The sequence below is a fragment of the Muscardinus avellanarius genome (assembly GCF_963383645.1).
Source record: "Muscardinus avellanarius genome assembly, chromosome: 1".
In the NCBI taxonomy this organism is placed as follows: domain Eukaryota; kingdom Metazoa; phylum Chordata; class Mammalia; order Rodentia; family Gliridae; genus Muscardinus; species Muscardinus avellanarius.
Window position 1 is genome coordinate 85,878,326 of NC_137786.1, and position 129,755 is coordinate 86,008,080.

At 35.1% G+C, this 129,755-nt stretch overlaps 1 pseudogene across 1 annotated transcript; it reads left to right on the plus strand.

Annotated features, from left to right (window-relative positions):
• The first annotated feature begins 8,070 nt into the window (after positions 1–8,070).
• On the plus strand, positions 8,071–120,888 carry LOC308271602 (glomulin-like; annotated as a pseudogene). Its single transcript has 5 exons — positions 8,071–8,232; positions 27,459–29,014; positions 96,858–96,999; positions 98,673–98,795; positions 120,766–120,888. The product of its transcript is annotated as a glomulin-like (transcript).
• Positions 120,889–129,755: the final 8,867 nt, after the last annotated feature.

Consider the following 129,755-nt stretch of genomic DNA (forward strand, 5'->3'; position numbering starts at 1 on the left):
CACGACACCCGGCTGTACTTTATTTGGAAATAGGGTCTCACTAAGTTGTTGAGAGCCTCACTAAGTAGCTGAGGTTGGCTTCGAACCTGCATGATTCTCCTGTCTCAGCCTCCCAACCGCTGGGATTACAAGCATGCACTACCACACCCAGCTAAATTTCAAAGGGTCTCACTAAATTGCTGAGGCTGGCCTTAAATTTGTTATTCTACAAATAAACTAATACAGGTGAGACATAAAATTAGTTAATATAGTTGAACAAAACCAGACAAATCTGTCATACAATCATTTGTACTTTGTGAAATATATATGCTTCTAAGAAAGATTTATTTAGTCAAACACATCTAGAAAATACTGAATATTCTATCTTCCTTTTGGAGACTTTTTTTATTTTTTATTTTTTATTGGTGCACTGTATTCATACATCATAGTAGGATACATACTTTTGTAGACATACTTGCACATTTTTCCCAGTCAGCCCCCACCCAATCCCCACCCCATTCTCTCCCTATCCCTCCCTCCCATGCTTGGCTTAGTAGTTGACATCTAGTATTATAGCAATTTATCTAAAATTAAAAATGGTAATCTCACATAAGAGTTTCATTTGTCTGATACCAAGCTTTTGATGACTTAAAGATAACATTTCAATATTTTTTTTTTGCTTTCTTTCTTACCAGAGAATATTTTTTTCTATTTTTTAGGTGAAACTATCATATATTTATATATTTATTTTTCAGAAAAAAATCTATCCTAATATGGAATATGGACTCTAGGTACCCAAAACGATCTTGAAAAAGAACAAAGCTAGAAGATATATATTTTCTGATTTCAAACCATATAAAGCTACAATAATTGAAACAGTGTAGTACTATTCTAAAGGCAGATATATAAACCATTGGAGTTAAATAAAAGCCTAGAGCTAAATTCTTCCCTATTTTGTCAAGTTATTTTTGACAAGGTTTCCATGAACATTTGGTGGTGGAAATATTAATCTTTTAACTAAATATTGTTAAAAAATAATAATTACATGGAAAAGAATAAAATTGGACCCTTACCTAATCCCATATACAAATATTAACTCAAAATAGATAAAAGACCTAAATATAAATCTTAAGACTATAAACTTTTAGGAGACAATCTGGGTCATTAAACCTCACAACATTGAAATTGGCAGTGATTTCTTGGTTGTGATTTCAATGGCAAAGGCAACAGAAGGGTAAACAAACTCCCTAAAAAATAAAAAAAAAAATTGTATATCCAAAGACAATGTAAACAGAGTTAACAGTTACTAATAGAATGGGATAAAATATTTCCAAATGCTATATCTGAAGGTATATTAATATTCCAACTAGAAATCCTAAAAATTAAAACAATAAAGGCAAACAATACCATTTAGAGGTAGGTAAGAGACTAACATAAATAATGAATCTCCACAGATAACCAATCTTAGTTGTCTGTTGTATGGAAAATCTTGTTTCTCTAGTTCTGGTGTGTGTTACCTATTTCTTCTTTGTAGTTAATCTCTTTGAGTATTTTCTCTAGCACTGGTTTTGAAGACATAAATTCCTTCAGTTTCTGTTTGTCATGGAAGCTTCTTATTTCTCCATCTAATTTGATAGAAAGTTTTGCTGGGTAGGAAATTTTTGGCTGGAAGTTGTTTTCTTTCAGAGTTGGGAATATGTTACTCCAAGCCCTTCTGGCTCTCATAACTTGGTTTGGGAAGTCTGGAGTGATTCTAATTGGTTTGCCTCTGAATGTCACTTGGCCCTTTGTTTTGTTGCCTTTAAGATTCTCTGCTTGGCTTCCACATTGGTCATTTTGACAATTATGTGGTGTGGGGATCCTCTTCTCCGATCCTGTCTAAAGGGAGTTCTATAAGTTTCCTGGACCTGTGTATCGACCTCTTGCTCTATGTCTGGAAAATTTTCTGCTATTACTTCCTTGAAGAGATTGTTGATCCCTTTGGTTTCACTTTCTTTTCCCTCCTCTATTCCAATTATTCTTAGGTTAGCTCTCTTAAAATGGGCCCATATTTCTTCAATATCAGATTCCTGCTGTCGGATATTTTTTCCTAGATTAGAAACTATGCGTTCATTTTTGGAATGATCATCTAAGAGTGAGATTCTGTTCTCCATGTGGTCTAATTGGTTGTTTGTGCTTTGAATTGAGGCCTTTACTTCATTAATTGCATCCTTTATCTCTTTTTGGCTCTCTCTGAGTTCTTTTCGAAGCACCTCTATTATTTCTACAGTTATTTTCCTGATTTGATCTTCTAGAAATCTCTGATTTTCAGTTTTATCGGGTTCTGATGTTGTGGGGTTGTGTGCATTCATTGCTCCGGTATTATTCCTCTTTCCCATGATTTTGGATGTTTGTGCCTTCTCTGGGTTCTTCCCTTGGGTCACTATGACTTCACTTAAGGTGTTCTGGATTTCGAGTCAGTAGTATCTCAGACCCCACTACTCCTTTACTGGGTTTTATCACAGAGTCTCCGACCCAGAGAGTCGATAGAGGCTGCTTTAGACTGTGGGGGGTGCCAGGTTGCACGTTCTCCTATGGTGTGATATCACTGCCACCGCCCCTCTACCACTGGGTCAAGTCCCAGGGAGTACAGTACTGGGATTTCTCCTCTGTGGCCCGCAATTTGACTCACTGTTCTTGAGTGCGCAGATGTAGCTGTACTGGCCTCGCTGAGTTCGCTGCTGCTGCCGCCGCCGGTGGCAATATGGCGCTGCTGCTACACCCTCGGCTATGGGGCTGGCGTTTTCTTCTTGGTTTTGATTTCGACTCTGAATCCCTGCAGCGTGTGCTGAGCTCAGCCACTGGGAGCTTTAGACGCTCTCTGCGTGGCGAAATCCCACCTGGCTGTTCCGCAGTGGCTCACCTCGGCTTGCTGTAGCCGTCCCGTGAATTCGCTGGTGCCGCGGGCAGTATGGCGCTGCTGCCGCATCTGCCGCATCCTCGGGTGCGAGCTCGGTGTATCTCCTCTGTGGCTCTGTTCTCAGTCCGCTTTCTCTCTGGAGCCTGGTGATTTTTTGTTTCACTGGTGATGGTGTTTTCTGGCTATGAAAGGCGCTGATTTTGTGGTAATGAAGATTTGTTGTTAGCGGGGCTCTTATGCCCCGCTTTTCTCGGTCGCCATCTTCCCGGAAGTCCCCCCTTTTGGAGACTTTGATGTTCAGTTTAGCCTGTTAGCTTGACTAGGTCACAGTGCCTAGATATTTGGTCAAATGTTACTCTATTTGTTTTTTTGTGTGTGTTGTTTTTTTTTTTTAGTTTTTTTAAATTTTTTTATTGGTGCACTGTATTCATACATCATAGTAGGATACAAACTTTTGTAGACATACATGCACACATTGCCCAGTCAGCCCCCACCTGATCCCCACCCCATTCTCTCCCCATCCCTCCCTCCCATGCTTTGCTTAGTGGTTGACATATAGTATTATAGCAATTTATCCAAACTTAAAAATGATAATCTCACATAACAGTTTCATTTGTCTGATACCAAGCTTTTGATGACTTAAAGATAACATTTCAATATTTCTTTTTACTTTCTTACCAGAGAATATTTTTTTCTATTTTTTTGTGAAACTATCATATATTTATATATTTATTTTTCAGAAAAAAATCTATCCTAATATGGAATATGGACTCTAGATACCCACAACGATCTTGAAAAAGAGCAAAGCTAGAAGATATATATTTTCTGATTTCAAACCATATAAAGCTACAATAATTGAAACAGTGTAGTACTATTCTAAAGGCAGATATATACACCATTGGAGTTAAATAAAAGCCTAGAGCTAAATTCTTCCCTATATTGTCAAGTTATTTTTGACAAGGTTTCCAAGAACATTTGGTGGTGGAAATAATAATCTTTTAACTAAATATTGTTGAAACATAATAATTACATGGAAAAGAATAAAGTTGGACCCTTACCTAATCCCATATACAAATATTAACTCAAAATAGATAAAAGACCTAAATATAAATCTTAAGACTATAAACTTTTAGGAGAAAATCTGGGTCATAAAACCTCACAACATTGAAATTGGCAGTGATTTCTTGGTTATGATTTCAATGACACAGGCAACAGAGGAGTATAAAGACTCCCTAAAAAATTAAAAAAAAAAATTGTATATCCAAAGACAATGTAAACAGAGTTAACAGTTACTAATAGAATGGGATAAAATATTTCCAAATGTTTTATCTGAAGGTATATTAATATTCCAACTAGAAATCCTAAAAATTAAAACAATAAAGGCAAACAATACAATTTAGAAATAGGTAAAAGACTAACATAAGTAATGAATCTCCACAGATAACCAATCTTAGTTGTCTGTTAGATGGAAACTCTTGTTTCTCTGGTTCTGGTGTGTGTTACCTATTTCTTCTTTAATCTCTTTGAGTATTTTCTCTAGTGCTGGTTTTGAAGACATAAATTCCTTCAGTTTCTGTTTGGCATGGAAGCTTTTTATTTCTCCATCTAATTTGATAGAAAGTTTTGCTGGGTAGGAAATATTTGGCTGGAAGTTGTTTTCTTTCAGAGTTGGGAATATGTTACTCCAAGCCCTTCTGGCTCTCATGACTTGGTTTGGGAAGTCTGGAGTGATTCTAATTGGTTTGCCTCTGAGTGTCACTTGGCCCTTTGTTTTTGTTGCCTTTAAGATTCTCTGCTTGGCTTCCACATTGGTCATTTTGACAATTATGTGGTGTGGGGATCCTCTTCTCCAATCCTGTCTAAAGGGAGTTTTATAAGTTTCCTGGACCTGTGTATCAACCTCTTGCTCTATGTTTGGAAAATTTTCTGCTATTACTTCCTTGAAGAGATTGTTGATCCCTTTGGTTTCACTTTCTTTTCCCTCCTCTATTCCAATTATTCTTAGGTTAGCTCTCTTAAAATGGGCCCATATTTCTTCAATATCAGATTCCTGCTGTCGGATATTTTTTCCTAGATTAGAAACTATGCGTTCATTTTTGGAATGATCATCTAAGAGTGAGATTCTGTTCTCCATGTGGTCTAATTGGTTGTTTGTGCTTTGAATTGAGGCCTTTACTTCATTAATTGCATCCTTTATCTCTTTTTGGCTCTCTCTGAGTTCTTTTCGAAGCACCTCTATTATTTCTACAGTTATTTTCCTGATTTGATCTTCTAGAAATCTCTGATTTTCAGTTTTATCGGGTTCTGATGTTGTGGGGTTGTGGGCGTTCATTGCTCTAGTATTATTCCTCTTTCCCATGATTTCGGAAGTTTGTGCCTTCTCTGGGTTCTTCCCTTGGGTCACTATGACTTCACTTAAGGTGTTCTGGATTTCGAGTCAGTAGTATCTCAGACCCCACTACTCCTTTACTGGGTTGTATCACAGAGCCTCCGACCCAGAGAGTCGATAGAGGCTGCTTTAGACTGTGGGGGGTGCCAGGTTGCACGTTCTCTTATGGTGTGATATCTCTGCCACCGCAACTCCCCCACTGGGTCAAGTCCCTGGGAGTACAGTACTGGGATTTGTCCTCTGTAGCCCGAAATTCGACTCACTGTTCTTGAGTACGCAGATGTAGCTGTACTGGATTCGGTGAATTCGCTGCTGCTGCCGCTGGTGGCAATATGGCGCCACTGCTACGCCCTCGGCCGTGAGGCTGGCGTATTTCTTCTTGGTTTTAATTTCCACTCTGAATCCCTGCAGCGTGTGCTGAGCTCAGCCACTGGGAGCTTTAGATGTTCCTTCGCCGAGAAATCCTGCCTGGCTGTTCCGCAGCGGCTCACCTCGGCTTGCTGTGGCCGTCCGGTGAAATTGCCGCTGCCGCCGGCAGTATGGTGCTGCTGCCGCATCCTCGGGCGTGAGGCCGGTGTATCTCCTCTGTGGCTCTGAGCTCTGTTCTCAGTCCGTTTTCTCTCTGGAGCCTGGTGAGTTTTTTGTTTCTCTGGTGATGGTGTTTTCTGGCTATGAAAGGCGCTGATTTTGTGGTAATGGAGATTGCTTGTTAGCGGGGCTCTTAAGCCCTGCTTTTCTCGGTCGCCATCTTCCTGGAAGTCTGCCTCCTCTATTTGTTTCTAAGAGATTTTAATGAGATTAAAATTTTAATCTATAGAGTGAAGCAGACTGTTTTTCACAATATGAATGGGCTTTCATCAATCAACTGGAAGTTTGAATTGACCAAAAAGATAGGACTCCCTAGTTGAGCACTGAGGTGCATGACTAATCCTAATACTTGGTAGGTTGAGATAGGAGAATCACAGTTTTGAGGGCAGTGCACAATAGTGTAGTGAGACCTTGTTTCAAACTAAAAAATAAAATTTGCTGGAAGGGTCAATCCATGGTTAATCCTCAGAATATATATATATACACATGTATACATATGGAGAGAGGGAGAGTGAAAATGAGAGAGAGAGAGGGGGCGGGAGCTGGCTGACTTGTCTGTGAGTTGAAGAAATTTTCTAGCAAACTGCTTTCAGGTTCAGACTTCTGGGCTCTCAATGCTGTAGGTAACATCAGCTCTCCTGAATCTCCAGTATTGCAGATTTGAAATTGCCAATTCTCATAATGACGTGAGCCTGTTCCTCATAATCTCTCTCTCCATATATGTTTGTATATATGTGTGTACTGATTCTCTCAGTAGATACTAATATGCATACATATAAGATTTATTTATCTAAAAATTTCTAAGTTTAAGACTTTTCATACATTGACTGAGCAGTTTTATAGTAAGTTCATTTCTATGACTTTGCTTAACTCTTCTTTTATGAAATGTGTTTACTGAATTTCACTAAATTCCTATATTAACCCATTAATACAAAGTTATAAGGTAACAGCTACAGCAAGATTTTAAAACTGAGCTATATACCACATAAAATTTAGCCTTGTGTGTGAGACCTGTAGCTCTTCACTTGCTACTCAAAAGTAACTGCCTAGAAATACATAATATAACTTTCAAATTTCAGGATTTCTACAAGTCTTGGATGTGTGTGTCTGTGTCTGTGTGTACTGAAGATTGAACCTATGGGTATTCTACCCCCAAGTTGCATCCCCAGACTTTTTGAAAAATCCATTCATTTTTGTGACAGAGTCTCTCTAAGTTGCAGTCTCCCTAACTTGCTCAGGATGGCCTTGAACGCATGATTCCCCTTAGTCTCCCAAGTACTGGCAATACAAGTATGCATGACCATAACCAGCTTAAGGCCATTTTGAATTGATCTATCATTTCTATATACCATATGAACTAAAAATATAATTTAATTGACTATTTTGACAGGTTGTGGATCATGAACACCAAATCAGAACAAATCAATACATTTTATATAATGAAGGTGATAGAAACACCTGAATTCTGGTCATAGTAACAGTAACAGTGGAAAATCTCTGATAAAAATACTTACATATAAGATTATATATTATAAAAATACTTATATATAAGATTATTATATGAACAAAATATATTATGTGAGATTATAATGTACTAATAAAAATAAAAATAGTTATTTTAATAAAAATTACTTGAAAATTATCATGTTACTCTTTAAACATTAAGATAGTTATGCTAAGCAGTTCGTGCACACATGTTTATATTTTATGGTTCTAAATAAACATATTTAGTAAATGGAAATGAAAATGCTACAGAAGTGAACAAATGCGATGTGTTCTGTATGGTATGGCAGTGTATTTATGAATATGAAACTCACTCATAACGATTCTATTCTTCTTTTTTCTTTTTTCTATTCTTCAATACTAGAGATAGGACCCAGAGGTATTCTACCTTGAAGCTGCACTCCCAGTCCTACTTTTTATTCTTTATTTTGAAACAGGTTCTCACTAAGTTGTGGAGGGCCTAAGTAGCTGAGGTAGGCTTAGAACCTGCGATCCTCCTGTCTCAGCCTCCCAAATGCTGGGATTATAAATTTGCGCCATCACACCCAGTTTATTCTATTCTTAATGGGACTTTAAAACTTTATTTGCGGTGGGAGGGCTGCAGAGAGCGGAGGGTACAGGGAGCGGGGGCAGCAGCTGCAGCCAGACCCCAAGCAGGATATCCCCACCACTTACAGGGTGTCTCAGAAACTACAGCACCACCCCTGGCGGCATGCTCTTCGGCACCACTCTGGGAGGGACCAGGATCACTTATGAACGGAAATTTTCACCTGTGGCCAAAACACCCCCGAGGGACCTGCCCACCATCCCCGGAGTCACCAGCTCTGCCAGTGCAGAGCCCACCACAGATGCCAGCAGAGCCACCCGTGCAATGGTCCAGAAGATAAGCTAGTGGGTGGTGAAGAGTCACAGTTTGAGGTGGATATTTAAGGTGCCAGCCATCAGATGGAGTGATGCTTCAGGGACCCACAGGCTCTCAAGAGAAGAGTCATACCAGCTGAGCCTTAAGAATGGGTGACGGCTGTAGGGTTAGCCACTCCAGCTATGCTCCCTCACTCAGGGTACCTACTCCCTTTCTTCCTTGTGAACACCAGCACAAACCTGCATGTGTCTCTTTTGATGCAGGAGCTGCTACCCCAAGCAGATGACTTGCCCACATCCTGCATCCAAGCACCAAGACATGGACACTGAGGAGCATTCTGAACCACCACCTGGCTCTTCCAGCCCATCCTCTGGCCCACATCCACCCCTACCCAAGTTGGGATGCCTGGGACAGCTCCCCTTCACTTCTATTTTATTTACCAGGATATAATTATTTTTATAATATGCCTTAATTATTCAATATAAGTGCACAGCCTTTGCTTTGGGGAGACTTCTAGTTTGATTTATTTGTACTTTCGAAGTATATCATCACATTAATTCTCTTGATTCAAGAGCTTAGTGGGAAGTGTAGATATTCTGACTTAGGAAGAGCAACAGTCAACTACTTTGGCATTACAAAAATCAACCAGGAAACCAACAAATCACTTCAATGGCTTTCATCTTCCAAAAGGCTAAGTGCATAATAATTTTATGTACTCGAGAAATAATGATTAAAGAGAACATCAGAAAAAAATGGAATAGCATTTAGCAAAGACAAATTCTTAAGAATAAAGAGATAATTTTGCAAATACAAATGGATTGTATTTTTGAAATTTAATTCTGTATATTGTATCCCATACTGTTTATTTTAAGGTTTGCATTTTACAGTTGGTTTTATGATGATTGCCAATAGTATATTCATTAGTATGTGAATGGCAATTTTATGTTATAGATTAAGTATGTTCAATGTCTAAATGGCCTAACTTACCATTGTGCTCTTTCATGATCCCCATGATCACAAACACTAAGTTGAAGATTTTGTGAATTCTCATTTTCAAATATCACTGCTTATTAAATAGTAAATGACTACACAGAGCATCTTAATTTTTAAATGTCACAAGAAAAATGGTGAGATAAAAATTTGTTATCATTATTACGTAAAGAAAATATTCAACAAATAAACAATTAAATGTTAATATATGATGTCAAATAATTTTGTGTTCACTAAAATAATTAAAAATAAAATATTTTCTACAAATTTATTTAGGTAGTTATTTTAATTTTGTGTGTGTGTGCTGGAAGCTAGGAGCCTTCTATCTAGACCTTATTCTACCCCTAGAACTTATTTCATTATTTTATTTGGGAACAGGGTCTGACTAAGTTACTGAGAGCCTCACTAAGTTGCTGAGGGTAGCTTTAAACCTGCAATCCTCATGTTTCAGTCTATCAAGTATTGGAATTACAAGCACGCTCTGCCACTCCTTGCCGAGGTAATTATTTTAAAATCTTACAATCTATTAGAAAAGTATCATCTAAAAGTATTTTCAAAGTATACTGTCTCTAGTAGAAATGTATCAGTAAGCATTTATTCTCCATTGGATATCAGGCAGCTAAAGGAAAAGGTCAAGACAGAAAGAAACTCCTTTTCAATTAGAATAGATGGAGACATCTGGGTACTTCTTACCAAAAAAAAAAAAAAAGATAATTTAAGCAAAACTGTAAGAATTTGTATGTGATTTGTTTCAATATAATCATGCTTTACACTTGAATTATCAGGCAATGTGGTATATAAGAATTGGCATTGCAGGAGAACGCAAACTGGCTTTAATATCATATTCTTTCATGATAACTTCAAATAATTATTCATATGCTGAACATATATCTTCTTCTAGTCTGCATCTTATCTTTACATCTTCTTAACAGTATCTTCTAGAAGAAGATTTTGATTTTTACAAAGTCCAGTATACCTATTATTTCTTTAATGGCTGGTACCTTTGATCTTGTAACTAATAAGTTACTACCAAAGTCAATGTCACCTAGATATTTTTCTGTTATATCGTCAGAGACTTTCAGGTTTGCATTTTACATTTAAGTTTATGACCAATTTAGAGGTTTTGCTCCAGATTCGTTTTTATTATTTATTTATTTATTTATTTATTTATTTATTTATTTATTCATTCATTCATTCATTCATTCATTCATTGCTTTGGATGTCCAGTTGTGTCAATTTCATTTGTTGATGAGACTCTATCCCTTTTCTCTTGAGTTGCCTTGGTTTTTTTGTAAAATGTAACTTGTACTGTGTTTAGAACAACTGTGGATATATTCTATTCAACTCTGTGAAGCCAAATAGAAAAGAAAATATAAATGTGGACAAGCAATGAGCATTTCTGAATCCCACTTACCATATTGGTAAAATGAAAAATTTTTACCAATGGTTTTATGCTCTTAAAATAGAATCATTGTTTTTCAAATAAAATTTTATCTAGAAACATTAGGTAAAATGAAGATAAAGTCATAATTACTCTTGTTTAAGATGGATACAGAGAATTCATAAAAATAGATAATGTCCTTATGACTAAAATTCAAAAAAGTCTTATGAAGACTAAAGTAATGGTCAATACAAACAGAAGAGTTCATGTCTTTCTTCAAGGAGGGAGTGGAATTTGATGTATTATCATTTAATTTTAGTAAATGCTGATTAACCTACTTATATTTATCTAACATGTTCTGTTTATTTTTTAAATTTTTCCTTTTTTTGGTGAGAATTGGGATTGAGTACTCAGGGTGTTCTACCTCTGAGCTACATCTCTAGCCCAATTTCTTTTTCTTTTTCTTTCTCTCTTTCTTTCTTTCTACCTTCCTTCCTTCCTTTTTTCCTTCATTCTCTTTCTCTCTTCTTTACTTATTTATTTATATTCCGATAGAGGGTCTTGCTAAGTTGTGGAGAGCCTCACTAAGTTGCTGAAGCTGACCACAAACCTGAGATTATCCTGTCTCAGTCTTCCAAATGCTGGTATTACAGGAGTGATTCACAATGCCCAATTGTGGCATATACCTTTTACATGCTGTTTTTAGTTATAGCCTGGTGTGGTGGAGCTCACTTGTAATCCCAGTACTTGGGAGGCTGAGATAGGAGAATCATAGATTTGAGACCAGCCTTGTAAACTTGGATAGACTCTCAGCAACCTAGAGAAACTATTTCAAAACAAAAACAAAAAAATATATATAAAAGACCTTGGTGTAGAGCTTAGAGGTAGAAAACACCTGAATTATTCAATCCTCAGTCTGTCTGTCTGTCTGTCCATCTGTCTGTCTGTCTGTCTCTCTCTCAATAAATAAATAAACAAATAAATAAATAAATAAATAAACACTGTTATATGGACAAAAGTTTTTAGCAGGAGACAGTTTTGACAACTTTATTTTGCTAAATATGATAGTATAATCAAAACCAAATAAGATTGCATAATGCTCAAAAAGATTTAATGAGTCTGTTCCATGGAAGCCTGAGAAAAAAATAGTAGTATGTTAATAGTGTCTTTATCAAATATCATTAAGGAGATATTTATGTATGTGCTAAACTTATATTTTTGAGTCATAATCAAAATATTTATGTAGAATCATTATTAAATAACATTTCTTTGTTTTAATAGAATACTTTTTTTTTGCTTTTTGTTTTTTTAGTTCTGGAGATCAAGAGAATCGTGAGTTCACAGACAGCCTCAGCTACTTAGTGAGGCCCTTTGCAATTTAGTGAGACCTTGTTGAAAATAAAAAGAATGAAAAAATAAAATAGGCCTGGGGGTGTAGGTCAGAGGTAGAACGCCCCTGAGTTCCAGCCCTAGAATATGATTTTGATATATTGAAAAGTGCTTAATTAAATGATGAAGACCTACCCACAAATATTGAATTAACTTAGTCAAACTTTCCCTAAATTTGGTGAAAATTTTTGTTAATGCAGCTTTTAATAAGCAGTAGCCTACTTAAATTACAAGCTATGTCTGTAGATTGTCATCTAGATTTGTCCTAGGGTCTTGGGAGATAAATTCACAGCACATATGTCACCATTAACATTCACAGAGAACAAAAGTTAAACACTTAGGTTAGAAGTAGTTTACAAAAATGTTGTAAAGAAATTTAATTTAAAATTGTTCTTAGTATCTCAAAAATTTATTGTTAAGTGCATTTAAAAGTTATGCAAATGGGGACATATTAGCTTTACATATTTCTCTTGCTAAATATAATACTTAACAGAGAAAATGTATGTATATATCAGAATACAGTTAAAAATCTATAAAATATGTATACTGTAAAATATGTATACATACCTATAGATAAATCAGAAAAGATTACTAAATTAATTAAATCTAAGATGCCTATGGTAAGAGATATGTATGTAATAATCAAATTATGGAAATAAAATAAGACAAAACATGCCAGATAAAGGAATATTTATTCTTTTATTTTTTTATTTTGAAACCAGGTCTCACTGAGTTGCAGAGGGCCTCACTAAGTAGCTGAGGCTGTCCGTGAACCGTGATCCTCCAGTCTCAGCCTCCCAAATGCTGGGATTACAAGCATGCGCCACCATGCCTAGCATAGAAATATTTAAAGATTTAAAAACATAAAATAATTCTTTTTTTCATTTTTTTATTGGTGCATTATATTCATACAACTTATTGGGGTAAAAAACTTGTGTGTACAAACATGTACTCATCGCTGATTTAACCCCTACCCAATTCCCACCCCATTCACTCCCCATCCCTCCCTCCCTTGCTTGGCTTAGTGATTGACTTCGATATGTTTAAGTACACTGTGTGTTTTAGAGATTTTCCTTCTTCCCCCCTCTCATCCCCTCACTTAGGTTGTCTTGTTTGCTCCTCTATAGGATTTCCTCTTTCAAGAATTCCTCCTATGACCCATTTCTCCCTAACTCTCACATATTAGGGAAAGCATCTGATTTCTTATTTTTTGTGACTGACTAATCTCACTTAGCATAATGTCCTCCAGTTCCATCCATATCCCTGAAAATGATGTAATTGAGTTTTTTTTTTTTTTGATGGCTGAGTAAAATTCCATTGTGTACATATCCCACAGTTTTGTAATCCATTCATCTGTTGATGGACATCTTGGCTGGTTCCATAGTTGGCTATGGTGAATTGTGCAGCTATGAACATAGATACATAAAATAATTCTTTATTGTGATATGCTAGTTGATATTAGTTGAAGCTTAAGTCTTTTGGAGGAAGCTTTTACTATCATAAGCATTAAATGTTAACATGATGCTTGTCTTCTGAGAAGATAAGCAAAACTAAATTATATGTTATACAAACATGTTCTTTCTTAAGTAATTAATACATTTATGCTAAGAGCATTAGAAGATAAGAGTGGCTCCCACACTGAACCATCTTTGTTGTTGATCATTCATGTTAACTGTCTTTGAGAAATTTTAGTGTAACTTGTTCTTGAAATGTAATGATAGTAGTTGCCAATGAGAAAGACTACACTGCCGTATGGTGATTTCATTGTTTTGACAATTTTATACAAAATCATCATCTGGTGATGATGATGAGTAACATTATGTTACTCATAATGAATAACATTATGGTTACTCATCATCAACTAGAGAAACTGATGCATATATTTTAAAGTGAAGGTGGGAAGCCAGGAGGACAACCTAGCCTCATTTATATTACCATCATTAAGTGTAATTAACAAACTCAGAAAACAAGGACAAGTGTCTTTTTAACATATGAGATCAAAATATAAAATAGTGTAGCCAGGCGTGGCAGCACACGCTTGTAATCCCCATGTTTGGGAGGCAGAGACAGGAGGATCGTGCTGGCTTAAGAGTCCCTGTTTCCAAATTCCAAATTAAAAAAAAAAATATATATATATATATAAATATATATATATATATATATATATATATATATATATATATATATATATCGGTCTGGGAGTGTGGCCTGGAAATAGAAGGGTTTCCAGGAACCCCAGTACCACCAAAATAAATAAATAAATAAATAAATAAATAAATAAATAAATAAATAAAATAGTGGGAAAAGAGATTGTTAATTAGAACATACTGTTAATGTGTAGCTTACAATTGTTTTCGTTGCACACCACAAGCTTTAAACATCCGATTAATATGAGTATTTTAGGGGGCAAAGCCAACAAAAAGTTTTAGAATTTATCTGCTATTGCTTTTCCATGATCAAATAGACAAAATGACAAAATATTGATCATTATTGAAGCATATTCAAACTTTTAACTGTCACTAAACATTACATGGAATAATAAAAATTTTCACAAAATAAGAAAAATTTTGTCACAAAATAGCTCCTTGTTATGTATTATTATGTGTTTCCACCCCATTTATAGAAATGGAAGTGGTTGAACTCAAGAGTACTGTATTCTTTCATCAGAGCTGCTAGGAATTTTGTATTCTTATGGTTTTTCTTTGTTTTTACTGTATTTTAAGTCATATCGTCTATTTTATTGTGGAAGAGTGCTAAGCATACTTCAGGGAAGCAAAAAATATGATGGATTCTTGCAGAATGCATCACTCTTAATGTTGGATAATTTTAGTTTTTGTCTATAGAAAAAAAACTCAGGAGGTACTGATTTTTTTTTTTTACTTGCTCAGGAGCACTCTTTTGTTGTAACTTATGTCAAGTTCCATAATTGTATGAAACATTTTTTTTGTATTCTAATGCTTCCACTGAAGTAATTCAATGACAATGTTGGTATGAGCATTTTATTTTCACTTTTAAAATACTGCATATTATCTAATTTTCCTGGGTTAGTTTTCTCCAGTTACTCTCAATCCTCTTAAAATGTTTAGCCAGCAGCTATTGAGAACTTCAGAGACTCTGCAAACCAATTCATCTTAGCTCCTATCTGTACATCACTGAGGATGGGATGAAGATGGTTTTAGGAATTTATGGTACACACAAATCACTCTTTCTCTACTATAAGACTCTGATGGATACACTTAGAAATCAATACCCAAGTTATAAATATAAACTTCTTTCGTAGCTGGACAAATATTGATGCTTCCCTAGCTCCCACTTAACATTCTAGTAGAGTTCAGTAAATAGCTGAGGTCAGGTTTTTTCTGGCTTTGAATATGGGTATTCATATTTCCTCCATAACATCACTGGGAGGGGGATGATACTATATGTTTTCTTCCTTTTTGTTCAGTATAAGAAAATATGATGAGGAGGTATTCACCTCTTTCCATTCCTTCATTTGAGTAACTACCCAAAGAGATAGAACAAGGATTTTAATAAAAATCAGTGAAAGAAATGAGCATTCTTGCCTTAATAAAAAGAAGCAAACAAAATCTAATGAAAAGAGGACAGTGAATCATCACACAAGACACAGTGGAAGATAAAGTGGAGATAAGAATCCAGGCACAAAAATACAATAAACAAATTGCTTTTAAAAATGATGGCATAAATAGAAAGACTACAAGTCAGGGCTGTTTAGGAGAAGCAAGAAATGTTATGAATACATCACGATGAAGCCTGATATTATGTATCATTAGAATTCACCAATAAAAATATTAAAAAAATATTCCCAGTGTGATGCTCAGAAAAAATATTTTAACTGCAATTATTTATGGTTTAAGGTTTGTTCTCTCTTGAAATATTGAAAAAATTAAAACGAGTCAGTTCTGGAAATCAACATGATTATAATGACAGTTGTGACAAAAATAAATAAATAAATGATTGAGATCTTAAGCACGCCTCCTGTGCTGAACAACCTTGCTGGAGAAACTTGTTTTCCTTAGCATAAGCATCATTCATGTTTTTGAACAGGCCCATTATATTTCACAATGACAATAGTCAATACTTTAAAACTCATAAAGACAGGTAAATTCCATCATGCCTGAAAGGGAAAATTGCAAAGTTTGCTTCCAGAAAATATATGTTATATACCAATAAAAAGTCTGCAAAATCTTGCCAATTTAATTGGGAAGGGCTTGGAAATATGTGATAGAATTAATTGATTTGGTAGGTATTAAGATTAAGGAGAATATGTATGTCAAATTATTGATATGGTTTTGCTTCAGTTAGAGACAAAATTTAAAGTGACAACTGTCACATTTGAGATGATACTCAGAGCTGTCTTGGCTAATTGAAGACTTGATTTAATGGTAATTCATGATCTCTATACTGACATGTTCAAACTTGGTGTTTATTAGAGTAGAAATTTATATTCAGCCTGTGTGTGTGTGTGTGTGTGTGTGTGTGTGCTAGATGCACATTTGTGGCACATGCAATATGGTTGTGCCCCAAGAACCCCTTTGACTATCTGCTTTAATCATGGCCCTCTTTGACAAATACCTTGCTATATTTATAAAATAAAATGCCAAAGGTTACAGAGGAAACTAAATATTGAGTATATATGTACTTCTAAAAATGTGTTATTGTTATATATTAGTGTCATTTAATAACCTATCAAACACCATGACAAAAATAGATTTAAAACCTCTGTATCTTCAAAGTAATGACATATATAAATGGCATTATGAAATATCTAAAACAATTTTAATATAATAAAATATCTGTTTGGTAAAAATATTCGATACTGCTAATATTCTAGATTGTTTATTATGGTTCTAATAACATAAAACACTAATAGTTTAGTTTTATAAAATTAAAATTTATATTTTTGTTTATAAATTTTTATGCATTCTATTTATGCAGGCCCATGATTTTTAGATTTTTTAAACATTTTTATTGGTGCATTGTAGACATACATCTATCACCCAATTAGCCCTTACCCAATTCTCACTCCATTCCCTCCCCTTCCCTCATTCCAATGGCTAGACTTAGTGATTGACTTTGATATGTTTGTTTAAGTACATCGTGTGCTTTAAAGAGTTTCCCTTTTCCCCCCTCATATTCCCTCAGTTAGTTCACCTTATTGCTCATCTGTAGAATTTCCTTCTTCATCTAGAGTTCCTCCTATTACCCATTTCTCCCTAGTTTTGCATATTAGGGAAAGCCTCTGATTTCTTATTTATGGTGACTCACTAATTTCACTCAACACAATGTCCTCCAGTTCCATCCATTTTCCTGTAAATGATATAATTGTGTTTTTCTTTATGGCTGAATAAAATTCCATTGTGTACATATCCAACAGTTTTGTAATCCATTCATCTGTTGATGGACATCTTAGCTGTTTATATAGTTTGACAATGGTGAATTGTTTAGCTATGAACATGGATACACATGCATTAGTTTGATAGTTTGGTTTCCTTTCTTTTGGGTAAATACCCAAAAGTGGTATTGCTGGATTAAATAGTAAGTTTGTTTCCATTCTTCTGATGATCCTCCATATTGTTTTCCAAAGTGGCTACACTAAGTTGCAATCCCACCAACAATGTTTTAGAATTTCCACTTCTCCACATCCTCACCAGCATTTGTTGTTTGTGTTTGAATGATTCCCATTCTAGTTGGAGTTGGGTAAAATCTCAAGGTAGTTTTGATTTGCATTTCTCTGCTTGCTACAGATGCTGAGCATTTTTTTTCATGCATTTATTGGCCATTTGAATTTCTTCCTTCCTGAAATGTCTATTTCATACCCTTGCCCATTATTGATTAGGTTATTTGTTTTCTTAGTGATTATTTTCTTGAGTTCTCTGTATATTCTAGATATCATTATTTTATCAGAGGCGTAGTTGGCAAAAATCTCCCATTCTGTTGGCTCTCAGTTGTACTCACCCTTTGGATCTATGTAATTGGATCTATGTAATTGGATCTGCAGAACCTTAACTGATGAGGAGATTAAGCTTCTTTGAGAAAAATTTCTAAACACTGCTGTTCCATCATTTGATACAAATTCTTCCAAATACCCACAAAAGTATTTGTAGTTACTGATTGATGTAAGTTGTACATTTCTATGTAATGTTCTGAACCATTTACCAGGAAACCCATAATTTTGCTAGTTATGAGAAGGACCTAGAATAAGACATAATTTCACAAAATTCTAGGTATTATACAAAAGTTCTGCATCAGAGGTAATATAAGTCATAAGATGTAATGATGCTTAAAGTACATGGGGTAAATAAATGTATTTGCAAATTCCACAAGAAAATTATTTTGTAGATATTAGGGTTTTGAAGTAGATCCATTGTCAGCTGCTTATCTACTTGAAAATGAATGCCTGACCAAGAATAACAAAACCTCTGTGAACAGCACTATTTATCAGAATTTTCTAGTTCAATATGCTATTCCAAAGCATAATGTAGTATGTGTTTAGCAAAAATATATTATAAATGAAACTATTTAATAAAATACTAGATTTGAGACTGTTTGAATGTATTTAAATATTTAATGATCCTAAGAGCCCAGCATAAGGGTGAATTTTCAAGGTTCTCATATCTGGTGGCTTCAGTATTTCCTGGAAATAGAAATCACTGGCAGGACATGACATAGTAAAAGTGAGAGATTTGGATATTTCTCTCCTTTCTCTCTGTCTTAACTATCATTCCCTGAAGGGCTCTATCTTATGCCACACTGGACTGCTACATTTCCAGTTTTCACTTGAGGTTTCTAGACCTGATTTTGTGAACAAGGCTTTTGTAACAAGGCTGTAGTGCAGCAACTTTCTACTGTTTCATATTATTATTTTCTGGAGTGGTTCACAGTCTATTTTGGGCTTCTCAGTATCCCTGTTATTTAGAGAACCAATGCCCTGTAGTACTTTTTATTTTTCATTTAAATGTTTAGGAATCGAGATCAGGAGTGTAACTCCCGGTGATAGATTACTTCCTGAACATGTGCAATGCTCTGGGTTCAGCCTTTAGCAATAGAGAGAGAAAGAGAGAGAGAGGAAGAAGAAGAAGAAGAAGAAGAAGAAGAAGAAGAAGAAGAAGAAGAAGAAGAAGAAGAAGAAGAAGAAGAAGAAGAGAAGTTATATTATATATATATATATATATATATATATATATATATATATATATATATGCACTGGCAGTGCCATAAAATTAGTCAAAAATGTCATATGGGTAAATGGATTATAGAAACTAGAGAAACTTTGGAAGTTCTGTATGTTTAAAATAAGCAGAGTATATGTTTACAATGTCGCTTAGGAAAAATAAAATGACTTTTAATATAAACTGTAATATTTTATTTTAGCATTTAGCTTAAAGGTTATCTATGTATATTTAGCTGTCATTCTTTCATTTAGCTATTTTATATCTTTTTTTCTAATCTATCAATAATTATAATGTATTAATCACTAGAACAAGTCCCATTTTAGTTACATTTTATTCAGATATTAATATTTTATGCATATTAAAAGAATAGGTACAATTTTAAATAATATTGATACATTTTCAAAATAACAAATTATAATTCAGTAAAATTTGATTGATTATCAAAAACCAATTATATGTACATTGGAATATGAATATAATAATGTAACTGGTATAAATTTGAAGAGTTTAATGTGTAATAAGTGACATTTTCTACTGTTTTAGTTCTTCACCATCATCTATATATTTCTTTGCTTGATGATTCAAATTTTAGTCAAGTATTTCAATCTTAACTTTTATGTTACAAAAGAAATTCTGCAACATCACATTTTGGGCTTTTCTCACTCAGAAAAACAAAATTGTCAGATTAGAACATTGTGATTTACCTGGCATGGTGGTGCAGCTTGGGAAGCTGAGACAGGAGGATTGTACAGGTTCAAAGATAGCTTCAGATACTTAGTGAGGCTCTCAGAAACTTAGTGAGACCCTGTTTCCAAATAAAGTATATGTCTAAGAGTATATATAGCCCAGAGATAGAAAAGACCCTGGGTTCCACCCCCGGTACCACACACACACACACACACACAAAAAAAAAAAAAAAAAACCCAGAATATTGTGATTACTTACTGCTGTCAAAAATTTACAATGAGTGGTTTAGAATCAGAGAAGCTGGTAGTTGATGGTAACAGAAATTTTTATATTTCCATTTTACTAAGGTTTTATAATGAGAATTTTATGCATTATTCTACCAAAACCTATTCAGACAATTTGAATAAAGCTAAACTGGAACACTTAAAAATATAATAAATGTCAAGATCCTGAGATTTTGATTTGAGCAATGGAAAGGTAAAGTTTGAAAAGCAGTTTTTTCTGTACCAATTTTTATATTTCCTTTATTCAAAATGTCAGCATTTACAGTTCAGTTGGCATTTAGGATGAAAAGAAATCCCTCTTTGTTAAATGTGCACAGCGTTGATTATTTCTTTGAATGTACTATCATTTTATCTAAGCAATAGTAATATCTTAAACACTCTTTTTACCCATTGACCTACATCTTTGTTCCAGATTATTAAGTGTAAAACCAGCAATTCAATTATTCTTTATCCTTGATAACATGGTCTTATCTAACATGTGCCTTGTGCATATAATTTGAAAGAAAGAATTTCATTAACATTTAAGCTCATTGAACAAATAGGACATAAAATTTGTTTTTGATAAATATTCTAATTTCAATAAAATTCTTATCTTATTTTCTCTGTAGATTTCTATCTATAGGAACATATACTACTGTTTATGTCACAAACTAAAAACACAGTTATATAGTTTTAAGCAGTAAAAATGCAATCATCTTTTCTCATATCTAGTGACACAGTTAAATGAGTTTACATGGCACTAATATTCTATGGCTAGTTAGGTCAACATATGAAATGTTTTAACACTTCGCAAAACTCTTGAAGATAAGATATGATTTTTAATAAGGAAATAGTACCAAACATAAGGCCATATTCAGAGTCAATTGCAAGTTAGAACAAATACCTAAGTATTTTTCTATATAACAAAGAATAGAAAAATTTAAAATAAAGAACATTTTATGGGAAGAAAATTTTAAAACTTTAGATCTTAGAAAAAAGTTATAACAAAGCATTTTTAAGAAAACACACCATTAAAGTAAGAAAAAATATTGATTTGGAATGAGCCAAAGGAAATATTTCAGAGAAAGAAAGGAGAAGAGTGACAGAAGATCATATGTTTAATCTATTACTTTAAAATTCATTGGGAACAATTTACCAAGAATAAGTTTCAAGAAACAGAAGTAACCATAGATGAGTAAACAAGATGACCTAACTGAAGCGAATGGGAGGGGGAAGAGGAAAATTTTCTAATGTACATGATGTACATTTACAAACATATCAATCACTAAGTTGAACATGAAAAGGAGAAAGGGAGGAGGGAAAGGAGTTGGAAATGGGTAAGGGCTAAATGAGTGATGTGTGCATGTGTGCCTCTACCATCTTGTACCCCATTAAGATGTATGATGACAGTGCACCAATAAAATAAAAAATTCACTGATTTGTAGATATCTTGAAGAATTTGTGGTACTATCTTAGTGTATTACTATTTCTGGCAGAAGATATTCATGTGATATAGCAGCAAAATTTTAAATTGAATGGATGCATAAAATATTTAAAAGAAAAACCAGCAGAAAATATGTTTGAAAAAAATTACATAATAAAATAGTATATATTAGTACTCAGTACTATTGATAATTCTGAGTTTTCTGGGCTAAAGTCTTAACATGGATAAACTGATTTAAAGTATACATCAAACTTTTGAAGAAGTTTCTATTAACATTGCCTTGTTATGGATAATGCAAGTCAACCTCACATAGGTAGTGTGCTTTTTAACTCAGTGGCAACATATTTGATTAAGTATTCATCAATTGATAAATGTTAAAAAAATGTAGTAAAATAGCAAAGTAGAATACTTTTAAACCTTAAAAAGAAGAAAATTTTGTCATTTGCAACATGGATGAGCCAGGAGGATATTGTTTACTACAATATATTAGGCACAAAAAGATGAATACCATATAGTATCTCCTATATAAAAAATATTTTTGGTGCACTGTAGTCATACATTATTATGAGGCACAGGATGGTAGAAGCATATATACACACATGATTCATTTAGCCTTTTCTCAATTCCCCCCATTCCCTTCCCCTCCCTCCTCATGTTTGGCTTAGTGATTCACTTTGATATGTTGATGAATATACAACATGTATATCAGAGAATTTCTTTTCACCCATTTCTAATCCCCCTCAGTTAGGTAGCCTAGAGTTCCACCTATAACCCATTTTCTCCCTAGCTTTCTTATATTAGGGAGAGCATTTTATTTCTTATTTTTTGTGACTGACTAAACAAACTTAGCATAATGTTCTCCAGTTCCATCTATTTTTCTGTAAATGATTTATTTTGTTATTTTTAATAGCTAAATAAAAGTGTATCATATACATATAATCTCTCATAATTTTGTAAGCCATTTATGTGTTGACTGAGATCTTGGCTAGTTCTATAGTTTGGCTATTGCAAATTGTGCCACTATAAGCATAGATATGCATACATTCATTTTGTAGTTTGGTTTCCATTCTTTTGGGTAGATACTTAGAAGGGATATTTCTAGATCATATGGTAGGTTTATTCCCATTCTTCTGAGGATCCTCCATACAGTTTTCCAAATTCCCACCAACAGTGTAGTAGAGTTTTCACTTCTCCACATCCTTGCTAGCATTTGTTGTTGTTTGTATTTTGAATGATTTCTATTCTAGTTGGAGTTAGGTGAAATCTCAGAGTAGTTTTGATTTGTATCACTGAATCCTAATGATGTTGAGCACTTTTTCATGCATGTGTTGGCCATCTGAATTTCTTCTTTTTTGAAGTGTCGATTTAGTTAACTTGCCCATTTTTATTGGGTCATCTTTCTCTTTCTTTCTTTCTTTCTTTCTTTCTTTCTTTCTTTCTTTCTTTCTTTCTTTCTTTCTTTCTTTTTTGGTGGTACTGAGGTTCCTGGAAACCCTTCTACCTTTGGGCTACACTCCCAGACACCTATTTTTTATATTTTTATTTGGAAACAGTGTCTCTTATGCCAGTGAGGCTGGCTTCTATCCTGCGTGATCCTCCTGTCTCTACCTCCCAAAGGTGGGGATTACAAGCATGCATCACCACGCCCGGTGGGTTATTTGTTTTCTTAGTGCTGAGTGTTTTGAGTTCTTTGTATGTTCTTGGTATTAGTCCTCTATCAGAGGAATAGTTGGCAAGCATTTTCTCCCATTCTCTTGGCTCTCAGTTGAGGTTCTTGACAGTTTTCCTTGCTGTACAGAAGCTCTTCAGTTTAATGCAATTCCACACACTGATCTGCCTTTTTATTTCTTAAGCCTTTGTGGTCTTGCTGAGAAAGATTTTACCTATGCTCGTGTGTTGCAGTGTTGGACCTATGCCATCTTCAAAGAGCTTCAAGGTTTCTGGTCTGATTTCCAAGTCTTTGATCCATATTAAATTGATTATTTTGCAGGGGGAGAAAGTTGGGTTTATTTCCATTTTCCATCATATGGTTAACCAGTTTTGCTAACACCATTTGATGAACAGACTATTTTTTTCCAGTGTATGTTTTTGGCCCCTATGTCAAAAATCAATTGTTTGTGTGTGAATTTGTTTCTGTGTTCTGAGTCTTCTCTTCTGCTCCACTGGTCTATGTATCTGAAGACCTATACAATGAAAATTATAAAACATTGAGAAAAGAAATGAACATTGACCTTAGCAAATGGAAATATTTTTCATGTTCTTATATAAGCAGAATAAATATCATCAAAATGGTCATTCTTTCAAAAGTGATCTACAAATTCAATGCAATAGTTATTAACTTACCAAGGCAATTCATCACAGACATAGAAAAATCAATCATTAAATAATTAATTTGGAAAAACAAAAAACCCAGAATAGCCAAAGTAGTTTTCAGAAATAAAAGCCATGCAGGAAGAATCACAATACCTGACTTTAAACTATACTACAAATCCTATATATAGAATCTCAAAGATTCAAACTCACAGTAATGAAGAGTAGAATGGTGATTAAAAGAGGTTTGCTTGGTAGGAAGATTGGGAAAATGTTGCTCAAAAGAACACAAAATTTAGCACAACAGAAGTAATGGGTTAAAGATATTTGTTCTACATTGAGTGGCTATAGTTTAAAAAAGTATCATTTACATAAAAAATTCTAAGACAACATATTAAGTGCTTCCATTATAGAAAAAAATTGATAAGTATGTGAGGTAGCACAAACATTATATACCTCTATTTTGCCTTCCTGTATTATGAACATATACTGAACACCATGAGGTATACCATATATAATTTTTTTTAAATTAAAAATGAGCATCATAGGGTTAGAGACAAATCACTTTGCTATACAAGAATCCAGCACAGAGAAGACCATTTAACATAAACTTTAAAGAAAGAACCATTTGTGTTTGGTTTAGGCAGTGAGCCTAGGTGGAAAAAAGCAATGGGCTATTGGAGGGCATTTTAAATGGTGATAAGAGCTGGGCATGGTGGCACATGCTTGTAATCCCCACACTTGTGAGGTGGAGACAGAAGGATTGCACAGGTGTGAAGTCAGCCTTGCTGGCTTAAGAGACCCTGTTTCCAAATAAAAATATAAAATAGGTCTGGGAGTGTAGCCCAGAGGTAGAAGGATTCCATCCCCAGTACCACAAATAAATAAATAAATAAATAAATAAATAAATAAATAAATAAATAGTGATAAGAGCTGGGCATGGTGGTACATGCTTGTAATTCCAGCATTTGGGAGGCTGAGACAGGAGGATCGTGATTGGAGGGCAGCCTCAGCTACTACTTAGTGAGGCCCTTTGCAACTCAGTGAGACCCTGTTTCAAAATATAAAGAAGAAAAAAATAGGGCTGGTGGTATAGCTCAGAGGTTGAATGCCCTTGGCTGGGCTTCATCCCCAGTACCTAAAAAAAAAAAAATGGTGATAAGAACAGTGGTTTATGAAGGTGATATTTGTGTGTTCATTTTAATAACATCTGAAAAGTGGTTTAGAGTATTTAAATAAATTACTTTTAAAATCTCACAGTTTTATACTCAAAGCTATCTCCATTAGAAATCAGAAACCAGTATGTTCACAAAAATATTTGATTCTACAGGTTTTGTGTTATCGGATGAAAATAAATATATAGACCATAGGGAACACTGAAAGATGTAATGTTCCTGCTACTACTATACTATTTTTAAAAGTGACTTCAGTAAATATAGAAGATTAGTTAGTAGAATACTCAAAGAACAGTTGTTGTTTTACATTTAAGTAAAAAAAAAATAGAGCAAAAAGAGTTGTTATTTGCCCAACAGGCCTGATTAGAAATAACCCAAAGAAACAGACTACATATTCTGAAAAACCCTGAGACCACAAATAAAATAAATTACTATAATTTTGATTTAAATACTACTAAGCTTAAAAAATTAAGAAGCTGGACATAGTGACACATGCTTGTAATACCGATACTTGGGGAACATCAGGAAGGTTCGATGCCAGTTTCAGCTACTTTATGAGGCTCTCAGCAACTTAGTGAGACTCTGTTTCCAAATAAAATATAAAATAAGTGTGATGGTGTAGGCTGGAGGTATAAGGTCCCTGGATTCCATTCCCAGTACCACAAAAAAAGTTAAGAATACTCAACATTCTTAATAATAAATAATGTAAATAAAATGCAACTAAAAGTGATCTGTGGAAATTAGAGTAGTAGTAGAAATCAGGTGCTACATACAAATGCCTGTATCAAGTACTTAAAGCATTGGATACCAAAAGCAAATCTAGGAATTGGGAAGGAGAACTCAATCAACTGGAGAAATAAATCACAATCTGACTTAAAACTGGGATCTTTTAGAATTCTTATAATCAGTAAATAGTTGATATAGAAAAATATATCCTCCTAAAAAGTAAGTTTATAGATGAACACCTTTATCTACTACAGCTCCTGTAGGAAAACTTACTCATTTAATAAATATTTAAGGGTTCCTTTGTGAGATGCATATTTTAGGTGTTTAACACATATTAGTAATAAAATAAATAATTAAAAAAGACAAAGATTGCTGTCATCCTGACAATTGGATGTTGAAGAGAAAGAAAAGTGAGTGGATAGTGGAGTGGACTCTCTAGACACTCGCCATGGGACTTAGATACTCTGTCTTTCGGGAGTGTTGTCTATTGATTGCTAAAATTTGGAGTCTTTTCTAGGACCTTCTCTTAGTTGAACAAGTAGTTTGCCCCAAAGGTATGACCTTTTGGCAGCCTACCTCAAAGGTAAAGTTTTACAGAAGTATATAAGTTCAGCCTCTGCTTCAAATGGGCAAAAATAAAGGATCATTTCAACTTTATGTTTCATGAAATTAAGTGGAGAGTGTTGAAGCTGTATGTTATGATTAGATATAGAATGTCCTCTGACTAACTCATACATTAATGTTCAGGGCTGATAAAATTAAGTTGTGAGGTTGTAATCTCATCAGTGAATAAGTCCATTGTGGATTTATTAGGTTGTAATCTGGCAAGTAGCATGTGACAGGAGGAGGTAGGTCCCTAGAGGTATGATCTTGGGGACTGTATTTGTGTCCTTGAATCCTCTCTCTCTCTCTCTCTCTCTCTCTCTCTCTCTCTCTCTCTCTCTCTCTCTCTCTTTCCTCTCTCTCTTTTGTTTACAGCCTCCATGTTGTAAGAGCAGAGCTCTGTTTTTCTTTGTTTTCCCCTTCCATGACCTGAGCTCCGCAGACTCTTCCTGATATGGACTGAAACTCAGAAATATCCAGAATTGTAAGTTAGTAAATCTTTCTTCCTCGAACTTATGTGTTGTCAGGTTTATTGGATCACAGCAGTGAGAACATTGATGAAAACACTGCAATAAAATTAAATTTTCACTTTTTTCCCACTCCTACTTTTCTCTCTCCTTTACATATTTTGGGGTATAATTTAATTGTGCCCCACTAAATTCTCATTTCTTTGGTTCAGAGTAACAGTACTTGGAATTAGTCAGACCTAAGTGTCTGACTGATCCTTAGGTCTATAGAGATGTGAGGGATTTCTCGTGAGGTCCCTGGAGTTCTTGTGAGAGGATTGTTGTAAAAGGAGCAAGCTTCCAGGTGTGTTGGTACATGGCTAGAAACTCAATACTTGAGAGGCTGAGACAGAAGACTCTCAGGTTTGAAGCCAGTTCCAGCAAATTAGCAAGAGCTTAAGCAACTTTGTGAGACTCTGTAGCAAAGTAAATTAGAGGAGCACAAAGTTAGTAATTCATCAGAATGAAACAAGGTATGAAACATAACTGTGTTAACAGTGTGTTTTTTATTAGTACATTTCAGCATCAAAACTAGGAGAAATAATTAGGAATGGCTGTGGAGTAACTTCAGTCCATAATAATGAGATGTCAGATCCTAGAAGAGAATCACAATAAAGAAGACAACTTTGGTCTATTCCAGATAGCAGATCAAAGATGCATAGAAGGGCACATAAATCAACTATTAGAAATTACTCAAAATGAAAAGAACAAGATCATTATCAAGACGATGGGCTGGAAACTTTTGGTCTTGTTGTTCGGTGCTTTTTATGGAAAAATTAAGATGATAAAATAAAAAATATTTTCTTATGCTTGATATATTAGTAAAATTATATAACCCAAAGGAATTATTGTTGGGTTTGCTTGAACTGATTGGAGAGCCCTCTGGAAAACTGATATCCTAAATTATTTTTTCTTAACCATTTCAAACAGTGATTTAGAAACTTCAAAACAACAAGGCATATTCAGTTGGATTCACATTGTCTACGCTTTGGAGTCAACTCTCTCTCCTTCCTGTCCCACACTCAAACTAACAAATACAAACAGATGACTATGGTCATTGTCAATGTTACAAGGACTTAATAAGAGTTTGCTAAACCTTTTATGGAAGAAGTCATTAATGTTAAAGAAAACAAAGAAAGTGAAAGAGAAAAGTTAAAGAATGAATTGCTAAAGTTTTGTTTCAAAAGCTTGAAGTGCCCTTTGCTTACAGCACAATTCCTTGAACAGTCTGAAGAAGCCAAGAAAGATCCTTTAAGGTGTTTTGCATCTAAAATAATAGGCTTTTTTTTTAATCAGCAGTTGGGTACTCTTTCCCCAAAATTATTTTTAATCATGGAAGAAAAAAGAGAACCTGGGACTACCTTGAGTTTGAGGAAGAAGAAAACAGACAAGTTTCTGGCTTCTCTGATTTATCTGGTATTTGTTCAGGGAAGCAGCATTAATCAGCTTCCAATGGTCTTAAGCCCATCATATCTTTTGCAGTTTAATAGAAGACATATTAATGTCATTTTGAAAAGAATAGAAGAGTCTATTTTCTTCAAATGAATGGAACTGCTAGAAAATTGTTTATTGAGAATAGAAGACAACAGTCTACCAGTACTTAGACATCAGAAATTTTCTTATGATACCTCATGTGTTAGTCAAAGTTATGACACTTTGCCCCATTGAGACATTGAGGAAAAAAAAGTTTAGCTATGATTCAGCTATATACCAACAAGGTGGATAAACAAGGAAAATATATATTATTTAGGTGCTTATTAAATACAAGCAATCACTCAGGTGTGGAGGCCTTTATTATTCAAAATATAAAAATTAAATTGACATGTCATTTAAGAAAACACATAACAGACGATTTATAGGCCCACAGCTGAATTCTTTTTTATATTTGGTACTGTTTCTCCCAGAAGGTGCTGAAACAAATTTACTTCAAAATGTAGACAGGATTATGGCTTAATTAAATTTATTGATGTATTTAGTTATCAAAGATGATGAAAGTGACAATCAAACTGGATTATGTATAGAACTTGGAAAGACTGGGGAGAGTTTCTTAAAACCACTTCATATGGGACTTAATATGTCAAAAGAATATTCTGAAGCAGAAATTAAAAATAGCCATGCAGTCCAGAAGTCTGTCTCAGTTCTCTCTTTTTCTTGTATAGAGATGTACTCTTCTTGTTCCTTTATATAATCCCACCATTTCTATCCACTAAAATGTTATGTATCCAAAGGGTCAATCTCACCAAGCCTTCACTATGTGATTTGAATTTTGTACTGAGAGCCCCTTGAACTGTGTACTAAATAAACCTCTTTTCTTGATAAATAGATTGTCTCAAGCATTTTATTATAGTGGTAATAAACTAATAACTGCCCCCAAAAATTTTTGTCACAAACCTCCATATCAAATTTGTGTCATGGGAAGACATAATTAGAAGAATTGATTAGAGTATTGATAAAAGAAAGTTGGCACTGAGTTAAACATTCATTGCTAGGTCAGCTAGCCAAATTGAAGGCAATGAAGAATTAATTGTGGTTTATATTTGCAATATACAAATACCTATAGATTACTAGGCTGTTACTCTAATTCTGAACTTAGAACACACATAGTGAAGATAACTGTGAAGAGAGGAAATAACTGTGAAGATATGAAATATAAAGTAATATTGAATTAATTTTAGTTGGAAGATATATAATTTATCACAAATTCATTGATCATTCTCCATATTTAATGTGAAAGAACATAGAATGATAAACTAGATATTCAAACACAAGCTAAATGATATTTTGAGATCCTTTATTGTTGTTGTCACTATTTTTAACTATAAAAGGTTTCAGGCAGTCAACTCCCATAGAATATTACACAACTTTAAGTCTATCTCTAAGACAGCATTTTTAATTTTGTTACATTTTAAATGGATATTTAAAATGCAGCACATTGGATGATATATGATTCTTTCACAGATTTTTATATTTGACAATCATGTGATAGGTACAAATCTGACAGACAGTTATGACATTATGAGAACAACTGTTTTCATTTACTCTTTATAGATGAATGGACCCTTTCATTTCTTTTCTATGTATTTCCTATAGCCATTCTCCCATTTACATAGAATACAAATATTGACTAAGCAAAACAACTACTGATCAATAATATTTGTTCATGCCTCCAATATCATCCCAGTCTCATGTGGCACACAAGTTACTGAATTAAGCATTCTCAGTAACCAATTAATCACATAAATAGCATCTTCCTCTCTGATCTTGGATAATCTGATAGAGTAATTTCACCCTTGATAATCTTATAGTTTAATATGATCTTTGTTTTGTTTGGGGAGGGTGTTAAAGGGAGCATGTTTATTTGTTTATTTTGCCCCATTCTTATTTAATACTGCTTGTCTTCTAAAAAAATCAAATCTAACTGTCATATTCAGTCATATTTGATTATACCCTTAACTATTCACAAAAATGTCATCTCTCTCTCATATCCATGGCCAGTGTGAACAAAAAGATATATCTCCATAATCTGATCAATATTATTTTGTTCTACTTCCCTTTCATCCTGCCTTCCACACCCTCCAATAATTTACCGCTACATCTGCCAGAGAGATATTTCTTTCTTTTTTTAATTTTTATTTTGCAGTACTGGGGATGGAACCCAAGGTCATTCTACTCCTGAGCTACACCTAGCCCTGTTTTTCATTATTTATTTATTTACTTATTTTGCAGGTCTGGGGATGAAACCCAGGGACATTCTACCTCTGAGCCAAACCTTGCCCTATTTTGTATTCTTTATTTTAAAACAGGGTCTCACTAAATTATGGAGGGCCTCACTAAGTAACAGGCTGTCTGTGAACCATGATCCTCTGGTCTCACCTCTGGAATTCTGGGATTACAAGTGTGCACCACCTTGTCCAGCTTCTTTATTATGAAACAAGGACTCATTGAGTTGCAAAGGGCCTCACTAAGTAGCTGAAGCTGTCCTCCAATCAAGATCCTCCTGTCTCAGCCTCCCAAGTTCTGGGATTTCAAGTGTGTGCGACCACACCTGGCTCTGCCAGAGAGATATTTCAAAACCACATACCTGTTCATACGAACCCCTTTTTCAAATCATTCTCGGTTAATTCATGTAATTTTTAGTTGTTCTATTTTTTCTTGGCCTTAGTTTACTTTCTCCTCCCATTGCATGTTATGATTTCCAGCACAGTTTATTTTCTGTCCCCAGAATATTTCAGGTTTCCACATGTGTTTGCTCTAGTTCTTCTAAAATTGAGTTGGCATATCTTGTCTTCACTTTGAAGTAATACTTCACAGAGCTTTTTGAAGTATTCCTTTCTTTATTATGCCTTTCTTGATTCTCTCTGGATACTTAGTATGCACAAAAATCATTACCTGAGCATTCTTGTTAAAACACTTTGTAATTTCTTCTTCTTTTCTATTGATGATATTCTTCACATAATTGCATGACACTAATTTGACTTTGATCTTAACATTTTTTCCTTATGGAAGAGAAAATGTGATAGTTGTCTTTGTGTCTTATTTTATCTAACATGATGTCCTGCAATGTCATTTTTTATTCTGCAAATGACAAGATTTCATTTTTCTTTATGGCTGAATAGTATGCCATCATGTTTACACAACTTTATCTATTCTTTTGGTGATGGACATCTAGACTAATTCCATATGTTAACTATTGTGAATGGCGCTACAATAAACATGGACATTCAGTTTAAACTTTAGAATTAATGGTAAGAAGTAGTTTTGTTAGGTCATTCGACAGGGACAAGCAGGGCAGGAAAAAAGAAAAAAGTTTTCCTGCAGAAAAATTCAGGAATCAAAATTGATATATATAAAAGGGTGGAATTTCTAGAGAGATATAAGACAACCCGCCATGCAGAGGGACTTGTTCTTTTGGCTCTCTCCCCTTACTCCTCCCCCAGAGTAATTGGGTCTATGGCTCTCTTATGGGATCAAACCAGTGAGACTTTTCATGCCTACCTTATTTGCATTTGCATGAAATCTTTCTTCTGGGGGACAAGATCTGAGGAATAACTCATGGCTCTATAACCATTTCATTTTTTAAGACGACATAATATGATGTGAAAATAATGGTTCTTAATATGCCATTTGAAAGATACCCTTATTTTGTTTACCTTTAACTTTAGGGCTGACTTCCACATAATAAACTAGGTGCATAGTAGGTCAGCCGGCCATGGTGGCACACGCTTGTAATTCCAACATTTAAGAGGTTGAGATAGGATAGTGGTTCAAGGACAGCCTCAGATATTTAGTGAGGCCCTTTGCAACTTAGTGAGACCCTGTTTCAAAATAAAGAATAAAAAATAGAGCTGGGGGTATATCTCAGAATGCCCCTGGGTTCATTCTCTAGTATTACAAAAAAATAGAATCACAAAATTAATTATATCATTTTTATATTACTGGATCTTTTAAAATTAAATGTTATACAAATCACAAATGGTAAGAAAGATTTATGTCGACAATGAATAAAGAAATGCGCATGTTTATAATCATCTTAAATAAAATCTATGATTACTTGTGAACTCTTTTGGGAAGAAAGTAAGTGTAAGTTATTAGTAAGTAATTTAACATATATTTTCTAAAAAATGAACAAATTAATCATGTTCTATGTGATTATAGAAATCACAATTAGCATAAAATTTTTAAAAAATGATAGGGCTTGTGGTGAAGAAGAGCTAATAAATAATTGTATAGTATGCTTATTCTGTTCTAATTTTATCTGTATCTATTATATTTGCAAAGGAGCACATCATTTAGAACATGCTGTTCTAATCATGAAAGAGAACATTGGTTGATATACATCTACAAATGAGTCTCTACAAATTTTAAAATTATTCAAAAATAATTTTAGTGACAAAATATTGGGTCGATACCCCTTTTAATTAAGGCTTATTTGAAATTCTAAAGTAAAAGAACTATTTAAACTAAAGAAAATCACCTTGTATTACTTCTATTATTTTAATAAAGTTAAATGAAAAGTCCTGAATAAGCATCTGCTGATAGTAGATATATCAAAATTTCAGTGGATATTTAGAAATATGGAAATAAATATCCACCTCAGAATATAGCTTGTAACTTTAGTTATAGAATATAAGTACTTATAGTTAACTAGCTATATATAATTTAGTTATAGAATATAACTTTTAAAAAATAAATCTGAGGTTTAGTTCTATGTCCAGAAGATGTAAGACAAGAAACTATTATAAAATCTATAATATAAGGCTATGGTGTAACATTATTGTACATTTTCCTTTTATATCGCATATAGTCCTGTTTTAGATTTCATGTGTTCAACAAGATAAAAAAAAAACAATAAAAATTTTAAGTCCATCTCCAGACACTGTTTTCTTTGAAACCAACAGTGAAATATATAGCAATAGTTAAAGAAAAACTTCCCTCATGGAATAACAATAGATGGTACCATGCCCTTCTTTCTTGGAGATATAGACCCTTAAAATAATTGAGTTTGACCAAAGATGTCTAGAAGTTTCCCTAAATATACTAGAGTGGGACAATTCTGACACAATAACATATGCCACAAACTACCTAAGGCTGTAAAATGTGCCACCAGTATAAATTGTTTTAAAAACAGAGTTGGGCAAGTATTTGGAGGAAAGAAATATTGAAGGGCAGACCTGCTAAATCAAAAGGAAGTGATAGGCAATAAATGCCAGGCTACAGAGTTCTGTGAGATTTACTGCAAATTCTTACTGTGCAGTAGTCTCATTTTTTTTTCTTGTGAGGAAAATGAAGTTATTATAAGTTATCATGCCAAATCTCATGATATGCTATGAAAAAGCACTTGGGCACTGTCTTCAGGGGGCTTCAGAAGATACTTTTTCAAATATTTATATTATTAATTGCCCCTTCCATGAACCACAGCTACTTGAGTAATTTTATTTTATTTACCCTCTTAATACAAGTCATTTCACTTTTATATTTTTCATTAGCATATAATTAGAAGACTTCTTATAATTTGTCTTGATTCATGGTTAGTAATATATTATTTTGAAATGAGGAAGACATTAACTACTTCTCAGAAGAAATATGTATTTAACCTTGTCATTCCATTAAAAAAGATGTATTTCACTTTTAGTTGTTCTTATTCTTCTTGACCCGTGTATTACTAAATCCATGTATTTATACAGGTCTGGCTACTGTTATTCAACAAAATTAAACTAACTGTTATTTACAGAGATATGGCCCATGGCTATGTCATTAGAAAAAATGTTTTCTAACAGCTTGAGAAAATTTAGCTTTAGAATTTAGAAAAACGCATTTGAACTCTAGTAATTCTAAGTACAACTCACCAGGCTGGACACACTCTCTCATCAATACACTGCTACTCTTTCTGAAATCCTTTCCTTATTAAATTACTCCACATTGTAAAGGTGGGAAATAACTCTGCATGCCCTTGCCCCTGTGTGCTCATTGTGATGGACTCAGGGATGGTTCACTTCCCAAATCTCCTTGAAGACACAAGACTTATTTCCAAGTTTCTAGTAATACATATGACAGTCTTTAGTTTTTACCCCTTCAGGCTTTACCTTGGTTTCAGAGAGCTGCCTTAGTGGAGGTCACCATGTAAATTGTAGGGCACATAGCTGATGATAGACTGTATGAAAAGTATATACACATTCTCCTTTTAGTTAAATGCAAGATAGTTCTGACCAGTAATTTCAGACCTGGGACTCCCTAAGTAGTCTGCAGAGGCTGCTTGGAAAGTCTCTGAGATGGATTGCTGCCTCTGGCCATTCTTGTTCCTTATTTTTTTTTTTTTTTTGAAAATGTGGGAATCATGGGAGATACTTAATAAATATCCTGAGCACTAAACTATCTGCCCCTCAGAGGATGCTATTTACAACAGTCTCATACATTACTTTCTTTAAATATTATCAGTTCTACCTCTAGTTGCATTAAAAACACATCTAATTTTATCATTTCTATTGTCCTGCTTCATCAGAGTTTCTGTCCTTTCTATATTGGATCAGTGAGAGATGTCCTAACTGATGTCTTTCCAGCCCCTTCAAGTACAATACCTCATACTGCTAGAGAGACCTCTGATGTAAAATAGATTGTGTTGTTCCTGTCTTTATTCGCTCAGTCCAACAATTAAAGAATAAGACTAAGCCTACTTTATGCTGCATGCTGAGCCTTCTATTTGAAAACTATGGCCTACTTTCTCATATTCAACACAAGTTTTATTCAAGATTGTATTCCTCAGAATATAGGCTTTCTAATTATTTCTTTTTCCCTGAACTTCTGCTTCCCACTCTCATATGTTTGCTTTGCTTTTTTTCCTCAAATCCATTTGCCATCTATTCAGTTTACCTGCTGTTATGATTTGGCACCAACATGTTCCCCCAAAGCCTACTGGGTCCAACGCAGCAGTGCTTGGAGGTAGGAGGGGACTGGATCATGAGGGCTCTGATCTCAGGATGGATTCCAAAGTTAATTGGCTTTTGGAAGGTGATGGAAACTTTAGAAGGTGAGATCCTGGGGGGAGAATTAAGAAATTCAGGTCTTGCCCTTGAAGTTAAAATTTTTCCCTGGCCCCTTTCTTACAAATGCTCTTTGCTTCCTGAGCACCATGGCTTTACTCCACCACATGTTCCTTGCCACAAGCCTCTGCCTCACCACAGGCCCAGAAGTAATGGAGCCAAGTAACCATGGACTGAATCCTCTGAAACTGAGAGCCAAAATAAATATTTCTTCTTTAGTTGATTTTCATAGATATTTTGTCACAGTGACAGAATTCTGACTAACACACCAGCTGTCTTCCCAGACTCAATTAAAATCACATATTCTCCTTGAAGTGTGAATCTACTGAGATTTTTACATTATAATTTTTCTAATTATAGGGAATTCCTTTAATCTCTCTCAAAGACATTGACACATAATGGCTTCATTCTTACTGTAGCCTCTATGACTAAGTGAGCATGTTAAATAACTACCTTTAACTACCTTTCTTTCCTTGGATGAATATAGCTATTGTTATAAGAAAAATTATACAATAGTTATGTTCATAGGTCTTGATTGTCCAGTGTATTTTGCATTCATCTGATGAATTTAATTCCAAAGAATTTTAACATTTTCACAGGACTTTTTTTTTGTGTGTTGTACCAGAGGATAGAATACAGAGGCATTCCACCTCTGAGCTACATCCCTGGCCCTATTTTTAGTCTTTTAATTTTGAAACAGGGTCTCACTGAGTTGTGAAGGGCCTCGCTAAGTAGCTGAGGCTGTCCATGAGCCATAATCCTCCTGTCTCCACCTTCCAAATGCTAGGATTATAAGCATGCACCAACACGCCCAACTTCTTATTTCTTTTCTTTTACTTTCTTTTTTTTTTTTTTTTGTGTGTGTGTGTGTATGTTTGTGGTACTGAACCCAGGGACTTATCTACCTCTGCGCTATACTCCCAAGCCTAATTTAATACTTTACTTGGAAACAGGGTCTCAGTAAGTTGCTGAGAGCCTCATTCAGTAGCTGAGGCTGGGATTTAACTTGTGCAATCCTCATGTCTCAGCCTCCCAAGCACTGGGATTACAAGCATGCACCACCACGCCCAGCTTCTTATTTATAATATTGACTAAAAGGTGGTTGATATAATGTTTAGCCTAAAATGATTTTTTCAAATTATAGCAGATGGTCTTTTCATAAAAATATGGCATTGACATAAGAGAAAAACAATTCTGTAAATACAAAACTCTTGTTACTCTTCTAAATTATAAGTTAATTCGAACAAGAACCTTCCAAACTGTGTATGTTGTACGTTCAACATGCATAAGTTGATTGAATTGAGTGACCGATTGCATATTTACATTTATTCATGCGTATGACTAAACCAATAACACATTTATTTAGATTTATACATGTCCATATCTACATTTTAATATTCTTTAATTCTGAATTCAAAAGAACAAATAAAGGGCAAATGACAATTTGATTTATCCTGTTTTAAAGTTATTTTTTCTTGCTTCTTATCTTTATATTCACTTATGGCATCACAATAAATATCTTCCCCAGTGTTTTTGTTGTCATATTTTGATTGAGTGTTTCTGAACTAATGATAAAAATTCAGTGTATGTTTAGATTCAATTTAATTCTACTAAAATACAGAACTTATGTTTCTTCAGAGTATTTATGTTATTAAATTAAAAAAATAAGTGATAATAAGAACCTTTTAGTGTGTACTGTTGAGAAAATTTCAACTAATTATTTCCAGAACTATCTCTCTTCTTTTTGAATTTTCCATGAAAGAAAGGTAACTATTCAAAAGTTATTTTTCAGAAAATCGCCTAAAAATCTGCATTATTTATCAGCATGCTTGTCTAGGATTATTTGTTTCAGTCTCATAAAGAATCTATAGAGCTCTTCTACTCATTCAAATTTGAGTATTCTTTTCAGAACTAAAAATGAATATGAGGATTGTGAAGTTTCATTCATTGGAAGAACAATATTTTTTTATTTGTTTAAACTTTGTTGTTATATTAAGTACTTTTAGATTAACTGTTCATCTCTTTTAATTTATTCTGAATTCCACATTATTTGGGTAACATTGTATGTATATGTATATATATGTATGGATGGATATGTCACATGCATACACCTCTCTCTCTCTCTCTCTCCATATATATATATATATATATAATAAATGTTAACATATATATATATGTTAACATTTATTATAGTACAAAGTGACAATCTAATCCATATAAAAATTGGTTTAACAAAATTATTATTTCACGAGGACTTCCGGGAAGATGGCGACTGAGAAAAGCAGGGCTTAAGAGCCCCGCTAACAACTAATCTGCATTACCACAAAATCAGCGCCTTTCATGGCCAGAAAACACCATCACCAGAGAAACAAAAAACTCACCAGGCTCCAGAGAGAAAGCGGACTGAGAACAGAGCTCAGAGCCACAGAAGAGATACACCGGCCTCATGCCCGAGACTGCGGCAGCAGTGCCATACTGCTGGTGGCAGCGGCAACTTCACCGGACGGCTACAGCAAGCCGAGGTGAGCCGCTGCGGAACAGCCAGGCAATATTTCTCAGCGCAGAGGACATCTAAAGCTCCCAGAGGCTGAGCTCAGCACACGCTGCAGGGATTCAGAGTGGAAATCAAAACCAAGAAAAAAAAAAACGCCAGCCCCATAGCCGAGGGCGTAGCAGTGGCGCCATATTGCCACCGGTGGCAACAGCACCGAATTCACCGAATTCAGTACAGCTACATCTGCGTACTCAAGAACAGTGAGTCAAATTGCGGGCCACAGAGGAGAAATCCCAGTACTGTACTCCCTGGGACTTGACCCAGTGGGGGAGTGGCTGTGGCAGAGATATCACACCAGTTCACTTGGATAAGTTTTGTCTGCATCTCCAGTATCCTGGCAGTGGCCGCGGCCCTCTTGACCCCTCTCCCATATTTTTCTTTTCTCTTTTCTATTTCTTTTCCTTTTTTTTTGAAATAAGAGAAGACAGTATGTGTGGTTTGAGGAGGTTTTCGGATCAGGCAACTCAGTAGCACGGCAGCCAGGGCCCCAGTTTTTCCAGGGATCCAACGTCCCTCACGCAACCCCCGCCAGGGGCCCAGGGCCTTTCGACCCACTTTATTAAGTTTAAAACAGGACATCTGAGCCCAACATAACTCCTTGTTGGGAATATTAAATAGCTTTAATTATCATATCTGTCAATACTGAAAACTATGAAAACTAGAATAAAATTTTATCAAACATTTATGTGTGAAAGAAATTTGTTTGGGGATGAGGAAATCATAAATATTAAAAGAGCTCATTTAAAATATGATGAAGAGAGAGAGGCATGGAAAATGGCAGCAGCAGAGGGAACCACAGCTATAGCGGCAACAGCTGGCAGCAACTGAACAGTACATATATTCTTCTGAGAAACCCTAGACAACAGTTTTTGGTTTAATATCTGTTTGGGACAATATACAGAGACACTTCCAGTTATGAATTTCTACCTAAAATATAAAAGAGAAGAGATGGACCAAGATGGCGGCAGTGGCCAATATTCGGGAGAGGCAGACAGATTCAATCCAACCTGCCTTGAACTGTTGGAGAAACCGCCCCAAAAATAGACTGGTCCTGCCACACATGCTTACCCCAAAAAAAAAAAAAAATGCTTGGGAGTTGAACTAAGATGGTGGTGGCAGTGGCAGCCAGCATTTGGGAGAAGCAAAAAGATTCAATCTAATCCATCCTGAACTTTTGAGGAAATCTCCCTGAAAGTAGACTGCACCTTCTCCACATGCTTAGGAACTCTGGACAATATACTATGTAAGAAAAAAGTTCAGGGCACTTCAGAGGGAGCCTTGCATAACCAGATTGGCTAGTGTGCCATTCATCCAGGGAGTCAAAGGTGCTCCTGGCCACAGTGCTCCTCTGGACCATGAAGGAGGCCAGGCTGTGCTCCAAGCAGCAGAACCTACTGACCATGGTGAAGCTGTGGGCCTCAGCTCTTGGCAGGGAGACAAAACCTATTGCTGCTAAGTACTCAGGCCCACAACTTCTGTAAAATATACATACTGTTTTCTTTTATTAAAAAATATTAAAGAGGGAGGAAGATGAAAGTGGCTGTGGCCTCAGCAGTGACCACAGCTGCAGCAGTGATGGTTGGCAACAGCCAAATTGGACATGCATTCCTCTAAGAAACCCTGACAATAGATTTTAGTTTAATAGCTAATTGGGACAACATATGGAAATATTTCTGTCATGAATGCCTATCTGAAATATGGAAGAGAGAGAGAGGGAAATGGCTGAATTAGAGGTAAGACAGCAGCATGGTGCCCGCCACTGCAAGATAAGTGATTTTTGAAGGGACATCCTGTTAGATCTGCGTGGTATGTAAAAAAGCGGCAAGAGAGACCAGGGAGCGTGGTACGTTTTATTGTGGTCCTCTCAGGGATGGGGGGCTGGACAGTACTGAAGACCTGTGGGCTCATCCGAGGCTAGAGGCAAAATGCCTCTCTTTTTAAGGTATGCATCTTGGGGGTGGGACTATGCTTGGGAACACAGCTTCTCTTGCAATATCACCTGCCTTGTGATATCCACCTGCCTACCTAGCTGAGTCTTCTCCTTCTCCAGGGTTTTGCCTCCTGCAGGGAAGGGGGGAAGGGGGGAGGGACCCAACTTGTCTTCCTGGCCTTTTGTTAATAATGGGTGGAGATTTAAATCTTAAACCACTTCTTGCTGTCAAGGGGTATTGTAAGGGGGCCCCCTTGGTTGGGAGAGGTCGGGTCCTCCAGAAGTGGGCAGGTGGGAGTAGAGCTGTGGCATGAGTCGGAGGTTACCCTAGATAGCTTGATGATGTATGCTCAAGGAGACTTTAGCAGACAAGGAGTTATGGCAATATGGCATCCAAAGAAAGAGAGCACCAGAGTATGTAAACAAGTGGACCTGCTAAAATAAAAACATCAAAAATAATTATGCCGAGAAAAATGAAGCTTAGTAGGCCTCAACACTGTGCAAGAGAATTTGTCATGAGACTGTTTTAATGGAGCCATGTTTAGCCAGGTAAAATGATGCCCATTTGGGTCCCCCAGCAGTTTGGCTGTGGAAGGTGTGGTGAGGATCACTGTGAAAGGCCCAGTCCACCATGGTTGAAGATATTTTGGTGGAAGTGACTTGAAGAGGACTTGGTCCCCTGGCTTAAGGCCCTTGACTGCAGGGTGTGGGGCTGCTTCTTCAGTCACATATTGGGGAAGATACCAGTCAGCATGTTCCCTAAGAAGGTGCCTGAGAAAAGACAAGTATGAAAGATACTTGTAGGAAGAAAAAGTAGGAAGAAAAAGGAGAGGGGTCCAAATGAAGAACGAGATTAAGCAGAAAAGGGCATCCATACAGCAGTTCAAAGGGGCTCAGAAAGGTGGGGCTTCAAGGGAGGACAGAGCTAGTGGCAGGAGTTCAGGCCATGATATTTGCAGCTTTAGAGAGAGTTTTGTTAGTTGGTTCGTAAGAATCCCATTGAAGCTAAAGCTTCAATCATAACAACACAAGAGTGAACATTGTTAGGTGAACACAAATCAGGGCCTGAACCCTGGCTCACTCATAAAGATAGATGAGGTAAAGACCAGAGAATGAGACAGTTTAACATCTGGATTTTCCATGAACAATAAATAAAGTTCCTGAATGAGAGAAGGTGACAGAAAAGGGAGTGCTCGAGGAGAAGGCAAATCCTGGAGTCTATGTGGGGAAAAAACCTGCAGGGGCATCTGGAGACAAATTTAGAGCCTCTTTTGTGAGTGTGGCTGCTGCCATCAGAGCCCTGAGACAGGGTGGCCACCCACAAGTTGTATGGTCAAGCTGTTTAGATAAATAGGCCACTGTTGCCTGGGTTGGTACCAGGGGTTGAGTGAGCACTCCTGTGACTATCCCTTGCCTCTCATCAGTATATAACAAGAAGGCCTTAGTGGTATTGGAGAGTGCCAAGGGAGGGGATTTAAGGCCTAACCCCTGGGCAGGCTCCGATCTCGGCCTCAGAGTCCCCAGAACTGGCCTTGCCTCACGGTGAGCTCCGATCCCGGCCTTGCTGGCCCTGGAACTGGCCTAACCCCTCGGCAGGCTTTTATCCTGGCCTCAGAGGCCCCAGCACCAGCCTTGCCTCATGGCAGGCTCTGATGCCGGCCTTGCTGTGGGTCAGACTTTTGTGCAGAAAAAAAATGAGCCACTTAGGGCACAGTTCCCCAGATAAACCTAGAGTCTGGAGATTAAGTAGAACACGGCCTAGTGCAGACTGGAGTCTATCTTTTATGGCTGCCTTCCCTCCATGACTGGTCAGTGGGAGAGGACATAAACAGGAATTTGGTGTCCCAAGATTCTGCCGAACATCCGGAAACAACATGGTTGTGTTAGAGAAAGACGTCTCTGTTATCCTTACAAAATCGCAGGGCAGCCTGGTTACCCCCATAGAATTTGGGAACCAAATATTTGGGTTTATTTAACAGCTGTGAGCCCAAGTCTGGAAGAAGCTAAAAGCCAGAACCTGCTTGTCCAAGGAATGGGAAGCTTACCTCAGTGTAATGTTATCAGCCAGTGTTGACTGGAACTGAAGCACTGAGAGGCTGCAGAGCAGGGAGCACACTGTGGAGCTGTTGGGTGGAATCAGGGCTGGATGAGATTTAAGATGGCCACCAGAGCATGGCTAGGTGGTATCCAAGATGGCAGCTGGCTCTCTGGGTGTCATGATGGAAGATCCAAAGTGTCTGCTGGCTCTGGGCAAGCATTTGACTGGGGAAAATACCTCTCTTTTTAAGGTATACGTCTTGTGGGTGGGACTATGCATGGGAACGCTGCTTCTCTCGCCATATCGCCTGCCTCGTGATATCGCCTGCCTGCCTAGTAGTGTCTCCTCCTCCTTCTCCAGGGTTCTGCCTCCTGCGGGGAACCGGAGAGAGACCCGACTTGTCACATCCCAGAAGATATCAGAAAGTAGACTGCTTCTGCCACACATGCACAGAAATTATTAACGATATACTCTAGGAGAGACCAAGAAGGCGGCAGCAGCAGCCACCAGTATTTAGGAGAGGCAGGCAGATCCTGAATCAAATGTACCTTGAATTTTTTAAGAAATCTCCCCAAAAGTAGACTGCTCCTGCCCCACAAGCTCAGGAACTCTATGACAACATACTGTTTAAGAAAAAGTTTTGCAGAGATGGAAAACAAGATGGTTATAGTAGCAGCGACTAGTATTCAGGAGAGGCAGAGAAATCCATTCAATCCACCTTAAATTTTTTTTTTCTTTTTTTTGCGTGTCTGGGGATGGAACCCAGGGGCATTCAACCTCTGAGCTACACCCCCTGTCCTATTTTTTATTTTGAAACTCGGTCTCACTGAGTTGCAGAGGGCCTCAGCTAAGTAGCTGAGGCTATCTGCGAACCGCGATCATCTGGTGTCAGCCTCCCAAATGCTGGAATTACAAGCATGTGTCACCACGCCCAGCTTCCAACCTTGAATTTTTGAAGAAATCTTCCAAAAAGTATATTTCTCTTGCTGCACAGGCTCAGAAATTCTGGACAACATACTATGTAAGAAAAATATCTAGGGCGAGTCAAGAGGAAGCCCTGCCTGTATGGCTGGGCCAGCTCATTGTGCTGGGCTTCCCAGGAGACCTCAGTGCTCATGGTTGCAGTGATCCTCTGCTCTGTGTGAGGAGTCAGGGTGTGCTTGGAGCAGCACATTCTGCTCTCAATGATGAGGCTGTCGGCCTCCTCCACTTTTGATTGGAAGATAAAATCCATTGCTGGTAGGGAATCTGGCTCCCTGCATCTGCAAATGACACGTGCTGTTTTCTGCTACTTAAAAAAAAAGGCAAGGAAGAATGGGAAGCTCTTTAGATATCCTGCCCATGGTGGTGGAGACAAGAACATGCTGTGCAGTGAGTAGGGTCTGGAGGCAGTGAGGCAGGGCAGGGAGCCTACCACTGTGACGGAGGCCTTCTCCACAGCAAAGGGCCAGCTGGTCCCTGCAACTGTTTGGCCAGGACACTGGAAGCTGCCACTGCCTCACCTTATCTCTCAGCAGATTCCCAGATTCAAGTGACATCTATTAATTAAAAAATTGGTTGTGAGTGGATCATCTTGTCAAAGCTACTTACCTTCTGGCTTTCAGCATTTCAGGAAGTGGGAATAAGCACTGTGTGCATGTATGCCTCTATCACCCCAAACTTCATCATGATGTATGGATACAATGCATTGATAAAAACAAAAAATAAAAATCAAACAAAATAGTGATACCACCAAAAAGTTAAAAGCTTTGATAACATATGTAAATAATTTGTATAAAATCACAAGGTCTCTGGGCATGGTGGCGTACACTTGTAATCCCTGCGCTTGGGAGGCGGAGACAGGAGGATCGCGCTGGTTCGAAGCCAGCCTCGCTGGCTTAAGAGACCCTGTTCCAAATAAAAATATAAAAAAAAAAATAGGTCTGAGAGTATAGCCCAGAGTTAGAAGAAGGAACCCCAGTACCACACACACACACACACACACACACACACACACACACACACAAATCACAAGGTGGCTTATGCCTTTAATTCAAGCTATTCAGGAGATTGTGGCAGAAGGATACCATGCTCAAGATCAGTCTTGGCAACAAAATTGTGTCTCAAAGTTAAAAAATTGAAAAAGGTTGGGGATGTTGTTCAGTTGTAAAGAACCCCTAGGTTCAATTCCAAATACCAAAAAAAAAAGAAGAATTTGTATAACATGTATAACATGAAAGAAAAAGGCAAAAGCAGACATATATTTAATAAAATAATATTTTAGCTGGGAATGGTGGCTCATGTTTGTAATCCCAGCATTCAAGAGGTGGAGACTGGGGCATTGCAGTTTATGGACAGCCTCAGCTACTTAGCAAGACCCTTTGCAAATCAGTGAGACCCCATTTCAAAAAATAAAAAAAGACTAAAAAATAGAACCAGGGGTGTAGTTTGGATGTGCATTGCCTCTGGGTTCCATCACAGGACCTAAAATAATAATAATAATAATAATAATAATAATAATAATAATAATATAATTTTATCTTTACTATTCTCAGAAAGGCATAGTGGTGCACATCTGTAATATTAGTGCTTGAGAGGCAGGCTGATTGATAGAAGAGGATAGCAAGTTAAAGGGCAGTGAGAAAAAATGATGTTGAATAAAACACAATTATTTTATCCAACAAATTTTGTATTATTACTTATTTTTATTTGTTTTTATTTTTCTACTTAACTCACAGGGAAACTTGGAATGGGACAAAGCAGTAGAAATTTCTCCTATTAATATTTTAACCTCTCAAAATATGCCATTTTATTTTTAAAGCTTAATTGGTTCATTTTAGGTATATATCCTAGTGACATTTAAAGTGATATATTCTTTAATGTACATATTTTTATTTATGAAGTTGTTTAATTTTACCAAGTATCTGAATAATGTGAAAGGTCAAGAATAAAACTGCAAGACAGTGAAGAAGAGTGAAGATATTTCAAACTTTCAGTGAGTTCAGTGATGGATAAGCCATTCCTTTTTTTTTTTTTTTTAATTGGTGCACTGTATTCATACATCATAGTGGGATACATACTTTTGTAGACATACATGCACACATTGCCCAGTCAGCCCCCACCCGATCCCCACCCCATTCTCTCCCCATCCCTCCCTCCCATGCTTGGCTTAGTAGTTGACATCTAGTATTATAGCAATTTATCAAAAATTAAAAATGATAATCTCACATAACAGTTTCATTTGTCTGATACCAAGCTTTTGATGACTTAAAGATAACATTTCAATATTTCTTTTTGCTTTCTTTCTTACCAGAGAATCTATTTTTTCTATTTTTTAGGTGAAACTATCATATATTTATATATTTATTTTTCAGAAAAAAAATCTATCCTAATATGGAATATGGACTCTAGGTACCCACAATGATCTTGGAAAAGAACAAAGCTAGAAGATGTATATTTTCTGATTTCAAACCATATAAAGCTACAATAATTGAAACAGTGTAGTACTATTCTAAAGGCAGATATATAAACCATTGGAGTTAAATAAAAGCCTAGAGCTAAATTCTTCCCTATATTGTCAAGTTATTTTTGACAAGGTTTCCACGAACATTTGGTGGTGGGAATAATAATCTTTTAACTAAATATTGTTGAAAAATAATAATTACATGGAAAAGAATAAAATTGGACCCTTACCTAATCCCATATACAAGTATTAACTCAAAATAGATAAAAGACCTAAATATAAATCTTAAGACTATACACTTTTAGGAGAAAATCTGGGTCATAAAACCTCACAACATTGAAATTGGCAGTGATTTCTTGGTTATGATTTCAATGGCACAGGCAACAGAAGAGTATACAAACTCCTAAAAAATAAAAAAACATTATATATCCAAAGACAATATAAACAGAGTTAACAGTTACTAATAGAATGGGATAAAATATTTCCAAATGCTATATCTGAAGGAATATTAATATTCCAACTAGAAATCCTAAAAATTAACAACAATAAAGGCAAACAATACCCTTTAAAGATAGGTAAAAGACTAACATGAGTAATGAATCTCCACAGATAACCAATCTTAGTTGTCTGTTGGATGGAAAATCTTGTTTCTCTAGTTCTGATGTGTGTTATCTATTTCTTCTTTATAGTTAATCTCTTTGAGTATTTTCTCTAGTGCTGGTTTTGAAGACATAAATTCCTTCAGTTTCTGTTTGGCATGGAAGCTTCTTATTTCTCCATCTAATTTGATAGAAAGTTTTGCTGGGTAGGAAATTTTTGGCTGGAAGTTGTTTTCTTTCAAAATTGGGAATATGTTAGTCCAAGCCCTTCTGGCTCTCATAACTTGGTTTGGGAAGTCTGGAGTGATTCTAATTGGTTTGCCTCTGAATGTCACTTGGCCCTTTGCTTTTGTTGCCTTTAAGATTCTCTGCTTGGCTTCCACATTGGTCATTTTGACAATTATGTGGCGTGGGGATCCTCTTCTCTGATCCTGTCTAAAGGGAGTTCTATACATTTCCTGGACCTGCGTATCGACCTCTTGCTCTATGTCTGGAAAATTTTCTGCTATTACTTCCTTGAAGAGATTGTTGATCCCTTTGGTTTCACTTTCTTTTCCCTCCTCTATTCCAATTATTCTTAGGTTAGCTCTCTTAAAATGGACCCATATTTCTTCAATATCAGATTCCTGCTGTCGGAATTTTTTTCTAAATTAGAAACTATGCACTCATTTTTGGAATGATCATCTTCTAAGAGCGAGATTCTGTTCTCCATGTGGTCTAATAGGTTGTTTGTGCTTTGAATTGAGGCCTTTACTTCATTAATTGCATCCTTTATCTCTTTTTGGCTCTTTCTGAGTTCTTTTCGAAGCACCTCTATTATTTCTACAGTTATTTTCCTGATTTGATCTTCTAGAAATCTCTGATTTTCTGTTTTATCGGGTTCTGATGTTGTGGGGTTGTGAGCATTCATTGCTCCAGTATTATTCCTCTTTCCCATGATTTAGGAAGTTTGTGCCTTCTCTGGGTTCTTCCCTTGGGTCACTATGACTTCACTTAAGGTGCTCTGGATCTCGAGTCAGTAGTATCTCAGACCCCACTACTCCTTTACTGGGTTGTATCACAGAGTCTCCGACCCAGAGAGTCGATAGAGGCTGCTTTAGACTGTGGGGGGTGCCAGGTTGCACATTCTCCTATGGTGTGATATCACTGCCACCGCCCCTCTACCACTGGGTCAAGTCCCAGGGAGTACAGTACTGGGATTTCTCCTCTGTGGCCCGCAATTTGACTCACTGTTCTTGAGTACACAGATGTAGCTGTACTGAATTCGGTGAATTCGGTGCTGTTGCTGCCGGTGGCAATATGGCGCCACTGCTACGCCCTCGGCTATGGGGCTGGCGTTTTTTTTTTTTCTTGGTTTTGATTTCCACTCTGAATCCCTGCAGCGTGTGCTGAGCTCAGCCTCTGGGAGCTTTAGATGTCCTCTGCGCTGAGAAATCCCGCCTGGCTGTTCCGCAGCGGCTCCCCTAGGCTTGCTGTGGCCGTCTCGTGAATTCGCCGGTGCCGCCAGCAGTATGGCGCTGCTGCTGCGTCCTCGGGCATGAAGCTGCATCCTCGGCGTGAGGATCTCCTCTGTGGCTCTGTTCTCAGTCCGCTTTCTCTCTGGAGCCTGGTGATTTTTTTTTTCCCTCTGGTGATGTTGTTGTCTGGCTTTCAAAGGCGCTGATTTTGTGGTAATGGAGATTTGTTGTTAGCGGGGCTCTTAAGCCCCGCTTTTCTCGGTCGCCATCTTCCCGGAAGTCACCATTCCTAAACACTGATCCGGATGCAGAAATTCAACTTATCTATCATTTACTGATAGTTAGCTTGCTTTTTTAATATCTATTTTTATAGTTGTAGGGCAAGGGCGATATTAGAATGTGTTCTTTATTTCACAAAGTGGCAAGAGTCCAGGTAGTGAGAAAGATAAACAGTAGACGTTCAAAGACAACATCTGAAGCTGGGCGTGGTGCCGCACGCTTGTAATCCCAGCATTCAGGAGGCTGAGACCCGAGGATAATGGTTTGCGGACAGTCTCAGCTACTTAGTGAGGCCCTCTGCAATTTAATGAAACCCTGTTTCAAAATAAAGAATAAAAAATAGGGCAGCGGGTGTAGCTCAGAGGTCAAATGCCCCTGGGTTCCATCCCCAAACCCTCAAAAAAAAAAAAAATAGAACAACATTTGATACTTCTAATTAACCATGAAACTCAGGGAAAGACAAACTCTATAAAATAAATGCCTTTTTCCACATAATAAAGAAAGCACAAAAGCCAATGGTCATTTTTCAATATTTGATGTTAGATGTTAACTTAATGTTCATGTTACACAATTGTGCAGATTTTATTTTATTTTTGCTATGTCTGCAAATTTAACAAAGTTTGCAATTGTGCACAACTTATCAAAGGTAATTCTCAAAGGCTGTGACTTTTACAATCAATTCTAATATATTTGAGTATCATATTCACAATTGTGTGTATTATAGATTGATCTCAGTGGTATATAAGTATACAATCTCTGAGCTACACCCCTACCCCTATTTTATTTTTATTTTGAAACAGAGTTTCATTAAGTTAATACATGGTGACCTAAAATCTGCAATATTCCTGTCTTAGCCTTCCAAGTACTCAGATTCCAGGCATTTGCTGCCACTCCTGGATCATAGTCACAAATTTATAAAAGGAATGTACAACTCCATTCTCCCCATTTTTATGATCTCATTTTGGTCTGTGCATATCTTAGCATTCTCATTGCTGTATCTAAGAAAATATGACCACACAATTTACAGAAAATTTACTTGTTCACAGTTTCCTTGGAAATCCTGGGTTCAGTCCATGAGAAGTCAGCATCTGGATCTCAGGGCATGAAAAGGAGAAGCAGAGAAAGAACACTCTACTATAAACCTCAGCAAAGCTGAGGAAGGGTAGGAGACAAAGGAGGCTGAGGTTGATTAATGGAGAAACTACATTCTAACACGTGTAAAAGTATGAATGTAGTATGGTTAACCTGGACACTCATTGTTGGGAGGAGCGGAAGGTGAAGTGGAGGGGGGAGGGCACCAAGCACAGTCTGAATGTATGCCATTTTTCAATATGATCCACGTAAAAATGCTAAAAAAAGAAATGTACCTAAATGTATTTAGTATGTTAGGCAGAGCCTTCACACAAACACATTTGGTGACTATGCAACCAATTTTTTTTTTTTTTTTTGGAAAAAGAAAATGGACATGACTAAAACAGAGGTCCTACTGTTTTGGCTTTTGCATTCTTTTATGGCAATTCTCTCTTCTTGGGCCTTTTCTGTCGCACGCAGTGACGACTCTTACACGATCTTCCTCAAGCAGTTTTATTACCCCAGTTTCAATGCTCTCTCAACGCCCTCTCAGGTAAAAACAACATCAGTCTTCTATCTCCTCCCTCATCACTCCACCAACCCTCTTAGCTCCCCCCGCTAGGGCATGCGCGCTTTTAACCTTCTCCTGGGCGGGCAGGTGGTAGCACGAGGCGCTGCGTCACTAATCATCCGTAAGGCGCCTGATAGGGCTCACTGCGCAGGCTCAGGGCACCGCCAGCCTCGTGAGCCTCGTGACTTGGCTGCAAGCCCAGGCGCCATCTTGAGTCCACGCTGGCAACAAGCCTGGGTGCCACCTCAGTCCTGCCGAGTGGGCCCCGACATATCTCCCTTTTTGTTTTATTAAAATAAGGCTCGGGATCGTGCCTGTCTTAGGTTGCCGACCCTCAAGGACCATTCTTACCCGTCATTGGGAGAACAATAGCATGATTGTTTCCCTGTCTTAGGTTGAAAGGTCCCGGGGACGATCTTACCCGTCACTGACTACCGATCCAGCATACTGAGCCATACATGGGGAGATAAGCCAGCTTCAAGGGCTGCCATAGCTTGCACCAATATGCGCTGTTGTTGCAGTGTGCGTTGTCGAGTTCGCCTGATATATCCAACCATGAAACATCATGCTACCATCAGCAAGAATGCCCAGAACGCCATGCCACCCCAGTCTTTTAAAAAACCCAATGTTCCATGTATTAAGTCCATTCATTGTTGTACTGCGGCGACTTCCACGCGGGTAGAATTAATTGCAGCGATGGATGCTCATAGCTCAATCATGGTGTGTTCAAATTCACGGCTCCAAGTTCCTAGAAGCGTCTTGCTTAATTGACGAAACAAATTGCCTGCATGGGAGAAATTCTGATACTGCACATACGTTATACATATATTCCAGATAATTGAGCTTGCTGAGCCATGCCAGCAGCCACATGTGAGGATAGAGCATTCATAGTGGCTGCAATAACTGCCACGGCCACAGAGGCCACAATTACAGCAATAAGAGCAGAAATTCCAAAGTCTCCAAGGGTGCATAGAAGCATAGCAGAAAGTCAGAAAACAGGTATCAATAAAACAACCTCATTAACCAAGGTAAAGGAAGAGGGAAAGTAGAAATAATTCCCCAAAGATCTTAAAGAAAACAACTCATCTCTACGGTACCGAGCAGCAGTTTACAACTCTTACGTTAGGAACTAATCTTCTGACCTATCCTTTACACATTAGGCGCCTTTTCCAACTAACCTCAGGTGTCTTCCATCTATGGTGGCGGATTAGGAGAGGGAGGGGGAGGAGCGGAAGGTTTAGGGCGTTTCATTTTTTCTATGAATTCTAACAGAGCTTCTTCCTTCTTAGAAATCTCTTTCGCTTTCAAATTTTCTAAAATGGCTGCTTTCACTTTAGCAACCTTAGACCTTTTCGTCGCAACACCTGCGAACCTTCACAACGCTGTCCCTCGCTTATCCGCGAGCCTCGCTTATCCGCGAGCCTTATTTACTTCTATCTTGTCGAATCAGGACCAGCCCGATTCTCTAACTTGCTTACACTAAAAAATATCCTCCTTAATGGAGCCCCCTTTGATCGGGGTAACTTGCTTACACTAAAAAATATCCTCCTTAATGGAGCCCCCTTTGATCGGGGTAACTTGCTTACACTAAAAAATATCCTCCTTAATGGAGCCCCCTTTGATCGGGGAAAATAACCCTCCGTAAACGGAGCCTCCTCCTCCTTTTTCGGAGTCAAAGGAGTACTTACCAGCCAGCTGCCCTGGACTGCCGAGGTTCTGATCAAAGCGAAGTTCCCCGTACGGGCCACCACTTGTCGCACGCAGTGACGACTCTTACACGATCTTCCTCAAGCAGTTTTATTACCCCAGTTTCAATGCTCTCTCAACGCCCTCTCAGGTAAAAACAACATCAGTCTTCTATCTCCTCCCTCATCACTCCACCAACCCTCTTAGCTCCCCCCGCTAGGGCATGCGCGCTTTTAACCTTCTCCTGGGCGGGCAGGTGGTAGCACGAGGCGCTGCGTCACTAATCATCCGTAAGGCGCCTGATAGGGCTCACTGCGCAGGCTCAGGGCACCGCCAGCCTCGTGAGCCTCGTGACTTGGCTGCAAGCCCAGGCGCCATCTTGAGTCCACGCTGGCAACAAGCCTGGGTGCCACCTCAGTCCTGCCGAGTGGGCCCCGACACTTTTCTTCACTTTTCAGCATGGATAAATAGCAATTGCAGACTGGGGAAGCTAAACTTGTACCTCCCAGGTTTTAGTAGCATCAAATCTAATTTTGAATTTCTATAACTGTGGCTGAGGTTAAGAGCAAATATTCATGGTCCATTAAGTACTTAGTTAACTATTCATTCATACACGTACTGAGAGGCAGAAACCACTCAAACTGTGGGAATGGGGCAGTTAATAATAAGAAAACATGACTTAGAAGCAGTCCAAAGACAAAAACAAAATATTGTTTTTTATTATTTTCTCCCATATAGTATATATATGAAAAAGAATAAATAGTGCTAAGATTATTGAAATAATAGCAATAAATTATACTGATATGTCTAACTGTGGCATTTCATTATGGAGAGGTTTATATTCTCATTCTTTAGCTTAAAATGTAGTATATAGGAGGCTGAGTTGGGAGGATACCAGGTTCATAGTCAGCATCAGGTATTAGGCCCCTCTACAATTTAGTGAGAACATGTTTCAAAATATCTATATCCCAGGGCATATGAATATAAGGTAGAATGCCTCTTGGTTCAATTCTCAGTACCCTTCCAAAAATAGAAATGCTATATAATAGATTAATAATGACTTTATCATATAAAGACTCATCAATTTTAAAAATGTTTTGAATTGGAACTAGTTTAAATACAATTGGCATAAAACTATGGTTTCACCTACAAATTTCTGAACATTGCCTATAATATAAATATGATTGTGTAGATTATTTTAGGGTTGCCTGATTAAGTCATCTGGAAGTACATCTGTTTTTAAGTCTAATACTGATATAGCTCATGAACATAATACATCTTCAGATAAAATTAATATACAAATTGATAAGTTTATTGGTGATACTACCTAGTTATCTATTAGTATTTGTAGTTCTCCTGGTTTTAAATATTTGAGAAGATTATAATCTTCCTAAATATAAGAATAAAAGTTTAAATATTTATGTTTTATATACTTATTGCTTCAATATCACAGATGACTATGGCACTTACAGATAATAATAGATTATTAATTTCAATTATAAATATGATTCATAAAAATGTTAAGATGATTAAAATTAAAATAATAGTTGAAAGAATTATTCATACTGTTTCTGTTTCTGGAACATCTATACTATCTTGTTAGTTAAATTAGTTGGCAATGAGTAGAATGAGTAAAATGATACAAAGTACTAAGGAACTTATTTAAATATAATTACAAAGGTGTGATCATAAGCATCTCTTTGGTGGTAGATGATATTACATCTTGAACTCCTGGTTAGAAAGGGTATGCCATTAAGATATATGTGTTTAAGATATAAATTAACTTTGATAATGTAATTATTTTACTATATCACTTGAGAATATCATAATGGCTATGAAACTGACTTGAATCTAGCTACAAGGACTTTGATTCTTCCCTTCTATATTTAAGCCTTATGTAGGTTGTTTAAAATGCAGTAAGATAGTAGTGGTCAGCTGTAAGGTCTCTTAAGATCTATACTAGAAAGTTCAACTACTGAAACTTCTTGCTTTCAGGCAAAGGTTTATCAAATTATGAAATCATTGCTATTATGACTGTGAGGGAAATATACATATTCTCTCATATATATATATATATCACTCAATGGGTTAAGTGTAGTGTATTCTGAATTGGTATTTATACCTGGAAAATAAATGAATACATAAATACAGGGAAAATGTTCCAAGAAGAGAGAAGAAGTTGATCATTGGTTGCCTCATATTATATGTATTGCAATGCCAATATATTATTCTCTCTCATATGTATGAATGTGATAATATTATATCATTTTTGAAAGTATTATTTATTTTAGTAAGTTGTTAATAATTAACCAAAATACTATGGCATTTGTTTTATATGTGATTTTTCAGTTGGATGAACTTATCATTATATCTCTGGTAAAGAAATGGTGGCAGGAACTTACTGCTAATCACATTTTTCTTGTCATAATTGTGTTATACATATTTAGTTGCCCCTTATAATAGACATTTGTTGTTGCATTCAAATACTATTAAAAATTAAAATATTCAACAGGCTATCATATAAAATATGTTAATACTTGAAGATTAGCAATTTGTTTTCTTAATATACATCATGTGAATTCTTAAAAATGTATGAGCAGTTATTACAAAATAAGCATTATTTTCATTTTAGCATAAATGAGAAGTTTTACAAAAGTAATGATATTTACATCTCACCAATTACATGTTTCCAACTACTGTTACTGAGATAATTATCTTGTGTATGTGTGGATGTATAGAGTCTATCCCAACCAGCTTATGTGAAAAAGAAAAATCTATGTTTTATAGATTGTGAAATACAACATGCTAATCAGAAAATAGAAATAAGTTATAAATTATAGAGATAAAGAAGACACAATGTAACCCAAAATTCCCTCAACAGAGAAGAAAAAGAAAATAGTTCCAATATACTAATGACATTTAGAAAAAATGAAAAGCAATAACTTTCGTACATTTTTCTTTCTTTTAAGTCACTTAAAAACACTCAATGGGTTAAGTGTAGTGTATTCTGAATTGGTATTTATACCTGGAAAATAAATGAATACATAAATCCAGGGAAAATATTCCAAGAACAGAGAAGAAGTTGGTCATTGGTTGTCTCAGCTAATAATCTGCAACCACGAAGAGAAGTGAATAAGCTACTTTCCCCCATTTCTTGAATCTTGAATTAAATATTTTTACAAACTCACTATGCTTTGTAGATTTTATATTGCCATCTAACTATTCACCTTAATTCCAACCCTAATCACTTATCTCTGCTAATTCCAATAAAGAAATGTTGGTTACTTAAAAAAATGTTTTTGCAAACAGTCTAATATATAATGACAATATAATTAAACTATTTCAGGATCAGTCTATTATCATAAACTAAGTGACCTAGCAATGATTGAGTTTAAATGTTTTAGATTTCTTACATATCATGATCAGATATCTCACCTTATTTGGAACATCTCTTTATAAGTGTGACAAAAATCCAATAAAAGAATATTTTGATGGATTTTTTTAATAATTAAAAATTTTGTGTTACTAAAACTTATTCACACCCAAATATGTAGGACTCTTTTACTTACTGGAATAATAATTTCAAATTAATAATTTTTCATAATTTTACACATTTTATATTCTTTAGGGCAATATTATCAAGAAAAAGATATTTAGTACATGTATTTCACAACCAAATGACCACTTAAAACTTAGCTGCAACATGCCTAACTCTAGTCTCAGTCCCTGTTTAACTCAGCATTCTCACTGCTGTATTCCAAAACACCTGAGCACCACAACTTAAAGGAAAGAAGATTTTTTTTGCCTAGAGTTCAGAGGAAGTCAGAGGTCCCATCCATGTTAGGTCAGGTAAAGTTTGTGGGGCACAAGTCATGATGTAGGGAGCAGAAAGAGAGAGCTCATGGTCTCTGCTTTCACATCATAGAAACCTGAAGCAAGAGAGAAAGCAAGATGAGAAGGGATGGTAAATAATCCTCAAAGATACACCTCAGAAATCCCTCCTCAGCAACCAACTCATACCTCCTACGTGGCTGTCTTGTCTTCATGATGTCTAGGAGGACAATCTAAATCCACACTATAACAGTTTCTTTAAGGAATTTTTCATAGTCTATTTTATATTTAGATAGCTTTTCAGGGAAAGTCAGAAAAGACAAATCTTTTCCTTAATTCCAATGTCATAGTACTCTGCTACCAACTTACTAGTGTTTCTAAAACAGTAAAGCAGTCAACATCGATTACACAGTCTTTGTTTTTGTAGACATTTTGTCACTGACAGCACACATGATTGCACTTTTGACACAAATCCTAGAGGAAAGAATCTTTCATGAAGAAGCCAGTTTCTTTTCTTCTCTTTATCAAGGAGGCTGTGGGATTGAAAGAGGAGGTAAAAATAATGCTTTGAAGAATGTTCTGAATTCTTCATGTGGATGGCCCTCACTGTTCCTGTCACCCCAGTCAGATCCCTTGAGTATTAACTGATGGTGCTCAAATGGTAACCATGACACAATAACAAAATATACACAACCCATGCCAGTAACTCAAGGTCATGTATGCAAAGGAAAAACAAAACAATTCCTTTTCCATTACTCCACTGGAATAGAAGTCTGACCTGGCCACTTCAAATTATCTCACTGTCCTGAAACACAACCCAGAGAAAGTGAAAAAAAAAAAAAAAACCAACAACAATGTTTTGAATCACCACACATCCTTGATTTGTGTCACCTTCTCTCAAGCCAATTCTTCCTGTTCTTAGAGCATCTAAACTGAGACTTGCCCCCTTAAGTCTGTATTTTTAATAAAATAAATGCGTATTGGACTGGGCACAGAAACCTTTTAAGACATTTTAGCATAGACTGCTAATCTCAGTGATATCAGCACAGGAGTCTCTCTGTTCTTAGAATGTTTCCCTTAATGGTTTCTTTTGGTGAGAAAAAAAAAATTTAGCTTGATGCCATCCCACTTGTTAATTCTTGCTTTAATTTTCTGACTTTAGAGGTCTTGAGAAAGTTGCTGCCTGTGCCTATATGTTTTAGTGTTGAGCCTATGCCCTCCTTTAATAATTTCACAGTCTGTGGTCTAATTTCTAAGTCTTTGATCTATTTTGAGTTGATTCTTGTGTACAGTGATTGGTAAGGATTTAGTTTCATCTTTCTACAAATAGTCAGTTCTCCCAGAACCATTTGTTGAAAAGGCTGTCTTTTATCCAACATAAAAGTTTGGCCCTTTGTCAAAGATTAATTAACTCTGGGTGTGTGGGTTTGTTTCTGCATCTTCTATTCTGTCCCATTGGTCTGGAAGAATCTAAATAGAAAGCCTACAGAATGGGAGAAGACCTTTACCAGACACCACTCTGATAGAGGGCTAATATTCAGAATATACAAAGAGCCCCAAAAAAAGACTCTATACTAGCAAAACAAACAAACCAATAAAGAAATGGGTGACTGAATTGAATAGACACTTCACAAAAGAAGAGATACAAATGATGAGTAGATACATGAAAAAAATGTTCAACATCAATAGCCATGAGAAAGATGCAAAGAAAAAAAATTACGCTGAGATTTTATCTAACCCCAATCAGAGTGGCAAACATAAAGAAAACAAATAACAACAAAGGTTGGTAAGAATGTGAGGAAAGAGGAACTCTTTTACATTGTTAGTGGGAGTGCAAACTAGTTCAGCTGCTATGGAGATACGAGTGGAGATTCCTTAGAAAACTGGGAATAGATCCACCATATGATCTGACTATATAATTCCTGGGTATTTGTCCAAAGTGGTTGAAATCAGAACTACAGTAACATATGCATACCTATGTTCATAGCAGCACAATTCATAATAGCTAAAACATGGAATCAACCTATGTTTCCATTAACAAATGAATGGATTGCAAAAATATGGAAAATACACACAATGGAAATCTACTCAGCTATAAAGAAGAACAAAATCATGTCATTCAAAGGAAGATGGAATGACCTGGAGAACATTATGTTAAGTGAGATCAGCCAAGCACAGAAAGAGAAGGAACATATGTTTTCTGTAATATGCCCAAACTAGGGACTATACTAGAGAGAGTCCAGAAAATAGAGTGGAAACCTCAGCAAAGCTAAAATGGAAGGGGAGGAGATGAAGAAGATTGATGTTGATTAATGAAGGAACTACATTGTAATATGTGTAGAAGTATGAATGTAGCATGGTTAGCCTGGACACTCATTGTTGGGAGTGGGTGAAGGGGAACTGGGGGTCAGAGATGGCACCAAGCACCATCTGAATGTATGCCATTTTTAATATGATCCACATAAAAATAAAATATAAATTAAAAAAGAATGTTTCCCTTAAAAGAGCTAATTGAATTATTCTATGATATCCCATGAGGACCACTCACACTTTTTAATTTACTGTACCAAGCTGTGAATTCACTTAATTCCCCAATGTGAGAATTATAAGAAACTAGAAAATGCTATCTAATGGAATAATAAAATAAGGCCAACTCCATCATTTCATTTGACTTTGGCTGTGACCTAAGTCTGATATATGTCAATACTTCCTAAAGATGTGGTATTAGCCAAAATTTAATTTATGTTTGTGTTTTCCTTTTTGATATATTGCACATGCACATAGCATGATTTGGTCAATTTCATCCCCCATTGCCTCTCTTTTCTCTTGACCCTTCCCTCTCTCTGATAGGAATTCTTTGGTCCTCTATTCTACTAGTTTCCTCTCTACTTTCATGAAAATCTCTATTCTTTTTTTTTTCTCTCTCTCTCTAGCTTCCACATATGATAGAAAGTCTATAGCTCTTGAACTTCTGTGTCTGGCTTATTTGACTCAGCACATTCTTTAATTCCAACATTTTTTCTGCAAAAGACATACTTTATTTTTCTTTATGACTAATTAATACTCCATTGTGTGTATATGCTATTTTTTTCACCTACTTATCTATTGATGGGCACATAGGCTGGTTTTATAACTTGGTTATTGTGAATTGCACTGCTGATAAACATGGCTATGCATGTATTTCTATAGTATGCTGATGTTAGTGTTTTGGAATAAATGTTTTGAGTGATAAATGTGAGCCATTTGGTAATTTAATTTTTAGTCTTTTGAGAAATTTCCATGAGGATTTTCATACAGTTACCATTCTTCCACTTGTTATGTTAATTATGTTTCAATTGGTATAAGTTCATGTTTTTCATTTCTTTAAATTTACATTCCTTACTAGAGTGACTTTCATTCTTTATTATTAGCAATAGTACTATATTTAGTCAAAAATTTTAAAAATTATTGAAGGTGATATAAAAAGAATAATTTTTAAATTTCTGTGATTAAATTTCTAAACGATTGTGAATCTCAAGCAAGCAATGGCCATCACTGAATATAGAGCTTGAAAGAGAGGTGCAGAGTCAGGTATCAGGAATCTGTACACAGTGGCTCCAACATTCCACTGGAGCTGTTAATTGTCATAAAATATATCAAAGAAGAGATAAAGCTAGGCACAAATATTAACCTAGTTCAGCAGCAGAGGAGGAGGCAAAGTTCTCAAGATGCAGAACTCCATAAAACACAAGACTCAGTGAGCATCAAATCTCTTTGCTTTTACTCCAGCAGACAATTTTTCTGCTTCATCATTATGTTCTTAAAAATATGAAGAATTTGAAGAATCAGCCTCTTTAAATTATAAATAAATATCCCTGAAGAAAGCATGAATTTATAAAACAATAACTGAAGTATAGTGTTATCATTTACAAATTCCTTTAAATTTTTATACCAAAATTTCTTTGTCTAATAGGTCCTATACAAGATTCCTAAATAGCCAGTTTCAGTTCCTTCAGTGAGAAAGCAGGCAATTATTTTTAAAATATAGTGATATTATGAAGAAATTGCCAGAGACAGTCATCCTGTACCCAATACTCTCATAACTTCCCCCAAATGTGTTTCACCCCATACTGCAAGCAGGTAACCTCTCCCTACCCCAATAAACACACGCCACACTCACACAGAAACACACATTCACAAGAACCTTAATTTTTCTTAATCATTGTTTTGTGCACTTCTCTTTTTTACTTAGGTTTACCTAGTTTGATCCTGAAGAGAAGGGGCTTTTACCACTTCAAATCTTCACTTCATAATATCTTATAAATTATATATAAATAAAATATTGTGAATTGCAATACAATATAGATTCAAAGCAGTGTATATCTAAAAAAAATTCTGGATAATATATTTTACATTAATTGTTTTCATTCAATAAGTATGTCTTCTAGACTCAGAAGACAAAATAATTTTATTATAATTTTTCTAAAAGTTCATGCTTATAATTTTTTTTTGAAACCTAACTGGGCATCTAGAGATATACTGCTATTGGGAGCAATCAAAAGTATTTAAAACCTGAATATCTGAAGAAGAAAATTGTGGTGTTCATATTTAATAAAAATCAGGCTTCATCTTTTATCTAAAGAACAGTTTACTAGAACTTGAGAGATTGATTATTGAGATTAAGTGCTACCAATGTGTATAGGACCATCACATAGGAATTTAGATATTAAAACTCTCTTCGGAAATGTCTCACAAGTTTGAAAAGAGAAATAGTTTTATTGTATAGCAAAAAGTGATTCATCTCCTTGATTTGGTGAAGTGGTACAGTTGAATATCAGATAATTGTTTTTAAATTCTGTGAAGAATAAAAGTATGTTTTAAAATAAATTTTCTTACATGAATCATATATTTTTCTATAAAATAGCAACATTTGCTATTTCCTTATTATCCATCTCATACATATCAATCACATTGATATAATAAAATGAGATAGATAATTATATAAATTAGAAAACCTAAAAATTATTTAAGAGTCTCCATAAAAGTATGTCTGCATTTCCATTTTGACACCCATAGTGCCAAACATGTCTCCATAGACCCAATAAATATTTTGAAGTGCAACTCAGTGATAAAAAATTTTCCTCTAGGTTATTAAAATTTTAATTTTATATTTTAAATATCCAAGACTGCTGGAAAGATAATAGAATCTTGTCGATTATTTTCTAAAACTATAAATAACCTTAGATTAAAGGGAAAAATAACAACTAGAAGGTGTTTTCTGAGAGAAAATCTGGTCTTTTGTAATATTTATTTTAGAACAAATTGTAAATTGGAAAAATATAAATCTAGCCAGGCGTGGTGGCACACGCTTGTAATGTCCACACTTAGAAGGTGGAGACAGGAGAATTGCACAGGTTTGAAGCCAGCCACGCTGGCTTAAGAGACCCTGTTTACAAATAAAAATATAAAAATAGGTCTGGGAGTGTAACCTGGAGGTAGAAGGGTTTCCAGGGACCAAAGTACCACGAAAAAAAGAAGAAGAAAGAAAGAAAGAAAGAAAGAAAGAAAGAAAGAAATGAAAGAAGGAAGAAAGAAAAGAAAGAAAGAAAAAAGAAAAGTATAAATCTAATGCTTCAAAAACAAAACTATTAAGTTGGGCATGGCGGCACATGCTTGTAATCCCAGTACTTGAGAATTTGAGACAGGAAGATCACACAGGTTCAAAGCAAGCCTCAGCTCTTTAGTGAGGCTCTCAGCAGCTTAGTAAGACACTGTTTCCAAATAAAATAAAATAGGTTTTGCACAGATGTAGAAAGCCCCTGGATTTCATTCCCAGTACCACAAAAAAAACCCTATAAATAGTATTTTATTATATAAGGACACGAATACATTTTCAAAAAATTATTTGGTACCAAATTAATAGCACTTTAAATTGATCAATATCCTATATATTTCATAATTCAATAATTTTTACAACTTGCTACAAGCATTTTAAAACATTATTTTCAATCAGGTACTACTTTATTTTTTGTAATATAAAGTAAGTGCAATCTTCATAATCATTTAAAATATTCTAATTATTTTTACAAACCTTAAGTACTCATATCTGCCATTAGGCATAGTTTAATAAAATTGTGTGGCTTAAGGAACCTCACCCACAAAACAAGCTGATCATTCATGTGGTTTAATATACAAACTGGTCATGTTAGGTGATTACAATTACATTAATATTTTAGTCACATTTATACTTTAAATAGTCTAGACTAAAATTTCTCTATTCTACAGAAAAAAATTATACTTAGAGGATCTATAACCCTTGCTTGTAGATGAATTTTATTTTCTTCATACCAAAAAGAAAATGCTGTTTTTAAACTAGAAATTTTTCTTTAAAGACTATAGCATTCTAGCTTATTTATTTTCACAAATTAAATTTTAGAAAAAAACAAAACATATTTTATTTAAAAGTCAAAATAAATTAAGCGAATAGCAATAACAGACTGGGTGAATAGCATTATCCAGAAGAAATGTCCAACTTGTTTTTAGCTGAGTAAAATCAGTTTGTTGAATTCACAACCTGGTGAAAATTATAATTTTTAGAAAATAAGTAATATTCATATAAAAATGAGAAAATGGCTCATATTTTTCTTTGACTTTTATCCTCATTATTGATACTATGTTCTGATTTTTATACAGTTTTGTAACACTTGAAACACAATGGAAGCTATTATGTTTCTTGCTTATATGCCAAACATGTAAGTAATTCTTAATCACCTAATGACCTAAATATCCATATTCCCATCAAGATATTAAGTGATAGAAATGTATAAAAAGTAAGTTTAGGATAAGACAATTTCATTAGAAGGCACATTACAAGATAGCAGCGTAAATTACAAGCAAACACAATACAGTAAATTCTTCTGATTTAAAATGATTGAATAAGCTCTATGAATAGAAGAATTTTCATTCTAGTGTTAGACACATTGTTTTCTTTTTATAACTAGGGATTAAATCCAGGGGCGTATTATATCAACCATACACCTAGTTGTATTTTATTTGTTATTTTGAAATACCATCTTGCAAAGTTTCAAAGGGCTTTTCTAAATCACTGAGGCTGGCCTTCAACCTGACGTCCTCCTGTAGAGGCCTCCCAACTACTGGATTATAGGTGTGGGATACTTTTCATGGTTTTAATATTATACAGATTTAAAATGGACATTTTGACTTGAGCACTAAGATGTATTATATATTAGATATTAAAGTGAGATGATTTATCTAACATGCAGATTTATAAGGGAATTAATTAAAACTACTCATATGACTCTTAAAATCTCTCATTATGTTTAAGCATAGAAAACATTAAAGAGAAATGAAAAATACACTTGTAGAAAGAGGTGCTACTCTGCTGTGAGGTCTAACTCTCACAAGAGGAAAAGAGGTGCATGTGACCCCAATTGTAAGTCAAATGAAAATAGAAACAGTGAAACTATTTCGTATGAGTAATATTTGTCATCCACAATTTAATGGAATCTTTTGGGCTTGTGTCTGACATAAATGTTTGAAGATTATATTCTACCCTTTTCTGTGGTAATCTAGGAAATAGAGAAATAGAGATGAAGATAGAGATTGAGATGTACATAGACAAAGATAAAGAGAATGAGAGGTATAAAATGATGTTTTAGGAAATGACACCATTAACAAGATGACAAACTATTTTTAATGGACTAAGATGAGTCATGTAGGTAATAGTTCAATATTCAGTTCCCAAAGACCTTCATATGTCAAAGAACAATGGTGACATTTCTAAGGAGCTAAGGAAAGATCATCAGCTAGAGTAATGAAATCTGGGCTATTTGTGAATTGGAAGTTGTGGATATAAGGGAAGAGCATGAAACCCTTGGAAGCAAAAAAGCATCATATATTAGAATCAGATTTAAACTTCAAGATGACAGCATTGGAGATCATCCTAAATTACTGTAAGTCACTTAAGATGAATAAATTCTTTACTTTCTGAAAGTAAAGAAAGACTGAAGTCTTTACTTTCTGCTTTATTTTTTCTGTTTCTATTTTCAGTCATAGAGGGATCAAAAGTTATGATGCATAAGGCTAAGAGAAAAAGAATTGAACAAGTAATTCTTAGTCAATGAATGACCTAAAATGTCCATACTCACATCAAGATGTTAAATTATTGAATCTTTATCATATCTGCTGTCAACATAAATATGTCCTGCACAAGTATGAGCCATCATCAGGAGTGAAAAGGTGACACTAAAAAACAGATTATGGTTGTTATTCATCATAAAAATAGAGGTTTTGATTATTTGTTTGAGACCTGATTTTATAACAAAATGTTTTATTATTTCAGAGTAAGCATAAAAGGTATGAAATCCTCACAGTTTCCACACATTGTCTTAACAAAACTTTACTAAATAAATTTTAAGTAGAAAGAACAAATAATAAATATTATTTCCACTGATGATGGTTCAATGTGAGAGTTATAGTAGAAAAAAATACATTTGAATATCAATACACACAAATGTCCGTGAAGATTAAAATATTTTAATAACACAATAATTTTCTTCCTTAACATAAATTCATATTTTGAAAAATGTAGTTAGGAAAAACTAATGGCAAAGCTCCAGAAATGTTTATGTTATTCATGAAATCTGTCAAATATTTTTACAATGTCAGAAAAATCTTCTGGCAAAAGAAGCATTTAATACAGAAACAAAGTAAAAATAAATGGAAATATAATCAATGAAGATACCCCTTAAAATATCTATAGAAGCCCAAGCAGCTGTTAATTTGAGGCATGAACATATTTATCTAGCAATCAGAAGAGTCCAAGAAGTACAATATAATGTATTTAAGAGCAATTGTAAAATTGAAAACTTCAGAAGAGCACTGCTGATGCCCTCTTAATCACTTTCTTACATTAAAGGTTATAGAAACTAAACTACTCTTTTGACATCTCATTTCAAAAATAATATATGTGTCATTAAACCACAGTTATAAATTTCAAGCTTATTGATATCACTATTGGCACAGTGGCATGAGAAGCTATAAATATTACTTACATTCTTATTACTAACTTGAAAGTTCAACTCAGAGGAAACATATATCACTCTTAGTTCTTAAAAAGTCAAGAAATGGGCAGGAGCATTATATAACATTCTGTGTAATGAAAAGTTGAATTCAAATAAAGTTATTCAAATTTATTCTTCAGTCCCATCAACTTTTTTTCAAATTATAATTGCCCAGTTGATAAAAAGCACTTGCAAGATTACATTGACATGCTTCATAATTTCATTCCACATGCATTTATGAAACTGGAAGCATTCTAAGAAGTGGAAAGATAATAGTGGCGGCAGCAGCCTCCAGTAATTAGGGAGAGGCAGAGATCTGATCCAATCCACCTTGATCTTTTGAAGAAATCTCCCCAAAGGTAGACTGCTACTGCCACACATTCTCAGGAGTTCTAAACAACATGCTGGGTGAAAAAGGTGCTCAGAAAAGAACCGAGATGGCAGTGGCAGTGGCAGCAGTGGCCAGTTTTTGAGAGAGGCAGAGATCCAATTCAATCCATTTAAACTTTTTAAGAAATCTCCCCAAAGGCAGACTGCTACTCCTGCACTTGCTCTGGAATTCTGGAAAACATGTTGTGTGGGAAAGATGTTTAGGAGAGTATCAAGATGGCAGTGGCAGAGGTGGTGACCAGTGTTTGGAGGGACAGACAGATCCAGTCCAATCCACCTTGAACTTTTGAGGAAATCTTCCCAAAAGTAGACTGCTCCTGCTCCACATGCTTGGGAATTCTGGAAAACATGCTAACTAGTAAACATGTTTGGGGCATATCAGAGGGATCCCTGCATAGTCAGGTTGTGCTGGCATGCTGCGTATTCAGGAAGACATCAGCCCTGATGGCTACTGCACTCCTCTGTACAGTGAAGGAGGCCAGGGTGCACGTGGAGCAGCAGAGCCTACTTTCTGTAGTGAAGCTGTGTACCTCTGCCTTTGTAGGGGAGACAAAATTTATTGCCACCAGGTATTCAGGCATCCAGCTTTTGCAAAAAACACGTACTATTTTCTCATATTAAAAAAAAAAAATGGAAGAAAAAAGGGAACATCTGTAGAGGACCTGCTCACAGTGACAGAGACCAGAGCTCACTGGCCAGCAAGGCTGGTGCTGGGGCCTCTGAGGCCAGTATAGGATTCTGCTGAAAGGGGAGGCTGGTGCTGGGGCCAGCAAGGCTGGGATAGGAGACTGCCATGCAGTGAGGCCAGTGCCAGGGCCAAGGAGACCGGAATTGGAGCCTGCTGGGAGGCAAGGCCAGTGCCAGGGCCTGCAAGGCCAGGATAGGAGCCTGCCATGTGGTGAGGCCAGTGCTGGGAACTTAGAGGCCAGGATCAGAGCCTGTCATGAGGCAAGGCTGGTGGCAGGACTTATGAGGCCTGTATCAGAGCCTGTCCTGCAGCAAGGCCAGTGCTGGGGCCTTAGAGGCAAGGATCAGAGCCTGCCATGAGGCAAGGCCAGTGCTGGGGCCCTAGAGGCCAGAATCAGAGCCTGCTGTGTGGCAAGGCTGGTGCTGGGGCCAGCGAGGCTGGGATCAGAGCCAGTGAGGCCAGTGCCAGGGACTTCAAGAGTGGGATGGGAGCCTGCAATGAGGCATCCACAGGGAAATATCACAGAAAATAAAAAATCAGATCCTTTCTCCAATATGTAAAGAATAGGAAGAAATGGGTAATAGGAGAAAATCTAGTTGAAGAAAGGGCCGTATGGAGGAGCAATCAAGTGGCCTATCAGAGAGAATGGGAGGGGTGAAGATGGAATCTCTAAAGCACATGATTTACTTAAACAGATATATCAAAGTCAATCACTAAATCAAGAATGGGATCGAGGGAGGGTGAGGGAATGGGATGGGGAATTGGATAAAGGTTAATTGGGTGATGTGTGCTTGTATATCCTCACAAATCTTGTATTCCATTGAGATGTTTGAGTACAATGTATCACTAAATTTTATATACATACATATATATATATTATATAATATATATAATAAAATACACAAACACATTTTATTTATTTATTTATTTATTATTGATTATAGTACTGAAGATTGAACTTAGGGATCATATGACTCTGAACTACATTCCTATTCATGTTGAAACAGGGTCTCCCTATATTACTGATGATCTTACTAAATTTCTGAGGCTAGGCTTTAATCTACAATTCTCTTGTTTCAGCATCTCTAGTACTGGGATTACAGGTATGTGCCACTGTGCCTGGATCAAGCTTTTTTTTTTTTTTCTTTCCTTGAGATTGCAGGTACTTGGAAAATATATTTGTATATACAAAGGTACATACTCATCAGTAACTATAAAGTTACAAAGTAATTGTCTTGTAGATTTCATTTATTTTAGCCTTTAATTGTAGGCAAAATAAAATCAAATAGGTCATCATAGATTCTATTCTAGCCACTATTAAATTACCACCCACACATACAATCATCAACCCTGAATATATTCTGCCCTAGGAAATACTCTTTCAAAACTTTTACAAGCAAGTAACTCAGGTCACAACCCCATTACCAAAATATTTTCTGATAGTTATAACACTTTATAAGATTTTTCTTCTTTCTTTTTTCTAGTCCAAGCTTATTGACTTGTTTCTTCAACGCTTAGTCTAAGCTTTTCTGAGAAATTGTCTTATTCACTTTATTGTATTTTTGCTCTTTTATTTGACAAAACTAAACTTGAAATGTTAGAAATGTCCGTCTATGTTAGAAAAGTGCCAACTATAATTCTGTCTTTATAGTTTAAAAAGATTCAGCTGACACTTGCTTGGTAGTTAGATATAAAGCTTAACCAAAAAAGGGTTAATCTGTGTGTGTGTGTGTGTGTGTGTGTGTATTCATGTGTGTGTGTGTGTATTCATGTGTGCACAAACTAATAAAGGAATAAAAGGTTGCATGATAGGTGGTAGGTATAGTTTTATGGTGAGTTGTTTTTGCCAGCATCCAGGCCACTGTATTTTTTTTAAATCATCTTAGTGAAAGAACTATTTCAAATATCAGTAAATATTTATTAAAATTTTGATTATGTTTCAAAATAGTGCTTACTATTTTGCCAACACAGTTTATCCCTGAAAATTTATTAAATTTATTTAAAATACTTATTTTAAAATTTATGGTGACTCACAAATATATGCTGCTCAGAAAACATTTTCTAAGTCTAGAAACACAACTTAAAGTTTTTGTACTTTTTTTATTTGGAAACAGGGTCTCTTAAGCCAGCATGGTTGGCTTCACACCTGCATGATCCTCCTGTCTCTGCCTCTCAAGCACGGAGATTACAAGCGTGTGCCACCACGCCCGGCATCTTAAAGTTTTTATGCAAGTTCTAGAGTGCATATTGTACAAGTACCATCGCAGCCCAGTGTCACAAATATAATCTATAATGGCTGCAAGTGAATCATGATGAACTACATCTACCTTACACAAACACAATTACAGAGCATAAGTAATTAAATCACATAATTTACAGATGTTAGATTTCAGGTGTCTACATTGCAGAATTCCTATTCATGCTTCTGTTTATTGATATATACATTTAAGGTACATTGGTTATAGTGTTATATGGAGCTGTAATAATTTTGGCTAGAATTAGCTCCATGATATAAAATAATGTAATATATAGTTAGGTATAGTGATAATCATATGTTCACTTGTGCTAGTTTATTATATCTCAGTTTCATTATTTCTTCATGTTATTTTAAGATTGAATATATTTGAACATTTATGGAAATTTCTTGATATATAAAAATAATAGAAAAAATTAATAGAAAAATATGTGTCTTGTTAATGAATTAAAGATTCAATATCAAGATGCTGTTAATTCTTTCTAAATGATTGATGGATTCAAGTAATAATTGAAAAAAATTCTGTTAAGACTCAGCAAATTAGGGATGAGGGATACATTTTCCAAGTTAAAATAGTAATTATGTCAGGTCTGCTAGTTAAGCTTCCTCATTTAATTTGAACTGTATTATATAAAGTAATGGAACCACAGAATTAAAATCTATCAATTCTACAGTGGTGTGGGTACTATACTGGGGAGTATGCATAATTATGTAGCCATCTTGCAATACTGACACAGTTCATACTTTAATACAAAATCTTTACAACTCTCAAAAATAAATAATATACTCTTCCCTTCCTGATATTCCTATTGGTATCATATCATCATGGCATCACCTAAAGTCTAATAATTTATCCTAAACTCATTAGCAAAAAGTAGAAAATTTCTCATCTAAATCATAAAAATCTGGTAGGATGGATCCCTGGGTAAGTACAATGTTTTTGGCATACTTGGTCTCCATCTGTGGTCTTTAAAACTAATTAGAAAAAGCTCTGTCTCCACACTACCAGTATACAACAATGGAGTAGTCACAAGACAAAAATCATACACATTGAACAAGGGAAAAATCACTGAAAAAAATGGAAAGGTAAACAAAATTATGTTTCCAAGGCATATTTTAAATTCAAGTAGGTAAATTAAAGCAAAAGTCTCATGATTAGGTTTTTATTCTTGGAAAAAACCCTCCATAGACGACATTTGTCTCTGGACTCTGAATTCCACCTTCTGCGTTATCTTTCAAATTTTATGAAATGTTGCAAGAGTCTAAAACTGAGTGGTTTTCTCATCTTGTCAATTCAATGTTTTGGATTTATGTGTACTCCTTTGATTTTGTATTCTCTTTTAGTTTTTTTTTTTTCAGTCCAAACTATATTTCTGCTGACAGAATTTTCTCAAGAACCTGTAGGCCTTCTGTGAATTGAATAAGTATTGACTCCATGAGATAAAGAAAATAAAAATGCACAGATCATTCTGGGATAATCACTTCTCCACCATTTCCTTTTTCTGAGATTGATATGGGGAAAGGTTCCCACTTCTCAGGGGCCCTCCAACTAGATAATTGATAGTCTTTGAGGAATATCTTAAACTGTTGTTCCTATATCATCCTTTCTGAAGCAATTTTAATATTCATAATTGGCCTATAATTTAATAATATAATAATATTATTTATTTAACATAATTTATTTAACATAAATATAATTTATTTAACAATTAAGCATGTTTTCATACCATTTTTAATAGTTCTTTTCTCAATTTAGCTTTCTTTTCTCAAAGGTTGCTATACAGATTATTATATACAGAAGCCAGAAAGTGCCTTCAACACTTTGTAAATCTCCTTTACTCTACAACTAATTCCAGCCTGCCACATAACTGCAGGACACTTTTTGCCATGGTTTCTTATAAACCAAATAAAAATATATTCTTTCTTCTAGTTTCCAATAATGTATTTGGAATAATGTGTAGTGAGTTACAAGAGCCTTAAAAACTAACATAATATGGTTCTTTAAAAATATTGTGTGAAAAAATAAGTAGAAATAATCTATACCTTTTTATCAACAATGTCACTTCCTTCACTTTTTGTTTTTTTAACTTTCCCTTACTTTTAACCAGTTCATAAAATAATAATTTTTTTAAAAGTTACATTAATATTCTTAAAAACAAATTTAAGTAAATTTTTATTTCATTTTATAATATCAGGAAATTAATTATCATAATTTTTTTATAAAATGTTGATATATGCTTTTAAGCAGCAAAATCTTATATGCTCACTTTCTGTTACATTTATTTTCCTCAGAGTAGTAATTTTCATGTTAAAGGTCAATAACTATTCATTTTTAAATAAATTTTTCTCTGAGTTATTTTGGATGAATTGAACAGAACTTGATTAACTTCTTGAAATTTGGATTTAAGGTAGTAGTTTAATTTAAAGTCTTTAGGTGAAGAGCAAAATACATTATTAGTATATATAAATATATATAAAGTCATCCATTTCTTATGAAATGATAGTTATTTTACTAAATATAATTATTTAGTTTTCTATAATATCAATGGGTTATCAAAAAGTTCAAATCAGTCAAGATGATTACTATTAGGATCAAAACCTCACATGACTTAATAAATATTGAGATTTAATATGAATAAAAATCAGAATCTGTGATCAGTAACTGGTTCTTTGCAGTTTATTGATCTATTCTTCATGTCACTTTTGTAGAATAGTTAGCTTACAATACAGGTATTATAGGTTTAAAGAATCACTTTTGCATTTCGGTATTTTCTGAACATTTTATCCTTGTGTTATCATATCATTCTTGTACCTGGATTACTGAAGCAGAAAATAATTTTTCAGCTACTGAATACTAGAAATACATAACATAGTAAAATTGTCAAAACAATGTAATTAGTCAACCTTGCAATTTTCAGACTAGAATTAACATTGTCTTATGTTTAAAGGGTATATTTAAGTTTCTTTATGTCAAGTTGAATTAGTATTCAAAATACTGAAAATATTTAAACCATATCAAAACAAAAATATAATAAAGTTTATTAAAATTATATAACTATAATGTCCAACAACAGATGAATGTTTTATAAAACTATGGGATAGGTACACAATGAAATTTTACTCAGCCATAAAGAACAAAATTGCATCATTTACAGGGAATTAGATGGAAATGGAGAACATTATGTTAAGTAAGATTAATCAGTCACAAAAAGTAAGAAATCAGATGCTCTCCCTAATATGCAGAAGCTAGGGAGAAAAATGGGTCATAGGAGGAACTCTACATGAAAAAGGAGAAACTACAGATGAGCAAGTAAGGCAATCTAACTGAGGGGGATGGGAAAAGGGAAGAGGAAAATTCTCTAATGTACATGATGTTCATTCACAAACAGATCAAAGTCAATCAGTAAGCCGAACATGAAAAGGAGGGAGACAGGAAGGAATGAGGTGAGAATTGGCTAAGTACTAATTGGGTGATATGTACTTGTATGCCTCTACCAACTTTTTCTCCATTAAGATGTATGTCTACAATACAGCAGTAATTTTTAAATATAATGGGTATATATTATAAGCCACAGTTTCAATATATATCTTAGAATTGATAGCATAGCAGTAAATAGTAATCAAAATAAAAAAATGCCAACTTCTTAGTCTAGGATTCCATCATTTTTGAAACTCCTTCAAAATTCAATTCTTAACTTGGGTATAAAAAACAATTTCAAGTAATTATTACTATTTATTTTTTTGGTGGTGGTACTGTGGCTCCTGGAAACCCTTCTATCTCTGGGCTACACTTTCAGACCCGTTTTATATTTTAATTTGGAAACAGGGTCTCTTAAGTCAGTGAGGCTGGCTGCAAACTTGTACAATCATCCTGTCTCTGCTTCCCAAGCGTGAGGATTACAAACATGCAGCACCACACCCATCAACTTCAAGTGATTTTTAGCAGAATAATTGAAATATTCTACCACAATAATCTTAAAATATATTGATATTAAATACACAAATTTGAATAATTGTATGAGCAAATATAAAAAAACACAATTATAGAATGTGAGCTCTGTAAATATATAAGAATATAGTGTATATGGCTTATGTTGCACATATTTAATAGGCTTCCAATTTAATACATTAAAGAGAAATTAGCCTGAATATACTCCATTAGATATACTTCAAAATTCATTTGAAGTTTTAAAATTAGCTAAGTATAGTTGTGTATGTCTGTAATTCCAATATTTGGGAGGCTGAAACAGGTGGGTCTCAGATACTTAGCAAGACCCTAAAAAACTTAGGAAATTTCTGCTTCAAAAAAAGAAGGTCCAATACCCCTCAAAACAATAAAAAAGAAAGAATATAAAGAAATGGTAAATGTAATACTGAGATTTTTTGATGATTATAATTTTAAGTTTTTTATTTAAAATATTTCAAAAGTATAATGCAATCCATTTTAACTTCCTTGAATGTCAGTGTCTATTTTAGATGTCAGTGTTAGAGGCTGATGGAATAATATTTTGCTCACCTTGACACGTACAATTTGAATTAATCAATAGTTACACTGTATGAATTATTGTTGGTGAAGCATTGTGAAAAGAAAATTGGCCCCAAACATCTATTTAACTACTCAGGTAGTATATACTTTCTGTCATCTACCTATTTCTCCAGGATCCTGGCTTAAGTAATCCTGAGTGAGATTTAAGTGAGTTCTGAACTTCATTTCCAAAAGCAGTGAACCCAAAAGTCCAGCCTATAAAATTTTGATTTCAGCCTTTTTTTTAGTAATACAATATCTAGGATAGTAAAACTCTTAAACCTCATACTTTATTGACTCTCACATTTCTCCAATACATACTTGCAGAGAATTAAATGAGTCAAATTTGGGGAAAAAAAAAACAAATAAATGCAACAAAAGTTAAACATGAGCAACCAAAGTTGTTTTCTCCTCCCACAGATCTTCCATATAACTTCATTTAATCTCTGTGAAATCAGATCATATTCTGTTCTTAATCTTCCTTCAGCAATTACAGGAACTGAGCTTGCCAATATCACCAAATGAAGTGAACCAATAAATTGGATTGCCTCTACAAGTTTACTCTTTGAGTCATATCTATTACATTACTGTTTGGAAACTATTATAAAAAAATAACATAAGCTGCAAATGTTTCAGAGTTTGGATAAAAGATTGGATTTTAAAACTAGATATCCTTAGCATTAGATATTTTTTGTCTGTATGCCTGACATTTATTATAAAGAAAATTGCTTCATCAAATATCACCTTGAAAAAAATTGTATAATCCCTGTCGTATATAAAATCAAAGTCAGCCCCTATTTGTAGCACAGAAAGTATGAAGAATGTCTAGTTAACACTATTCTCTGTATTCTGAACTTCAATTTCAAAGAGAAACCTTACTAGTATTTTGTTGTTGTTGTTTTTCACTAGTGCTCTTAGTTGCATCTTGGAAGTGGATGTCTAGAATATATGATGAGATTTAGTCGCTAGTGTTAAGGAATAAGCCAGGAAGCCCATCTATCTCTGCAGTGACCCAATCAGCAGAGAAATGATGATTCAAGTGGCATTGTCTCTCAAAAATAATGACATATCTTTCTAACACATAGAACCAAACCTTTCATTTTACTTTACACTAACTAAAATTTTATAATATTTGTACTGTCACAATACAATGAAAACAATATAATTCTTATATTTCTTCCTCTACAGTTAAGCTACTTCTTTTTTCTCTCAGATTTTTTTTTTTTAGTCTCTGATTTCTATAGTTTGATTATAATATGCTTACCTAGGAGTAGACTTTAAGTATCTATCCTGCTTGCTGATCACTGATTTTCCTAGATCTGTGTTTTGGGAGGTTTATAATTAAGTTTGGAAAATTCTCAGCTATTATTCTTTTAAGTACTTCTGTTCTTTCCTTTTTAAATCTTCACCTTGTAATGTACAGGTTTTTTTCATTGTTACTACCTTTGTTTTGTTTGTGGCACTAAATATTGGAATCAGGGGCTCTTTACAAATGGTTACCTACCTAACCTGTTTCTATTTGTTTGCTGCTGCTTTTTGTTTGATTTTTGTTTGTTTGTTTGTTTGATTGATTGATTAATTGAATGATTTTTAAGACAGGGTCTTGAAAATTTTCTCACTCTTGCCTCTAACTTTCAATCTTTCTGCCTTAGCCTCTTGAGTAGCTGGGATAAATAAATGCACCATCAGACTCAGTTTATTGTGAAATATTAATTTCCAGTACTTCTTATATATGACATTTTTAAATTATCTTTTAAATATTAAAGATACCAAAAGTTGTATATCTGGACCAAGTAGTGGATCTATTCCTAATTTTCTGAAAAATTTCTGCACTGATCTCCATAGTGGCTGCAATAATTTGCAATCCCACTAACAGTGTATAAGAACACCTATTTCCTTACATCCTTGCAAAAATTTATTGTTATTTGATTTCCTGATGATTACAATTTAATTGAGGTCCTAAATTTCATTAAAAAATCAAAAGATCCAGAATAGCAAAGCAATTCTCTGCGATAATAACCATGCAGAAGGCATGACAATTCCTGATTGTTTAGCTTTAGTAATAAAAACAACATGATATTGGCATAAAACAGACACACAGACCAATAGAACAGTATAGAAAATATAGAAACAAATCCATAACTCATAGCCAATTTATGTTTTTTACAAAAGTGGCAAAAACATGTTAGAGAAAAGACAGGCTTTTCAACAATTGCTGTTGGGAAAACTGGTTATCCATTTGTAGAAAAATTGAATTAAATCTCTACTTCTCACCCTGCATGAAAGTCAGTTCAAGAAAGACCAAAGACATGGAACTTAGAAAAGAGATGTAAGAATTACTAGATGAGGGAATAGGTTCAACACTCCAACATATAAGCCCGGGTAGAAACTTCTTCAATAAAACCTTCAAAGCTGAGGAAATTAAAACAAGAAGTGATAAATGTGACAGTATTAGGCTAAACAGTTTCTCAACTAAGGAAATTATCAAAAGTATAAAGAGCCTACAGAATGGGAGATCTTGGCCAGCCATTTTTCTGATAGAAGATTGATATTTAGAATTTAAAAATTACTTAAAAGACTTGACACTAAAAAAAGTAATAATCCAATAAAAAAAGAGCAAATAAACTAAACAATTTCCAAAGAAGAGATTTGAATAGCCAATAAATACATTAAAAAGTTCAACATCAGTAGCGTTCAAGGAGATACAAATTAAAAGTACACTGATGCGGGTCGTGGTGGCACATGCTTGTAATCCCCGTGCTTGAGAGGCAGAGACAGGAGGATCGCACAGGTTTGAAGCCAGCCTCTCTGGCTTAAGAGACCCTGTTTCCAAATTTTAAAAAAAAGTATAAAATAGGTCTGGGAGTGTAGCCTGGAGGTAGAATGGCTTCCAGGAACCACAGTATACACACACACACACACACACACACACACACACACACACACACACACACCAAAAAAAAAAAACCCACATTGAGATTCTACCATTTTAAATTCCTGCTCTGATAATTCCAAAGTCTATCATATTTGAGTCTGTTTCTCAGCTCTGCTTTGTATTTCATACTCTGCTTTTAGCCATCAACATGCTTTGTCCAATTTTTTGAAACCTGATCATTTGGTGTGTAAATAGCCTGGTAAATAGTCCATTATTAAAAGGTATTATATATATCTGGTTATGAGTTACTTTTTGTTTACTATTTTATATACTTGTAGATGTCAGAGGCTAAAATATCTTCTGCTGTCCATGCTTTAGTCTACCATAAATATGCAAAACTATTTTTAGGATAGAAACATCCGTGAGAATTTGTGAGCCAAGAAAGATGAGTTTATGCAATATATCAAGATAAAAGTGTTTTCCAAAGTTTGCACTTAAACAGTTAAATATCAGAAAACTGTCATTATAAAATGTCTATTTAATATTATCTCATTGTTGTGTATAACTTTCTATATTTCCCAGTGAAGCATACCATTATAAATTGATATTTTCAGATTTTTTATTCCAGCCCTCATCTGCTTGTGCCATTTATTGCTGCTGTTTGCTTCCTCAAGTTTCTTACACTATTCATACTTTTCTTAACCCTTCTCTCATTGCCACATTTTAAGCCCTGTGCCTCTTCTCTTCCCCTAGATAGTATCTAATGTTTTTTCAAGACTTTTAGAAAGCAAATGCTTTTATAAAGTCTGTCATTTGTTTCCAAGATGGATTGATAAATATCTCCTTTGCTTCTATAGTATCATTTGTTTGACTATATCAATTGACATTATTTTGATAGCTTTGATAAAATAAATCATTTTAAAATTTTGTTCTTTGGTTTATATATATTCTAAAACTAATGTACTAATAGAATATACATCTATAAATCTATATCTACATGAAGATCATTTTAGATTATTCAGCACTGTAAATTGTCTTGTTATGAAACTATACTGAACATGCTTGTATAGGACTCTAGGCCTACTGTATGAGTTTTTTTCAATTTAATCAGTTTTTCCCTCTTTCTGTTATATTTTCAAGAAACAAAAAACTTAAGAGTTGTCATAGCAATATCACATTGCAAGTGCCTTAAAAGATAACCTTTTTCATATATACCTTCATTCATAAAAATCTCTCAGTTAGGATTTGAGTTATGCAGTTCATGAGCCAAGAATCCAAAGATGACTGCTTAAGTATATTGATTACCATTATTGAAATCTCCACCAAATTATATATATACATTTTTTTTATTTAGTAGAAAATGTTAGACTGGGCATGGTGGCACATGCTTGTAATCCCTGCATTTGGGAGGTAGAGACCAAAGGATCATGGCTTGTGGCAAAGGATCATGGCTTGTGGCCAGCCTCTGCTACTTAGTTAGGCCTTTTGCAACTCAGTGAAACCCTGTTTCAAAACGAAAAATAAAAAAATAGGGCTGGGGATTTAGCTTGGAGGTACAATGCTCCTGAATTTCATTCTCAATACCACAAAAAAGAAAAATACTAGAAAGTACTTTATACTTTTAGAATTCCATAATTTTCAAAATAGAAGTTTGAATAGATAGATTTATCAGGTTTGACAATATCTATAAAGAAGAACAAATAAGGCAAGCCCTGAAGAATAGCACTATTTAGAACTTTGCCATGCATGTGACCTTCACCACACAGAGCCCTGTCTTCTGCTCTGACTACAAGGTCACTTGTCTTGCCCTTAGAGCCAGGATATACATTCTGCAAAGAGTCTCCCATAAAGGTGCTAACACAAGTGCTTTAGTATAGACATGGAATTATCTCCCATTTGAAAGAATTGGTCACCTACTTTTTGCCATATAACTCCCACCCTTAAGAGATGGAGCTTCTAATGTGTACAATAATGGTTCTGGCAATTATGAATAGATTGCTTCCACCAATACATACCCCACTACTTTTTATTTGTGTGTTCATTGGCTTACAACAAATTTTGTTCTTAATTTATATCTCTCCTCCATGAATTTTAAAAATTATTTTAACCTTTGGTCACTTCTAAAATAATGTTGATGATAAAACCAGTGTTACAAGGGCTAACTAAAGAATGAGTCATAAAAATTTTTGGAATGATTCTAGCATCATCCATTATAAAGTAGCAGTCAGATGGAGTATTCAATGCATCTATTTCAAAGGAACTTTGAAAATTGAAGTGTGCTAATAATATACACTTTTTCTTACAAGAATTGAAGTGTGCTAATAATATACACTTTTTCTTACAAGACTACTTAATTTCTACTCTAAACCTATGTTCCCCAAATCCCTTGATATGAATTTTTGAGGGTGCATTGGTTAATCAATTATTGTTTAATGTATGTAGCTATATAGAACAGCAGAAATGTAGACATCCCTAAAAATAGACAATATTAAATGTACTAGAACTAAAACAATTTTATTTTAATTCTCTGTGACTTATACTATTAAGTAATCATAAAAGATAAACCTGCACAAAAAATAAAACATTGCTTACAAAACCTCAGGGATTTTTCTTTCAGAAAAATGTGCTTTCTAGCTGAGCCATGAGGACATGTTTTAGATAAGATGAAAAGATTAAAGTAAGGGAACTGGAGATTGACAATTTTCTCAGCAAGCAAACTCAGAAACCTAAGGCAACTGTATAAAGCAGAATGACATTGTATGGAAAGAGGTGGAAGAGTAAGAATATTTTAATGGTGAATTTATAGGCTAGTAATTAAACAATTTCTGAAGCATTGTGACATTTTTCTGGATAGGCAATCACAGTTGGATTTAATGTGAAATTGTGTCCTCTAATACTAAATTAGTTAAATCCAATTTTAATAATCTTATAGTAAAATTAGCCTTTACTTTTTTGTGGCCCTTGCAGTCTTTATACTGCTTAACTGTTCTTTTTATCTCTGGATATAATATTTATTTCAAATAATTGAATTTCTTATCTTCAAAATGAAGTAACTGCAGGGGGAAAGGTTATCATGAAAATATATTAATCACTCTCCTCAGTTGCAGAAGGATTTTAGTGTATGTCAAGAATTATAAATGCCCTGAGGTATGATTATGTCTTCACATTTTTGTGATATTTTATTACTTATTTGTTTTTCAAAATTATGGGCCTCTGCATACCATTGGCTGCTCACTTTGCATTGTAGTTTATGTCCATAAAATATAGTGGAGTGAAGCAAGTGGGCACTGATTAACTTAAGTAGGATGTTAACAGTTCATTCCTATTTAACTTGTAACCACTACAAGCATTCACCTTGTATACCTACCCAAAGAGATGTTTCTATAGCCCTTAAGAAGAGACACTTGAAACACAAGAACAGTGATGCAGCAAAACCAGGGTTACATCTGTATCCTGGCTCCTCTATTTCTTGTATCATCTTGTAAATGTCATAAAATCTTATAGAATAAGTCTAAGATTCAGGAAGAAAGTGCATGTGCTCTCATGGTATAAAGTACATTTACGTGTAATATCTTACAATAGAGAAACTATATAAGGATGAATGACCCATTAAAATTCTCCCATGATAGACACTGGCAGAGGCAGCACTCAGTGTCTTGAGATATTTTAAGTCACATCTATTCTCTAGGGTATAACTGTGCTCTGGGGTGAACTGAGGAGAACTGACATAGAAAGAAAGTAAATATTACAGAATTCTAAGAATTTTTACCTCTTATATTCTTGGGTTTTTGATGTTCATAAAACCATGGTATACATAAAGAATAGTTTTAGGTTGATATTATTTCTATATATGATGTTATTTTTTATATTTTTACAATTTAAAGCAAGGTCATATTTTTCCTTTTTTTCATTTTTTCTTTTCTTTTTAAATTTTATTTATACATGGAACATATTGAAAATGATATACATTTAGACTGTGTTTGGTGCCCTCTATCCCCCTATGGTTCTCCTTCTTCCCCTCCCAACAAGGAGTGTCCAGGTTAACCATGCTATATTCATACTTTTAGACATATTATGATGTAGCTCCTCCATTAACCAACCTCAGCCTTCTTCCTCTTATATTCTTCCATTCTAGCTTAAAGCAAAGGTATATTTTAAAATTGTATTCTGAAAATAATTTGGGGGTATTCATAATCAGAGACAAGCATGTATGTATGCAAGTGCACATGACTCTTTTTCTTTTAGTATGGTTTTGAGCACATGAAACATGAGGTTATATAGGTTGTACTCATGGGAACTAGAGGCATGGAAGTTTTAGAGAAACAGCTGAAAGCCTGTTAATTACCAGCAGTTTATAGCAGCCAGACATAGAGAAGCTGGTACCTTCTAAGAAAAATCCATAAACCTTCCTCTCTGGGAAATATTAAGGCATTGCAAATAAATAGTTTCTACAAATGTTGTTCTCTTTTTACAGGTGTTATAAATAGTAAGGTTTATTTACAAAGTATTATTCAAACACAGTATAAATGGTTTTTGTTCTGGAACCTGGTTTTATATTATGTTCATTTATTTTCTTAGCTTTTCCATGGCTGTAAATTATTTGCTTTTCTTACCTAAGTGAATTTTCTCAATTTTTAAAACAAAACTTAAATCAATAATATGTGAATAAATGCTGATTTATTAAAATAATGGATTTGAAACCATAACAAATGAAATGCTTCAGTTATAAAAGGGTTTTCCCTTAACAATTGAAAATAAGAAAACTGAATTAACAGTGAACTTTTTGTTTCTACAGCCAGTTTGAATACTAATTGCTTATAGGGCTACAAATTTAGTCTTTGTAAATTTTTCCTCTTGCTGAAAATCATATTGCCAATCAATTTTGTATTTTTTTTCCCCTTGAGATAAAAAAAGAAGATGAAGTGACTAATGTTGAATAAGGAATCACTTGCCAGGGTGGTTGTGAATAGGGTCACACTGAACAGCATGCATTTCTCAAGTTTTCAGTTTTGTAAATTAAATGGAATATTATAATAAAGTTAGAAAAAGAAAATTTATTCCAAAATTAATAAAATATAATAAATATATTTAAAATAGGTTAACCCATGATTTAGGCAATATTGCACAAAAAAAGAAGAAAAATGTTGAGCTTGTTTTTAAGTAAACAAGAACAATTAAGTAATGTATTACTACTCATAGTTCTCTTGGTAACTAAAAAATTGTTAATCGTTTATATAGCTTGCTTCCACCAACTAAACAGAATAATAAAATACTGATAATAAAAGTATTTTAATAATCAGAAGGACAAGACTTGCTGGTGTGGTGGTGCATGATTGCAATCTCAGCATTTGGGAGGCTAAGGCGGGAGGACTGTAGTTTGAGGACAGCCTCAGCTACTTAGTGAGGCCCTTTGAAACTCAGTGAGACCTCATTTCAAAATAAAGAATAAAAATTAGGGCTGGGGTGGAGCTCAGAGGTAAAATGATCCTGGGTTCTATTCCCAGTACCACAAGACAAGAGTTACATTGGCTGGAATAGGCAACAAAATTTTAGGCAAGGTAAGTTAGATTTTCTTCCTTTGCACTATATTATACTGTACTGGTTGAATAATAAAATAGTATATGAAAGTTTAATTGAACACACTTAAAATGCTGGCAAAAGTTTTATAGCTGAGCTGTTCAACCAGATTATAACAGTCATGATCAATTTAATATTATCAATTTAATATTATCTGTTTTCTAAATACCTGCTTTGATGCAAATCAATGATGAAATATATAGTAAGACTGGTTTTGTTTAATTTTCAATTGATATTTTCAAATGAAGAAAATTTTATTTATATATTTCAACATTTTCACTTTTCTTGTAAAAAAAATGAAAGTGATACTCAAACTTTGTGACTCAGGAAAATGATACTTCATTCTCTAGAAAGAATACCTGTTCTTTTGGTTTTCATGCTTTCCATATTTATCTGTTGTTCTTTGCATGCCCATTTTTTATATCACATTACTTTTTCTTTTTCTTTTTAGTAACAGAAGAGGGTAAGTTTTCATTTTAGATTTCTAGAAATGTTTTCACAAAGCACTATGAACTAAGTTGTTTAAAACAAAAATGTGTTATCAAAACAAATATGGAGATGAAAGGTCTAAACTCTAAGTATTGGAAGATCCATTCTCCCTCTGAAACCTGGATACATTTCTTTCTTTGTTCCTTCTAACCCTATGTGAAGGGCTTGGAATTGTTGATTTTTTTTTTTGTTGTTGTTTATAGCTGTATAACTTTAATTTCTGCATTCTTATCTACATGTGGTGTTCTCCTGGGTAACTCTGTCTTCACATGGCCCTTATATTAGTTGTATTGGATGAGGAGTCACCCTGTTCCAGTACAACCTTATCATAAATACTATATGCATAATGATCTTATTTTCAAGTAAGTTTACATTCGAGGGTATTGGGATAAGAACTTCAACCTATGGTCTAGGAAGGGAAGAAGATGAAGCATAACTTAATCCATAGGAGTGCTTAGCCTTCAACTCAAGGTCATATCCTACCTACATACAAAATATAATTACCTCATTCCAATACCCCCCTGAAACCTTACCTCACTCTGACATCAAATCTAAATTTTCTATAAATATCATTAAATCAGATTGAGCACATACTTTATTCTAAGGCAAAATACCTTCTAGCTATTGACCTATAGAAAATGAAATAAATTTATCAGCATAGGGGGGATATTTCTATTCCAAAGGAGAGAAATAGGAAGGATTGTAGAGTGAAAATGTGACTTCCAGAAAGATGGTAACTGAGAGAAGTAGCACAAAATAGTCCTGCTGACACTTGACTTCTATTGCGGTGAAAACAGCATTCTGACAAAAGAAAGAAACCAGTATAAATTTGAACAGAGTACCATCAATTGAAAGGCAAAAAAAAAAGAAAAGAAAGCATATCAGAGAGTAGAAAGTACTTCACCCATCTGTAAAGACTATAGTCACAGGATCTTTAGCAGCACAATCTTTCCACATCATGCCAGAAATGCCAGAATCCTTCAGCATAAAAAGCCAATGACTTGAAATGAAGTGAGTAACTACAGCTCATTGGAATTGAAAATGGTTGGCCCCTTCTGTGAGGACCCCAGCTATGACTTGCAGCAATGGCAGTCAAGATCACCGTGCCCTCCAGAGAGCCAGAGTGGTCCTTGACAACATTGTAAATGAACCCACCATCTTTATGGGAGATCGCACAGCATGACCACAAAGATTTGTGCAGCCAGTGATAGACTTGAAGGCTCTGGAACTTTACAATACACCCTGGTAAAGGTGGAGCTTGAATCTGCTAACAAACATAGCAGAGGTACAGATTAGCAGACAACTTCCAGGGCCAATCAGACAAAAAGGGCCATGGTCCCTAGGGCTCAGAACAATTTTTGGTGATCCCTGAAGGTCCTAGTAGGACCTTCAGGGATCACCAAAAATGAACCAATAGTTACCAGAGAGAAGTCAAACCAACACAGCTCTACATATGTAGAACAGGTACTCCTACAAATACAATGGATCTGGTCCCAGAAGCACCTGCCACCTACACAGGCAGAGAAAGACTTGGGATCAGCATTGGTGGAAAGCATGTGGACCTGTGCTTAACACTCGATCTACCCCATTGATACTGGCCACCTGTGTAGACTGAGGGAGTCTCAGTGACCCAGGCTCATAACAGGAAAGGCAACAGTGGCACTCAATGCCTGCACAGAGAGACACATCAGGCCAGGGTCCCAATTATTGAAGGAGACAAAAAAAACATGGCTATAAACTGACATTGCTATAGGTTACAGAACAAATGAGAGTGATTGGAACATGCTCAAGGACCTATTGTACCATGTAAGCCTTAAATAGCTGAAAATATCCAAGGAGAAGGAGGATTACAGAGGCCACATATACCCAATATTTATATATTTGTAGGTTATTTTGTTTCTATTTTTTATTTTGTTTGTTTTATTCTGTGTGTATATGTATTTGTTGGCTTGCTTTCTTCTCCAACTCTTTCACAAGTATTTTCCCTCGTACATATCTACTCTCTTGTCTCCCTCGCTTATCTTTTTTCTTTCTTTATTCTTCTCTTGTCTTTGTATTGTATTAAATCTACTTCATATCATTATACTAAATACTATAAATTGGTTACTAGAATCCTACTACATACATACTACATCTAATATCTAATATATATTGCTTTACCAAAGTATATAAGTATATTACTTATACTCTGATCCTATTCTATTCTATCCACAACTTTACCTTGTTCTTACATTTACGACTTACTTTCTTCCTCACTCAACCTTCACCATTGAATACAAAACAATTTACCATTGTATATACCAGCTGACACCTAAAGATTGATATAAATTTATCAATAGAAACAAAAACACAAATTTAAAATTCCTGAAATCATGAAAAGGAAGAATAAGAAGGAAGCAATGAGCTACCACAACCTCATAATAACAGAACCTGACAACACAATTGTCAAGATTGTCAGAAGGAACAGTCAAAATTTAATAGTAGAAATGTTACCATATTTTTGAAAAAAAAAATTAGAGAGAGCTGAGAGAAATAAAGGATCCAATCTTTGAAGTGAAGGCATCAATACAAACTTTAAACAATACATTAGACCACATGAAGAAGAGTGCCGCTGCATCGTCTTCCTCAGTGTCTGAGTACATGAGCTTGCGCACATGAGTTGGCTATGCTTAAAGTAAGTGCCTGGAGGGAGCTTTGTTCCTGGCCAGAGTACCCTTTGCTCTTAGATATTTTTTATATAAGCTATTGTTCTTTTGGTAATGATTCTATACTTATGGTTCCAATGGGGCAAAACGAGTTCAAAAACCAGAACTTTGGGATAAATTTTCTGGTAAAAAATGTCTGAGCCCTCAGACTTTCTCTGCCTTACTCTAAGTTATAATCTAGGTGCTGTGAAAGAATTTAGGTAGGGGAGGGGATGTGTAGTTCCTCCCTATCTTTGACCTTCATTCTAATCATTACAATAGAGCTGATGGCTAGGAGGAATCTTGACCTTTGCACCTAGTAATAGCACTGCCTGGAGACAGAGCAACACCACCTGGTTAAAATAGTTATGACAGAACAAAAGACAGATATAATAAAAACTTCATTTTGTTTTTTGGGACCTGTCTGCTAAAATATATTTTAAATGTGTAATAGCGTGAAGAGTTCAGACAGCAGATGGTATTGCAGACAAAATCTGGCAGACATTCATCAAAATCCTCTAAATCATCATAGATGTACACGACACAGATTTCCCTATGCCAACTACATGTATGAAAGCTGGAATCTCCGACTTCGTCCCCATTCAGTTCAAAGGAGGTCGCTAGATAGAGAAGGACATTGGACTAAGCCCTAGGAATAAAAGGTTCTAAAAGTGTTAAAGAAAACTCTTAAAAACTGAATTCTTCAAGTCATTTTGGGTGTGACTTTTATTCTTCTGGAATTTGCCCTCTAAAAGCCACACAGCTGCAAGGCCAAAGGGGCTGACTTGAATCACAAGACCCACCTGCAGGGTCATGGGACTGATTTCAGTCACAAAAGACCTGTGATGTCACAGGCCTTACTTTTGTCTTGTTTAGGGTTGGTGATTTACATGTATATTTCACTATTGTTTTTTGGTGTTTACACTTTTCTACTAGGAAATTACTGGGAAATAGGGATATATAAAAAAATGTTGTTTCTAATATAAAGTGGTCAGTTGCACAAAAAGGAGGCAATTGTCCATGTCAGATTTCTCTCTTCCAAGTACTGGGAAAAATCCCCACGTTTAGCGCGAAACAAGGACTTGAAGGAGTTTTACTTGGCCAGAGAGGGAAATCACTGTAGAGAGGCCTCTGCAGAACTACAACCAAAGTCTTTGCCCACCTTTCAAGAAATCAGTCCCAAAGGGTCCCGACACCCTGGCAGAGTCCCTAAGTGCTCCGACAGAGCTGATCCGTAGCAGAAAAGAATCTTACTCTTAGAAGATAATCACTCCAAAATTGAATTAATAGCATATAATTTAGAAAAAAAAAATTAACAGCATAAATTGAACATCAAATAGATATCGGCCTATTCTTTTTTTGGTGGTACTGGGGTCTAGCCCATAGGCTTTCTACCTCTGGATTATACTCCCAGACCAATTTAATATTTTATTTGAAAACAGGGTCTCACTAATTTGCTGAGAGCCTCACTAAGTAGGCTCTCAGCTGAAACTGGCTTTGAACCTGTGGGATCCTCCTGTCTCAGCCTCCCAAGTGCAGGGATTATAACTGTGCCACCATGCCTGGCTTCAGCCTATTCTTAAAATATCTAACCTAAGAAGAGACAATATAGACATGGAAAATAAGGTGAAATCAAAGGGATCAAAAATCTTCTAAAGAAGTAATATCAGAAAAAATAATTAAACATAAAAAGGTCAATATAGAGGTACAAGAAACTTATAAAATCCCCTTTAGATAAGATCAGAAAAAAGATTCACCATGCCACATAATAGTCAAAATGACCAATGTCGAAGTATAGGAGAGAATCTTAAAGGCAACAAAAACAAAAGACCAAGTGACATTCAGAGGCAAACCAATTAGAATCATTCTAGACATCCCAAACCAAGTCATGAAAACCAGGAGGGCCTGGAGTAACATATTCCAAGCTCTGGAAATAAAACAACATGCAGTCCCAAATTTTCTACCCAGCAGAACTATCTTTCAAATTAGATGGAAAATAAAATATTTTATGACAAACATAAACTAAAATAATCTATGTCTCTCAAACCAGTAATAGAGAAAATACTCAAAAACATTAATAGGAGGGAAGAAATAAGTAATAAACACCAGAACTAGAGAAACAAGAATTTCCATCAAGCAAACAAGTAGCAAAGAAGAACAAATACTACTTCAAACAGAAGTTAAAACTCAAAATGTTAGGAATTAAAAACCATCTCTCAATAATCAGTGAACATGGCCTCAATTCCACAATAAAATACTTAGAAATAAACCTAGCCAAGGAGGTAAAATATATCTACAAAGAAAATGATAAAAAAATTGAAAAAAGAAATTGAAGAAGATCTTAGAAGATAGAAATATGTTCCATGTTCTTGGATGAGCAGAATAAAATTAATCAAAATGGTCATTCTTCCAAAAGTGATCTACATATAAAATGCAATACCCATTACATTACCAAGTTCAATCTTCATATATATAGAAAAATCAGCCTTTAAATTCACAAAAAATCAGAATAGCTAAAGTAGTTCTCAGCAACAAGAACCATGCAGAAGGTATTAGAATACATGACTCCAAACTATACTACAAAGCCATAGTAATAAAAACATCATGGTATTGGCATAAAAATGGACACATAGACCAATGGGCAAGAATACTAGACTCAGAAACAAATCCATACACTAAGGCCAATTAAATTTTTGCAAAAGGACCCAAAACATACACTGAAAATAAGACAGCCTCTCCAAAAAATGATGTTGGCAAAACTAGTTAACCACATATAGAAAAATAGAAATAAACCACACTTTCTCACCCTGCACAAAAGTCAACAATTAAAGGTGGATCAGAGACTTAGAAATAAGACCACAGACTGTGCAGCTGCTTGAAAAAGGCATAGGCCCAACACTTTAACACACAGGCACAGTAAAATCTTTCTCAACAAGATACAAATGCATCTAATGGCATAAGAAATTAAAAAGTTTGTCAATACGTGGGATTGCATTAAAATGAAAAGCTTCTCTACAGTAAAGAAAACCATCAAGAATGGCAGTAGAGAGCGACAGAACAGGCAAAAGTTTTGCCAACTATTTGTCTGATATAAGACTAATATTGAGAGTATACAGAGAACTCAAGGAACTCAGCAGTACAAAAACAAAAAAATGGGCAAGTGACCTAAGTAAACACTTCATGAAAGAAAAAAATTAAGATGGCCGATAAATGTATGAAAAAATGCTCAATATAATTAGCAGTCAAAGAGATGCAAATCAAAATTACCTTGAGATTTAACCTAATCCCAACCAAAATGGAAACCATTCAAATCACAAACAACAAATACTGGCAAGGATGTGGAGAAGTGGGAACTCTAATACATTGTTGGTGGGAATTACAAATTAGTGTAAACACTTTGGAAAACAGTTTGGATGATCCTCAGAAGCATGGGAACACACCTACCATATGGTCCAGCAATACTACTTCTGGATATCTACCTAAAATAATGGAAAACAAACCAGCAAACTAATGCATTTGTATCTATTTCCATAATTGCATAATTTTCGTTTGCCAAACTATGGAACTAGGCAAGATGTCCATCAACAAATGAATAGATTACAAAACTATGGGATATGTACACAATGGAATTTTTTCTCAACCATAAAAAAGAACAAAATTATGTCATTTACAGCGAAATGGATGAAACAGGTGAACACTATGCTAAGTGAGATTAGCCAGTCACAAAAGTAAGAAATCAGTTTCTCTCCCTCATATGTGGAAGCTACGGAGAAAATGGGTCATAGGAGGAACTCTAGATGAACAAGAAAATACAATAGATAAGCAAATATGGCAACCTAACTGAAGGGTATAGGATAGAACAAAAAGGAAATTCCATAATGTACACATTGTACATTCACAAACATATCAAATTCAGTCACTAAGCCAAACATGAGAAGGAGGGAGAGGGGAGAACATAGGATGTGAATTGGCAAAGGATAAATGAGTGATATGTGTATGTACGCCTCTACTGCTTGTCCTCCATTAATATATATGATTACAATGCACCAAGAAAAAATTAAAAAAGTAGAAGTGAACATAGTCTAAAGCAAATGGGCAACAGAGCAGAGAAAATCCATTAAGTTTCTTGTTTTAAGAATAATTACTTGTAGTAGTATCTCTTTCCTCTGGTCTACAGAAGTGAACTTGCCCTTTGGCTCTGAGCAGCAGCCCCATTTCCGAGAAACTGAAATGTTGCACAGCACATTTCTCCACATTGCTTGCTTTGCCTTGGACTTATTCTTCCTTCATTTAATCTCATCTTTGGCTCCCTGAAGTCCAAGTGTGCAGTGTTTTTGTGATATAACATTCTCAAAGTATTTGTTAGCTTCCAATTTATTGGAGACTAAGGCATCAGACAACAAAATTCTCCAGAGCTCTTTCATAGATAGTCACATCACTATTTTAACTTCTGTGCAGTGATAGACTGAATCTGTAACAAACACATATTTAGCAATGGTATACAGTTCCACTGTTGGCAGTGTTTCCATACTATATTAACTAGGTAGGCTGAGAATTTTTTCAATTATCTAGTGCTTTGATTGTTTATTTAGCAATTTCTTTCAATATGTCTTTTTATTTTACTATAAGCAGCAAAATAATCTGTCTTCATCATTTTTCTTGGAAAGTCTTTCAGCTATATATCCAAGTTCATTACTTATAAGTTCTTTGTTCCTCTATATAAAAATAAACTTTCCTCTAGTTTCCAATAATATATTCTTGATTCCCATCTGATCCCTCAGCAAGATTATCTTTATCATTCATAGTTAAAGTAGCAGACTCTCCAAAGCAAACCAAAGTTTCTATCATTCATCTAAAATTATTCAAACCACTTCCCATTAATTTAAGTTCACAACATTTTCTGGGTTTTGTTATATTAGCAGCCTACTTCCCTGTACCAAAATTTGTTTTTCTTTTAACAAAACATAATAAAATGCTTTACAAAATATTATAATTTGAGTCATTGGAAGAAACAGAAATGTATTAACCCACAATTAACAAGTTTAAAAATCTGAAAAAATATCGGGCTAGGAACCTATCTTACTACAATATAACTAACTACATCTTAACTAATATCTGTAAGGCTTCTCTTTCCAACTAAGTCATTCTGAGATACTGAGGGTTACTATAACAGCATATTTTGTTAATTCAACACATAACAATTTCTATATCCATGCCTTTATAAAAAGTAAAAAATTAAAAAGAAATGAAATTAATGAAAACAGAAAAGCTACTTTGTCTTGAACAGTACCTGATATTTTTCTTCATAATTCTTCCCTGGCATCTCTAGTGTTTTGGTATAGTGACTTAAAACTGAGGATATAGATATGGATAAATAGATATTAATAGATATAAACTCACCAACAACTCTCCAGGTTTTTACATAAACATTTATTTATATACTGATGGTAAACTTAGAAATTTGTTATGTTTGTTGTATTCTGTATGAAATACAGAATTTTAAAAGAGGCCCAAATAATGCAATTATTATCTAGAAATTTGATATTTATTTGGGATAACATATGGATAAGACAAGACTTTATCCAACTAAAGAAAATCAAGTAGGAAAACTAGCTCTAATAAAAATAAATAAATAAGTATCTCTCCCTAAATTAAAGTGTTTATTTTCAGGTTTTTCTTGCTACTTTTTAAAGTACATTTCTTTGTCAAAATAATATGCAGCCTGGTGCTGTGGCACATGCTTATAATCCCAGTATTTGTGAACCTGAGATAGGATGATCATGGTTCCAGGACAGCCCTAACTACCTAGTAGGCCTTCTGCAACTTAGTGAAATTTTGTTTCAAAATAAAGAACAAAAAATAAAGACTGGTCTGGGGGTTTAGTTCAGAGGTAGAATACCCCTGGGTTCCATTTCTAGTACCTCAAAAAACTAATAATATGCAAAAGAAATTTCAATTATCAAAGTTTACATATGCAAATGTCTATTTAATGAACAAAGAAACCTTTTGTACTTATAATATGAAGCAACACATGAGGTGAGTCATATTTGTTTTCAAGTTTTATTTATAATAAAAATAAAGAGCAGCTGTTTTTTTTTTTTTTCTTCTTGCCACCATGCTATCCGGTACAGAGGAAACAAAATCTACACAGACCTATAAACAATTAAACTTATGAAAATTCAATTTTCTTTAAATATAATTAAAATGAGTTTTCTTAGAATTATTTAATATTCTCCCCATCTTCTTCCTCTTGCTATGATCATTATTAATGTATTATAATGTGTTGATTTTCCTCATGACCAAACAGACTGATGGTCAATTAATGTCCAGAATTACATTAGCTTTGAGGCCCACAACACCTTAAACTCTCTCAGAATGAAAATAAAATGAGTCACAAAAAAATATCCAAGCAAGGAAATAATTTCATTTGCAAGCTAGATATAGTGCATGATGGTAATATTTTTGTTTGTATGCTTTTTCTAATACAAAATATTTTTATAGCTTTGACTATCTTGAACTACTTTCCTTACCAGACTAAACTATTGTGAAATATTCATTTATTTGTATTTTAATTGGGTCTGTCTTTTCCAATAAACTACAAAGAAAAAGTTGCATGTAATATTGTAATATCAAGTGCCAGCATGAAATCTTAGAAAGAACCCCAAAACTATCATTTTTTACACATTGTGTTTTAATACATTTTTCTAATGCTGTGACCAAAATATCTAAGAACAACTTAGAGAAGAAAAGGTTTATTTGGCTCCCAGTTCCAGAGGTTTAATCTAGTTGGCTGGCTCCAATGCGGAAACATCCTGGCAATCAGACACAGTGGAAAAAAAAGATAATCAACTCATGACAGCCAGAAGTAGATGGTGAGAGGAGGAAGCCAGGGACAGATATGATCCTCCAGGCCATGCCTGCAGTGAACCATTCCCTCCAGCCAGGCCCACCTCTGCACTTTGCTTCACTGGGGCATGCTTTACATATATGGGCTTTTGAGATGGCTTTCAAACTATAACACATTGTGTTGGTTATAATCCCCCATCCTCACAAGCTCTCCTTATTGACTCAGATAGAAGTCCAGCCTTCAAGTCCTCATCTTCTATGTCAGTCTCTCCTTACATCATGATGCACAGTTCAGGTAGAAAGAATCTGATGTCAGAGACTAGCCCTCATCTGTCACTCCTTAGACCTGTTTTCAGTGATCCTGAAACAATTTTTATTCTCTGCCTAGTTCCATTAGATAAAATTTAACATTATATTCTATTGAGACCTCAAAAATGTCTTTATTGCCTTTTTATAAACCACCCATTTCCCTAAGGAAATGTGTTTACAAAATTGCTTTCTGAGATACTAAGACAGCCTGTTTTAGGTTTAACCAGGTTTGAAAGTTTAGAAAATTTGATATGTCCTCTGAAAGAAAAAGAAAGCAAAATTACAATTGTTAAAGTCTAAAAGTGACTGCAGAAGACACAACAAATAGCAATTTTTAGAAAATTACACATTCTCTACAAGTACAAATCCAGAAACAAATTTTATCAAATATCTCTTTTGCCTACCTTTATAAAAAATTTTTCTTACATGTGGATGTTTTTAGTTTTGCAAAGTCATATAATGTCATTTTTGTAATATCATTGTTTCTAGAGAAATAAAAATACAATTAAGTCTGTCTTCTATCGTGGTTAATGAAGACTTTTTTATTTAAAAATATTTTTCAGCTGGGCATGGTGGCGCATGCTTGTAATCCCCGCACTTGAGAGACAGAGACAGGAGGATCATGCAGGTTCAAATTCAGCTTCAGCTACTTTGTGAGGCTCTCTGAAACTTAGTGAAACCTTTTTTCCAAATAAAATATGAAATAGGTCTGGACATGTTACACACACACACACACACACACACACACACACACACACACACAGCAAAACAGGCAAGAAAGACTCATTTAAGGACACTGGAATAAAAAAAAAAAGACATCAAAAAATATAGTCTGATGTAGTGTGAATTCAACTGAGCTGAAACATAGGTCAGACAGAGAGGTATTAAGAGATGAGTTGGAAGAGATTATAGGCCATCTATATTTACTAACTGGACTCATTCTATTTCCTTTGACAACTACATTTTAAAAGAATGTTTTCTAGGTCCTTGAGAAAGACATTCCTGCATTATAAAACTGGTAAGAGGGGTTTAAATGATTAGTATCTCAAATAAATTGGAAAATAATTTACAGTGACATGTTTTCTAAAACAAATGCTATAAGGAAAAGGACTTCAGGGACTAAGAGTCAAGCCGAGGGAAATGTAAAGGTTGTGTTGGTCTTACCCAGTGTATATAGGATTGAGAAAGATAAAGAGTCTGTGAAAAAAATAGTGGACCAAAGCTGCCAAAGCTGTGGACAAATTGTCTTTTAAACCTTACATGGAAGTTTGTGCCCATGAGAACACATTGCAAGAGCCATTTTTGTGCACCTGAAAGAAACTGTGTGGAGATAGAACACTGAAATGAAGGTTTCTTTCTCTCCCTGAACATCAACCAATGTGAAAGTACATGGAACATTGATCCAGAGAAAGGCTCAAACTTCATCTCTGTCATTTCTGGAACATTCTTTTGAACACATGCTGGTTCATTCTCTTTCATCCCCTCTCTTTCTTTACAGCTACTCCAACAGCAAGTTCTAAAAATTTGGCTCCCAAAATGGTTCTCAACTCTTTGATGTTCATAGTCACCATGCTAGTCTATAACATCATGGTCTGCCACCTAGAGCCATGTGGGCACCAACGAAAAAAATACCATGCTTCTGCCAGCTTCATAAACTCTCAAACAAAAGCTTTAGTATCTTTAAAAAATAGACAGTTTTTCATTTGACATTTGCAGTTTCAATGGTATCTTCATTTGTAAACAAATTCACATTGTATCCTATAGCCTGCCTGCACTAAATGAGTTATTTTTCTTCAGTGTATTTTAGAAACTCTGGCAATGCTTTCATACCTGGAACATGTTAAACTGTTTTATCAGGGGTATGTTTAACTGATCAATCTCTTTATAGAAACTTAACATGGCACTTTTATTTATTGTCATTGTGATAGAAATATTTAAACTAATTTTGGTTATTAGTAAAAGTCAATATTTTTGTAGATCAATAGATAATCTTAAATTCTTTTTTACATAAATCATTTTACCTAAAATATTTTGCCTATTATTGCTGTGCACAATATTTTTACAGAAATCTTTTGCAAAGGGTAATAGGAATTTTGTTATATATGTTGCAGATAAGAAAAAATTTCATTCTGCTTATGTTCATTGTAAAAACTGTGGTTTTGTGTTCTAATCTTTTAAAAATTCATGATGTTTTAATTCTTTTTGGTACACACCCAGAGGTGGTATTCCTGGATCATATAATAAATTATCTTTCCTTCTTCTGAGGATCTTCCATACTGTTTTCCAAACTTGCAATCCCACCAACAAGTATTAGAGATTCTGTTTCTCTACACCCAATCAATTACAGTTTTGTTCTTCCTTGAAAATCATTCTTATGATTTCCACACTTATTTCCACTTACTGAAATCCTGAAAGCCAGAAGGTAACTCTGACAAGATAATCCACTCACAACCATTTTTTTTTTAAATAGAGGTCACTTGGATCTGGGAATCTGCTGAGAGATGAGGTGAGGCAGTGGCAGCTTCTAGTGCTTCCTGACCACATAGTTGGAAGGACCCACTAGCTCTTTGATGTGGATCAGGCCCCAAACTAATGCATGAGTAACCATGTTTATAGCTGCACAGTTCACCATTGTCAAAATGTGGAACCAGCCTAGATGTCCATCAACAAATGAGTAGATTACAAAACAGTGGGATGTAAACATAATGGAATTTTGCCCAGTCATAAGGGAGAACAAAATTATGGCATTTACAGTGAAATGTCACCAAAAAAAAAAATCAGATGCTTTTCCTAATGTGCAAAACCTAGAGAGAAATGGGAACAAGAGGAATTCTAGATGAAGAAGGAGATTCTATAGAGGAGCAATTAAGGTGAATTATATGAGGGAATGGGAGGAGGGAAGAGGGAAACTCTTTAAAGCACATGATGTACTTAAACATATCACACTCAATCAGGAAACCAAGCATGGGAAGGAGTAAGAAAGGAATGTAAGGATTGTGTAAGGGCTGATTGGGTGATGTATGCGTGTATATCTCCACAAGTTTTTTTTTTTTAATCCAATTAAGATGTATGACTACAATGCACCAATTTATTAAATTTTATTAAAATTTATTAAATTTTATTAAAAACAATCCCCAGCACAGTATATAAATAAATAATTAAATAAAAATTTTATAATGTTGATTTCATCATCCTATATATTGTGATTGCGATAGTTTTAACTCTTCTTTTATATTTGCCTAAAAAAGAGATGCTATGTCTTTATCTATTCTAAGAATTTCTTCAATTTCAATATTTGATATCTTTTTGGATATATTACCAATAACAGTCGATCAACTCAATACAATTTTTATACTTGCAAGATTTTAAGACAGCTTAAAAGTAAAGATATTTTTCTCATAACAGTAGACTTTCAACTCAGTTTTTTGGAGGGTTATTATTTATTTATTTTTGTAATTTTTTACTGGTGCATTGTATTCATACATCATAATGGGATAAAAAAAAAACTTGTATACACATACATACACACTTCACCAGTTACCCCCTACCCAATCACCATCCCATTCCTTCCCCATCCCGCCTTCCCATCCTTGGCTTAGTGGTTAACTTCGATATGCTTAACTATATAGTGTGCTTTAGAGTTTTCTTCTTTCCCCATCCTGTCCCCTCAGTTAGGTTGTCTCATTTGTTCCTCTATAGGATTTTCTTTTTCATCTAAAATTTCTTCTATGACCCATTTCTCCTTAGCTTTCCCATATTAGGGAAAGCATACATTTTCTTATTTTTTGTGACTGACTAATCTCTCTTAGCATAATGTCCTCCAGTTCCATCTATTTCCCTGAAAATGATGTAATTGTGTTTTTTTTATGGCTGAGTAAAATTCCATTGTGTACATATCCTACAGTATTTTAATCCATTCATCTGTTAATGGACATCTTGGCTGTTTCCATAGTTTGGCTGTGGTGAATTGTGGAGCTATGAACATAGATACACATGCATTAGTTTGGTAGTTTGATTTCCTTTCTTTTGGGTAGATACCCAGAAGTGGTATTGCTGGATCAAATGGTATTTTTTTTCCATTCCTCTGAGGATTCTCCATACTCTTCTCCAAAGTGGTGCACTAATTTTCAATCCCACCAACAATGTTTTAGAGTTTCTACTTCTCCATATCCTCACCAGCTCATGTTATGTTTTACATAATGAACATGTAGGAAAATATAATTGGTTCACAATTTTACCTAATAGACTAAATAATTTTGGTACACCACATACCCTTCTCGTTGCTAGGGAGAAAGCAGTGAAAATAGATGAAACCAAAATACAATTCCCCCTTGGAGATGCTTTTTGACCACACCATATAATATCGTAAAAACTCAATGTTTGTTTGATTTTTTTCTCCATGTCAATAATAACCATGTATTATTAACATAATATTAATATATTATATATTTTACTTAGAATACTATCAATTGCTTTTGTTCTGTTTATTCTACTCACTAGATGATAAGCCATATCAAGACAGGAATTCGTTTTGGTTTCATCTATTTTCACTGCCAAACTATGGAAACAGCCAAGATGTCTATCAACTGATGTGCACCACCACACTTGACTAGCTGAGGTTTCCATGAGAAATTGGAAATTTACTCCCCCTTGCCAAATAAGAATGAAACAAAAATATAGTTTTCCTTGTGGAGGACTAGGGCCAAAATATTGGTGGTTTTACTTTAGTCCTTTATTTCCAGATTGTGTCATAAGTCTCAGCTTGAAGACCCAGAAGGTCAGTTCCACCAGGTCTTTTAAGTTGGCTTGCAGGTGACAGAACAGTTTTATATATCAGGTGGATTAAGGACATTTAAAAGACACGTTACCATAAAATTGGGGGAATAGAAGAAGACCACCCATGAGGGGGAGGGTTCAGCGGTGGAATAGCTGGAGAAGCTTCTCTAGCTAAACACAATCCGGTATTCACTCACTGAATCCTCCGATCGTCAGAGTTCAGGAAGCTGAGAGAGTCACAAGAGATAGGAGATTGTGGGTTACCTGGTGCTGGGATTTTTCCCCCCTGGTGGAGTGCAAGGGAGGGAGAGACCCACGATCAGACGGGAGGGAAAGGGAGAGCACTTCCACTACTGAGGCTGAATTTCTGAGAAGAAACAAAGACCACTGTGACCTTGAAGGTCTAAGTGGGGTGCATTCCTCCCCATGGAGATCCTTGAGTGAGTTGTGGGGACAATCAGTGCCCAATCCCAAGTTTAGGAGCCCAGGAGGGTGGGGAAACTTGCCAATCAGAGATCTATGTTGAGTGCCGCTGAGGAGTGTTGGAAAGGATGGACCCCAGCCAAAGGGGCTCGGTATTGGAGGCACCATTATGAAAGGAAGAAAGGGGGGGGCAGAGAAATCAGAATAGAAGAATTCAGGAAGAGAGAGAACACGTGCTGGGATTAGTGTTATATAGAGGTTTGGGGTTATGGATTGGGGGCTAATAGGCTAGGAGAAATGCTCTTTGAACTAATTGGCTAGAGTCCCATGGGAGGGGGTCATATGGCCAGGCCAGGTAATTGGCTCAGGGTGAGCAGGGAATGTCCCTTTCACTGATTGGCCAAGGGCACCAGGAGGAGGCAGGCCTCCCAAGTAAGTGACCAGGTGCGGTCAGAGGGGGATGGTAGCTTAACTGGTCAGAACAGGGCCTTTCAGGAGACTTAGTTATGGGTGGTAGGTTCTGAAGTAAGAACCTAACGCATCTGACAATGTCCCCCCTTTTTTGTCCTTCAGTCTCCGTCTTTCTTACTATGCACTTACAGAAAGCAAAAGAGCTGAGAAGACACTGACAACTTTAATTTGCCTTTCTCTGAGAAGGTGGTGGTTGTTTTGAGTTTGCTGAGGAGGACCCTTCTCAGAAGCAGAATTTGACAGTTTGGCATATATAGAAATTGGTGAGTGACTTTTCCTCCTAAGGTGCATTGGCAGAGGATGAAAACTTTTTTCTGGGAGACTTTTCTGTTTTCTCTAATTATGTCAACATGTTGGTTGGTGGGGGTGTATTGAACTGGTGGCCACCAAGTGTTCAGCCCCAGTGCCAATGAGAAATTAGAGGTTGTGCCCCTACCACTGTCATTCAGACTATGAGCCCCTCAGGGGCTTTGGGGCCTGATCCCCTTAGTCATCCAACAAATAAATCATCCAGACTGTTCTTAGAGGGGCTAGGGAGGAGGCTGATGACTCCTGATGGTGCCTTCTACTTTTTCTGGATAATTCTTTTTTTTTTTTTTTTTTCAGTGCACAAGTTCTTTTTGGAACACACATTGGTTCCATTGAAGAGCTCTCTTTCTTTGGGGTGGACCTTGGCCCTGGGACTAAGCAGGCCCCTGTCCAGTTGTTTACTTTTAAGCTCACCATGGAGCATGCTACTGCAAATGAGGTCAGCTTTTTGTCTCATTTTTCTGATCAGCTTCCCATTTCTCTTAATGTCTTAGTAGAGGAAGACCTTGTTTTCTACTTCAAGAAGTTGGGAAGCATTCATGCCTGCAATTCCTTCCAAATGTTGTGGCTTGCAATGGATGTCACTAGTGCTCTGACTAGCAAAGGTGATATTAACTCTTTTTTAAGATGCTTCAGTTTTGGGGGGATTCAAATAAAGCTTGCACAGCCACTTATAAAAAAGTGCTGGGATACACATTGGGCTTTTTAGGATCTGTCTGACATGGGCAGTTTGTGGCCTCGGAGTGCCCCTTTCAAAGTCTCTGGAGTAAAGCTTCTCCATACAGTTCCAGTTTTGCCATGCCATCATTTGGATTCATTATTTGGATCCTATTGGGGATCTGTTGTTGGGAGGCTTTGTTGAACATAGGCCTGAGAGTGTAGGGATTTAGCTGGGGCATTATATTCAGCCTAGCAAGTTGCTGATTCCAGAATATGTACCTTTCTTTAGTACTGGAACGAGTCATAAAAAGCTGATGACAATCAAGCCAAGTAGGATTGTATATTTGGAAAAATAGTTTGGAGAAAGTCTGCTAGGGTCTGCAGCTTTTTAGTATAAGAGGAGTCTGGAGTTTCCAATGGAGAAGGCTAGTAGCAGTAAAAGGTGGGTACACAAATGTTGGCTGACTGGAGTGTATCTGTCTATGTTTATTCATAGTGGGGGGACTTTGAACCTGCCTTAGAAGAATCTGGACAGCAGATGGAAATGAAGTCAGTTGGAAGATCTCAAATTCCAGGAATGGCCTATAGGCATAGTCAAAAGTAGGTATAATGAAGGTAGTAGATGAGGAAAAAACTCATCTGTGGCCCAATAAGACAATGTTGTGGTATTGGCACAAGAAGATGGTGGACTTGGGGCTTCTGCCTTTTTGAGAGCTAGACAGAGGAGCAAGGAGGCATTAATTGGGGAGGAGGTACTGAGATGTCATTTCAGCCTGTGGTTCCACAGGCTGTGGTATACACAGTAGCAGCAGGCATGATTCCCCTAAGGGACTTTCCATCAAGAATGGCATCTGGGTTTTACCTGGGCATTACCTTTGCTTTCCTGCCTGGTCATTAGCTTCCTTTTCCTTGGCAAGTAAGATCAGGGAGTTTGGAACTCTTAACCATAAAAAAGGACTCTTGTTGAGGCCAGGTGTTTATGAAAGTAAAGTAATCCAGATGTTCTGGACTGCTTTTGACTCAATTTTTTTTTTTTTTCCAGGTCTGGGGATGGAACCCAGGGGAATTTGACCTCCGAGCTACACCCCCTGCCCTATTTTTTCTTTATTTTGAAACCGGGTCTCACTGAGTTGCAGAAGGCCTCACTAAGTAGCTGAGGCTGTTCGCGAACCGAGATCCTCCAGGTCTCGGCCTCCCAAATGCTGGGATTACAAGCATGCGCCACCACACCTGGCTTTGACTCAATCTTAATTGCATCAGGTGGTGTCCAGGTCTAATGAGCCCTCTGATGGCCAATCTTTTCTGAATGCTGACCATTCCAACTAACAAAAAGTATGTACATTTTCTGAAACTAGCTTGAATGTATAATTACCTGTGTAAGTCATTCTAAAATTTCTAATCATAAAGCCTCGGAGAGTGGGTTTGCTCTGTTTCTTTTACATTCCTGCCTAGAGAGTCCAGACTAGTGCCAGCATGCCTAGAACAGATAACAGACAACACTCACATTGTCCGTGCCCAGATATCCCTTTCAAGAAGGTATTTCAGCCAGCCATTGGCCTACGCAAATTGGCTATGGTAAATGCCTTCTGGCTGGCTCAACAAAATATTGTAAGAGACTTAGTCCCCAGGGAAAAAGAAATAGAGGCCAAAGTAGAATAAAGCAGGTTTCTTTATTAACCATTGAGGCTCAGTGAGCAAAGTTCTGGATCTGAGCTCTGAATGACATCATTATATGGAATATATAGCTCCTATAATATGGGTTTTGATTGGATCAAGAACAGGTAGGGATACCAATATGGGGGCTCAGGTCAGGTTTCATTTCTGCTTCCTTACCTATATTTCTTGTATTAGTCTTCACATAGTCAGGACTGTGTGACACTCTCTTGGGCTCCACAGAGCAAGTATTGGGCAGTGCCATCTTGGGCTTCATGTGTTTGGGATTGAGTGATGCTATCTTTCTGCAATTAACTGCCTTTATCTTGTGGTTTTAGCTTCTGGAAAAGATCCTGCTTTGTTTACCTCAGAGAGGCCCTGTAAAGAAAGTTTTATTCTATCTTTTCCCTATGTTTTTAGCCAAGAGTCATCTTCAAGGACATAGCTAGACTCCTGACTCACTTTGATCCCTGTTTCTCAGAAAATTAATCAACACAGTTATATTTTCAAGTTGTTCCTAGGAAAAAATGTATAAAATATAGTTTCTAAAGAAAGACTTACCAACAATACTAAAATCATTAACAAAAATAAGTAATATAGATTGTGTGTGTTTGTGTGAGTGTGTGTGTGTGTGTGTGTGTGTGTGTGTGTGTGTGTGTATGTGTGTGTTACTGAGGATTGCACTCAGGAGCATCATACCTCTGAGCTACTCCCTCAGCCTATTTTTTTAAATAGGGTCTTGCCAAGTTGCCAAGAGACTTACTAAGTTGATGAGGCTAGCCCTAAACCTAAAATTCTATTGTCTCAGTTTTCTAAGTATTGGGATAGTACTTAGAATAAGTATATTATAGTTTTGTGCCTTCACATGTGGCATTATATTAATTTTTTAAACTATATATAGTTACAATGTGGTATATTTGTTATCTTATAGCTTTGGAATGTTGTTTCAATAGCAGCTGTTATTTAGATATCTGTCTAGGAGAACAGAATAGAAACATGAGGAAATGCTATTTGATGCTAAATCTAGTTTCTATTTTCATATCTTTAAAAAGTTATTTACTTAAGAAATGGAATTATTTTCAACAACCATGCTATGTTTTACTTTATTTAGTAAGTTACCTTCAATTTAATTATTTTCTGAAAATGTGTACCTTCTATACATTTATTTTAAAACACTTTTTTTGTGGTACTGGGAATGAAACCCAGGGCATTATAACTGCAAGCTACACCCTCAGCCCTATGTTTTATTTTTTATTTGAAACAGGATCTCACTGAGTTGCAAAGGACCTCACTAAGTAGCTGAGTCTGTCCTGAAACCATGATCCTCCTGTCTCAGACTTCCAATTGCTGAGATTACATGCATGCACCACCACACCCAGCTAGAACACTTTCTAAAAAATTAAGTAAAAGCAAAGAAAATTTAGCTTCTTCTGATAAATTTAACTGCTTTTTTCAAAGTTAAAAACTTTTATATACATAACTCCAAAATTTAATTATATTAAGAATGTAACAGTATAATGACTAGTGGATAAAAAATTCTAAATTAAAATTCTGACACTATCACTTGTTTAAACACTCTAATTCTTGGTCTTTGCATTTTAGAATGATAATAATATAATTATCTCATAGGGCTGTTGTGATTAAATGGAGTAATATAAAATAGCAATTATCATATGATGATTTCTCATTAACATTAGCTACTAGTTATAATAAAGGTGGTACAAGGGATGAAATGTTTTCATAATAAAATCATCTGCACAGTTATGATTTTAATAAAGACTTAAAATCTTGGTGCAAAAGTATCCCAAGGACACTTCATTAGAACTTCTAAAACTGCATGATGTGGCCACACTTACATCTGAGACTGAATTTACAATTTGAATTCATTTTGTTATTTCTGATGCTATTGTTTTGATATTTCTTTTCTGTGTGTATAAGAAAAAGTAAATTAAGCAAAATTAAAATGCTTCAGTTTAGAGAATAAAATAAGAATTTTGTTAAAAAAAATAATGCCTCTATTATGCCTATCCAGAGCATTTCAGATTTACCAAAACAAGGTATGAGTAACAGACCTGGCCTAGCTCAAGAAAATATTCACTGCTTACATATTTGGTTAGGGGAAAGAAATGTTTACATTGCTCTGAACAGGGCTTTTGACATTCTATATCTGTTACCTATTTTAACCTAAGAGGAAGAAAGGTTTCAGTATCTTCTTAATGAAGAATTGAAATAATGAGATTTGAAGGGGTCTAGATTGAGAGAGTCTGATAACACTCAATGGCACACAAGCACCCAAATCTGCTTTTCCTTGACTTCAGAGACTAAGTCTCTTTCTCTTTTCAGACTGTCTACAAATTATCTAAAAATTACTCTATAATTTTTCTTATATGGCCTAATATTTCTTCTAAAAGTTAGAAGGCTGTCAAAAAAAGAGGACATATGGTATGATTCCCTACAATAATAACTTTATAGCTCTTGAAAAACATAAAAATAAACCAATATTTAGTCATGATTACTAAGGTTTCTTAATGTAGGTAAAGCATCAATTTTATCATTTTGCCTAAGTATAAATATGTGTATTAATTTAAATGAATTAAAAGTGTCATCTTTGTAAAAATTTTAAATATTGGTAGTTGTAAACAATTCAAATAAACATTAAAGTGAGAATCACAGTTGTCTGTTGATATGACAAGGTTATTTACAATGTTACAAAACAAATTTTGCAATAGATTAAAATCTTCATAATTTCTCATGGATGCATAGGTTGAGCATTCCTAATTTAAAGTCTTGAATGCAAAATGCTCCTAAATCTTAATTTTTGAACATTATTATAACAACATAAGTGAAAAATTCCACAGCCAGAAAGTTTGTCTTGTGAAAAAATTCTTCTTTCTTTCTTTCTTTCTTTCTTTCTTTCTTTCTTTCTTTCTTTCCTTCTTTCCTTTTTTCTTTTTATTTTGTGATACTTGGGATGGAATCTAGAAGCATTATACCTTCAAGCTACACTACTGGCCCTATTTTTATGCTTTATTTTGAAACAAGATCTCACTGAGTTGCAAAGGACCTCGTTAAGTAGCTGAGACTGTCCTCAAATTGTCAACCTCCTGTCTCTGCCTCCCAAATTCTGTGATTAAAAGTGTTTGCCACCATGCCCGGCCTGAAAACTTATTTAGATGAAGAAGGAGATCCTATAGAAGACCAAATAAGGCAACCTAACTGAGGGGATGGGAGTGGGAGGAAGAAGGAAACTCTCTAAAGCAAATGATGTACTTAAACAAACATATCAAAGTCAATCAGTAAGCCAAGCATGGGAAAAAGTGACAGAAAGGGAATGGGGTGGGAATTGCTAAAGGCTAGTTGGGTGATGTGTACATGTATGTCTACACAAGTCTTTTGTCCTATTAAAATGTATGACTACAATGCACCAATAAAAAATTAAAATAAATGTAGAAGAAAAAAAAAAGTGCAGGGGTTGTAGCTTCAAGGTAGAATGCCCATAGGCTTCATCTCCAGACCTGCAAAAAAAGAAAAATAATAATAATAATTCTCAACTATATAACTATCCAGTCCAAATCACTTTTGGTCCTAAAAATTTGGGATAAGAAATTCTCAATTTATACTTGAAAATGTGGACTTCCGGGAAGATGGCGATGAAGAAAAATGGGGCTTACGAGCTCCGCTAACAACCAATCTCTATTACCACAAATTCAGCACCTTTCATAGCCAGAAAACACCATCAGCAGAGAAACAAAAAATGTAATTACAAGGGACAGAGAAAAAGAGGGCTGGAAAAACAAGACACCAGAGACACCAAAACAAGCACAGTGCTGTGGCCGGAGATGCGGCATGGAATGGCGCTGGCGCCATCTTCCCTTGCAGCACCAGGCCCCAGAGAGGAGGGGGACTCAGAACAGAGCTCAGAGCCAGAGAGGAGATATACCAGCCTCACACCCGAGGACATGGCAGCAGCGCCTTACTGCTGGCGGCAGCAGCGAGTTCACCAGACAGCTACAGACCAACACACTCAACAGCCCACCAGGCTCCAGAAAGGAGGAGCAGACAGCGAGCTGAGGTGAGCCACTGCGGAACAGCTGGGAGGAATTTGGCAGATTTTTTGGCGCAGGGAGCATCTAAAGCTCCCAGTGGCTGGGCTCAGCACACCCTGCTGGGACTCAGAGCGGAGCTAAAAACCAGAGAAGAAATATGCCAGCCTCACAGCCGAGGGCGGGGCAGTGGCGCCATATTGCCACTGGCAGCAGCAGCGAATTCACCAAGTCCACTACAGCTCCATCAGTGCACTCAACAACAGTGAGTCTTAATTGGGGCACCTAGAGGAGAAATCCCAGTACTGCACTCCCAGGGACTTGACCCAGTGGGGGAGTGGCGGTGGCAGAGATATCACACCATAGGAGAACGCCCAACCTGCCCCCCCCCCCATGGTCTAAAGCAGCCTCGATTGACTCCCTGGGTCTGAGACTTTGCGATACAACCCAATAAAGGAGTAGTGGGGACTGAGATAACACAGACTTGAGATTCAGAGCACCTTAAGTGAAGTCATAGTGACCCAAGGGAAGAACCCAGAGAAGGCACAAACTTCCAAAATCATGGGAAAGAGGAATAACAATGGAGCAATGAATGCCCACAACCCCACAACATCAGAACCTGATAAAACAGAAATTCAGAGATTTCTAGAAAATCAAATCAGGAAAATAACTGTAGAAATAATAGAGGTGTTTCAAAAAGAATTTAGAGAGAGCCAAAAAGAGATAAAGGATGCAATTAATGAAGTAAAGGCCTCAATTCAAAGTACAAACAACCGATTAGACCAAATGGAGAATAGAATCTCACTCTTAGAAGATGAGCACTCCAAAAATAAGCGCATAGTTTCTAATTTAGAAAAAAAATCCGACAGCAGGAGGAATCTGACATTGAAGAAATATGGGCCCATTTTAAGAGAGCTAACCTAAGAATAATTGGAATAGAGGAGAGAAAAGAAGGTAAACCAAAGGGATCAACAATCTCTTCAAGGAAGTAATAGGAGAAACTTTTCCAAACATAGAGCAAGAGGTCGATACACAGGTCCAGGAAACTTATAGAACTCCCTTTAGACCGGATCGGAAAAGAGGATCCCCACGCCACATAATTGTCAAAATGACCAATGTGGAAGCCAAGCAGAGAATCTTAAAGGCAACAACAACAAAAAAAAGGGCCAAGTGACATTCAGAGGCAAACCAACTAGAATCACTCTAGACTTCCCAAACCAAGTCATGAGAGCCAGAAGGGCTTGGAGTAACATATTCCAAGCTCTGAAAGAAAACAACTTCCAGCCAAAACTGTCCTACCCTGCAAAATTTCCTATCAAATTAGATGGGTAAATAAGAAGCTTCCATGACAAACAGAAACTAAAGGAATTTATGTCTTCGACAACAGCACTAGAGAAAATACTCAAAGAGATTAACTACAAAGAAGAAATAGGTAACACACACCAGAACCAGAGAAACAAGAGTTTCCATCCAACAGACAACTAAGATTGGTTATCTGTGGAGATTCATTATTTATGTTAGTCTTTTACCTATCTCTAAATTTTTATTGTTGTTAATTTTTAGGATTTCTAGTTGGAATATTAATATTCCTTCAGATATAGCATTTGGAAATATTTTATCCCATTCTTTCAGTAACTTTTAACTCTGTTTACATTGTCTTTGGATATACAATATTTTTTTTTTTTTTTTTAGGGAGTTTGTATACCCTTCTGTTGCCTGTGCCATTGAAATCATATCCAAGAAATCACTACCAATTTCAATATTGTGAGGTTTATGATCCAGATTTTCTTCTAAAAGTTTATAATATTAAGATTTATATTTAGGTCTTTTAACTATTTTGAGTTAATATTTGTACATGGATAGATAAGGGTCCAGTTTTATTCTTTTTCATGTAATTATTATTTTTCAACAATATTTAGTTAAAAGACTATTATTTCCTCCACCAAATGTTTGAGGAAACCTTGTCAAAAATAACTTGACACTATATGGAAGAATTTATCTCTAGGCTTTTATTTAACTCCAATGGTTTATATATCTGCCTTTAGAACAGTACTACACTGTTTCAATTATTGTAGCTTTATATGGTTTGATATCAGAAAATATACATCTTCCGTTTTGTACTTTTTCGAGATCATTTTGGGTATCTAGAGTCCATATTCTATATTAGGATAGGTTTTTTTCTGAAAAATAAATAAATAAATATATGATAGTTTCACCTAAAAAAAGAAAAAGAAAAAATATTCTCTGGTAAGAAAGAAAGCAAAAAGAAATATTGAAATGTTATCTTTAAGTCATCAAAAGCTTGGTATCAGACAAATGAAACTGTTATGTGAGATTATCATTTTTAATCTTGGATAAATTGCTATAATACTAGATGTCAACCACTAAGCCAAGGATGGGAAGGAGGGATGGGGAGGGAACGAGGTGGGGATCGGGTAGGTGCTAACTGGGTGATGTGTGCATGTATGTCTACAAAAGTTTGTTGTTTTTTTTTTTTTTATCCGACTATGATGTATGAATACAGCACACCAATAAAAAATAAAAGGGAAAAATATATAATTTTTTTTTTACCATTTAAAACAAGTGCTAAATTTTCATAAAGATTAATTGCAATTTTCTTTTTATTTCAATATATTTTGTTATATATATCATAGAGGAAACTAAAAAGAAATATGCATATTTAAAATGATATTTAAGAAAGATAAAAGAATGTTTAGCAAGAATTATTTCATAGTTACTGGAGATAAGGGATAGCATATTTGAAAAAACAGTGATAAATTAATAATTTAACTTTATTACATATAATATTTTATAATGTTGTTTTAAATTTTTAAAATATGTCTTAATACACAAAAAATAGTTTCAAAATCCATCCAGAAATTAAAAATAGTAAAATATTATGATAGAAAAGATTGATGAAATCTATGACCCTAATGAATAAAAAAATTGTACTTACAAGTTTATAAATACCATAATCTATTCCTTTGTATAATTCCTTTGTATAATTCTGCTATACAAGAAAAGGGATGAAACACGCAGGTTTTTCAAAATGTAATTACACTCTTAGTAGTCATAGCAATAGTAATAACAGTACCATTATTACTAATATATCCTTTTAGTATGCCAGAAAAGTTAGTATTCACCATAAACATTCACATTTATTTTTACTTAAAAGACAGGGTAGGAACTCTACCACAATTGACTATGTCTCATATGTTTGTGAAAATTCAAGACAGGGACATGTTCTGTCTCATTTTTTCCCATGAATTTGCTTTTTATTTTGTCTGCAGAATATGTTTAATTACCCTCTAATTTGATCTCCCAATTTTGCTGGGTGGAACATTGTGCTCAGTACTTGAAAAGGAGTTAGATATTTAAACAGTCTTTTACATTACTTCATCTTAATTTAATTTGTTAATTTATTTCTCCTGCAGTCTCTCTCTTCAAATACTATTGACATTTTCAAAGGGCTTGCAGTGGAAGAGAAAAATCCTTGTATCCAACAAGGGCTAGAGGCTTTGTGGTAGTTCTTTACAGAAGTTTTTAATAATCTCAATTATCAGTATATTTATTTATTAATTCATTCATGTATTTTATATTTTTATTGGTACATTGTAATCTCACATTTTAATGCAGTGAAAAGTGAAAGTAACAAACATGTACACATCACTTGGTGAGCTTACTCCCTCTCAAACCCCCTCCCTCCCCTTCTCCTTACATGATATTGAGATTGGCATTGGTATTATCAAATATGTACATAACCAGTGGAACTAAAGAGGTAGTCTAAAAAAGAGTGGTGGTGAGGAGAGAAAAAAATAATGAAGACACTATCTCTAGTACTTTTTAACCCCTTCAAAAGTTTCTTAAGATTACTCTACGGGCCTGAGTCAACTTTCTTTAAAATTCACAACTTAACTAATGATTTTAGCAATACAGAAACTGAATAAATTCAGCCAGTGCCAATATATGCACATACTTAATTTCAAATTATACTAAATTTATAATTATAAATATGTGAAGAGTTTAGATCCAAAGAGAGAGATTTTAGTCTCAATACCTTTGTTAAAATTTGTAAGTATAACTTAGGTATAGCATCAATGAGCATCAATTAACTGTGCTTACTACTCACATGATTAAGTGAATAAAATTAAATCTTAAGAATAAAAATCTGTTCTTTAGATTTATAGTCACAAAAATCAGAATCTAATGCATTAAACCTAGTAGCATTTTGTTCTTGATCTGTACAAATTATAGACCCAAGTAACCTTTCATGCTTGGGAACTTCCATTCAAATGCCTTAAGAACCTTCATCAAAAGAAAATTACAGAAGCTTATCTCAAAACAGGTGTTTCCAAAAATGTGTAACTAGAAATTAAATTGAAAGTAGCGACTCAATGATATTGTTAGTAGAATTTAAAATATGGGGAAACACTTGCTTAAGTAAAGACAGATTTGTCTACTGTATAGAAGAAAGTTTTTATTTTAAGAATACTGAGGTCCTTTTATTTTATTTTTTATTTTTATTTATTTATTTTTTGCAGTACCAGGGATGAAACCCAGGGGCATTATACCCCTAAGATACACTCCTGGGCCTTGCTAGTAGCTTCCCCAATGCTGGAATTACAAGTGTGTGCCACCATGCCCAGCCCTGAGGCCCTTTGAAAATGAAAGTTAAGCCAGGCCTGGCGGCACACACTTGTAATCCCGGCGCTTGGGAGGCGGTAGCAGGAGGATTGCTCTGGTTCAATGCCAGCCTCCCTGGCTGGCTTAAGAGACACTGTTTCCAAATAAAAATATAAAAATGGATCTGGGAGTATAGCCTGGAGGTAGAAGGGTTTCCAGAACCCAGTACCACCAAAAAAATAAAAGTAAAAAATAAAAAAATAAAAAAATAAAATAAAAGTTAATATTATCCCTGTGTTTATGGATATCTCTACCACTCTGAACTACATTATTTTGTGAAACTACAAGGAGTCAATTACGTATGTAAAAAAAAAAATTGAAATTGACATAATAATGTCCAGGAAGATGGCAACTGAAGGAAGCAACACATACCAGTCCTGCTGATCCTTGATCTCCATTGCCTTAAAAACAGCATTCTTACAAAATCCAGAAAACACCACAACTTTAAAAAGAATAAAGGTGACAGAAAAAAAAGGATAGAAGACAGATCAAAGAACAGAAAGAAAACCTGCCAGCCTCCTGGCTGTGGGTGCCACAGAGGCACCATCTTGTCTCACTGCACTCCAGAGAAAAACAGGAAAACAATCAAAGACCTGAAGTAAGCTACTGCAGATTATCAAAATTGTAAGTTATTAGTTCCTCCTGTGCAAACATCAGCTACAAATTTCAGCAGTGGCAACTAAGCTCACCACACCTTCCAGAGATCCAGAGTGCTCAACAACATCAGAAAAGAAACCTGCCTGCCTTGCAGCCATGGGAACCACAGCAACACCATCTTGCCTCAGTGAACCCAACTTCAGAGACAAAGAGGAAACCAATCAATAACCTGAAGTAAGTGACTGCAGATCATCGGAATTGTAAGCCATCAGTTCCTCCTGTGGAAACACTGGCTACAACTTCCAGCAGTGGTCGCCAAGCTCACCATGCCCTCCAGAGATGCATGGACAACTCAGCAGTCCCATCTTGCCTCACTGCAAGATGACTCAAGGGATGATCAGAAAAGCAACTAAGGACTTGTAGTAAGGAATTGCAGATTATTGGAATTGTAAACCATCATTTCCTTCTGCACAAACAGCAACTACAACTTGCAGCAGTGATGGCCAAGCTCACCATACCCTCTAGAGATACAGACCAGCTCCCAGCAACACTGAGCAATTCCCATTAGTAAGTGAACCTGATGTTCTGGCCAGAAAAATGCCCACAGACTCAGGCTCTGCATCAGTAGAAAGTGTAGGGAAAGACCTATGCTTAAAACTAGATCCAAATAGTAGGATATCTGGGATCACCACAGATCACCCAATTGAGGAGAATGGGGAGAAGTTAGATAAGCCCAGTCTTAGCTGTGCAGAAACGAGACTCTTCAATAGAGTTTGGTCTCAGAGGCATTTGTCACCTACAGAAGCAGGGAAAGATTGAGAATCCACATCTGTGGAAAGCATGGAGGGCGATCTACACTTAACATTAGATCCAGCCCCATTGATACTGGCCATCTGCATAGACTGAGAAAGACTCAGGGAACCAGGCTTGCAGCAGAAAAGGTACCAGTGGCACTCAGTGTCTCCACAAAGAGAGACTGAATATTTATATATTTGTAGGGTTGCATTATTTTATTTTATTTTGTTTTGTTTTTGTTTAGTGTGTGTGTGTGTGTGTGTGTGTGTGCTTGCTTGATTGCTCTATTCCAAGCCCTTCTCCCAAGCTTCTTTCCTTGTACATACCTACTCTCTTCTCTCTAACCCTCTTCTTTCTCTTTTGTTCTCTCTTTATCTTTAAATCTACTTCATACCACTACACTAAAAATTCTACATTGGTAACTAGAATACTAATAAATATTTACCATCTCTAATCTCTACTATATACTACCTTACCAAAGTCATACTTTTATTCTATTTGATCCTATCTGTGTTTTTTTTCCTATTCCTGCAATTACAACTTTACCTTCCTCACTCAACCTTCGCTGTTGAATACAACACAACTTGCCCTTGTATATACCAGATGACAACTAGAAACTGAGAGAAATCTACCAAAAGCAATAGAAACAAACTTCTAAAATGAGAAAAAGGAAGAAGAAAGAACAATGAGCTTCCAAAACCCCACAATAACAGAACCTTACAACACAGAATTGCAAAGATCTCCAGAAGGTAAAATGAAGAATGTTACTGTAGAAATAATACAAAACTTTCAAAGAGAATTTAGAAAGAATCTGAAAGAAATAAAAGATGCAGTCATTGAAATGAACACATCAATTCAAACTACAAACAATAGATTAGATCACATGGAGAATAGAATCTCACTCCTAGAAAGATTATCATTTCAAAAATGAACACATAGTATATAACTTGGGAAAAACAATTTGACAGCAAGAATTGGACATTGAAGAAATATGAGCCCATTTTAAAAAGCTAACCTAAGAATAATTAGCATAGAGGAGGAAAAAGAAGGTGCAACCAAAGGGATCAACAATCGTGTGTGTGTGTGTGTGTGTGTGTGTGTGTGTGTGTGTGTGTGTGTATGTGTGTGTGAGTCTGGGGATGGAACCCAGGGGCATTCAACCTCTGAGCTACACTCTTTGCCCTAGTTTTTATTCTGTGTTTTGAAATAGGGTCTCATTAAGTTGTGGAGGGCTTCACTAAGTAGCTAAGGCTGGCCACAAAATGTGATCCTCCAGTCTCAGCCTCCTGAAGGCTAGGATTACAAGCATGCACCAGTATTCCTGACTTAACAATATTTTTCAAAGAAATAATAAAAAATTTTTTAGTTTATATTTTTTATTTTTATGTTTAACATATTGAAAATAGCATACATTCAGACTATACTTGGTACCCTCCCTCCACCCCCCCCTCCCAACAATGATTGTCAGGTTAACCATACTATATTTATATGTTTACACAAATTAGGATGTAACTCCTTTATTGATCAGCCTCAGCCTTCTTCTTCTCCTATCCTTCCATTCTAGCTTTGGTGAGGTTTCTCTTATTCACAAGAAGATGGAAAAACCTGGAGAACATTATGTTAAGTGAGATCAGCCAAGAAAAAAAAAAAAAAAGAAGAAGAAACTTATGTTTTCTCTACTATGCTCAAACCAGGGAGTATTAGGGATACCAGAAAAAATTTCAAACATAGAACAAGAGGTTGATACACAAGTATAGAAAACTTATAGAATGCCTTTAAGACAAAATCAGAGAAAAGGTTCACCACACCACATAATAGTCAAAGTGACCAATGTAGAAGGAAAATGAGAATATTAAAGGCACCAAAAACAAAAGACAAGTGGAAGTTAGAGGCAAATCAATTAGAATCACTCCAGAATTTTCAAACAAAGTAATGAAAATCAGAAAGGCCTGGAGTATCATATTATAAACTCTGAAATAAAAAAAAAAATGTAGCCAAAAATTTTTTACCCAGCAAAACTATTCCTCAATTAGACAGAGAAATAAAAATCTTCCATGACAATCAGAAGCTAAAATAGTTTCTGTTTTCCAAACCATCATTAGAGAAAATACTCAAAGAGATTAACTGTAATGAAGAAATAAGTAATACATGCCAGAAAGAGAGAAACAAAAATTTCCACCTAGCAAAGAAGTAACCAAAGAAGAACAAACACTACCTCAAATAGAAAGTAAATCTCAATATATTAGGAATTAAAAACTATCTCTCAAAAATTACGCTGAACATAAATGGCCTCAATTTCCCATTAAGAAGACCTAAGATGGTAAAATGGATTAAAAACTAGAAAACCATCTATCTGCTGCCTGTAAGAAATACACTTTACAATAACGATAGTCACAAACTAAAGGTAAAGGGCTGGAGCAAGATAATCCCTGCCAAATTAACTCAAAGACAAGCAGAAGTGGAAGTATGAGATCAGGCAAGATATACTTCAAGCCCAAGCTTATTAGAAGAGACAAAGAGCCCATTTTTACTAGAAAAAATCAGCAAGAGGAAATAACAATAGTCAACATTTATGCCCCAAACACAGGTAAAGGTACTTTCATAAAACAAACTCTTTGTGATATTAAGTCATACAATACAATAATACTGGGATACTTCAATACCTCTCTCACACCATTAGACTGATCTTCTAAACAAAACGGCAGTAAAGATGTCTGGTACCTTAAGCATATCATCAACCAAATGGACCTATTAGATACATATAAAATATTCCACCTAACAACAGCAGAGTTCATATTTTTTTTCAGCTCATACAGAACTGTCTCCAAAATAGATCACATCCTTGGCCATAATGTGAGCACTAGAAATTCAAAAAATATGACCTATTTTCCTGTGTCTTTTTAGGCCATAATGGAATGCAACTAGAAATTAACTATAAGAAGACCACATAAACAGGCCCAGAAAAATCACATAAACATGTGGAGACTGAACACCACACCTGAATAAAGAATGGGTCATAGAAAAGGTAAGAGGTGAAATCAAGAAATTTCTAGAAACAGAGATACAACATATCAAAACCTCTGAGTCACTTTGAAGGCAGTATTAACAGGAAAATTCATACCACTGAATGCCCACATAAGAAAAACAGAAAATAAACAAATAAATAAACTAATGATACACTTTAAAGCCCTTGAGAAACAAAAACAGTCTAACATCAAAGCCAGTAGAAGGCAGGAAATTATTAAAATCAGAGCAGAAATCAACAAAGTAGAGAATAGAAAAACAATACAGAAAATCAACAAACCCAAAAGGTCGTTTCTTGAAAAAATTAACAAAATAGAGAAAACATTAGCCAACTTAAGCATTAAAGTAAAAGAGAGAGAATCAACCAAATTATAAAATAAGAGATGATAAAGGAGATATTACCACTGACAGTGTAGAAATCCAAAGGATTATCAGAAAATTTCTTTGAAAATCTCTACTCCAACAAAATGGAAAATCTCAAAGAAAATGACAACTTCCTAGATAAGTGCAGCCTTCCTAAACTGAGTCTAGAAGATATAGAAAATTGAAACCAATAAATAGCAATCAAAGAGATTGAAACAGCAATAAAGACCCTATCATCAAAGAAAAGCCCAGGAAAAACCCATGTTTCCCAAGTGAATTTTATAAAACCTTTATAGAATAGCTAATCCCAATATTCCTTAATCTATTTCATACAATAGAAACAGGACTCTCCCAAATACATTCTATGAAGCCAACATCACGTTACTACCAAAACCAAATAAAGACCGCTCAAGGAAAGAAAACTACATGCCTATATCATTGATGAACTTGGATGCAAAACTGCTAAACAAAATATTAGCAACATGCATTTAAAACCACATCAAAAAAATCATACACCATGACCAATCAGGGTTCATTCCAGGGATGCAAGCCTGATTCAACATATGAATATCAATCTATGTAATTCATCACATAAACAAAATAAAGACAAAAATCACATGGTTTGTTCAATAGATGCTGAAAAGGCATTTGACAAAATCCAACATCCATTTATGCTAAAAGCAATGCAAAGAATTGGAATAGTAGGAACATAACTCAGTATCATAAAGGAAATCTACATTAGACCCACAGCCAACATCATATTAAATGGGGAAAAAACTGTAAAATTTCCCCATAAAAACAAAAACAAGACAAGAATGTCCATTATCACTTCTCTTTAATATAGTAGTTGAGACTCTAGCCAGAACACTAAGGCAAGAAAAAAAAAATCAAAAGAGTACCAAGTAGGAAAAGGAGAACTCAAAATTCACTATTTGCAACTGACATGATACTATACTTAGGAGATCCAACAAACTCAACCAAAAGGCTTATAGAACTGATCAACAAATTCAGCATGGTGTCTGGATACAAAATCAATCTTTAAAAATTGGAAGCTTAGCCAGGCATGGTGGTGCATGCTTGTAATTCCAGTACTTTGGAGGTTGAACAGAGGATCACTCAGGTTCAAAGCCAGCCTCAGCTACTCAGTGAGACTCTCAGCAACTTCGTGAGACCCTGTTTAAAAAAAAAATACAAAATAGGTCTGGGAGTGTAGCCCACAGGTGGAAAGCTTCTGGGTTCCATTCCCAGTACCACACACACCAAAAAAAAAAAAATTTGGAAGCTTTTCTGTAATCCAACCATAAATCCACTGAGAAAAAAATCCCCCCCAAAAAACATTTTTACTCAGAATATTCCCCCCCAAAAATAAAATACCTAGGAATAAACTTAACTAAGGAGATAAAAGACCTCTACAAATAAAATTATAAAACATTGAAAAAAGAAATCAAAGAAGACCTTAGAGGATGGAAAGATCTTCCATGTCTGTGGATAGACAGAATAAATATCATCATAATGGCCATGCTTTCAAAAGTGATTTACAGATTCAAAGCAATACTGATTAAATTACCAAGGTCATTTCATACAGACATAGAAATTCAGTCCTTAACTAGATTTGGAACAATAAAAACCCAGAATATTCAAAGTAGTTCTCAGCAACAAAAAAACATCACATTGCCTGATGTTAAAATATACTATAAAGCCATAGTGATACTTTCACAAAAACAGATTCATAGACCAATAGAGCAGAATAGAAGACTCAGAAACAAATCCACACATTTACAGTCAACTTATTTTTGACAAAGAGGCCAAAAACATACAGTGGAAAAAAAGCCTGTTAAACAAAAGGTGTTGGCAAAACTGGTTAACCATATGCCGATAAGTGAATCTCACTTTCTCACCCTGCACAAAAGTCAATTCAAGATGTATCAAAGACTTCAAAATTAGACCAGAGATCTTGAGGCTCCTTGAAAATGTCATAAATGCAACATTGCAATGCAGAGGCACAGGTAAAAACTTTCTCAACAAGACACCAAAGGCACAAAAAACTAAAAGAAGAATCAATAAATGGGATTGCATGAACCTAAAGAGCTTCTCTATAGCAAAGGTAACTATCAAGAATCTCAATCCAGAGCCAACAGAATGGGAGAATATTTTTGCCACCTACTCCTCCAATAGAGGTCTATTATCTAGACTTTACAGAGAACTCAGGAAACTCAGCACCTATAAAACAAATAACCCAATTAAAATTGTGCAAGGGAACTAAATAAACACTTCACAAAGGAAGAAATTTAACTGCCCAATGAATGCATGATAAAAATGTTCATCATCATTAGCAATCAGAGGGATGCAAATCAAAACTGCCCTGAGATTTCACCTAACTCCAACTAGAATGGCAATCATTCAAAACACAAACAACAACAAATATTAGCAAAGATGTGGAGAAGTGAAAACTCTAATAAATTTTTGGTGGGACTGCAAATTATTGAAGCCACTTTGGAAAAATGTATGGAGGATCCTCAGAAGAATGGGAATAAACTTACCATATGATACAGAAAAACTACTTTTGTGTATCTACCCAAAAGAAGGGAAACTAAACTATGAAACTAATGCTTATGTATCTATGTTCATAGCTGCACAATTCAAAATTGGCAAACTACAGAACTGGCCAAGATATCCATAAACAGATGAATGGATTACAAAATACGGCATATATACACAATGGAATTTTACTCAACCATAAAGAAAAATGAACACATTTAGATCATTTACAGGGAAATGGATCACACTGAAGGACATTATGCTAAGTGAAATTTGTCAGTCAAAAAAATAAATTGAATGCTGTTCCTATTATGTGAAAGCTAGGGAGAAAATGCATCATAGGAGGAACTCTAGACATAAAAGGAGATACTATAGATGAGTAAATAAGGTGACCTGAGGGGAAGGGAGGGGGGAAGAGGGAAATTCTCTAATGTTCATGATGTACATTCACAAACATCAAAGTCAATCATTAACCCAAACATCTGAGGGAGGAAGGGGAGGGGGGAGGGAATTAGGTATGGATTAATTGGGGAGTGTATGCATGTATGCCTCCACCATCTTGTACTCCATTAAGATGTATGACTATAGTGCACCAATAAAACATTAAAAAAGAAAGAAATTGACATAATAAGAATATGAGATGTACATTATCTTTTAGCTGACAGTCATATGGTCTAATCAGCAAATAGTTTAATTGTGGGATGGTAATAGTTATAAATCTAGACATTTAATTTTTTTGTATATATATATATATATATATATATATATATATATATATATAGCCAGGCATGGTGGAGCATGCTTGTAATCTCCGTGCTTGGGAGGCAGAGACAGGATCGTGCAGGCTCAAAGCCAGCCTTGCTGGTTTAAAAGACCCTGTTTCCAAATAAAAATATAAAAAATAGGTGTCTGGGAGTGTAGCCCAGAGGTAGAAGGGTTTCCAGGACAGGACCACTAAAAAAAAGTGTGTGTGTGTGTGTGTGTGTGTGTGTGTGTGTGTGTGTATATATTATATATAGTTATATATTATATATTGTTATATATTATATATATTATATTATGTATATTATTGATTATTGTAGTCGCACATCATAATGTTCAAAGCAAAAGTGGCATAACACTTGGTGATCATCCTTCTAGCTCCCTCACCAATTCTTTTCTTTCTCTCTATATATTAAGATTGCCATTGATATTTTCACATATCAACAGAACATCAGTGTAAGTGACATCTTTGTTAATTCTCTCTCCCACAACTACCACCCTTCTCTGGACCACCTTTATCTTTATTATCAAGAATCCCTTCTGTATTCTTATTACTCTCTAGTTTCCACACATAAGAAAATACATATGACCCTCACTTCCTTTGATTAGCCAATCTCACTTATTATAATGTCCTCCAGGTCAATCCATTTTTCTGCAAATGATATAAAATTTTGTTCTTCTTTATTGCTGAGTAGAATTTCATTATGTATGTATCTCATAATTTTGTAATCCATTTATTTGATGGAAACATTGGTTGGTTCCATAATTTGGCTAGTGTGAACTAAGCTGATGTATATATGAGTATGCATGTTTCACTATAATATTCTGACTTCAGTCCCTTTGGAAAGATATCCAGGCTTTAGTAAGTAGCTGAGGCTGTCCACAAACCACAATCCTCCTGTCTCACTCAGCCTCCTAAATATTTGGGATTACAATTGTGTATCACTATGCCAGGCTATAATTTTTATTGTAGAACTCTTTTACCTCTTTGGTTAGATTTATTTCTATGTATTTTATTGTTGGAATTGATTTTTAGATTTCTTTTTCATTAGATTCATGGATGACATCTAGAAAGGCTACTGAGTGTTGTGTGTTGTATTTCTCTACTTTGCTGAATTTGGTAATCAGGTCTACAAGTCTTTTTGTTGGAATTTTTAAGTCTTCTAAATAAAAGATTATCTGCAATAAAAGATGAATTCAGTCCTTATTTTTCCATTTATATTCTTTTGATTTCCTTTTCTTGCTTTATCAATCTGGCCATAATCTTATTTGGAAGGTTTTTTTTTTTTTCTTTAGGATTTTGAGCACATTGTACCAGGCTCCCCTGGTTTTTATGATTTAGATTGAGAAGTCTAAAATAATTCTCATTGTTTTGCTTCTGAATGTCACCCATTTGTTTGCTCTTTATGCATTTAAGATTCTCTCCTTGACCACTGTTTGTTGTCTTAATTACTTTGTATCATGGATTTTTTTAATCTTGTCTTATTGGATTTCTAAATGTATCCTGTATGTGATTTTCCATCTCATTTTCTATATTTAGGTAATTATTTGCTATTATTTCTCCTAAGAGGTATCTAATGCTCTTGATTTTTGCCTATTATCCATAAATTAGGTTATTTTTATTATCTCATATTTCTTAAATGTTCATGTCATATTGTATTATAGTCATTTCTGTATTGTTGACTGTGTGGTCAGTTTTGAATTAACTGTCTTCTGGGAGTGAAACTATTTACTGTGTCATTAGTCTTCCAGAAGAGGTTTCTATTGGCATCTATTTCATTTATTGTAACTATTATTTTACTCAGCTTCTTATTTAGAGCTCAATTCCTTTATTATAATTTATGTTCTATCCTATATAAATTCTTTGATGTTATTTTTAAGGTCTTTGATAGTATCAAAAATCAAACTTTTGCATTCTTAGGCTGGCACTTTCTGCATCTCAGTATTGGTGATCTCACTGTTGAGATGAGGAGTTTGTTGTTTTCTTCCTTGTCAATCTTCATTTTCATGTTTTCAGGACTCATATCTTTATCTATTTTCTTGGCATACTCTTTTCTTTTTGCATTAGATTTTTTGTCTATTTGTTGTTCATTTATAAGTCTATATTAGAGATATATATTTGCCTCAATAAGTATGTTTCATATAATCAGAACTTTTAGTTATTACCCTAGAAACTCTTTAACAGGTCATAGTTATTAGTGTAGATGAGTAGCAATTTCTGATTGGCTGCAGGCCCCTCTGTGCTTTCTAGGTCCAAACTCAGCAGGACCAGAGACCTTAACATTCTGATCTGAGCCTGCTGCCTAGCTTTCTGAGATTTAATGCACCAAGAATATTTCTGTTTCTCTGCTGATTGCAATCATGTAAAACAGTGTGGACCACTGGACTCTGATCTCTGTGGATGCAGGGTACAAGCTCAGCAGTAGAAGGGATTATTATGATATGAGCCTTCTGGGCCTTGTGTCCAGAGATTGGCTACCCCTGGGACTCCAATACTGTTTTGCTGGTTGTGATCATGTGAAAACCTATCAGATATTGGCCTCCATGCTCAGCACCAGACACTGCAGGCCAAGAGTTTGTTGCAGTTCCAGACTGTGGAGTGTCTGTCTATCAAATTACCCCAGGAATGCTGCTACTTTTCTGCCAGATGCAATCACATGAAACTGCTGGTCCTAGTCTCTCTGTTTGCCAGTCCCAAACTCTGCCAGTGGAGAGATTGAAGCAATCTGACCCTAGGGTATGAGTTGCTGAGTTATTTAGCCCCAGGGACAAAACTGCTGCTCTGGACAGCTGTGATCACATGAGATTTTGCCTTGCCATTGCAGTACTCAATTTGATGTGAGAGCTTATAGCCCAGCCTGCATCATAGTTGGCTGAATTATTTTACCCCACTGACACTACTGCTGATGATCATGTGGTGAGAGTTGGAGACTCTTCAGGAGCAAGTGAATTGATTACTCCTGATTTCACCTGAATGTCCCTAGGGACTATCTGCTAATTGACATATCTTCTGTATCCAACTGTAGACCCTGTAGCCACCTCTGCAGAGGTGATCTGCAAACTCATAAACCAAGGTCCAAACCAAGGTTTGGACCTTGCCATGCAAGTCCTTGCAGCCATCTATGCTCCTACTTAAATGTTTTTTATCTCATAGTCTTGACAAACAGCCTGCAGAAAGGGTCTGTATTTTCTGGGTCCAACAAGTTCAATTGTTGCCACAGGGGTTCTCTGAGTGGCTTGGCAAGGCAGGACTGTTATTCACCCTGATCTTGACAAGGCTGGTTGTATCCAATCAGGTCCCTGAAGAAAGGGTCTGTCCTAAGGGTTATGAACATGCAAGCCAGAGAGTGCTATCAGACAACAAAAGTTGGTCATCAAACTCAGTTTGAAAGAGGAACTATCCTAGAAGTTATTTTTAGAATTAATTTAATTTAGAAAATAAGGAAAAGTTGTAGAATAGAATGGAAATATTATTGTATGAGAAAGCAGCATCCATAATACAAATTTTCAATTTCTATATCTAACAGAAAATTGATGTAAAAAATTATGTCATTTTTATTTTTTGGTTTGGACATAATAAAATTCATGCACATAGCTAATAATCTTTAAGATTATTTGTGAATTAAAAATAAATAAGTTAATGTGGTTTATTTGCTACTGAATTCATATATGAAAACTTCAGGTAATCACCAAGCCATACATTGATTTCAGCATATTAACAAAAGCAGATCTATTAAAGAAAGAAAACAGTAATAAAGTGATTCTTAAGTATACTATGATAAAAAATTGACTTATTAGAAGTGATATTAACATATGTAAAAATAAGAGCTTAAAAAGACTAAAAGTTAATTGAGTCAAATAAGTAAAAATGAAATAAATTACAATATGGGACCATGCTGGATGGAAAATATACTTTATTTATTCTATTGGTGACAAAATTTCAACCGGAACATACAACTGAGAAGTTGAAATAAATCTAAAAAAGAAAAAGGCATTATAGTGAGATATAAAATGTCCCTTATATAGCTCATTTGTTAATATTCAGTTTATTTATTAATATAATAATATATTATTTTATAATCAGGTAATGAGGGTTATAATTCCACTAATGAATTAGTCCATTTTAATGGGTTTACCTGGATGGCACCTGGTAGGCCAAAAGGGTATGGCTAAAGGATGTGGTTCCTGGGATACAGCATTAGAGATTATATATATGTTTGCTTCTACTCCATTTTACTCTCTTGCTTCCAACCTCTGTAAGGAAAAGAGCATAGGCCATGTGTTTTCCTTCTGCCTCCCACCCCCCTACCCTTAGGTCTGGGTCCCTCAGCCTTATATGGACTGAATCCTAAACTATTAGAAAATAAATATTATTTTCTTTAAATTATGTAACAAATCTTCAGATTATATCTGTAAAAATGCTAATAGTTATAGAAGGTGAGTCTTGGATAAATCATAGACTATTGTCATTGATGTATACTAAAATTAAATGGAAAAATTAAGTGTGAGATGAGCTAGTATCTTGGGAAGTAACAACACAAATTCACCTGTTTACAGGTGGAAGTAAATGGTGTAACAAAAGAAAATGAGAGAAAAACATAATTAATCATTAATTTCTATCATATTTATGGCCTTTCCTGAAGAATATTCAAACATCTGTACAGAATAGAACACATGGTTTTTGGTTGGACTTGAGCCCTAAGAATTATAGATAAACCTAATTAAGGGACAAATGAATTTTAATTCTTTGACTTGGACAAATTACATTCCTACAGAAGTATTATCGTATAGAGAAATAAGATGCATGCATTCATAGCCCTGAAATAAGAGGTAAATAGAAAATGAGAAAGCTAAAGGAAGAACTGGAGACTATGAAAATAGCCTTGATTAAGAACATAAAATTATGCCTTACAAAATATAAGTTTTAAAATTTCAATTATAAAGTAGAATTCTGCAATGAATAATTTAAAACATTCTTCTCTGTAAAGAGGGCTGCAAATGTGAAGAGAAGCCAACTTGATTTTATCTGAAGATGGCCATGGAAGAAATTACTTTTTCTTCCTTTATCCATTTGCTTCTGTCTTCAGCAACATTTATTGAAGGCTTTCTTTGTGCTGCAAGAGTACAGAGTTGAAGAGTTCTTGGGAAACACAATTGTTATTCATGTAAAGTACTACATTTTGGTTCAATCAATCAACTGTGAAGTATGAATCATTTTCTAGTCTGGAGGTGGGAGGGAACATACTTATAAAAAAGAATTTTGACAATGAATATTTGTTCAAAAGAGGACAACTAATATATTGAGAAAATGAAAATCTCTCTTCAAAAAAGAACTAGGTGAAGTAGTTTGAAATTTAGGCTACAAAAGAGAAAGAACTTATCCGAGAAGCAGGACAACTCTTTAAATAGTGCTGACAGATGAGAAAGGTAATAAAAAACAGCAAGTTAAAACCAACAGGGAAAAGGTCACAGGTTCTATTTACCATTGAAGATAGTGCATAATCCTTTATTAAACAATTAATACAAAACTAAAAGCTATGTATGTAAGAGCAGAGAAAATATCTATGGTTTCAAAAGTTATGGTTTCAAACTCTTTTTTAGATTTTCTGAATGACAATCAGTTTATATAACATAAAGGGTATTCTTTTATAACAGGATAATAAACTCTTAAAAGGCTGGGCATGGTGGTACACACTTGTAATCCCAGCATTTGGGAGGCTGAGACCAGAGGATCACAGTTTGCAGACAGCTTCAGGTACTTAGACCCTCTGCAACTCAGTGAGACCCAGTTTCCAATTAAAGAATAAAAAATAGGGCAGGGGTGTAGCTCAGAGGTTGAATGCCCTTGGGTTTCATCCCCAGACCCACAAAAAACAAAACAAAACAAACAAACAAACAAAACCTCTTAAAATTTTTAAGTGTTGGATAGCTTTACAGAGAGATTGTGTCACATTTTTGTGATAGGAAAGAATATCTTCCATATATTTCAAGAAATCTCAAAATTTTGACAGTAAAAAATTTGTATCAGCATAGAGTACTTTTTTGTTGCCTTGATATTTAAAAATTTACTTATGTGTTATGTTAGTTTCAGTCTCCTATTACTATTAGAATAGCTTCTTCATTGGTAAGTAAATTTTTTTCATAATTTAATTTATGAGGTTCATTAAAACATTATTATTTCTTTGCTGTTAAAAATACTAATTTTTATTTTTTGACATAGTTATAAATGCAGGATGATTTCAAATGTTATATTTGTATATATATATATATATATATATATATATATTATTATTATTATTATTAATTTTAAAAACTTCCTAATACATACCTTCTGCTAATTTTGAGTTTGATTATTAAATATTACTAGTGATATTCTCAATTATAAAAATATTTTCTTAGAGTTATAAACATATTACTGAAAACAGTCTTATAAGCCATTTTCACTTAAAAGTGTGATTTAAAAATAATTGATGGTTGTGGAGAATGCGTACCTGTACCACTGAACTACATACTAAATTCTTTTTATTTTTACATAGGATCTTGCTAAGTTGCTGAGGTTTTTGCTATATTGGTGAGACTGACTTTAAACCTGTGATTCTCCCATTTCAGGATCCAAAGTGGGATTATAGTGTATACCCCTGACTCTGTGCATTTTTATTTCCAAAAATTTTAAATTATATCTTTACAATTTCTCAATTGCTGTATTTTTTCTGGTTTTGGTAATTATTGTTTTTATTAAAGAATTTATTTTTCTGTTTTTAATTTGTTACAATAATGCTTATTTTCATGAAACAAAAAATAGACAAACAAAAAAGTCAACTGTATTTATTGGCTTACCAATAAATAAATAAATAAATAAATAAATAAATAAATAAATAAAGACTTAGAGGAGTCCAGGGTTAATATAGCTACTTTAAGGTGAAAGCACTTATCTTTCTGCTCAAGCATACTTAACTGAAAGGAGTAAAAAGAAAAACTAGGCAGGTTTGTATATAAAAAATAATTTTGGAGATCCAATAAAGCAAAAATTCAAAGAGTCACATGTTTTTCTTATATATGAAATCTAGAAGAAAAAAAGAAAAGAGAAGGAAACTCATAAGAAGTAAGAGAAAGATCCAGTAGTGGAAGGGGTTTGAAGGAAGAAGTATGGGAGGTATGAAAAAGAAAACAGACCAAATAATATCTATATCTATATATCTATATATCTATATCTATCTCTCTCTCCATATATATATATATATGAATCAATTACTCTGAATCTTAAGATTATGTACAGTTTAGGAGGAGGCAGAGGAAGGGAAGGTATGAGGTATGAGATGGGAAACAGACCAATTAATGTTGTGTGCATGTGTGAAGCTATCACTATAAATCTTACTATGACACATATTTGTAATGCATTAATGAAAATTAATTTAAATATTTTAAAAATAATTTTATGGACTCTAACCAGTACTTTCTTCTTAGATCACATTAACAATGATGCATATGTGCTTTTTCTGTTTGCGAGGAAATTTGAGATATCAGAAAACCTATTCAGACATGCTGCTAGTCCAAACAAAATTGAGTGATGTCCATCAAAAGGAAACAATTATATATGCAAATAAGTGGCTGGCATCAAATTTAAGAACTCAGAATTTCAAGAAAAGCAAGAGAAAGAAAGTTACTATTTTGAATAACAGGTTTAAAAATAGGTACCCTTACAAAGAAAGCTATTTTATATTCAATATTTTGACATTATAGTTAACAGCTTTTTACTTTGTAATATTTTGTTTGAGAAGAAGCAGAGATCTACAGTTAATTAAAAATATTAATTGAAGTCTGACTATGGGTCAGAAATTCTCTAGGGAAACTCTTTAAAGAGTATTCATTGTTTTATTGTTAGGCATAGTACAGCTCCTAAATGAATCCATGAAAAAGTATAATGATATAGGGTCCTTGCCCCTGTCAAGTTCACCCTGGAAGAAGTGACAGAAGAACATTCACAAATAATTATAGCATATTGGTATAAGCACAGATATAAATATTTATGACATTATTTTGGAACATAGAGGAACAAATTATTCTCACCAGTATAGTAGGAAGGTCAACTACCTTTAAGGTAATGTGGGATGAAGGGGTATAGAAATTTTTCAAAGGGGTCAAAGTTTTATAGGATGTGGATGGCAGAAACCATTTTTCTAACAGATGTATGTGGACATGAATTTATAAACTTTTTTTTAAAACATTCAAAGTGGTCATTTCAAAAAATAGATTTTATGTTCAGTGTTCACTGATCCATTAAATTGCATATTATCCTGTATCTCCATGACTCAGTTTGTCATAATTAGAGTTTAAAGAAAATTCTGAAAGCCCATAGAATATCATTGTACTATAAGAAATGATAACTACATGGCTAAGATTACAAAAGAAGGCTAGCAGATGATTCTAAGACTGAACATAGCTAATAGACTTAACTAGCTTTTATATTGAAAGACATATAGCAGTAAGTAATATCAAGTGGGTATATGGACTATCTAGATGGCTTTTCCCCTTTTTAATATTTTACCACTATGCAAGCTACATTCCAATTTGATATATCTGGAATAAAAGTTCATTATTAATTCACTAGAGTACCTGAGAAGCATCAGAGAAAAAAATTCTTACAGCACCCTTTGATTCTCTTCAATCTAAAAGATTAGCTGGGCATGGTGCCACACGCTTGTAATCCTCACGCTTGGGAGGCAGAGACAGGAGGATCGCACAGGTTCAAAGCCAGCCGCGCGTGCTGTCTTAGGAGACCCTGTTTCCAAATAAAAATGTAAAAATAGGTCTGGGAGTATAGCCTGGAGATAGAAGGGCTTCCAGGAACCCCAGTACCACACACAAAAAAAAAAAAAAAAAATAAAAAAAATAAAAGATTAAAGAACAGACTGCCACTTTTAATAGTTTATTTTAAGGTACTCCTACTTGCATAATAAGTATAAAAAGAAGAAATGAGTAATCAGTAGTTGTCATTCTAAAAATATCATTAGAGATGTAAATTCACTTTATTTTTAATTTTTTATTGGTGTATTATAGTCTCACATCATAATATGGATCATGTTGACAATTTTATATATTCACACAATACTTAATGCCCACTACCCACCCCACTTATGCTTCTTCATTTTCCTCCCTCCTGATAATGAGTGTCCAGGTTAACAATATTATATTCACATGTATACACATAGTCTCATGTAGCTTTTCCATTAATGAACCTCAGGATTCTTCCTCCCCTACTCTTTCTTCCTGCTTTTGCTGAGGTATCCCGTCCATTATCTGGAGTCCCTCTGATAACCCTAATACTCTCTACCTTGAGCATATTAGAGAAAACATATGCCCCTTCTCTTTCTGTGTTTAGCTAATCTCACTTAACATAATGTCTCCAGGTCTTTATATCTTCTTAAAAATGACATAATTTTGTTCTTCTCTATTGCTGAGGAGAATTCCATTGTGTGTATTTCCATTCATCTGTTGATATAAAACTGCAAGAATTTCCTCTAAAATCATAAACAAGACAAGGATGCCCACTATCACCACTCCTCTTCAATATAGTCCTTGAGACTCTTGCCAGAGCAATAAGATAAGAGAAAAAAAATCAAATGAATTCAATAGAAAAAGAAGGATTAAAATTATTCCTGTTTGAAGACAACGTGATCCTATATCTAGAAGACACAAAAAACTCAACCGAAAGACTTCTGGAGCTGATTAACTAATTCAGCAAAGTGTCAGGATAAAAACACCAGTAGCATTTCTATATCCCAACAATACATCCATGAAGAAAGAAATCAACAATGCCATTCACAATAACCTCAAAACCAACAAAATACCTAGAAATAAACCTAACAAAAGACATAAAATACCTCTTCAATGAAAATTATAAAACTTTAAAGAAAAAATTGAAGAAGTCCTTGAAAGATGAAAGATTTCCCTTGCACAAAGATAGGCAGAATAAAGACAATCAAAATGGCCATTCTGCCAAAAGTGATCTATAGATTCAGTGCAATTCCTATCAAAATACCAGTGACATTATTCATAGACATAGAAATATCAGTCATGAATTTCATATGAAAAAACAGAAGACCCAGAATAGCCTCAAAGCAATTCTTAGCAATAAAAACCATGCAGGAGGTATCACAATTCCTGACCTCAAATTATTCCACAGAGTGATAGTAGTTAAAACAGAATAATATTCGCACAATAACAGGCACACAGACCAATGTAACAGGATAGAAGATACAGAAACAAACCCACACACTTATAGTCAATTGCTCTAGCTGGAGAAAAGATGGCCTTTACAACAAATGGTGCTGGGACAACTGGCTATATGTAGTAAAATGGAACTAACTTCTTACCTCTCATGATGCATGGAAATTAATTTGAGATGGATCAAAGACCTGGAAATCAGACCAGAGACTGTGAAGCTATCAGAAGAGAGCATAGGTTCAACACTCCAACATATAGGCACAGATAGTAACTTTCTCAACAAGACCTCCAAATTGCAGGAAATTTAAATAGGAATTAACAAGTGGGATGGCATCAAAGTAAAATTTTTCTGCTTATCAAAGAAAATCATCAAGTGTCTAAAGAGAAAGCCTATATAATGGGGGAAGATATTTACCAGCTACCTTTCTGATAGAGGGCTATTATCTATTATACAAAGAGCTCAAAAGACTTTACACTAGAAAATCATATATCTCAATCAAAAATGAGAAATTGAATTGAATAGACATTTCACAAAAGATGAAACACGAATGGCCAATAGATACATGAAAAAATGTTCAACATCTTTAGCCATCAGGTAGTGGCAAATCAAAACTACACTGAGATAACATCTAACTTCAATCAGAGTGGCAAACATAAAGAAGTCAAATAACAACAAATGCTGGTAAGGATGTGGGGAAATAGGAATTTTTCTACATTGTTGGTAGGAGTGTAAATTAGTTCAGACACTGTAGAGATGCCTTAGAAAACTGGGAATGGATCCACCATACAATCCAGCTCTACCATTACTGAGTATCTTTCAAAAGGGGTTGAAATCAGAGAACTGCAGTAATATATGCATACCTATGTTCATAGCGGCACAATTTTGTAATAGTCAAAATATGTAAATTCACTTCAAATAAGAAGCAAGGAGAATTAATAGAAAAAAGAGAAAACACACAAGCAAAAAAAGTGAAAGAAAGGAATAAGATCCTATAAATTAAAATTAAAATGAATTGAATTTTGAAACTAACAATAACTGTCATGTGTGTTAGCTATTTTTCTCAATGTATAGAGTAAGTGATATAACATCTAAATAATGTCCAGAGATGACAGAACTTTGAGCAATAATGGAGTTTTTACTTTTTTATTTTTTATTGATGCATTGTAGTCATACAACTTAATGAGGTACAAGATGGTAGAGGGATACATGCACACATCACTCATTTAAAATAATATTTTACATAAGAAATTAATGGCCACAGTGAACCAAAAATTATATATTATTGGTTAAGCTATACTTTGTGGGGGTCTGGGGATGGAAACCAGGGGCATTAGACATCTGAGATACACCCCCTGTTCTATTTTTTGTTTTATCCTTTATTTTGCAACTGGGTGTCACTGAGTTGCAAAAGGCCTCACTACATAGCCGAGGCTGTCCATGAACCATGATCCTCCAATCTCAGCCTCACAAATGCTGGGCTTACAAGTGTGTGCCACCACACCCAGCTAAACTATACTTTTTACATGTCCCTTCTAAGATTAGAGAAAAATGGAGCTAATCTCAGAAAAAAAGACAAACTATGTACAACAAAAACATTTTCTAAAATTAAGACACTACTGTAAAAAATGAGGAAAATGCTGTTTACATATCAGATATATCTTATTAATTGTAGTCAATCAAATTTTAATCTTTACAATTGCAATGTTCATGAAAATAATAGTGTGAATGTTTTCCATTGGGGAAAAATTGGGGTTGACATTTGAAATACATAGTCCCGATTTTCTGTGCAAAAGTATGACTTTAGCATGGTTACCCTGGACACTCATTGTTGGGAGGGGGGAAGGGGAATGGAGTCAGGAAGAGAGAACTGAGTACAGTCTAAATGTATATCATTTTCAATATGTTCCACATATAAATAAAATTTAAAAATATAAATATGCTGTTTGAAATTCAGTTTTACTATGCTTGATTATTATTTAAAATGGATATATATATATATATATATATATATATATATATATATATATATATGTATATGTATATATATATATATTGTATATGGTACTGGGGTTCCTGGAAGCCCTTCTACCTCCGGGCTACAATCCCAGACCTATTTTTACATTTTTATTTGGAAACAGGGTCTCCTAAGCCAGCGCGCGGCTGGCTTCGAACCTGCCCGATCCTCCTGTCTCTGCCTCCCAAGCACAGGGATTACAAGCGTGCGCCACCACACCCAGCTAAAATGGCAATAAATATTTATCTTCACGAGTATTTATTTTAATAGTACCCTTTACCCATTTTATTTTTATTTGAAGTCTTTGATCACTTTGGGCATGTTTAGCAATTATTATGGAGATTCTGGAAAATCTAATAAAGCCACATTCTCTGCCTATGCCTCTGTTCACCTAACCTTATCACTGGTCTTGAACTGGAGAAACAGAATATTCTATTTTATATATAAGAGAAAATGAGGAAGAGGCAATGTAAAATGAAAGGAATCTTGTTTTCTTACTTTTATATTGCACCCAAAATAAATGGAACATATTATCTTGCTTTTCATGAAGCTGTGAGTGGCTTCATAAATTATCAATAAATGTGTTTAAAAACAAAAACAAATGAGTCTGAATATCTCTTTTATTTGCTTTATTAATGCTCTTTGAATTTTACTTGTGACTACTATAACCATATTTTGAGAATATTACTTCAAGTAATCACAATAGTAATTTTAAAGTATTTCTTAAGAGGGTTGCACAACATCAGAACATTAATTTTAGAATTATTCAGGCTAGGGTGCAAGTTTTTCTTTTTTTGAAGTACTGTGGATGGAACCCAGGGGCATTCTACCTCCAAGCTACAAACCCAGCCCTATTATATATTCTTTATTTTGAAACAGGGTCTCATTGAGTTGCAAAGGATCTCACTAAGTAGCTAAAGCTGTTCTTGAACTGAAATCCTCCTGTCTCAGCCTCCCAAATGCTGGAATTGCAAGTGTGCACCACCACGCCCAACTAGGATGCAATCTTTTCACTTAGTCTTCACAACATTTTTACTGTTATAATTCAAAATTACTACCAGACAACGTAGAGGAAGAAAGATCTACTTGATAACAGTTTTGGAGATTTTGGGTTCAGTGCGGGTGAGGTTAGATCTTCAGATCTCAGGGCATGTAGTGGGAAGCAGAGAGGGAGAAAGCAAGGGCTCTTCTCTCATATCATGGAGACTTGAAGCAAGAGAGAGCAAACAAACAATGAGATTTAAAGACTCCAGCACAACTTCTAAGGTCATACCCCTAAAGCCCTACCTTCTCCAGTCACTCCCACTGGCCTGAGTCCACCCAGTAAATCCATTATAATGGATTTATCCTAATTACAATCACAATTCTCAAGACTTAATTTATCAACCCTGAACAGTAATACATGAACTCTTCAGCGGACATTCTATACCTAATCATAGCACACTCACAGTTATAGATAGATCATATTGAACAGAGACATGTTTTCCGGGTCTTAGTTTTGTAAGGTGAATCCTTACAAATCCTTTATAAGGTCTTAGTTTTGTAAGAAAAGAATCCAGCTGTTTAAATAGGAATGGAATCAAGGGTCACCATCATCTCAGGTACACAGGATGGATTATTTTTTGCCAGATTTCTCAATTCCACCTGTGGCCAGGGGGCCCTTCCCCGCGGGCCTTGGCTTTCAGCTCCTCCAGCTTCTTCTGCTCCTTCTTTGGCTTCTGCTTTAAAGCCTTATCTTCCTCATCCATCTCCCTGGCCTGTTTCTTGGGCTGCTTCAGGAGCTTCTTTTTGCCACCTGTGGGGATTGAGCAGAGCACACTAAGTCCGTGCCAGCGCCA